At 35.5% G+C, this 144,179-nt stretch overlaps 7 protein-coding genes, 1 long non-coding RNA gene, 1 other non-coding gene and 1 pseudogene across 18 annotated transcripts; 6 read left to right on the top strand and 4 right to left on the bottom strand.

Annotated features, from left to right (window-relative positions):
• Window positions 1-5,965: 5,965 nt before the first annotated feature.
• On the top strand, window positions 5,966-7,040 carry LOC145046586 (uncharacterized). The gene is made up of 4 exons (XM_078994872.1): window positions 5,966-6,405; window positions 6,488-6,513; window positions 6,602-6,720; window positions 6,810-7,040. Exons 1-4 carry the CDS (start codon window positions 5,966-5,968, stop codon window positions 7,038-7,040), a joined length of 816 nt encoding a protein of 271 aa, XP_078850998.1.
• Window positions 7,041-39,667: 32,627 nt separating this feature from the next.
• LOC145047590 (protein kinase family protein / C-type lectin domain-containing protein) lies at window positions 39,668-43,299 on the top strand. Its single transcript, XM_078995894.1, has 6 exons — window positions 39,668-39,947; window positions 40,277-40,360; window positions 40,458-40,512; window positions 40,892-41,317; window positions 41,422-41,992; window positions 42,594-43,299. Exons 2-6 carry the CDS (start codon window positions 40,280-40,282, stop codon window positions 43,117-43,119), a joined length of 1,659 nt encoding a protein of 552 aa, XP_078852020.1. The 5' UTR covers window positions 39,668-39,947; window positions 40,277-40,279; the 3' UTR covers window positions 43,120-43,299.
• A 31,872-nt stretch (window positions 43,300-75,171) lies between these two features.
• LOC145047589 (ras-related protein RABA2a) lies at window positions 75,172-76,773 on the top strand. The gene is made up of 2 exons (XM_078995893.1): window positions 75,172-75,485; window positions 76,052-76,773. Exons 1-2 carry the CDS (start codon window positions 75,321-75,323, stop codon window positions 76,532-76,534), a joined length of 648 nt encoding a protein of 215 aa, XP_078852019.1. The 5' UTR covers window positions 75,172-75,320; the 3' UTR covers window positions 76,535-76,773.
• A 467-nt stretch (window positions 76,774-77,240) lies between these two features.
• Window positions 77,241-80,015, bottom strand: LOC145047588 (ras-related protein RABD1). The gene is made up of 8 exons (XM_078995892.1): window positions 79,864-80,015; window positions 79,706-79,778; window positions 78,936-78,983; window positions 78,774-78,821; window positions 78,552-78,623; window positions 77,763-77,918; window positions 77,547-77,650; window positions 77,241-77,476 (listed from the first exon to the last, which is right to left on the bottom strand). The coding sequence occupies exons 1-8, from the start codon at window positions 79,875-79,877 to the stop codon at window positions 77,383-77,385; spliced, it is 609 nt and encodes a 202-aa protein (XP_078852018.1). The 5' UTR covers window positions 79,878-80,015; the 3' UTR covers window positions 77,241-77,382.
• A 5,473-nt stretch (window positions 80,016-85,488) lies between these two features.
• LOC144999074 (small nucleolar RNA R71) lies at window positions 85,489-85,595 on the bottom strand. Its single transcript, XR_013660599.1, has one exon. It is a non-coding gene; the product is annotated as a small nucleolar RNA R71 (small nucleolar RNA).
• A 1,291-nt stretch (window positions 85,596-86,886) lies between these two features.
• On the top strand, window positions 86,887-89,620 carry LOC145047587 (uncharacterized). Its single transcript, XM_078995891.1, has 2 exons — window positions 86,887-87,085; window positions 88,062-89,620. Exon 2 carries the CDS (start codon window positions 88,235-88,237, stop codon window positions 89,372-89,374), a length of 1,140 nt encoding a protein of 379 aa, XP_078852017.1. The 5' UTR covers window positions 86,887-87,085; window positions 88,062-88,234; the 3' UTR covers window positions 89,375-89,620.
• Window positions 89,621-101,434: 11,814 nt separating this feature from the next.
• Window positions 101,435-104,371, top strand: LOC145047586 (uncharacterized). Its single transcript, XR_013682287.1, has 5 exons — window positions 101,435-101,958; window positions 102,045-102,180; window positions 102,957-103,113; window positions 103,903-104,082; window positions 104,190-104,371. It is a non-coding gene; the product is annotated as an uncharacterized LOC145047586 (long non-coding RNA).
• A 3,929-nt stretch (window positions 104,372-108,300) lies between these two features.
• Window positions 108,301-110,897, top strand: LOC145047585 (uncharacterized). 4 transcript variants are annotated; one of them, XM_078995890.1, is made up of 6 exons: window positions 108,301-108,557; window positions 108,681-108,844; window positions 108,914-108,989; window positions 109,233-109,359; window positions 109,435-109,612; window positions 110,637-110,897. In XM_078995890.1, the coding sequence occupies exons 2-5, from the start codon at window positions 108,725-108,727 to the stop codon at window positions 109,610-109,612; spliced, it is 501 nt and encodes a 166-aa protein (XP_078852016.1). In that variant the 5' UTR covers window positions 108,301-108,557; window positions 108,681-108,724; the 3' UTR covers window positions 110,637-110,897. The 4 variants fall into 4 exon arrangements, with proteins under 4 accessions (XP_078852016.1, XP_078852015.1, XP_078852013.1 ...); XM_078995889.1 differs by lacking the exon at window positions 110,637-110,897 and adding an exon at window positions 109,993-110,226; XM_078995887.1 differs by lacking the exon at window positions 110,637-110,897 and adding an exon at window positions 109,752-110,226.
• Window positions 110,898-112,969: 2,072 nt separating this feature from the next.
• On the bottom strand, window positions 112,970-119,549 carry LOC145047584 (uncharacterized; annotated as a pseudogene). The gene is made up of 8 exons (XR_013682286.1): window positions 118,054-119,549; window positions 117,158-117,312; window positions 116,862-117,066; window positions 116,338-116,663; window positions 115,660-115,882; window positions 114,639-114,799; window positions 113,875-114,551; window positions 112,970-113,435 (listed from the first exon to the last, which is right to left on the bottom strand). The product of XR_013682286.1 is annotated as an uncharacterized LOC145047584 (transcript).
• Window positions 119,550-128,442: 8,893 nt separating this feature from the next.
• On the bottom strand, window positions 128,443-132,974 carry LOC145047583 (putative serine/threonine-protein kinase PBL7). Of its 6 annotated transcripts, XM_078995883.1 has the most exons (7): window positions 131,837-132,972; window positions 131,299-131,453; window positions 131,007-131,211; window positions 130,651-130,864; window positions 129,775-129,922; window positions 129,011-129,344; window positions 128,443-128,884 (listed from the first exon to the last, which is right to left on the bottom strand). In XM_078995883.1, exons 1-6 carry the CDS (start codon window positions 132,864-132,866, stop codon window positions 129,021-129,023), a joined length of 2,076 nt encoding a protein of 691 aa, XP_078852009.1. In that variant the 5' UTR covers window positions 132,867-132,972; the 3' UTR covers window positions 128,443-128,884; window positions 129,011-129,020. The 6 variants fall into 6 exon arrangements, 4 of the variants coding, with proteins under 4 accessions (XP_078852009.1, XP_078852010.1, XP_078852011.1 ...); XM_078995884.1 differs by lacking the exon at window positions 128,443-128,884 and having other exon boundaries at window positions 129,166-129,363; window positions 131,837-132,974; XR_013682284.1 differs by lacking the exon at window positions 128,443-128,884 and having other exon boundaries at window positions 129,205-129,344; window positions 129,775-129,969; window positions 131,837-132,974.
• Window positions 132,975-144,179: the final 11,205 nt, after the last annotated feature.

Below are 144,179 nucleotides of genomic sequence, written 5' to 3'. Positions count from 1 at the left end.
ATGTAAGTTAATAAATTCCTCAAAAGAATAAATGAAAAGAATAACCACATTAAGTAACTACAAATGATAATATAACAATAACATATTCCAGAAAATGCACTATGGACGTTTTCTCAGCAAAAGAACCAAAATTTTGATCTTCATGTTGTTCTTTTGTCGCTTTAAATGTGGATCTCGAGTTCAAAACTTATGGATGAAAACATAATATTCCAAATACAATATCGAAATTAAAAATAGTTTTAGTTAAATTATTAAAAATACAAACAAAGACATAAAACATACAAGTCAAAAATTACATCGGCCAAGTAAAGCTTATAAACACACAAACTACAACAGAGAAATCCAAACCTAAGTAGAAGTGAAAATCCACCTCGCTCATGTAAAAATTAAGTTGTTGCATTTTGATTTGATCTACTAAATCTTACTTTAACCTACCTAAGTGATGACTTTCTTTTTTACAAAAACTAACTCACTAATCCATCATCACCGCATACCGCTTTAATGAAAATAAAAATATACATAAATTGTAAAAATTACCTTGCAAGATTTGTATTTCTAATCTATAGAGATAAGTTTGACCCATGATTTAATTATTTTGGTGGATAGCTTCACTTAGTCATTTCACCAAACACCTAGTATGCAACTGCTCAATTTCTTCATTAGGTGTACATGAAGGATGTCTTCTTCCTGATCAGGACAATAGATATGGAGAATGTAAAGAACGTGCAGTAGGGGATGAATTGAAGTAGAACAACACTTTATCACCCCCACCGACAGGACTTAACCCTTCAATAGTATATCTGTAGCAACAAATCCATTGTGAAGTGTCGTGGAGGATTACCCATCCTCCTTAGATGGTTAGGATCATGTTCCGTCATTTTATCCCTGTAAACATTCGATGATATTGTCAAATTAGAAAGTTAAATAAAGACCAACTATATCTCGATATAGAAAAACATTTTGAAATCAATTGGCTGAAACACATAAACCTTATAGCACTAAAGCCTGAAGGAGACGAAGGAGACAACAAAAAAATCTCCCAACACATATCCCTCTGATCCCCTGTCTTGAATAGGAATACACAAACCTAGGGTTTTAAACAATAAAAAAAATACGCTTTTACAAAACTACAATAAGTTAGAATGTAAGGATGATATAGAAAGCACACATACACATCGTTAAACACAGACACAAAGTTATCGTTTGGAGGAAATATAAGAAGCGTGTACCTCCAAATTTGAGAATCTTTGTGATTTAAATGTGAAGATGATTTTACAAGGCGATTCTATTGATTTTGCAACCGAAGGGAGTGAATGAGGGATTTTGAAATCCAAATAAGAACGAACCAAATGACCAAGATTGGAGGCTGATTGAAGATTTAGAAGATAGATTATTGATTTTTCGTGATTTATTAAACTATGAAATTCAATAACATAAAAAGCCAGAAGGACAATTTCAGAATATCACTTCGATAGACTGGGCGGGAAAATAAGGTGGAAAGAGGTGTAAGGAAAAGCCACGTAGCAATATAGTTACTTATTTATTATGATAGGAGAAATGAAATATAAAAATATATTTTTATTAATGAAGCATGAAATAGTGGCCATTTGTAGCGATGGATTTTATTATTCAAGGAAGATGGCATTATAGTTTTATAAAATTTTGAATATTGATTTATTCGGTCCCTAAACTGTTTTTTGTGTTTTATTAGGGAAGAAACTTGTATGTGACCTGTTCATTTAGTCACATGGACCTCATTTAATCGGTTGTGGGGTCCAAATAACCAGATTAATATCGAACAACATCATTTTAATTAGTAAGTCTCATTGACCAAACTTATGATTGTTTATTACCTTTGTTTACTTATAACACTTGTTTGTTCCCTAAAAGGATCATCCGTAAAAAGATTGTTTCCCAAATTACCCACATAAGTTCCTATCCTAAATACGAAGAAAGAAAATGCATGTCGTCAACTCCCCCCCCCCCCCCCACACACACACACACACACCTTTGGTCCTTTGAAGATCGTTCCTACCTCCCTACAAATGGGTCAAACGGAGCCTAACCTGAAGACATTTTCATAACACTACTTCAAATGCAGATAGATGTCTCTTTGATCAGGGAGAAATGAATGGGGATCTATTTTAGGTTAGGGGTTCCTTATGTCGTGAGATGGGCGAGCTGAAAGTGGACGATATGAGGGCAGGCCAACTTGATATGTCCCAAATGATAAATGACCGCAGGAACCATTTTTTCTCTTTGCAACTGACATATGTGAAGGCCACCACTGAGTTGATGGAAATAAAGAAGAAGTTGTGTGTATCCACAGGTGAGTTCAAGGTCGTAGTTGTTGTAGGTGTGGTGCTAGCAGCCAACAAATATATCTGAAGGAGTAGTTAGATTTCTAGGTTTGGGTTTTGGGTTTTTTGGGGTAAAATGGTTGGGTTTTGTTGGTACATGCTTGGTTTGTATGGTATGATCATTTTGTGTATTTAGGTAGTATTTTGGTTTCCCGGTGTTCCGATATATCATCTTTTTGTGTATGCGGGTGTGAAACTAGGATGCCACTGTGTTGGCTATTTAGTGATATTTAGTAATTAAATGATGTAAGTGGTCATGTAATTTCGAAACCCAAATGAATGAAAACTTATTAAGTTTATCTAAGTTTTGTTCCATTATTTAAATACATGTTAATGGAAAATGTAGGACTCGAATTTGATACTTGTGCAAAAGTTGTTATATTTTAAGGAAATAATTCTTTTGTTGTATATGGAGTGTTGAGACCACAATGTGTAAATCTTGTCTAATGCTAAATATGGTAAAGGAAAAGGACAATAGGGCCCTCAACCTGTACTATTGCACAACACAACAAATTCCTATTTTTCACATGCACAAAACATCCAAAAATGGAATAAAAACAAAATCCATGTTGCAACTGGGACCACAATGTTTGTAACGTGTCTTTTTCCCATACTTGTTAAGTATTTTGTGGGGATCCCTATTATATGACATCTGGATATACTTGTTAAGCATTGTGTAGGGATCCCTATTGTATAACATCTGAATATAAGGTGTCCTTTTTCCCATACTTGTTGTAACTGGGACCACAATGTCTGTAACGTGTCTTTTTCCCATACTTGTTAAGTATTGTGTGAGGAACCCTATTGTATGAAATCCAGATATAAGCAACAATGTTATATTTTAATGTAACATACTATTGGTTAATATTTGACCATATGTAAGGGAGAACTTTGGTATATTGAGGGTCTATTTTGGAAACATGTTTTACCAGTATTTCAACTAAATAGTTTAAGGGACATATATACCCCTATAATCATTGTTTCAATGATAACATAAGTAAAAATTACATAAATACTCCTGACCATGACAACCAGTTAGAAAAATGACATAAATACCCCTACACTCATTGTTTCAGTTATAACATAAGTAAAAATTTTCATTCATTGTTTTAGTGATAATAAAAGTATAAATTATGAAAATACCCTTTCCCATAACAACATATTAGAAAATAACATAAATACCCATGTACTCATTGTTTCAGTTATAACATACGTACAAAGTATATAAATACCCATGCACTCATTTTTTCAAGCATACCATAAATAAAAAGTATATCAATACCCCTGCCCATAACAAACTTTTACCAAATTACATAAATTTCCATACACATAAACAATACACCTACATTAATCCAATTCCATAGCCTTTGATGCACTACTTCCTTCACCTTCAATTCTTTTTGCGAACTTCATTTTAATGATTCTTTTAGATTTATTCATATTCACTGGTTGTTGTACTTTAGTAACATCCACTTCATCTTCATTAACCCGAACATCTTGATCAACTTCGTTACCCATAATAACATCTTATGCAGCCCTATCCATGTTCATTGACTCTTTTGTTTGTCTCACAAATTTTCTGATCCTAACACTTATGCTTTCCCCAAAGCTCTTGTTCGAGTTTCTGCACTTCGCCTCTCAGTGTTTCAAATATCGGCCTAAGCGGCCGATTAATCGGCGCCTAGGCGCTTGGCGGTCCTCTACCGTCGACGTTTATAGCTAATCAGAGTATATAATCGGATGCGGTCAAAGTCGGTCAAATGCGGGTCTAGGCGTCAACGAAGTCAACGTGATTTAAAAAAATTTCAAGGGCAAAATTGTCAAAACGTAACAAATGATTCTAGGGTTTAATTCATTTTCTCATTCTATGCAGTCAAAAAAACGACATTCTCTCTGCCCTTAAGAACGAGAACGAGAACAAGAACTGGAAATCGACGCAGGTTCTTCTTCAATTCACCTTCGACTTTAACTCTCACCGTCTCCGTCTCATACCGTCGACATTAGCTTTGGCCTCCGGTTCGTCATCTCCTTCAAGCCGCGACGTCGCAGTCCCCTTCCAAACTTGAGTTCACGATTTCAGCTCTTCCCGTCACGAAGTTTCTCGGCTCACGATTCCAGTTCACGAAGTTTCTTGGTTCCAAAATCAACTCTTCTTCTGACTTCAGCTCCATCGACACCAATTGAATCATCCAAGGTTAGTTTTTATTTTTTTACTTCTCTGTGACAACTTCTTCTGTTCATAGCAATCAATTTAACAAGTCTCAATTTATCAGTTAACCATGGGTTAAGTCTCAATGGTATACATCATACATAATTTATGTGAGTTTGATTTATGGAGATTATGAAGAAGAAGGTGAAATTGATTAGAGATTAGGAAAATTGATAAGGTATCAAATGATATCACATGTCAATTGTATACATCTGTTAACAGTTTTTCTATGACAAATTTCTATTTAAGATTTCATGTCAACAGCAAGCAATTTATGTGGTTCCAAAATCTGTGAAGTATTTTTTTTTTTTTTTGAAATCTGTTAAATAGAAATCTTTCAAGTAGTTTTTTTTTAAATTTGTTAAATATGAATATGTTGTGCATTTGTTGATAGCGTGGATGGAGTTGAATCTTCTTTAGGGTTGAAAGCACCAAATGTTATAGGCCCATGGATGGCTACGCAAACAAAATAAACCCCGAAGAAGATTTGAACGCGAGAAAGGGAAAAAATGTTGATCTTAACAATATTGTCCGGAAAGAAAGAATACTCATGATCCATAAATACATTAGTAGGTGGGCATATGAAAGCGTAATTCCTTTTCATGCCTTTGAAAGGGATAGCTTTAAAATGATGTTGGAGGTTGTTGGCCAATTTGGAACCGGGCTTCCACCTCCTACTAGATATGCTTTGAGTGACATGCTTCTAAAGCACAAGGTTGAAAGAACAAAAAACTTGTTGAAAAAAAAAACGAACAAGAATGGAAAGAGGATGGATGCTCGATTATAACGGATGTCTGGTCTGATCGAAAGCGAAGAAGCATTATGAATATATGTGTTAACTCGAAGATGGGTACTGTTTTTTTTATCTTCAAAAGAATGTTCCAACGAAGCACATACAAGCCAAAAAATATATGAATATGTGGAGTCTTGCATTCAACAAGTTGGTCATGAGCATGTTGTTCAAGTTGTAACCGATAATGCCACGAATAACATGGGGGCGGCAAAGTTGTTAAAAGAGAAAAGATCATCTATTTTTTGGACATCATGTGCGACACATACCATTAACCTTATGCTCGAAGGTACTTACATTATTTTTTTTATTTACTGTATTTATTACTTTATTACTTTATTTTGTTTTAAAATGTTTAATTTTATACTATAATTTGTTATTTAATCGTGTTTATTTCTTCAAGGTATTGGTGCACTCCCAAGGTTTAAGAAAATTCTAGATCAAGCAAAAAAGCTAACCATCTTCATTTACGCTCACCACAAAACCTTGGCGATGATGAGAAGTTACAGAAACAAAAGATAAATTATCCAACCGGGAGTCACGAGATTTGCTTCCGCCTTTCTAACATTACAAAGTTTGGCGGGAAAAAAGGAGCAACTAAGACATATGTTCTCTAGCACCGAATGGGAGGAATGTAAATTTTCTAGTACACCTAAAGGGATTGCCTCATATAAAACAGTGTCAAGTGTCCAGTTTTGGTCCGGTGTGGGACAATGTTTAAAGGTGTTCTCCCCTTTGGTGAAAGTCCTTCGAATGGTTGACGCGGATTGGAAACCCTCAATGGGTTTTGTTTACGGGGAGATTAAAGTTGCTAAAGAAGAAATTATCACATCATTGGGCGGTAAAGAGAAAGCTTACAAGCCTATTATAGATATCATAAATAAAAAGATGAAAGGTCGTCTAGATTCAAGTTTACATTTAACGTCTTATCTTTTGAATCCATATTATCATTATAAGGATCCACAACTCCAATATGATCCTGATATAATGAATGCGGTTCTTGATTTTTTTGATACATTACTTTGTGCCAATTTTGAGATGCAAAGGCAAGTTGTAACAATTGACTTGCCAAAGTACAAAAAAAAAAGTTGATAGATTTGGTTGTGATCTTGCAATTAAAAATTGTAGGGTGAATGATGCCGAGTTTGATCCGGGTAATTCATTTTACTTTTAGTTTTCTGTTTTAGTATTTTATAAAATTTTGATATTTATCAATTAATAATGTGTTCTTTTTTTTAATAGTAGCTAGTTGGTGGGGACTATTTGGTGGCACAACTCCTCATTTGACAAAGATTGCAATGAGGAATCTTTCTTTGACTAGTTCATCGGGTTGTGAAAGGAATTGGAGCACGTTTGAAGGGGTTATTATATTATTAAATTTATATTTTATAAAATTTAATAATTTATATATTAAGCACATTTCGACTCTTTGTTGTGTTCACATTTGTAGGTACATACAAAAAAACGAAATAGATTGGAGGCAAGCAAATTGAACAATCTTGTCTATGTTCAATTCAATGCTAATTTAATGGAAAAAAACCAAAAGCGAAAAGATAGAAATATGGAGGCGTTGTTACAAAATGATTCAATCTCGGCTCAAGAATGGATTGTTGATGTAGATGAAGTAGACCCCGAAACGGTTAATGAAAATCTAGGAACTGATGATAATCAAGCACCCTGAGAAAGTCCAAGAACGAGGGAACTTTCCGATGAAGATTTGGAGTCCGAGTGTGAGGAGCAAGTGTTAGAAGAAGACGAATATGAGTCGGATGGGGTTCAAATAATGGAAGTGTGTGGAGAGGATTAGAAGATAATATGTTTTATTTTTGTGCTATTTAAACTTATTATGAACTTGTTGGATGATGATTTGGTGTGTTTGTTGAACTTATGTGTTAACTTTTTATGTTTGTTTTGGTCTTTTGGATGATAATTTATTGTGTTTATTAAACTTTTATGCTTATTTACTTATATTATTACGATTAAATTTAGATTTATTATTTTTTAAATTATTTTCTTAATAATTAATGGTCTCCAATTAATCCCCCGGTTAATCCCCGCCTAGCCGATTAATCCCTTGACCCTAGTCCACCGTCGAGCTACTGTAAAGCGATTTTTGCAACCTTGGTATTTTAAGAACTCAATGAAATACTCAACAAAATAATAAATGGGTGTCAATCTCATTGATTTTAATATTCGATACATCGATCGGAACATTTGACCTTAACAAAGGTCTAGAGTACATCAATGAAAATGGGAAATTTTGACCGCATACGGGCCCTCGAATTGTGTACTCACAATTCGTCGGGCATACATACAGAAAGGAAAGAGTAGCACCGACGCTCACTCGATAAGTATATATACGTAGCGCAAGAAGTACGCGCTCTACTCCAAGCGGGTGGTACGCTACGGACCACGGTATGTTGTTGTGGAAGTCCGAGCTCGAGCCACTTGACGTTCAGCCTCGATGACATGCCTCTCCATTGCGGCTTGGTTTTTTCGAAACTCCCTTAATTCGGCTCTAGAAGTGGTAATGTATTTATGGAGGGAAAATGTGTGCTCTATAGTGCGATCATGTTCTTCGTCCAGGTGACGAAAATGTACTGTAGTGATTTGGGCAGTGGCACCAACGTCCAGGATTTGGCTGGCGTTTATCCTTATTTGCTCGCCTTGATTGGCGATGCGATGAACCATGATAGGGAGTGCCATGTCCACTGAACCCCTATTATGTAGGTCATAAAAGCCTTGTGCCATGCCGTATGGTGGACGTTGTCCTTGTTCCCTGCTCCATTGTTTCAGATCTACAGCCCAGAGGGGCGCTGGGCCCTGAAAGTCTCACTGGAGGTCTGGTACTACCTGGGGAGGATTGTAGACCTCGAGTTCGGATCCAGTACCCTCATCATCGGCATCCACTTCCTCTTCTTCGAGATCCTCATCTGGATCCTCCTCGGAAATCTCTTCGGGATCCTCTTATGGATCCTCCTTAATCCAACCCCCATTGCCTTGGTTTGGGTAGTAGGGATTCTCGGGGATATGAAATCCTACCGTTTTGCCTGATCGAGAATAGAGATAAGAGAATTATATAGAATTTGAGTGTAAGGAGAACAATTTATGATAAGACCTACATCGAGTCATCTATAATTGCCTAGTGGATACGAATTACATACAATTGAGATTGAATGGACCATTGGATAAGTAGTTTCACTCCAAGCCCCACATCCAAAAAAGGAAAAGAGCTTAAAGCGAAAACATAAATCCTAAGCCCATGCAACCTCACTCATGTGTAACCTTGAAGTATGCACTTTGCAATTATAGCCTTGTCGGTGAAGGCTTTTAGTTTTTATAAGTTTAATTTTTATTTTATTTAACGATCCTAGTCCTAATGAACGTCGGGGTTTACTCGCTTGTTATAGTTTTTATTGTAGCATAAATACTCCTATAGCATTTATATTTGGAATTTTAATTCTAGGGTTACTTTGTTGAGTTTTTGACTTGTTGTTCACTATGACTATTCCCCGACATACGTTGTCATATCTTGGATAAATATAGTTGATCAGGCTATATTCATCCTAGATCTGATTACATATTCTGAGGCTTAGTCATAGTGTCCAACTTGTCTTAATACTTTTGTATGGTTCTAACTATGACATTAAACTGTTGCATGCATGTATTTGTACATTTATGAAAACTAACATTTTAATTTAATGAAGTATGGTAGGCCTGAAAGTGTTTTGTCAGAGAGTTTTAGTCTCTTTGAATTTATAGTTTGTATATCTTATGTGGTTCGATATACTTAGTTCACTATAAACAATGCTTTGATACCAATATGTCACACCCCCAAACCAGAAGGTCGAAATCGTTCGAGGATGGATGACTTCATGTAATATCATAACAGTTGAATAAATAGTAAAGAAAGCAAACACAACCATCATAAATATAATTTAAAAGTTACATTGTTGATTGTATTACATGTTTCAAAAGAAATTACATTATGATGATATAATAAGTTTAAAATTGACGCCTTAATGTCCCTTCCCAAAAGCAGTTGTTACCTGTATTACTGAATCCCTAAGAAATACAAGTAGTTTTGAAAAAGTGTCAACAATTAAGTTGGTGAGTTTATAAGCATTTTTGTATAAGAATTGAATCCCTTTTTGTATAAAGTAACTGTGTTTGTATCTAGAAAATCCAATATTTTCCATGAATGAATAATAGTTTTAAATGATTCGAAAATGAAATGCATAAGTATTTACCATACCTAAAATAGTGTAAGTAGATTTATATATGTATATATAATCACTAAGGTGTTTGATAGCCTCGTAAATCAAAGGTTTCAATACTTCATGTGAGTTTTATAACTGTACTATTGACCAGACTGCTTGTTACAATGTTCTTCAAACATTAGAGTGATATGACATTTGTCACCCCAGACCTACCGATCCAACTGTAGCTAACTGTTTAGGTGCGGGATTGTCTATCCCGTATAGATCTATACACAAGTATCACGCTTTCCCTACAGGAGATTATGACTTATAAAACAGGACTTAATATGTGAACTGAAAGGTTCGATGAAGTCAGATATCTCACAAAATTTAGTATCAACAGGTTTACGTATGAAAAGTCCATTTTTCTTGTGAATATAAGTATTTCCTCTTTTCTTTATAATATGTAAAACTATCATGAGTATCTCGTAAATTATACCTATTATAGTTTTTCAAAAAGTGTGTTTCATTTGAATGATAAACCTTGGTGTATTACCAAATTTGCATGTAAAGTAGTCTATAATGTTAATAGTAACGTTATTTTACGTATTTAACATTTATACATAAGATTTAGGTAAAACATTTGAACTTTATGTAACAATTTGTATTTTAATATAAGTTTTTCTTGCGTTTCACTTGTATTTCTCCCCCTTAAAACATAGAAAAGACATGAAAATATAGGGGTATGAACTCACCTAGAAAGATTGATGATTTGAAGAAAACGAGACTTTTCGCGGGCAGCACTTCGACCGGAAGGAAGTGAGTTTCTCAGGTATATCGGAGCTTTGGACCTTCGTTGGGACTTGGATACGTAACCGGGGTGTTGGGGTAGTCTCGAGGGGCTCGGAAGTGAAAAAATTATGAGAGAAAGGAGGTAAAGTAGTAAAAATGGTCGGCACCCTCGCGTCCTCTTTATAGGGGTGTGTGAGGCTTCGTACATTGGCCGTACTCCGAAGTTACGTGGGTCTTAACGCGTCCGCAACCCGTAAGTTGGGCGTACCCTCGTATGTGAGGCATACGTCATACATGACACCTTCCTCGTCTGCCAAAATTTGAATGGGACGGGGGTAGAGGGGCGTAGGGGAGACGTGGCTGATCCGAGGCCCCGTATGGCTACGCTGGGCGTACCCTCATACGCAGGGCGTAACCCCCTCGAGTTGTGCCTCACTCTTCTAAAATGCGTAACATTCGCATACAAGCTCCGTTTTTTTGACGTTCTTTATATCCACGCATAGGTGAGAATATAATCTACAACTTTCATTTAGACTTCATTGGCAAATTTTGAATTTATTTTTAATAATATATTTTTAAGAGGCCAGGACATGAAAAGACCGTTAAAAATGATGGGTTTTGGTCATAAGACATCCTATGTGCTCATACAAACCCTAATGCTTGGATCTAGGTTTCTCTATTGTACATGCTTTGTATCCAAGACTATAAACCCTAATTCTAGTATATGAAATCGATATTAACATATGAATGGGTTTAAGAACATACCTTGATTGTTATAGAGTAATAACAATCCTAATTCCTCCTTGAATTGACTTTGGAATGCTTAGAGTCACAAGTGTCACTCCTCTAATGGCTTACAAACACCAAGAGCAAATGGAGAAGGTATAAAGAGAGAGGAGAGAGGTTAGAATTCGTCCTTAGGACTCCTTGGGAACAAGTACACGAATTCTAAGGCCTTAGGGTCTTTATATAGGTGTAGAGATAGGGTTTGAGTCATTATCCTTATCTAGTTGCTTATCCACAAAGCAACCATAAGATAAGCCTTGAAAACCCTTATCCTTTATCCTTTGGAAGATTTCAAGGATCCTTATCTCCTTGAATTCGTTTAACCCATATTTAGGATAACCATTACCATATTCTGTAACTATCACATAATTACAATTCAGTCCCTCTAGTTTAATTAATTACACTTGATCACAAAATTAATTCCTAATTAATTATTGACCAATATTAATTAAGCAAATATGATTTTTCCTTTAATATATTATTCTTATAACATATTAATAAATCATAATAACCTCTCTCTCTTTATTTATTTCTCCAATCAAGTTGCTTTGGTGAAGGCAACCCAAAAGGACCATGCACCATCGGGTCAAGTACATACCAAAATAGTTATGGACTTAGACACTAATCCAACAGTCTCCCACTTGGATAAGTCTAATAACTATTCTGCGTATGACTTCAGATCCTGATCTGCAATCGTAGCTTTCCAAAGTCGCTGTCAACTCTGATCCTATCAGATACGCGTGTCCTTAGATAAGGGATCATATATTCCTCCATTCTAGATATCGTATGAGACATGATTTCTAATCATTCTCTTTGTACTATTTCTCGATTCCCTATTTATGACGACTGACTAATTGAAAAAATCAAATTAGCCCTAGCCCGGCCGAGCATTTACGTTTGTCATCACTAAACCATCGAGGGGCCCAAAAGATATCGCTTTTATCCTTCTTTGGATAAAAGGAACGGATAAACTTTGATACAATGCTTGCTTGCACTCACTAACCAAATCACACACAACAATATGTTTTATAACACCAAGTTACTAGTGCGTTTTCATATTATCAATGTGCAACCGATTATCAAGATACAACTCACACATCTCGGTTTCAAGAATATAAGATGTTATCGTCTCACCAATCACTCGTGATACAATTCATGGAGTGATCCAAGTGAGCGTGGGTTTAATCCAATGCTCAAATTCATATTCATAAGCACTCATGAATGTTGCAGCAAACATTTGCTTATGTCTAATACTCTTTTAGACAATCCACACACCAATTCACGACAGTCTTCATTCATATCTACTTCCAACATATGAACGACTGTGACCCATTTGAATAATTCGATTATTCTTAATAAACTCAATTATTCTGGAAGTCAAAACATGCAAAGTGAAACACAAGAATAATACTAATCCCATATGGCCTCAACCCTTTGAGCATAAATAAAACACGTTTTATTTATCACCATATCGATTACTCATTATTTGTCGTTTCGGGTAATCAACTTCTTACTTGAATTATTACATTTGTCCCATGCTCCTAGCACGCACACAATGTTTACCTATGGTTCTTACTTTTGTGAAATAGACAAATTGAACACATTTCCAATCATTCTCATTTTACAACTCCAAATCCATTTTCTTAAGTGTAAGAATATCAAATTCTTGTTACTTGTAGAATATACTAGATTCTAACACTTTATGCAACGATCCTTTCGTAATGTCACTGTACCAAAGTCTCAAAGACTATTGCCAATGATATTACAAAGTCCTCTAACGTAGATTGTTACAAGACAATTCCTTAGATATGATGTCTCTCACTCAAAGTACATTCCTTTGAACATCCTTTTGCATAAAAGTTTCTAATCTAGATATAGATTTTCAATATTTACTTCCCAATATGGACACGCTTCCATATGTTCCATATAACAACTTATTCTTAATAGAATCTTATCTATTCGTAATGATGTCGATATTGTCCATCTAATATGGAAACATTTCCATAATTTTCAATACTATACTTCCAACTACTCACAAGCGACCAATTCTCGTCGAACTTCGAATCGTTATTTGATAGTTGTTTAATTATTTTAGTCAAAACCAATTCTAGTCCCTTTTCCTTCTAAATGCGTTGGACATTTGGAAAATTTTAGAATGGTCAAACATTAAAGCATTTTCAATCGATCCTATACCCGAAGTGTATGGGACATGATGCATAATGTTTTATTTGCTATGTTCTCAAAATTCGAATTGTGAAGAGGAATGTCGTAATCATAATCGAAATTTTAAGAACACACTATGTACCTTTGACTAAATTTATTAACATTCGACAACCTAATCCTTTAGATTTGAAATGAAGCATAATATTCTCTCCCTTAATTATAGCAAAACAACTTTACAACCCTTACGACTTTGCAAGGTATAACTCTTGTTTTCTATAATTAATATTGCCAAATTGCATTACGTGCCTTAATAATCATACAATCATAACATTTATGCTCCCACTATCATGATGATTATTATAAAACATAACACTTATGCTCCCACTAGCTTCGACATGTATTCATAAACATCTTAACTTTCAGAAAACAATACCTGTTGAATTTCCATGTTTCTAATACTTAATGATTTGATAATCTTTTATCAAGGCTTCTTGAACTTATACACCTTTGCCTTAGATAGTTCATATGTGTGTCTTAAACAACTAAGACTAATTGCCAAACCTCATAATTCAAATCATGGAAAGGGATACCGCAACCATGATCGAATTCGAGAATGCAATTTTACAATCACTATCTTCTTAAAATCTTTCTTAGTGAAAGCATTTCCTCACAATCATTTTCATGAAGGAGGAAATCTTATGACACTTAGATTTAAATGGTGTATTTTTTCCTATCCATGTGAATTTGTTAAAACCAAAGTTTACAACAAATTCAAACTCATATGGACTGAGCCTTTATTAATCTTGATTTCTTGCCTTATGGTAGCACAGCTGCCCACCACGTCTCCCAAGTAGTTAAGCAGCTCACATTTTCCTATCAATGTACCTTTCATTGATTAAGGTGCCTTGCCTTTTATGCGTTCAAAATGAGAACTCATAGGACTCATATGCATAATTAACTCAATTGGAACAACACATAATCAAAATATTGTCAACACGATAGGTTGTAAACCTCAACTCGTGTGCTAGTGATGATCGATAAGGTTTATTTGATTTTTTCTTGAAACTTTTCAAGACTATAAAGACTCCCACTGACTCCTTGACATATACGATTCTTTTGTCAATAAACATTTCTTGACAAACAAATATTCAAGAGTTAGTGTAGTTTTTATCAAAACACTTCATAAATTGGTCCTAGTAGATCTTTGTCTTATTCAAGACATCACAACTTTCCACATTTGATGAATGTTATAAACCTTTAATACTTTTCACTCATTGTCACTTCATAAATTGGTCCTAGCCGTACTACGAAGTTACGTGGGTCTTAACGCGTCCGCAACCCCTAAGTTGGGCGTACCCTCGTATGTGAGGCATACGTCATACATGACACCTTCCTCGTCTGCCAAAATTCGAATGGGACGGGGGTAGAGGGGCGTAGGGGAGACGTGGCTGATCCGAGGCCCCGTATGGCTACGCTGGGCGTACCCTCGTACGCAGGGTGTAACCCCCTCGGGTTGTGCCTCACTCTTCTAAAATGCGTAACATTCGCATACGAGCTCCGTTTTTGACATTCTTTATATCCACGCATAGGTGAGAATATAATCTACAACTTTCATTTAGACTTCATTGGCAAATTTTGAATTTATTTTTAATTATATATTTTTAATAGGCCAGGACATGAAAAGACCGTTAAAAATGATGGGTTTTGGTCAAAAGACATCCTATGTGCTCATACAAACCCTAATGCTTGGATCTAGGTTTCTCTATTGTACATGCTTTGTATCCAAGACTATAAACCCTAATTCTAGTATATGAAATCGATATTAACATATGAATGGGTTTAAGAACATACCTTGATTGTTATAGAGTAATAACAATCCTAATTCCTCCTTGAATTGACTTTGGAATGCTTAGAGTCACAAGTGTCACTCCTCTAATGGCTTACAAACACCAAGAGCAAATGGAGAAGGTATAAAGAGAGAGGAGAGAGGTTAGAATTCATCCTTAGGACTCCTTGGGAACAAGTACACGAATTCTAAGGCCTTAGGGTCTTTATATAGGTGTAGAGATAGGGTTTGAGTCATTATCCTTATTTAGTTGCTTATCCACTAAGCAACCATAAGATAAGCCTTGAAAACCCTTATCCTTTATCCTTTGGACGATTTCAAGGATCCTTATCTCCTTGAATTCGTTCAACCCATATGTAGGATAACCATTACCATATTCTGTAACTATCACATAATTACAATTCAGCCCCTCTAGTTTAATTAATTACACTTGATCACAAAATTAATTCCTAATTAATTATTGACCAATATTAATTAAGCAAATATGATTTCTCCTTTAATATATTATTCTTATAACATATTAATAAATCATAATAACCTCTCTCTCTTCATTTATTTCTCCAATCAAGTTGCTTTGGTGAAGGCAACCCAAAAGGACCATGCACCATCGGGTCAAGTACATACCAAAATAGTTATGGACTTAGACACTAATCCAACAAAAAATTCATAACTTCTTAATCCGATGTCTGTTTTCTTCTGTCTTTTTTTGTTGTACTACTATTGTCGAGATCTTCAACTCTTGTTTAATTTGTGTCGGCTAACTATCGCTCGATCTCTATTTCGAGTTTTTAGTTGTCTACTGCTATTACAAAACTTAAAAGAATCCTAACTTCCTCATACAAAGTCAGATTGGGGCGTTCTTTTTATGTATGTACACAGTTTAATGATATCCACAACATTCGTTTAGGTACTTAAGGCTAAAAAGTATTTTATTAAAATTTTGCATTTTACGCTTAATAGTGTTTTACCGGTTTTGCTGTGGATTTTCGATTGGTCATAACTTCTTTGTTAAAACTCGGATTTTTGTGTTCTTTATATTTTTGAAAACCTAGTTACAATGTCTATTGCTTTATGTATCCCAATTGAGACTTTTGAACGTTTCATTTATGATGCTATTTTTATTTATTTATTAATTCAAGATAGATTACAATAATTGACTTATGTCATCACATTGATTTGAAATATCGGGTTGTCACAGCTGGTTAGGCCTTTTCTTTTGGACAAGGTTGAAAGTTTGCCAGGAGCATTCCAGACATGAGCTGAGGGCCAGGTAGGGTATACCAGAATCATGTTGTGGGCGCAAAGGCAATCCAGACCTATGTTGAGGACCTTGTAAGGGTCTTCCAGTCATAAGTTGTGGGCCTAGTGATCTTATTAGTTCAATTCTTTTGCTGGAGTGCTTTTAGAATGGACACATTGTTGAGATTCGGGTGAGTCGTAATCGGCCATTAGAAACCAGAAGATTATGTGAGAAATGCAAGGGCATGTCCTTGAACCTCAAGTTATGAGTTTAGACCCAAGTTCGTATATAGTGGTATTCTGATCTTGGGTATTCCATCCCGAGGATGACCGGACCCTATTATTGATTGGACTTAGCATGTTTGGTATTCCAACCCGAGGGTTATTGGGCCAAACATGTCCAGAATACGACGGTATTCCATCCTGAGGATGACTGGCCCCGTCATAGGCATGCTTGGTATTCCAGCCCGAGGCAGATTGGGCCAAGTATGAGTGTTGGTGCTTATGAGCCAGTTATTATATGTATGTGGTTTGGGAGCTAAGGAAACATTGTCTTGACAAACCTAAAAGAGTTCATCTCCTAGTCTCCATCTCGTTGTTCATTATATCACTGGGAATTGGTTATCGAAATGAGTTTCTCTTAAATGAGCACCTAATCTCTTGTAAAGAAGAGAATTAGAGATTGCAGTGTGGAATTTGTGATTTTGTTTTCGGGTGAGGACCCTAAGTTTTAGCAGTTGAGTAGCCAGTTGGGAGATAAGTGCAAAGAATTCAACTATAATGATCCAGTGTGGGCGGTCTGCCATGGGACCCGACCATTACGAGACATTAGATTTTGGATTGAGTAAATGTGATTATATTGCAAGGAATTCGTTTATCTTCATATTTTAGGACCTTGCGAAGATTGGTCACGACTACCCTGGGAAGGTTAGGGTGTGTCCGGATGGTGGCCATGCTACTAGAGTGGTTTGGCGTGTAAGGAATGGTAAGGAATGATTTTGAGGATGAAATCCAATTTAAATGGGGGAGAGTTGTAACACCCCATTTATTAAGTAGATAAATAAATAAAGTAATGAACAAATAGTAGCCCTAAAATAAATAATTATATATCAAAGGTGGGTCTCGAAGAGCAAATTGTCACAATTTTAAAGTCGGGGATTAAAAGTATAAGTTTCGGATTGGTTTCGTAAATAATTATGAAGGCAGAGACTTTTGGGTAATTATTGGAACCTAATATGAAGAGATGTTGGAAGCTAAGGGCTAAATGGTAAATTTCGGACTCAATTTGTAAAGAGTTTTAAAGGAAGGGGTTAAGAGGGTAAATTAAGGATTTGTTTTGAAAAGGTTTCGTAGGGGGAGGGGCTGAATGGTAAGTTTTGGGATTTATTTTGACAAAAAAGAAAAGGAGGGACTGGAAGCGTAAGTATGGAAAAAGATTGTATGTGGGCGGGGTTTATAACCCTTCATTTTAGTCACCTTCTAAACCCTAAATCTAATGATGCATTCAGCCGCCACCATTAATCTCTCAACTTACGGCGCCTCTACTTTCCTTTGTCGAGTCGCACACCACCTTAGTTGGAGCCCCAAACCACTGGAGCAACCACCTCTCACTCACCCAAGTGCTAGGGAAATGAAGTTGCGAGCAATGCTGCCGCCGTTCGTTGTTCGACTGCCTTCCATACTTTTCCGCCTCCATTTTTGTTGAAGATGAAGTTGCTGCTGCCTCTCCAATCGTCAACGAGAACCACGAGCGGGTATCTCTCCCTTGCTGCTACTATTTCGCCTCGGAGATGCCACCGATAACGCCGATGGTGGGCGTTGTCGTTGCTCACGACTTGTCGATGCCACTGTCGGATGTCATGAAGAGATAAGGACTTCGTGTGGGACGCTGGAGACCATGAGACGGGAGTAGAGACAGTGCCAAGGTCGTGGGAAGAACTGATCGAACCGATTGTTGTTGGGACCCGTCGATTGCCGTCACCGCTAACCATTTCACGCCACCAGGTGGGTGGCTACGTTTTTTTGGTGTATTTCATCAGGTGCTACTGTTGCTATTCATTTTTTAGGCTCGTTATTGTGGGCCGGAAGTGAAAAGGGACCATCTTGGCTGCCAGCCATGGTGGCTGCCACTATGAACCACCACCAGCGACCACAAGGGTGGCTATGTGTGTGTGTTATCTTACGGTGGTGGCTGCCGCCACCAGCAATCGTGTTGGGTGGCAGTGTGCTCTGTTTGTGTTTTGGACTCGTTTGGGGATGCTTGGACAGAAATGGGCCCAAAGAGACCCTAATGGGTCCAATAAGGCCCAAAGTGACCTAAAAGCCCAACCAATGGACTAATGGGCTAGTATTGGGTTGGAAAACTCTAATTAGGGTTTGGAAAACCCTAATGACATAAAACCCTAATTTATGGGAATTGATCGGGACACAAACGTGGATTATTTATAAACTTAAAATATTAATTAATGATCAATTGCAAATTAACCTAAAGCAATATTAGACTTAATGGATTAAGTCCTTAATGGGTTAAGTATGAACACTTAACCTTAATCGTCATTTCATGTGAAAACTCTAATTTCACATGGGCCTTGAGTTGGGCCTTCCTTCTGGGCGTTGGTGATTGGACTATTGATGGGCTATCCAAGAACAAGTTAATGGACCAAAATAATTAGATGGGCTTTAGGATAAGGCTCATGTGAGGACTTGGGCCCAATTTGGAAAATTGGGCCACAATTGGGCCTTCATGATTATGTGATATTGGGCCATAGGAATTGGATTGGAATAATTAGACGGGCCTTAAGGAAAGACCATGTAGAGGTTTGGGCCTAATTTGGAAGATTAGGCCATATGATGGGCGTTAGCCTATTATTTGACTTTTGGGTTTTTGTAGTGTGAGTTGGACCTTGGGCTTGGAATCCAATTATTAATTGGGTATTGTTTGATGTTAACAGTTCGGGGATCCGTCAACCAGCAACTGGGTTTTATCCGCGAGACTTCAGCAGTGTCAGGTGAGTTACCTCACTATACTAAGGGGTCTAAGGAACCAAGGCCGACACAATGGATATGTTATCCTAGCAGAGTTAGATGTTGAGTATGGGTTAGTATTGCATGCTAGTGGTTATGCCAGTTAGGTAGATCTGTAGGACTACTTGTGTTGTTATATGATTATTTGCATGCTTAGTAGTTATGTTATATGTTGATATGTTATGGGGGATGGGTTGAGGTGATACTGCTCCGTGTGGTAACCAACAAACCCGAGAGCATTCCAGATACAAGTTGAGGGAGACTCGTACTATGGGCTCGATGGAAATCCAGATGTGAGTTGTGGGCCCAAAAGGCAATCCAGACTCACACTATGGGCCCAAGGTATTCCAGTCTGTAAAGTTGTGGACCCATTGCATGTTGTTCAATTTGTTATGTTATGTTATTGATGACATTGTTATGTGGAATGTAGGTGTATCGGTATTTTGGGGGTAACTCACTAAGCTTCATGCTTACGGTTTCAGTTTATTGTTTCAGGTGATTCAGATGACTTGGCAAGACGAAGGCGTGACCGTACACATACTCGTGTTTTGGACTTATGGTTTCTGGGATACTCTGATATGATACTATTTTGAAAACATAATGTAATAACTAATGGGTTTTGAATTGTTTAAAAGTTTTAAATTGGCTTGAATTTTACAGGTGTTACAATTTTATTACCAAATTATCAAGGATTGCGAGGGGTGTCGATGCGATATGGGTGATTGTAGATCGGTTGACAAAGAGTGCTCACTTTTTGACTGTAAGTGAGAACTCTTCTACGGAGAAATTAGTCGAGGTCTACGTTCGAGAGGTGGTGGAACGACATGGAGTGCCAACATCGATAGCGTCAGATCGTGATGTGCGCTTTACTTCTAGATTTTGGAAGAAATTTTCATGAGGATTTGGGTGCCCGACTACATTTCAGCACTGCATACTACACGCAGATAGATGTGTAGAGCGAGCGGAAAATTCAGATGCTCGAGGACATGCTACACGCATGTGTTATGGACTTCGGTGGGAGTTGGGATTCATACTTGCCCTTGTTTGAGTTTTCATACAACAACAACCATCACTCCAGTATTGGGATGCCCCCCTTTGAGCTTTTATACGGGAGGAGGTGTCGGACTCCCATCTGTTGGGGGGAGGTCGGGCAGAGAGTGATGGGGAGCACTGAGATAGTACTCAAGACGATAGAGCAGATCCAACAGGTTTGAAAGAGGTTGTTGATGGCCTAGAGTCGTCAGAAGAGTTAAGCATATCGGAGATGTTCCAAGCTAGAGTTCCAGGTCGGCGGTTTTTTCCTCCTGAAGTATCCCCATGGACGGGGCAAGCTGGGCCCTAGATACATCGGTCCTTTCAGAGTGATTTCTCGAGCAGGTACGATAGCTTATCAGTTAGAGTTGCCTGTAGAGTTGAGCCAGATTCACGGCGCCTTCCATGCATCACAGTTGAGGAAGTGTGTGATGGGTTTTGGTCATAAGACATCCTATATGCTCATACAAACCCTAATGCTTGGATCTAGGTTTCTCTATTGTACATGCTTTGAATCCAAGACTATAAACCCTAATTCTAACATATGGAAATTGACATTAACATATAATTACGTTTAAAAACATACCTTGATTGTTATGTAGCAATAACAATCCCAATTCCTCCTTGTATTGACTTTGGAATGCTTAGAGTCACAAGTGTCACTCCTTTAATGGCTTACAAACACCATAAGCAAATGGAGAAGGTATAAAGAGAGAGGTGAGAGGTTAGAATTCGTATCTAGGACCTCTTGGGAAGGGATACACGAATTCATGGCCCTAGGGGTGTTTATATAGGTGTAGAGATAGGGTTTCAGTCATTATCCTTATCTAGTTGATTATCCATTAAGCAACCAATAAGATAATCCTTGAATCCTTATCATACTCGAATTCTAAGGCTTTCCAACCTTTAATTCGTCCACCATATAAATAAGATAATCCTTACCTTATTTTGTAACTATCACATAATTACAAATCAGACCCTCTAGTTTAATTAATTACATTTGCTCACAAAACTAATTCTTAATTAATTATGGACCAATATTAATTAAACAAATATGATTTCTCCTTTAATATATTATTCTTATAACATATTAAAAAATCATATTATCCTCTCTCTCTTTATTCATTTCTCCAATCAAGTTGCTTTGGTGAAGGCAACCCAAAAGGACCATGCACCACCGGGTCAAGTACATACCAAAATAGTTATGGACTTAGACACTAATCCAACAGTCTCCCACTTGGATAAGTCTAACAACTATTCTGCGTATGACTTCAGATCCTGATCTGCAATCGTAGCTTTCCAAAGTCGCTGTCAACTCTGATCATATCAGATACGTGTGTCCTTAGATAAGGGATCATATATTCCTCCATTCTAGATATCGTATGAGATATGATTTCAAATCATTCTCTTTGTACTATATCTCGATTTCCGATTTATGACGACAGACTAATTGAACAAATCAAATTAGCCCTAGCCCGGCCGAGCATTTACGTATGTCATCACTAAACCATCGAGGGGCCCAAAGATATCGCTTTTATTCTTTGAATAAAAGGAACGGATAAACATTGATACAATGCTTGCTTGCACTCACTAACCAAATCACACACAACAATATGTTTTATAACACTAAGTTACTAGTGCGTTTACATATTATCAATGTGCAACCGATTAGAAAGATACAACTCACACATCTCGGTTTCAAGAATATAAGATGTTATCGTCTCACTAATCACTCGAGATAGTGATCCAAGTGAGCGTGGGTTTAATCCAATGCTCAAATCATATTCATAAGCACTCATGAACGTTGCAGCAAACATTTGCTTATGTCTAATACTCTTTTAGACAATCCACACACCAATTCACGACAGTCTTCATTCATATCTACTTCCAACATATGAACGACTGTGGCCCGTTTGAATAATTCGATTATTCTTAATAAACTCAATTATTCTGGAAGTCAAAACATGCAAGGTGAAACACAAGAATAATACTAATCCCATATGGCCTCAAACCTTTGAGTATAAACAAAACACGTTTTATTTATCACCATATCGATTACTCATTATTTGTCGTTTCGTGTAATCAACTTCTTACTTGAATTCCAACACTTGTCCCATGCTCCTAGCATGCACACAATGTTTACTTATGGTTCTTACTTTTGTGAAATAGACAAATTGAACACATTTCCAATCATTCTCATTTTACAACTCCAAATCCATTTTCTTAAGTGTAAGAATATCAAATTCTTGTTACTTATAGAATATACTAGATTCTAACACTTTATGCAACGATCCTTTTGTAATGTCACTGCACCAAAGTCTCAAAGACTATTGCCAATGATATTACAAAGTCCTCTAACGTAGATTGTTACAAGACAATTCCTTAGATATGATGTCTCTCACTCAAAGTACATTCCTTTGAACATCCTTTTGCATAAAAGTTTCTAATCTAGTCATAGATTTTCAATATTTACTTCCCAATATAGATACATTTCCATACTTTCCATATGACAACTCATTTCTTAATAGAATCTTTTCTATTCATCATAATGTCAATATAGTCCATTAATACCATGCTTCCAACTACTCACAAGCGACCAATCCTCGTCGAGCTTTGGATTGTCCTTTGATAGTTGTTTAATTATTTTAGTCAAAACCGATTCTAGTCCCTTTTCCCTCTAAATGCGCTAGACATTTGGAAAATTTTAGAATGGTCAAACATTAAATCATTTGCAATCGATCCTATACTCGAAGCGTATGGGACACGACGCATAATGTTTTATTTGCTATGTTCTCAAAATTCGAATTGTGAAGAGGAATACCATAATCATAATCGAAATTTTAAGAACACACTATGTACCCTTGACTAAATTCATTAACATTCCACAACCTAATCCTTTAGATTTGAAATGAAGCATAATATTCTCTCCCTTAATTATAGCAAAACAACCTTTCAACTCTTACAACTTTGCAAAGTATGACTCTTGTTTTCTATAATTAATATTGCCAACTATGCAATACGTGCCTTAATAATCATACAATCATAACATTTATGCTCCCACTATCATGATGATTATTATAAAACATAACACTTATGCTCCCACTAGCTTTGACATGTATTCATAAACATCTTAACTTTCAGAAAAACAATACTTATTGAATTTCTTAAGTTCATGTTTCTAATACTTAGTGCTTTGATAATCTTTTATCAAGGCTTCTTGAACTTATACACTTTTGCCTTAGATAGTTCATATGTGTGTCTTAACAATTAAGACTAATTGCCAAACCTCACAATTCAAATTATGGAAAGGGATGCCGTAACCATGATCGAATTCGAGAATGCAATTTTACAATCACTATCTTTTAAAATCTTTCTTAGTGAAAGCATTTCCTCACAATCATTTTCATGAAGGAGGAAATCTTATGACACTTAGATTTAAACGGTGTATGTGTTCCTATCCATGTGAATTTGTTAAAACCAAAGTTTACGACAAATTCAAACTCATATGGATCGAACTTCCTTAATCTTGATTTTCTTGCCTTATGGTAGCACAGCTGCCCACCACGTTTTCCAAGTAGTTAAGCAGCTCACCTTTTCCTATCAATGTACTTTCCATCGATCAAGGTCCTTGCCTTTTATGCATTCAAATGAGAACTCATAGGACTCACATGCATAATTAACTCGATTGGATTGGCACAGAAACAAAATAATGTCTTCACGATAGGTTGTAAACCTCAACTCGTGTGCTAGTGATGATCGATAAGGTTTATTTGATTTGTTCTTGAAACTTTTCGAGACCATTAAGACTCCCACTGACTCCTTGACATATAAGATTCTTTTGTCAATAAACATTTCTTGACAAACAAATTTTCAAGAGTTAGTGTAGCTTGTATCAAAACACTTCATAAATTGGTCATAGTTGGTCTTTGTCTTATCCAAGACATCACAACTTTCCACATTTGATGAATGTTATAAACCTTTAATACTTTTCACTCATTGTCACAATCTTAACTTTAAGACTTGTTATTGGAACGAAGTATGATTGTATTCTTGATTTGACCATTTCATCAATCTTTGATTCCTCTTCTTGGACATACAATTGTACCAAGACTCACTTAGAGGATCAATTGAGATATGGTTCTTAATCATTAAGACCTATCATGAAGCATAAAAGCTACTCTCCCTTCTTCTTAGAATGGAGAAACTCTTATCTTTCTGCCTACTTGATTCTTCTTATTCGTTTTGCTATTGATCTAAACCCTTTAATCAATTCAAAATTACACTTAATCTTATAAGTATAATCATATTTACTAAACCTTTAGTAAATCATGACGAATATCTTTGTTACTCTTATGGTGAACTTGATCAACACACAACTTTTTGTACTCGATCTCCTAGTCCTTCACTTGACACTTTGTCAATGAATTAGTCCAATTTCCAAATACGAAATTTCTCATTCATCGTGCATCCACGTTGCATGATTCCAAGTTTCTGTCCAATTGAAACTTGGGCGATGAGAAACTCTCCCTATTTGGTAAATTCTTGACATTTCCATAAATAACATAACTAAGAATCATATCCATTCGTTGTAGAAATATGCAAACATCAATTTTCATAACGATTTCATTGCAAGGAAGTAAACAAATAAATAAATAAGTCAAACAAAATTTATTTTATTTATAAAAGCAGCGGAAAAACATTTGTCCTTACAATGCAAAATCTATTGAAAACTATGTAAAAGAAAATTTCTAACAACTTTATCATAACTATCTAAGCTCAAAATCCAATCATCAAGTCCATGCGATCAAGATCCATCTCTTGTGATTAGATTCATCTTGCTCTCTTATCAAGCTTCCTTTCTTTTCACCGATCCTTCAAAACATTCAAATGCAATCTTATCACTTCATGTATTAAGAATCAATGAATAGGAACTTAATGGAGTTAGATAGTGGATTCTTACCTAAAGCGTAGTCATACTTTTGACTCTCCCATCTCTTAGATCTCTTAGGTAAATAGGGCAACTTCGTCTCTAATGCCCCTTCTCTTGGCAATAAAAGCAAACTGACTCTTTTGGAACAACACATGGAACTACCTCAGACATCGCCTTTCTCTTATGATCAAACTTTTCGATCATTGCATGTCTTTCATTGCCATTGTCTATATCCATAGAGGTCTTGAAGGCAGATTCACCAATCAACTTTGCTTTTCTATTGCGCCAAACCATTGTTGATTCAGCAGCAATAAGCATGTAGGTGAGATCTATAAGGGTCACGTCGCGGTTCATCATATAGCACTCTCTTACGAACTCACTATATGAGTTAGGAAGTGACTGAAGAACCCAATCAATAGCCATCGCTTCACCGACAATGGATCCCATCATTCTTAATCTATCAATGTGTGACTTCATCCCTAAGACGTGTGCACACACCGACTTGCCCTCTTCATGTTTACTTGCCAAAAGGGCTTGAGTGATATTGAACCTTTCAATTTTACAATCTTGTGGGTTAGGGAGAATAATTGGAGGAGGAGGAGGAAGTGTAGCATGATTTCTTGTTCCTCGATCGAATCGTGGAATATCACGTTCATGTGGAATGCTTGTTCCACGGGATTTGAGAAGACCATAGTTGTCGAACTTTGACATCGGGAGAAAAAAAAACGAATTCAAGTTAGTTGATTGATTGAGTCCTTGGTAAATCACCTAAATGAAATTCCAAGGCTAGGACCCAACACAATATCCTACAACTCGGGAGAGGGATGTCGTAACCCAAATTGCAGAACATTTGAAGGTAAGTGAATGACGATTCACTAGTTTCCACCATGAAAAACGAAAAAGAAATTTAAGTTTTAAATCTATGAAAACTCCTAGATCCTTTGAGATTCATTGAACATTTCAATGGCATGTTTAAATCTCGATATGCCCCTCTAGTTTGTGACTGGGATGCCGAGGATCACAAAGCGGGTGTGAATAACCATGCAAACTACATGGTGCCCTCACATGTTACAATCACCTATTCGATGTGCCGGTAAACCACACACGCTCCACCGAACTATGACAAACATTTAGTCACCCTTTGCTACCTTTGCTTAGAACCATTTAGTGTGCCGGTAAACCACACACGCTCCACTAACGTCTTCGCAAGGGCACAAAGTGTAATTTCATGGAATTGCATCAATTCACTTTTGCCTAAGTAACTAAGATTGGGAATTTGAAAAACATTTAATTACTTTGTATTTCATTATACTTATAATGGAAGGTTTCATCCTATCCTACCCGTTCGGCTAACGACCCTCCACTAGTCAAGAGTGCGGTGGGTAAGAGTGGATACCCATTCAATCGCCATTTTATAGGCAATTTCCTTAAACACCCCTTATAGACCAGCTTCGTGAATGAGGCCTACTAACGGTAAGACTGACTTTTACTCATACACATATATAATGTTAGACTTTTAATGTTATATATAGTATAGGGTGTATTTTATACTTTTAAAATACTATATGGTTAACTTTAACAATTACACTTTTAATTCAATTAAATGGTTAACCTAAACTTTTATGGATTTATTAAACCTCTTTTAATTATACTCCTTAATTAATTAATAAAACCATAAGGGTGTGATTTGAGCTTTTCAAAACATTACTAGAGTTTTAGAATTTAACATTTCTAATTAAACTTTTAATCAACTTTTAAATTCCAAAACTTGAGGGCAAGTTTTGAAACCTTTTTCAAAACATTAGGGTTTTAACTATTTAAATTTCAAAATTTCAAAACTTTTGGGTTCAAATTTAAACTATAAAACCTAAAGGGGAAAATATGAAACCTTTCATAACAACAAGGATCAAATAACAAATAATTTTAAATTAACATTTAATCACATAATTATCCATATTTGATTTATTTAATGATTTCTTGCAAAACAATTTATCATTTTACTCAAAATAATTAATCAATTATCTTATAAGGAAACAATTATCTTATAAATTGATAATTGTCTTTAATTAGATCAAGAATATAGTCATATATATCATAAAATCGGATTTATATTGATCTAACATGATAAGGTAACTATCCTAATACAAAAACAGCAAGAAATCCCGAGATAAGCATTATCTGACGAGTTGACTCGTCGAGTCAGGCATGGACTCGGCGAGTTCAACCATGGACTCGGCGAGTCCAGTCTCCACAATCCAAAAAATCGAAATTTTCAGTTATACAATGCATCAATACAATTGAAACCAAGCTAGTCTCTGATACCACTGATGGGTTTTGGTCATAAGACATCCTATATGCTCATACAAACCCTAATGCTTGGATCTAGGTTTCTCTATTGTACATGCTTTGAATCCAAGACTATAAACCCTAATTCTAACATATGGAAATTGACATTAACATATAATTAGGTTTAAAAACATACCTTGTTTGTTATGTAGCAATAACAATCCCAATTCCTCCTTGTATTGACTTTGGAATGCTTAGAGTCACAAGTGTCACTCCTTTAATGGCTTACAAACACCATAAGCAAATGGAGAAGGTATAAATAGAGAGGTGAGAGGTTAGAATTCGTATCTAGGACCTCTTGGGAAGGGATACACGAATTCATGGCCCTAGGGGTGTTTATATAGGTGTAGAGATAGGGTTTCAGTCATTATCCTTATCTAGTTGATTATCCATTAAGCAACCAATAAGATAATCCTTGAATCCTTATCATACTCGAATTCTAAGGCTTTCCAACCTTTAATTCATCCACCATATAAATAAGATAATCCTTACCTTATTTTGTAACTATCACATAATTACAAATCAAACCCTCTAGTTTAATTAATTACATTTGATCACAAAACTAATTCTTAATTAATTATTGACCAATATTAATTAAACAAATATGATTTCTCCTTTAATATATTATTCTTATAACATATTAAAAAAATCATATTATCCTCTCTCTCTTTATTCATTTCTCCAATCAAGTTGCTTTGGTGAAGGCAACCCAAAAGGACCATGCACCACCGGGTCAAGTACATACCAAAATAGTTATGGACTTAGACACTAATCCAACAGTGTGTAGCCGACGAGACGATAGTGGTCCCTTTAGAGGACATTTAGGTTGATGATTGCCTGAACTACGTTGAGAAGAAGGTGGTGATTTTGGATAAGAAGGTGAAGATCTTGAGAAATAAGGATGTGCCATTGGTTAAGGTTCAGTGGCAGCATTGGAGGGGATTTAAGTGGACTTGGGAGCCAGAGTTAGAGATGCGTGAGCAATACCCAGAGTTGTTTCCAGAGAATGACTTCGAGGGAAAAGTCTGATTCTAGTGGGAGATTGGCCACGTGACTTTAGAACCAACTCGACGAGTTGGTCTCAACTCGACGAGTTGGAGTTGAGTGTGAAAACCCTAAATTTTCGGGTTTGCACCCTCTTTAAAGGACCTTAAGTCCTTTACCCCGCCTCTCTCATCACCTTATTGATGGGTTTTGGTCATAAGACATCCTATGTGCTCATACAAACCCTAATGCTTGGATCTAGGTTTCTCTATTGTACATGCTTTGAATCCAAGACTATAAACCCTAGTTCTAGCATACATATAATCATATTAATATGTAATTAGGTTTAAGATCATACCTTGATTGTTATGTAGCAATAACAATCCCAATTCCTCCTTGAATTGACTTTGGAAGGCTTAGAGTCACAAGTGTCACTCCTCTAATGGTTCACAAACACCATAAGCAAGAGGATGAAGAGGAGAGAGGTTGGAGGCTGCCAAAAACGTGTGTAAACCCTTACAAGAAACTTAGCCACGTTTTTGAGCCTTAAGGGGTCTTTATATAGTTGGGCTATTAGGGTTATCTAACAAGGAAACCCTAATTTGGATGCTTAAGCCCTAAGCAACCCATAGACTCCTTTTATTAAGCCCATGGACGATTTCCTTATGGGTTTCCCATTAGAATTCGTCCATCCCTTAATACAAGGCAATCCATGGCCCAAATTGCAATTATCCTATAATTACAATTCCAGTCCCTTAAGTTTAATTAATCGCTTTTAGTCACAAAACTAATTACCAATTAATTATTGACTAATATTAATTAAACAATATGATTTCTCCTTTAATATATTATTCCCATAATATATTAATAAATCATATTTAATCCTTACTCTCCATAATTCATCCTATCAAGTTGCTTTGGTGAAGGCAACCCAAAAGGACCATGCACCATCGGGTCAAGTACATACCAAAATAGTTATGGACTTAGACACTAATCCAACAGTCTCCCACTTAGATAAGTCTAACAACTATTCTGCGTATGACTTCAGATCCTGATCTGCAATCGTAGCTTTCCAAAGCCGTTGCCAACTCTAATCATATCAGATACGCATGTCCTTAGATAAGGGATCATATATTCCTCCATTCTAGATATCGTATGAGATATGATTTTTAATCATTCTCTTTGTACTACTTCTCGATTTCTGATTTATGACGACAGACTAATTGAACAAATCAAATTAGCCCTAGCCCGGCCGAGCATTTACGTATGTCATCACTAAACCATCGAGGGGCCCAAAGATATCGCTTTTATCCTACCTTGGATAAAAGGAATGGATAAACTTTGATACAATGCTTGCTTGCACTCACTAACCAAATCACACACAACAATATGTTTTATAACACCAAGTTACTAGTGCGTTTACATATTATCAATGTGCAACCGATTAGTAAGATACAACTCACACATCTCGGTTTCAAGAATATAAGATATTATCGTCTCACTAATCACTCGTGATACGATCCATGGAGTGATCCAAGTGAGCGTGGGTTTAATCCAATGCTCAAATCATATTCATAAGCACTCATGAACGTTGCAGCAAACATTTGCTTATGTCTAATACTTTTCTAGACAATCCACACACCAATTCATGACAGTCTTCATTCATATCTACTTCCAACATATGAACGACTGTGGCCCGTTTGAATAATTCGATTATTCTTAATAAACTCAATTATTCTGGAAGTCAAAACATGCAAACTGAAACACAAGAATAATACTAATCCCATATGGCCTCAAACCTTTGAGTATAAACAAAACACGTTTTATTTATCACCATATCGATTACTCATTATTTGTCGTTTCGGGTAATCAACTTCTTACTTGAATTATTACACTTGTCCCATGCTCCTAGCATGCACACAATGTTTACCTATGGTTCTTACTTTTGTGAAATAGACAAATTGAACACATTTCCAATCATTCTCATTTTACAACTCCAAATCCATTTTCTTAAGTGTAAGAATATCAAATTCTCGCTACTTATAGAATATGCTAGATTCTAACACTTTATGCAACGATCCTTTCGTAATGTCACTGCACCAAGGTCACAAAGACTATTGCCAATGATATTACAAAGTCCTCTATCGGAGATTGTTACAAGACAATTCCTTAGATACGATGTCTCTCACTCAAAGTACATTCCTTTGAACATCCTTTTGCATAAAGGTTTCTAATCTAGACATAGATTTTCAATATTTACTTCCCAATATGGACACGCTTCCATATTTTCCATATGACAACTAATTTCTTAATAGAATCTTATCTATTTGTGATGATGTCGATATTGTCCATCCAATATGGAAACGTTTCCATAATTTCCAATACTATACTTCCAACTACTCACAAGCGACCAATCCTCGTCGAACTTTGGATTGTCCTTTGATAGTTGTTTAATTATTTTAGTCTAAACCGATTCTAGTCCCTTTTCCCTCTAAATGCGCTAGACATTTGGAAAATTTTAGAATGGTAAAACATTAAATCATTTGCAATCGATCCTATACTCGAAGCGTATGGGACATGATGCATAATGTTTTATTTGCTATGTTCTCAAAATTCGAATTGTGAAGAGGAATGTCGTAATCATAATCGAAATTTTAAGAACACACTATGTACCTTTGACTAAATTTATTAACATTCCACAACCCAATCCTTTAGATTTGAAATGAAGCATAATATTCTCTCCCTTAATTATAGCAAAACAACCTTTCAACTCTTACAACTTTGCAAAGTATGACTCTTGTTTTCTATAATTAATATTGCCAACTTTGCAATACTTGCCTTAATAATCATACAATCATAACATTTATGCTCCCACTATCATGATGATTATTATGAAACATAACACTTATGCTCCCACTAGCTTCGACATGTATTCATCAACATCTTAACTTTCAGAAAAACAATACTTATTGAATTTCTTAAGTTCATGTTTCTAATACTTAGTGCTTTGATAATCTTTTATCAAGACTTGTTGAACTTATACACTTTTTCCTTAGATAGTTCATATGTGTGTCTTAACAATTAAGACTAATTGACAAACCTCACAATTCAAATTATGGAAAGGGATGCCGTAACCATGATCGAATTCGAGAATGCAATTTTTTTTACAATCACTATCTTTTAAAATCTTTCTTAGTGAAAGCATTTTCTCACAATCATTTTCATGAAGGAGGAAATCTTATGACACTTAGATTTAAATGGTGTATGTGTTCCTATCCATGTGAATTTGTTAAAACCAAAGTTTACGACAAATTCAAACTCATATGGATCGAACTTTCTTAATCTTGATTTCTTGCCTTATGGTAGCACAGCTGCCCACCACGTCTTCCAAGTAGTTAAGTAGCTCACCTTTTCCTATCAATGTACTTTCCATTGATCAAGGTTCTTGCCTTTTATGCATTCAAATGAGAACTCATAGGACTCACATGCATAATTAACTCGATTAGATTGGCACAAAAACAAGATAATATCTTCACGATAGGTTGTAAACCTCAACTCGTGTGCTAGTGATGATCGATAAGGCTTATTTGATTTGTTCTTGAAACTTTTCAAGACTATTAAGACTCCCACTGACTCCTTGACATATACGATTCTCTTATCAAAAACATTTCTTGACAAACAAATATTCAAGAGTTAGTGTAGCTTATATCAAAACAAAACACTTCATAATTTTGGTCTTAGTTGGTCTTTGTCTTATCCAAGACATCACAACTTTCCACAATTGATGAATGTTATAAACCTTCTTAATACTATTCACTCAATGCCACAATCTTGACTTTAAGACTTGTTATTGGAACGAAGTATGATTGTCTTCTTGATTTGACCATTTCATCTATCTTTGATTCCTCTTCTTGGACATACAATTGTACCAAGACTCACTTAGAGGATCAATTGAGATATGGTTCTTAATCATTAAGACCTATCATAAAGCATAAAAGCTACTCTCCCTTCTTCTTAGAATGGAGAAACTCATATCTTTCTGCCTACTTGATTCTTCTTATTCGTTTTGCTATTGATCTAAACCCTTTAATCAATTCAAAATTACACTTAATCTTGTAAGTGTAATCATATTTACTAAGCCTTTAGTAAATCATGACGAATATCTTTGTTACTCTTATGGTGAACTCGATCAACACACAACTTTGTGTACTCGATCTCCTAGTCCTTCACTTGACATTCCATAAATAACATAACTAAGAATCATATCCATTCATTGTAGAAATATGCAAACATCAATTTTCACATAACGATTTCATTGCAAGGAAGTAAACAAATAAATAAATAAGTCAAACAAAATTTATTTTATTTATAAAAGCAGCGGAAAAACATTTGTCCTTACAATGCAAAATCTATTGAAAACTATGTAAAAAGAAAATTTCTAACAATCCAATCATCAAGTCCATGAGATCGAGATCCATCTCTTGTGATTAGATTCATCTTGCTCTCTTATCAAGCTTCCTTTCTTTTCACCGATCCTTCAAAACATTCAAATGTAATCTTATCACATCATGTATTAAGAATCAATGAATAGGAACTTAATGGAGTTAGATAGTGGATTCTTACCTAAAGCGTAGTCATACTTTTGACTCTCCCATCTCTTAGATCTCTTAGGTAAATAGGGCAGCTTCGTCTCCAATGCCCCTTCTCTTGGCAATAAAAGCAAATTGACTCCTTTGGAACAACATATGGAACTACTTCAGACATCGCCTTTCTCTTATGATCAAACTTTTCGATCATTGCATGTCTTTCATTGACATTGCCTATATCCATAGAGGTCTTGAAGGCAGATTCACCAATCAACTTTGCTTTTCTATTGCGCCAAACCATTGTTGATTCAGCAGCAATAAGCATGTAGGTGAGATCTATAAGTGTCACGTCGTGGTTCATCATATAGTACTCTCTTACGAACTCACTATACGAGTTAGGAAGTGACTGAAGAACCCATCCTTCTTAATCTATCAATGTGTGACTTCATCCCTAAGACGTGTGCACACACCGACTTGCCCTCTTTATGTTTACTTGCCAAAAGGGCTGGAGTGATATTAAACCTTTCAATTTTACAATCTTGTGGGTTAGGGAGAATAATTGGAGGAGGAGGAGGAAGTGAAGCATGATTTCTTGTTCCTCGATCGAATCGTGGAATATCATCTTCATGTGGAATGCTTGTTCCACGGGATTTAAGAAGACCATAGTTGTCGAACTTTGACATTGGGAGAAAAACGAATTCAAGTTAGTTGATTGATTGAGTCCTTGGTAAATCACCCAAATGAAATTCCAAGGCTAGGATCCAACACAATATCCTACAACTCGGGAGAGGGATGCCGTAACCCAAATTGCAGAACATTTGAAGGTAAGTGAATGACGATTCACTAGTTTCCACCATGAAAAACGAAAAAGAAATTTAAGTTTTAAATCTATGAAAACTCCTAGATCCTTTGAGATTCATTGAACATTTCAATGGCATGTTTAAATCTCGATATGCCCCTCTAGTTTGTGACTAGGATGCCGAGGATCACAAAGCGGGTGTGAATAACCATGCAAACTACATGGTGCCCTCACATGTTACAATCACCTATCCGATGTGCCGGTAAACCACACACGCTCCACCGAACTATGACAAACATTGAGTCACCCTTTGCTACCTTTGCTTAGAACCATTTAGTGTGCCGGTAAACCACACACGCTCCACTAACGTCTTCGCAAGGGCACAAAGTGTAATTTCATGGAATTGCATCAATTCACTTTTTGCCTAAGTAACTAAGATTGGGAATTTGAAAAACATTTAGTTACTTGGTATTTCATTATACTTATAATGGAAGGTTTCATCCTATCCTACCCGTTCGGCTAACGACCCTCCACTAGTCAAGAGTGCGGTGGGTAAGAGTGGATACCCATTCAATCGCCATTTTATAGGCAATTTCCTTAAACACCCCTTATACACCAGCTTCGTGAATGAGGCCTACTAACGGTAAGACTGACTTTTACTCATACATATATATAATGTTAGACTTTTAATCTTATATATAGTATAGGGTGTATTTTATACTTTTAAAATACTATGTGGTTAACTTTAATAATTAGACTTTTAATTCAATTAAATTGTTAACCTAAACTTTTATGGATTTATTAAACCTCTTTTAATTATACTCCTTAATTAATTAATAAAACCATAAAGGTGTGATTTGAACTTTTCAAAACATTACTAGAGTTTTAGAATTTAACATTTCTAATTAAACCTTTTAATCAACTTTTAAATTCCAAAACTTGAGGGCAGATTTTGAAACCTTTTTCAAAACATTAGGGTTTTAACTATTTAAATTTCAAAACTTTAAAACTTTTGGGTTCAAATTTAAAAAATAAAACCTAAAGGGGAAAATATGAAACTTTTCATAACAACAAGGATCAAATAACAAATAATCTAAACTAACATTTAGTTACATAATTATCCATATTTGATTTGTTTAATGATTTCTTGCAAAACAATTTATCAATTTACTCAAAATAATTAATCAATTATCTTATAAGGAAACAATTATCTTGTTAATTGATAATTATCTTTAATTAGATCAAGAATATAGTCATATATATCATAAAATCGGATTTATATTGATCTAACATGATAAGGTAACTATCCATATGCAAAAACAGCAAGAAATCCCGAGATAAGCATTATCTGACGAGTTGACTCGTCGAGTCAGGCATGGACTCGTCGAGTCTGCATGGACTCGGCGAGTTCAGCCATGGACTCGGCGAGTCCAGCCTCCAAAATCCAAAAAATCGAATTTTTCAGTTATACAATGCATCAATACAATTGAAACCAAGCTAGGCTCTGATACCACTGATGGGTTTTGGTCATAAGACATCATATGTGCTCATACAAACCCTAATGCTTGGATCTAGGTTTCTCTATTGTACATGCTTTGAATCCAAGACCTTAAACCCTAATTCTAACATGCAAGTAATCATATTAACATGTAATTAGGTTTAAGATCATACCTTGATTGTTATGTAGCAATAACAATCCCAATTCCCCTTGTATTGACTTTGGAATGCTTAGAGTCACAAGTGTCACTCCTCTAATGGTTCACAAACACCATAAGCAAGAGGATGAAGAGGAGAGAGGTTGGAGGCTGCCAAAAACGTGTGTAAACCCTTACAAGAACATTAGCCACGTTTTTGAGCCTTAAGGGGTCTTTATATAGTTGGGCTATTAGGGTTATCTAACAAGGAAACCCTAATTTGGATGCTTAAGCCCTAAGCAACCCATAGACTCCTTTTATTAAGCCCATGGACGATTTCCTTATGGGTTTCCCATTAGAATTCGTCCATCCCTTAATACAAGGCAATCCATGGCCCAAATTGCAATTATCCTATAATTACAATTCTAGTCCCTTAAGTTTAATTAATATCTTTTAGTCACAAAACTAATTACCAATTAATTATTGACTAATATTAATTAAACAATATGATTTCTCCTTTAATATATTATTCCCATAATATATTAATAAATCATATTTAATCCTTACTCTCCATAATTCATCCTATCAAGTTGCTTTGGTGAAGGCAACCCAAAAGGACCATGCACCATCGGGTCAAGTACATACCAAAATAGTTATGGACTTAGACACTAATCCAACACTTATCACCCTGAGATAAACCCTAATCGAATTACCTTTTATCTTGAGAGTGTGAAAGGCTAAAAGTGTGTGTTTTGGTGCATTCCTTTGAAGAGTGAAGAGTTTGGAACAAGAAGGAGTCTATAGATCCGACATCCACTCAGTTGTAGCAGCCATTTAAAGGTAAAAAGTCATTACCTTGATCACTTGTTTGTTAGATCTCTCCATTAGATAGTTTATGGCCATTTCTAGCTTCTCCTTGAGTCATTATTGGTTTTGAGCACGCTTTGAAGCTAATACTTCAGATCTGGACACTATTAGGCACTTTAGGCCTAAGGACTCAAGCTTTGACCAACCTTCATGCCTTAAACCCCTTGTTGAGCCTTGTTTTGGCAATGTTAGCCCATAAATGCCATGCATGGGCGTAAAGCTTGCAACTTTATGTGGTATCTTAGCCGTAGAATGCTATATCTAGAGTTTGGGGCCTTAGTCTCGCTTAAAAGCGTCTGAATGAGAGAAAGGGCTGAAGGAACTCGACGAGTTGGTTAGGGTTTTCCCCGATATTCTGGACACTGTACAAACTCGACGAGTTGATGAGACAACTCGGCAAGTTGACTCGAATATTCCCAATTTTTCTTGAGAACAAAAGGAACTCGACGAGTCACATAGATGTACTCGACGAGTTGAGTCAACATGGACTGTTGACTTGGGCATTAACTTTTGTTGACTTTTTAGGGTTTGGTCAAATTGTGGACTTTGGAGACCATGGAGGGGTAAAATGGTCTTTCACCCTTTCGGAGATTTAGTAGAGGAGTTAGCTTAACATCTTTGGAGTTGTTAATGCAAATTGTTAATTAGTGATGATTGTGATATATATAGGCAGAGTTTAGACTGACAGTTTGAGTACGAGAAATACTTGTTTTACTTACAAGGTGAGTCTTCTCACTGTACTTACCTGAGTGGTAATTACTGTGCGACCGGAGGGTCTTATTTGTGTTACTGGCCGGAGGGTCATATTTGTGTTACTGGCTGGAGGGTCATATGTGCTTATACTATTTTGTGCTTTTGTTGAGATAGGACCAGAGGGTCCAACTGAGTCGTGAGACTGGACGGTTTTCATTGAGATACAGGACTGGAGGGTCCAACCCGAGCCGTGAGACCGTAGTGTCTTCAGTGAGACACATGACTGGAGGGTCCTTATCGAGATATATCCATGAGAGGCTAATTATTTGTGTATGGTATTTTGGGGAACTCACTAATCTTTGTGCTTACAGTGTTGTGTGAAATGTGTTTCAAGTACATATTAGGATCACTGGAAGGCGCCGACATGATTGTACACACTAGCTTGTTGATTTATGTTTTGAGGATTCTAGGATATGTGACAAACAGTTTTTATGATTGTGTTTGGAAACATTTATAAATTAAGTATGAGAGTTGTTAAACTGTGTTTTGTGTGGAATTGAAAATGAAAAAATTATTTGAAAATTTAGAGTGTTACAAATATTTATTGTTTTTCAGATTTAAAACAATTTAAATGTGGTAATTATCCATATTTAATAAATCTTCAAATTTGAAAAATGAAAAATTAAGGGAACCCTAATCCGGCAAGCTCACGTCGTGAGCAGCAAGCTCTCACATCGTGAGCAGCGATTAAATGTTTTTTCAATTATGAAATTTTCAATCTTTCTTCTCTCATTCAATTTCAAACAAACATTTACAGAAAATATGGATCTAGGGAGAATGTAATTATGAACAAATGGCTCTAACACCACTGTTGGGTTTTCTATGCATCAAATACACTCAAAATTAGGTAGCGGGAAAATCAAACTATGATATACCTAAGTGTACATGCACCGTAGGATCTATAGTTTCATACTAATTACAACTACCTTATGAAAACATAAAAATATAACGAAGAAAAACATACCTCTTATGTAGCCCTTTGATCTCCATGCTTGATCTTGATCCTCCACGAAGTTACTTGGATGAAAGGACCCAAACTAGAATCCTTCTAATGATATCACACCCAATGACACCAAAGAGTAGAATAAAAAATAACTAAGAGAATGTTAATTTTACAAACCCTAAGAGGGTTAGAAATCATCCCTATGGGGGGAGGAAGAAGGGTTGGCAAAACTTCATGCTAAGGTGCAAAGAAGAATGAAATCTGTAAGGCCGTATTTATAGCATTGGATCCCTTTACAGATTTTTTACTCCTTCCCATGTGGGATGGAATACCTAGAACGAAATTCACTATTTTTCCCATGTGGGATGAAGTGATTTTCATCCAACCCTAATTCCATAAGGGTTCTTGAACATTTCTGATTAACCAACTATTGATTAATAAATATTCAACCCTTTAATTATTAAAATGTTAATTAATTTCCAAAATATATTTTAATTAGTTTCTCATTAAGTATTAACCATAATAATTAATAAACAAATTTCTCCATTATTTATTCTACTAAATTTAGGTTTTGAGGGCAACTCAAAAATACCATGTTATTATCATAATTATTACCAATAGTTAATGATCGTGGTCACTATTTCCAATACCTGCACCATCCGCTTCTTATGTTATCATAACACAAAATATATGTATATTATGTATACAAATATGTATTTTATAAACATTTTATATAAGTGGTTCGTTTCGGTTTTCTTTAGTTTTACCAAACCCAAAAACCGTACCCAAACTGAAAATTTCCGTTTTTGAAAAATTTAAACCCAAACCGTTAGTTTATGTTTCGGTTTCGATTTTGTCCGTTTTTAGGTTTCCCAATCTGGTTTTGCTCACCCTAATTAAAACTGGTGTTCCTTTTGTGATGTGACCACGTCGTGGTGCTCCTCTACCATTAGGTCATGGTCACAAAAAATCCCTATCTTGAAAGTCTAACATGATATAATCTCAAAAGAAGCATACCTGAAACGAGTGTTACACGAGTGTTACGCTCTTAAACGAACATGCTATAAAACTTAAAAAATTCATTTTATGCATAACCTGCTACAGGCGGTCATAATGATCATATGTGAACACTCCCAACAAGTTTGTTAACTAGATGTGTAAAAAAAAAAAAGATAATTATCCAGATATAAAGTTACTGAAAAGTTAATTACAATTCCAAGTCATTTTCCCAATTATAAATTACACAAAAGGTAGGTAATAGGCACTAAGTAAGGAGTACAAATGTAATTATGGAAGTGGAGGGGAGCAATATGTAACTTGTGGGCATTACTAACATTATTACAAACAGACGACGTGTTCCCATTGACTGACTTTGACTTTTTAGCACCTGTTCTCCAACGACACTCTCAATCCCTCATAAATCATAGTTACTGCAGTTACCCGCTTTGTCCTTCACTTCCCTTCTTCCTTCCTCCATCGATCTCTACCACCGAAGCATTTCAACCCGTGTCTCTTGCATTGTTTCACTAAACTTTGTGAAGAAAACCCCCCAAATACTTGCATGCTAACCTCCTGCTTCGTTTTTTCGATCTAGCGTTGCGGCGATGATTCTGCCCTGATTTTAGGGGTTTTCAGACTTGTTTCCTCGACACCGCCGTAAACACTGTATGTGTAGTAGTTTATTCGCAGTAGTATGAAAACTTGTCCAAACAACTGAAAGTTTTCAACAAATTTCGTTTTTCTTTTGTTTTGCGGTATTTTGTGTTGTTAAATTAGCAATGCTGTTGTATCTTTGATGGTTCCGGATTTCGAAGGTCGGTTTCAAGCATATATTTAGGTTAACTCCAACTGATTTTTTTGTTACTAAATAGGTTTGGTGAAAGGTGAAATTTTTTACATTTGAGCGTTTATGAATTGCTTTGGTATTGTCACAAGGGCATGGATTTTGTGAAACAGTTATGATTACGCCATTGATTAAACTGAGGTTTTGTTAGGTAATGGAGGGAAAGCTGATCCATGTAGGAGGAATTTTGCTTCTTTCTGCTTGCTTCGTGGTTCAATTTGGAAGTTTGAACGCGGTATGTTTAGAAGCACCACCTGAGAGATAAACTAATAAGCTTAATTTGAATTATAATACACACATTTAAACTTTACATGACACTCTTCCTGTTGTAGGTTTCAAATGATTCCTTTCTGGTAGCATCTTCTCATAATGAAAGCCGCATAGAAGGTAAGTCGATTTGTTTACACTAACGACAGCAAACATACATGATTTTACCAAATCATTCTATTGAATGTATTGAATGCCAGTGTCATTTCCACCCTTATCTCCAAGTTAAACTTTTCATGCTTTCATTGTTGTCATAACTTAACTTCCCCTCAAAACAATCAGGGATTCATGTGTGATTTTCACTTTCTCTTTTGGTTATGGTTTCCTCTTTCAGTTCGTATAGTCATATACTCATACTAAATCTTCACCATACAAACATTACTAATGATGCAAATTTGAACATGGGATCTTGTGAGTGTAATTTATGAAGTCCAGTTAGGGTTTACTGTGGGAATTTCTAACCTTCAACAATCATAATAACGTCAACTTTCTTTGACAGTATGCCCTTCTGGTTGGGTCAAGGGACCAAGTAATACAGTATGTTACAAATACATTGAAAACTCTCAGCCTTGGAATGAGTCAGAAAACAGCTGCAGAAGCTATCATGGCCACCTTGCAGCATTGACATCATTAGCAGAATTGAGCTTTGCACAACACTTGTGTAATGAGTGTTGGGTTGGTGGCAGAAGCACAGACACTATCATTGGGCACCAGTGGACATGGTCTGACAAATCTTATAACTGGAATCAAACTCTCATTAATGTCCTCACACCAGATCTCAAGTCCAATTGCACCAATTCATCATGCTTCTACAATCAAAATAATGACTCAGCATCCATGTGTACTATATTAACCAATAGAACTACATCTCTTGTTGCCAACATATGCAACATATCTCACTCTTCACTATGCATGATTGTTACAGGTTTGAAATAAAAAAAGTTTCCCCTTGATTTTTTTTTTTCTTTTGTTGTTTCAAGTAACTTTTTTTATATTGTTTAGATATTAATTTTCCTTCTTATTTTTCAGATAACAAATGTCAGCATATGCATTGCCACAAGGAATATCTGATTATACTTGCTATTGTGAGTGGATTGATTCTCTTCACAACATTTGCTGTGGTGATATGGCTACTTGTGTATAGGCGTAGCAAGAGACGCCGAAAATCTCGGAAATTATCTAATCCTGCTGAGCTGGCATTAGTTCCTCCATCATGGAAAATCTTCACTCGTGAAGAACTGAGGTCGATTACCAAAAACTTCAGTGAAGCTAATCGTCTTATTGGGGATGCCAAGACAGGTGGCACGTATAGTGGGGTTTTGCCTGATGGGTCAAGGGTGGCAGTGAAAAGGCTAAAAAGGTCAACTTTTCAAAGAAAGAAAGAATTTTTTTTGGAGGTTGGAAGGGTTGCAAGGCTTTGCCATCCGAATTTAGTGCCTGTGAAAGGATGTTGTTATGATCATGGTGATCGATACATTGTGTATGAGTTTGTAGTGCACGGGCCTCTAGATAGATGGTTACATCATATTCCTATGGGTGGTAGGAGTTTGGATTGGACCATGAGGATGAAAGTTGCCACTACTCTTGCACAGGGAATCGCGTAAGTGAATCCAAATCCCCATTCGTTACACAGAAAAGAACAACAGACGGTTTTGTACTGTGTTTGGCATGCATTGAACTAAGACTAAAACACGTGTCAATGAGACAAAATTTTCAATTTTTTGTCCCAACCAAAAAGGTGGAACGAGATGAGACAGGGACCCTCCCCCGATCTTTCGTTTGTGAAAAAGACATAAATGTCCTCATCTCTCATTGGGAATAGCCCTAGAAAGTTTGTCTGGTCTTGTCCTATCCTATGCAGCAAATGCAGCCTAGGCTGAGTTTGGTACCATGAGACAAAACTGGGCTGGACTGTACAAACTTTCTACGACAATTTTTTTATGATAAGGATGAGAAGGGCGTTAATGTCTTTTTCAGAAACGATAGATCGAGAGAGGGTCCCTGTCCCATCTCGTTCCACTTTTTTGGGTGGGACAAAAAAATTGCAAATTTTGTCCGGTTGACACCTGTTTCAATCCTAGTTTAATGCATGTCAACCACAGTACAAGGCGTCATATTTCTTTATGTTTTCCTACTATTATTATTATTATTATTATTTTAATAATTGCTTGCTTTTCTAATGATTAAAATAATAAAAATAGGTTCCTACACGACAAAGTAAAGCCACAAGTAGTCCACCGTGACATCCGTGCAAGCAACGTACTTCTAGATGATGATTTTAACGCACATCTAATGGGTGTTGGGTTATCAAAATTCGTACCATGGGAAGTAATGCACGGTAGGACCGTGATGGCAGGTGGGACCCACGGTTACCTCGCTCCAGAATTTGTCTACAGAAACGAGCTAACCACAAAGAGCGATGTCTACAGCTTTGGGGTTCTTCTACTTGAAATAATAAGTGGTCGTAGACCGGCTTCTCAGGCAGTTGACTCGGTGGGTTGGCAGAGTATTTTCGAGTGGGCCACCCCACTGGTTCAATCACACCGGTACCTCGAGCTTCTTGATCCTGTGATTTCTGCATCTTCTTCCACTTCTCCTTCTAAAATACCGGAAGCTGGTGTGGTTCAGAAGGTGGTTGATCTTGTGTATTCGTGTACCCAACATGTACCATCGATGCGGCCTAGAATGTCACATGTGGTTCATCAGTTACAGCAGTTGGCAGCTTAGTTTAGTTTTTGAAGTGGGAACTTTAAATTTTCGTATTTATCAAGAAATTTGTGTGCAAAAAAGTATGTATGATGGCGTTGTACTTGTAGCATTAGCGGATAAAATGCGATTATTGTCATCCAATTTTAGTGAAGGGCTATTTATATAACGAAATACGAAGGTGGATGGATTTGGCTGAAATTGGTTGTACTTGTAGCATTAGCGGATAAAATGCGATTATTGTCATCCAATTTTAGTGAAGGGCTATTTATATAACGAAATACGAAGGTGGATGGATTTGGCTGAAATTGATAATGCTTTCTTATTTCAACATTTTGGAAGTTCTTAAGGCGTACTCATTTGTTTGTTTCTTAGCAAGGCCTCCTTCGTTGATGATTAGAAGTTTAGAACAGTTTATCTGATTGTTACAACATGTACACTTGTACAATGTTTGGCATTCATTAGACTATGACTGTGACTGTCAACAACGCAAAAATAAATAACACAAAAAAGATGGAATGAGGTAAGGCGTAGATCCATTCTTGATCTCTAGTCTATACAAAAGATATGAACTCGTTCTCACTTATCATTGAAGATAACCCAACAAAGCTTAATATAGGTCATACAAAGGTTTTTCAACTCATGGATTTGTAAGACCCTCTATGATTTCATTGTTATATACTAAAGTGCTGTTTGTTTTTTCTGAAGCAAAATGTCTGCAGTCTGCGGACCATATCTGTAGACCTCTGCAGTAGAAGAGGTGGACCAAACGTCTGCAGTCTGAAAAAAGAAGACTGTTTGTTTTTTTAGCGGGCTATTAAAATAAACTGAAATCTAAATAAACTGATTTTTTAAAACTTCAAAGCGAATTTTTTATATATCTTTACGACTTTATTATAAATATATAACGAATCTAGATCAACTTTTATGTATTATTACATAAAAAATAAAAATAAAAATGGTATTAATTCATATACATATTTGATAAAAACCAACAACTTTGATTGCAAAGTTATAACTAAACATTATAATTAGTGATCAAAGAATTTGATACATAAATAGATGGAAATAAACTTCGATTTTTTCAAATAAATCTATTAAAAACGTACGATAAATATTTTATCGAGAAATTGATGATACTCTATTAAATAAAGTTTTACAAAATTTTGGCAAAAAAATATAAGAATATATTATGATTTTTTTTTTCATATTTATATAAACAACTTCAACGACTATTATTATAATAAATTTTTATTTATAAATTTGTTAAAAATATCATGTGTGTATCGTCAAATGTTTTTGTTTAAGTTTTTTAATTTTTTTTTCATATTGTTTATCATTAATAAAGTTGGAAAAAATATAAATTAAAAAAAAAACTTAAAAAAAATAAAGATATATATGTTTTTTTAAGCTAGAAGATGTCTGAAGATGTTAGAAGACTCTGGTCCACATCTGCGCCAAGAAGAGGGCGCGCAGACATTTTTAGGTCTGCAGTCTTCAAAAAAACAAACAATCTGCGAAGACTAATGTATGCGCGTGGTCTGCGCGGCGCAGACAGAAGACGTCTCGCAGATCTGCAGACAAAAAACAAACACTACCTAAGTGAACAAACAAAGAAAATACGTTAGATAGAAGCAAACAAAATATATAATAATGTATGGGTAGATGCAAATCATTAAGAATGTTCACTCTTTAGATAAAAAAGAATTGTTCAGTTGGACAATTTGAATCAGACTAGACTATTTAGTTCGGATATTCAGATTTTTTGATTGATTTTTAGCAAAACCAAATTATTATTTTGGATTTCAGATTGATTTTAATTTATAAAATTAGAACTGAATAATAATTATATTATATTATATCTTTAATCTTTTATAAATCTACTAAATTATATTGATAATAGATTAGAAAACTTCATCCAATATAATACTTTAATATATAATATTTCTTATCAAAATGTTTTTTTTGTGAAAAACTAAACTACAATATATATATATATATATATATATATATATATATATATATATATATATATATATATATATATATATATATATATAATTTTAATTTACAACTAAACTTTTTTAGTTTATTTTATAGAGTTAGCTAATATTCAAGTTATATAATATTTAAAATGTTTTGCCTTTTGAAAATTGAATTGTAAAAACCGGTCCAACCAAATTGTAATGGAGTTGGATCAGATTGGATATGAATTTAGTTTGGATTATTCGGATCCATGTTTTAAAAACGAAATCAATTTGGATTCAGTTGATTATATCGAATCAAAGAGGCTCAGCTAGAAACCTTGAAAGCCGAGAATGTGGCAGGTGAAACCTTAAGAGAAATGGATAAAAACCTAGAAGTTAAGGGTGATGGGGTTCGTTATCTCATGAATCGAATATGGACACCAAAATTCGACGTGTACAGAGACGTTGTCATGAATGAGGCACACAAGACCAAATACTTTGTACATCCCGGTTCAGACATGATGTACCTAGACCTTAAGAAACTTTATTGGTGGCCAAACATGAAAACAAAAATCATTACCTATGTGGGCAAGTGGCTGACTTATGCCAAGGTCAATGTAGAATACCAAAAGCTCTCAGGTTTACGACAACAACCAGAAATACCTGAGTTGAAGTGGGAGCGGATAACCATGGATTTCATAGCCAAGTTGCCCAAGACAACGGGTGGTCTCGACACCATTTGGGTAATCTTTGACAAGTTAACCAAATCCGCACACTTCCTACCAATAAAAGACTGACAAAATGGAGAAGTTAACCAGGACGTACATTAAAGAAATTGTACGGTTGCATGGTGTGCCAATATCCATTATCTCCAATAGAGATAGTAGATTTACCTCACGGTTTTGGCAAACACTATAGAAGTCCTTGGGAACCAGACTTGACATGAGTACAACGTACCATCCTCAAACTGACGGGCAAAGCGAAAGAACCATTCAGACGCTGGAATACATGTTGAGAGCTTTTGTGATAGACTTTGGTAAATCTTGGGATACCCATTTACCATTCATTGAATTCTCATACAACAATAGTTACCACACTAGCATCAAAGTTGCTCCGTTTGAAGCCCACTATGGCCACAAGTGCAGATCTCCTTTGTGTTGGGCTGAAGTGGGTGACACACAACTAGCAAAGAGACAAGTTCCTGACAACACTCTCACCGGCCCCGAAATCATACGAGAAACAACCGAGAAGATCGTCCAAATTCGGGCACGACTAAAAGCATCTAGGGACCAACAAAAGAGTTATGCAGACAAACGATGAAAACCCTTGGAGTTCCAAGTTGGTGACCGCGTTTTGTTAAAGGCCTCACCCTGGAAGGGAATGATACGTTTTGGAAAACATGGAAAAATAAATCCAAGGTACATCAGACCATTCGAGATCCTTGCTAGAATCGGCCCGATGGCTTACAAACTTCAATTACCGCAGGAACTCAACAACATACACCCCATTTTCCATGTGTCAAATCTAAAGAAGTGTATGTCCGACGAGACTCTTGTAATCCCACTCGATGAGATCGAGATAAACGGGAGTCTACACTTCATAGAGGAACCTGTGGAAATCATGGATAGGGAGATCAAGAGAACGAAACAAAGTTGTATACCAATAGTGAAGGTCCGCTGGAACGCCAAATGAGGACCTGAATTCACATGGGAACGAGAAGATCAGATGAAACAAAAATGTCCGCATCTCTTCCCTAGTTTATGAGTACACACGTTAGAAATAATTTCGAGACGAAATTACCTCTAACGGGGGGATAATGTAACAACCGGTTATTTTGGGTCAATAAAAGTCAAAAAAGTCAAACAAAAGTCCAATAGTTAAAAATTAAATCATAAAAACTCACTTGCTTTTGAAGTTTTCGGTTTTAGGAACCAAAAATCAAAAATCAAAATTTAAATGCTTTAGCCGAGAACACCTGTTGACCAAGAACACTTCCTAGACCGAAATCCCCTAAGCCTCGACCGAGAACCCACTAAGGCCGAAAGCTCACTTGGACCGAGAACCCTCAGCCAAGAACCCCCTTTTTGACCGAAGACCTTGATTTCGGTTGAAGTTTTGGACTTAAATCATGGTGATTTCGGTGAAGATAGGCCGAAATCACCAAACCTTATCTAGTGGCACTCTTTCCTAGGTGATAAATTACACATTTCAATGCAAACATCACGTCATCCTTATCCTCTTTATAAGTATTAGACCGAGATCACCTTCCCATTTCTCATTTTATGTCTCAAACTCCCCTCACTTTTCTCTCAAAATTTATAAGAACTTCTTCAAATCTTCAATCCTTCATACAGTTTCCCAAGAACATCTTCAATATTTGTCCAGAAAACCAAATCCTTCAAGTTAATTCTTAAGATATATTGTAAGTATTCTTACATAAACTATTGTTATACAACACTTTAATTATTAGTTCATAAAATTTACATAATTTATTATGTGTTAAAAACTATTAGGATTACGACAATTTTCACGTGTTCTAACTTGAAGAACATCGCCACTCACATCATTATCAAGCCAAAAACACACACGAGGTGAGTTCACACCCCTACATTTTTCTAGGATTTTTCTATGTTTTAGGGAGGGGGAGGGGTGGATACAAGTAAAACACAAGAAAAACTTGTGTTAAAATAATACAAATCTTTCGTACAAATACACTATGGTTTTTCTTATCATAAAACAAACACACACACACACACAGAGACACACACACACACACACACACACACACATATATATATATATATATATATATATATATATATATATATATATATATATATATATATATATATATATATATATATATATATATGAAACGAGAATAAATGGATTTTCAATAAATAAACTATATTTAAAATTGTTTATAAGATTTTAACCCTTTGGTAATACGCTAAGTAAAAAGGGTATAATTATATAAAAATACATATATAATTATTTCATTCATTTTATTATCATAGTAAAAATGATAATATTCATACAAATGATTCTCCAGTACAATGGAATATTTTTACAAAATTCCTTAGCCTTCAAAAACTCTGATTTTTTTACTTTTGGAACCTCTCTAAGTCAGCCAACCTTTTAAACCCGTAGAGATCAAGAATATTTATAGTTGCCATAAAATTACATTCCATATCGTGGAATAGAGCTCTACGTCGTGGACATGGACGAATCCTTATCAGGCAAGCATTTCGACTTTGCGTACACTTATCTTCCAGAATATTCATTTCCACGTCGTGTAGGAGATATCCACGACGTGGATACAATTTTTCTCGTGGATTTTATCTTCTTTAATCTTCCAGCCTCCAAAGTTTATTCTTTTTCTACTTTTAGTCATTATTCTTTAAAATGATTTATTTTGGTTGCAAAATACAATTTAAGCTTATAAGCACCATTATTCCATGAAAATAGCCAAAGATATGTATAAATATATTGCCCAAAAGTATGTATAAATATGACAATATCAGTGACCATTACTCGTCCAAAAATTACCTGTTTTGTTAATCGGGTTTGTTAGTTTATGTATAGTCCATCCGAGCGTCATTGGGCAGGAGTTAAATGCATATTGTGTTACCTTAAAGGCACTATTGATGCTGGTTTGATCTTTCATCCATCCAAAGTCTCAAGACTAGTTTTCTTTACTGATGTTGGTTGGATATCTGATCCTGATGATTGTCGGTCTCAACATGGTTTCTTTATTAATTTTGGAGGAAATTTAACCAGTTGGTCTGTGACATCCCCAATTTCTCGGCCAAAAAAGACCGATTTGTTTATGCTTGTTTTTAAAATCAGATTGATCTTTTAAAGAAAACAGTTGTGGAATTTGTTCCCAAAATATGATAAAGATTTATCAAAGCATTTCTTTAAAGAAATGTATTTTCATTATATAACAAAATCTCAGGATGTCATGTTCCGATACAGACACATAAGCATAAACAGAACTTACATTATTTACATTAAAGATTTTACATCTCCTTTAATCTCTCCGTGCAATGCAGCTTCGCATCGTTACCTGTGATACAATTAAACTGAGTGGGTCAGGCTTGGGAGCCTGGTGAGCATATAGGGTTTTCAACCCACAATAATATAATTATTATATTTAATTATCAAACAATCAACCCAATTACCCATCCCCATTATCTTCTTTTAGTCTTCCCTAAAGATATTATCCTAAGGGTCATCTCCTATATCATATTTACCGCTCATCTCCTTACATCTTATATCCTTATATGCTTGATCCTAAGAACTTTTCCTAAGGACCATCGCCTACATTGCATACACAATACTAATTGAGGGATCACTCCCTCAATATATGTCTAGTAAGGGTTAGGGTATCATCGCATGATTACGTAGCCACAACATCGCCTGGACTCGTAAATCATAATAAGGGTTAGACTATCATCGCATGAATACGTAGCGACAACATCGCCTGGACTCGTAATTCATAGTAAGGGTTAGTCTATCATCGCATGAATACGTAGCCACAACATCGCATGGACTCATAATTCATAGTAAGGGTTAGAGTATCATCGCATGAATATGTAGCCACAACATGGCCTGGACTCGTAATTCATCACCTACAGGTTATGAGCTTGCTGGTGTTTCCACGGGGTTATCTAGAATAGTCTGTGGTCGCCATCTATACTCTGGTAGATGACTACATCGCCAAATTGTCACATCATCGGTCGAGGTTATGGTATCTCCTCTCATCTCACATCACATATTTATCATCACCTAATTATCATCACCTATTCCTCATCACCTATTCCTCATCACCTAATTATCATCACCTATTTGTCATCACCTAATTATCATCACACATCATCTAATTCGTCTACCCATGTTCTACCTAACATATCTGTAGATATAAGATACATATACATATTAACTCATTTAACACCTATATAAAACATCCATTCCACACTCATCTCAAATAAACAACAATATACAAACACATAGCACGTATTTCATAGCAAATACTTAATATTTATGTGTTAAAAGAAAGTGACCACACACTCACACGTATAAACAAGAATATATATATATACACATAGCACGTATTTTATAAAATACTTCATATCTATGTGTAAGATGAAAGTGACTACACACTCACCTTATCAAAAGATGATCGAACAGCACTACGACTCTTCAAGTAGATATTCTTCGGTGAAACCGGGATCACTTCACACACCAAGTTTCTCGTGGGCAGAGCTTCAGCTCGGAAACTCTTTTCTTCTCGGGATCTTCGGGCTTCGGGACTTGATTCGGGTCTTGGGGTTGATACCGGGGCTTCGGGGGGTTAAAATTGCATGTAAAACAATGTAATATGGGAGAGAGAAGATAGATTTGGCAACCACAAACGACTGGCCCTTCAAATCTATTTATAGGGCAAAACTGGCCCTTGCCACGTCGTGTAACCTTTTTCCACGTCGTGGGCTTGATCGTCACTGCATGCGTCATCCCAAGTTGCATCTAGGGGACTCTCGGAGGTGTCAGGAGACTTGCCACGTCGTGGTCTCTGACAGTTTTGGGGTTTCGCGCCCTGAACTTCAGAAATTCATAACTTTCACATACGAACTCCGTTTTCGACGTTCTTTATATCGACGCGAAGGTGAGATTATGCTGTACAACTCTCGTTTAGACTCCATTGGATAATTTTGACTTTATTTTTAATATATTATAATTATATTACCTATATATTATTTTTAGTAGGCCGAGACAGGAAAACCCCGTTATAAACTCATAACTCTTTCATCTGAACTTCGTTTTCGTCTGTCTTTTTATCGTTGGACTACTATCGATGAGATCTTCAATTATCATTTAGATTATTTTGGATAAATATCGCTCTTAACGTAAATTCACTATTTACGTTACGTTGTGTCGTGTCGGTTCTGTCGCGAAACTTCGACAGGTCATAACTTCTTCGTTATAACTTGGATTTTGGCTTTCTTTATATGCATGGAAACCTTGTGACATATACCAAAACTTGGTTAAGATTAATCCTTCTAAATAATCTTCCATCAAAAATTAATTTTTGATGCTTATCGTCTCTAAATTGACTAGCCCGGATCTACGGACGTTAAAATTATCTCCCTTTTAGGATGATGACGTCCCGGAATCATCAACGAAATAGGACTTGCATAATGATTCCACACGTTATCTCTTCATCCTAGGTAATAACCGTAACTTCTATGTTTCCTCGATAGAATATTTAACTCTATGGCTTTCTTGACCGCAGACGATGCCCAATCTTGCATCTGTTTATCGTACTATGTTGTACTCTCAATCGTAACCTCCAAGTTACCAAATAAGTCCTTATTGTGGAATCCTTCTTCTTCTCAGGATAAATAATTTCCTTTGTCTATTGTAAGAAACCGATGGGTCGTGCTCTAATGACCTCTCATCGAATGATGCAATGCTTAGACTCAGGTCTCTTAGAGTTAAATTCCAAAATGGAATGTACCTCCCTTCATATTCTAATGTGATATAATCACATTCCATCACGTAGCATGCCTAGATACAAACTCCTTTAATAACGAGCGCGATACCATTGGTCGCGTTAACTTCAACCTTCTGACTTACGTCCGATGTTACATCGAACTTGGTTCTATGAACCACGTAACAAACTTCTCGTAGTCGGACTCAATTTGATATGACCACTAGGGTCGGAATAGCAACCATCTTACTATTCACTACCGAAACAAGGGTAATGACACACTTGAACAAAACGGAATCAATTACTAGCTTCTTGGTAACCTTGTGACTTTCCCTGATCCAAGTGCGAGTCCTGTGCTTCTGGTAGTATATGCATCTAATAACTTTCACACCTACTCATACTTGTCCCAAGTATTATCCCGCAGTCGACCAAGTCACCATACAAGAAAATCACAAAACAATTTAACACATACGAATGTGTCCAAATAATCATAAATAATTTCCCTAAACTCTAATAGGACTTCTTCATTGCTCAATCTTCAATCATCAATTCTACTTCAACTCGATTGGTGATGGAAATACCAGACGATGAGACAACTTCGAGAATTTCACCAATCGTTCCTTCATCCTGCCAATCAAGGTGTACTTCAGACGTACCGTACTCCTCTAAACGTATTGTTATTTCATAAGACATACTCTAAAGGCAAGATACCACTCTTACGATATCTTCTGATAGGTGTCATCCACTATCATAAGCCTTCTTCATTTCCTCTATTTACTAAATTTATCTACGAGTCTTCACCATGAACTCTTGTACATCTAAGCAGACATTTGGTGTACCAAGAAGAATTTTTAAGATAAGAAAGTTTTTAATTACGATAAATGTAAAAATCTCCTTATCACCCCGAAACGTTTACATGCTAGTTCTAATTTCATAGTCGTACGCTTAGAATCCTAAACACATAAGGTTTCCAGATCCGGTCGGCAACAGACCATAGATCCGAACAAATAATAGCATCAATTTAGCTATCACACAAAACAATTAGGACATAAAAGAATTTTAGGAATCATTCCTAAAATAAACTAGTACTTGTGTCAATTTAGGTGTACTACCTAACATATTTTAGACACACTCCTCACGATCATTACTTAGCATTCTAAGTTTAAGTCTAGAAATTTCCTACAAATTCCTAGTTCGCTTAAACTAATGCTCTGATACCAACTGTGACATCCCTAATTTCTCGGCCAGAAAAGACCGATTTGTTTATGCTTGTTTTTAAAATCAGAGTGATCTTTTAAAGAAAACAGTTGCGGAATTTGTTCCCAAAATATGATAAAGATTTATCAAAGCATTTCTTTAAAGAAATGTATTTTCATTATATAACAGAATCTCGGGATGTCATGTTCCGATACAGACACATAAGCATAAATAGAACTTACATTATTTACACTAAATATTTTACATCTCCTTTAATCTCTCTATGCAATGCAGCTTCGTATCAATACCTGTGATACATTTAAACTAAGTGGGTCAGGCTTGGGATCCTGGTGAGCATATAGGGTTTTCAACCCACAATAATATAATTATTATATTTAATTATCAAACAATCAACCCAATTACCCATCCCCATTATCTTCTTTTAGTCTTCCCTAAAGATATTATCCTAAGGGTCATCTCCTATATCATATTTACCATTCATCTCCTTACATCTTATATCCTTATATGCTTGTTCCTAAGAACTTTTCCTAAGGACCATCGCCTACATTGCGTAGACAATACTAATTCAGGGATCACTCCCTCAATATATGTCTAGTAAGGGTTATGGTATCATCGCATGATTACGTAGCCACAACATCGCATGGACTCGTAAATCATAATAAGGGTTAGACTATCATCGCATGAATATGTAGCGACAACATCGCCTGGACTCGTAATTCATAGTAAGGGTTAGTCTATCATCGCATGAATACGTACCCACAACATCGCATGCACTCATAATTCATAGTAAGGGTTAGAGTATCATTGCATGAATACGTAGCCACAACATCGCCTGGACTCGTAATTCATCACCTACAGGTTATGAGCCTGCTGGTGTTTCCACGGGGTTATCTAGAATAGTCTGTGGTCGCCATCTATACTCTGGTAGATGATTACATCGCCAAATTGCCACATCGTCGGTCGAGGTTATGGTATCTCCTCTCATCTCACATCACATATTTATCATCACCTAATTATCATCACCTATTTGTCATCACCTAATTATCATCACACATCATCTAATTCATCTACCCATGTTCTACCTAACATATCTGTAGATATAAGATACATATACATATTAACTCATTTAACACCTATATAAAACATCCATTCCACACTCATCTCAAATAAACAACAATATATAAACACATAGCACGTATTTCATAGCAAATACTTAATATTTATGTGTTAAAAGAAAGTGACCACTCACTCACACGTATAAACAACAATATATATACACATAGCACGTATTTTATAAAATACTTCATATCTATGTGTAAGATGAAAGTGACTACACACTCACCTGATCAGAAGATAATCGGACAGCACTACGGCTCTTCAAGTAGACATTCTTCGGTGAAACCGGGATCACTTTACACACCTAGTTTCTCGCGGGCAGAGCTTCAGCTCGGAAACTCTTTTCTTCTCGGGATCTTCGGGCTTCGGAACTTGCTATGGGTCTCGGGGTTGATACCGGGGATTTGGGCGGTTAAAATTGCATGTAAAATGATGTAATATGGGAGAGAGAAGATAGATTTGGCAACCACAAACGGCTAGCCCTTCAAATCTATTTATAGGGCAAAACTGGCCCTTGCCACGTCGTGGAACCTTTTTCCACGACGTGGGCTTTATCGTTACTGCATGCGTCATCCCAAGTTGCATCTGGGGGACTCCCGGAGGTGTCAGGAGACTTGCCACGTCGTGGTCTCTGACAGTTTTGGGGTTTCGCACCCTGAACTTCAGAAATTCATAACTTTCGCATACGAACTCCGTTTTCGACGTTCTTTATATCGACGCAAAGGTGAGATTTTGATCTAAAACTCTAGTTTAGACTCCATTGGATAATTTTGACTTTATTTTTAATATATTATAATTATATTACTTATATATTATTTTTAGTAGGCCGAGACAGGAAAACTCCGTTATAAACGCATAACTCTTTCATCTGAACTCCGTTTTCGTCTGTCTTTTTATTGTTGGACTACTATCGATGATATCTTCAATTCTCATTTAGATTGTTTTGGATAAATATCGCTCTTAACGTAAATTCACTATTTACGTTATGTTGTGTCGTGCCGGTTCTGTCGCAAAACTTCGACAGGTCATAACTTCTTCGTTATAACTTGGATTTTGGCGTTCTTTATATGCACGGAAACCTTGTGACATATACTAAAACTTGGTTAAGATTAATCCTTCTAAATAATCTTCCATCAAAAATTCATATTTGATGTTTATCGTCTCTAAATTGACTAGGCCGTATCTACGGCCGTTACATGGTCATCCCGAAAGAAAAAGGTTGTAGCTCGTTCTAGCATCGAGACTAAATATCATGCAATAGCCTTTGCTTCAACAGATTTCATTTGGCTTCAACAACTTCTAAACGATGACAACCTCTGTTGATGGTCTACATATCCTTCTTTGCGACAACCTCAGTGCAACCTTTCTCATGACTAATTTGCTCTTTCATCAATGCTCAAAGCATATTAAACTTGATTATCAATTTGTTCATGAACAAGTTCAGTGGAGAGTTAGTGGTTTTCCATGTCAAGTCCTTTGATCAAATTGCCGACATATTTACCAAGGATGTTATATCTTCTCGTTTCAAGAATTTGCGGTACAAGCTACTCGTCTTTATAGGAGGGTATTAAGATATTTTTTACAATTCTATTTTTAGGATGAATATCTCTTGTCTATATTTTATAATGTAATTGACTCATCCTTGATTACAACTGGTTGATTAGCAATCACTACCATTGTTTCTGTAATTAGTTTTCTTCATGTGTGTGTATGTGTGTGTGTGTGTGTATATATATATATATATATATATATATATATATATATATATATCCTGTAATGAAATGTAAAAGATAACAATTTTCTCCAACCTTATTACTTCACGCTTATACTTTCTCTTAACAACTTCATAGGAAACATCTAAAATTGTTGCTACCAATGACTATCTTGCTAAACCCATTGAATCATTATAATACATCCGATCTTGCAATAAAAATCTAATGCTTGAAATATAAAATTTGATAGAGGAGGTGTAGTATTCAAATGTCACACCCCCAAACCGGAATGGTGGAAACGTTCGGGGGTGGATGACGTCATGTACAGTATCATAACAATTGAATCATAGAGACCAAATCATTACAACCATCATATTGATAAATCGTAATTTTTTACATTGCATTCAAATTGATATTTGTTGCTATCCAAATACATGTAACAAAATATGTGATGCGGCGATACCACGTCCCATCTTCAAAACTCTTGTGGGTACCTGTTTACTTATTTCCTGAGAATACAAGTAGTTTTGAAAAGTATCAACAATTAATTGGGTGATTTCATAATCATTTTTGTATGAGAAAAGTCTGTCATTGTTCCTTGAAAATGATAGTGTGTTCTCTTATAAAATCCAATATTTTCTGTTAAATGTATTGTAGTCTTAAAACCCTAAGATTGAAAATGTTTAAGTATTATTGTACTCTGAAGTAGCGTAATGTAGTTTTAAACTTTATAAAACCATTCGTATGTCTGTTTCCAGGAATATAAGTTGTATTGTATTGGAAAATAGTGTACTGTAGTTGTATCTATATAAAACCATTAAATGTATGTATCTAGAACTACCAATTGTACTGTAAAATAGTGTAATGTATTTTTATTATTAAATAAAACCATTTGAAGATATGTTTTCCCCGTAAACCAAATGTCTTGTTAATACCTAATTGTGAGTTATTATAATCATGCTAATAATTGATGGCCTGCTACGACGTTCTTCATGTGTCAGAATGGTACAACATTTGTCACCTAGACCTGTCAGTCCAACTGTAGCTAACAGTTTAGCTACGAGATTGCTAGTCCCATTTAGATCTATACACAAATATTACGCTCTCTTACAGAAGATTTTGGTTATAATACAAGACTTTTGTTGGTACTTAGGTAAGTACATGAAGACGTGTCTCACAAATCCTGTATTGACTGTTTACATGTAGTATAATGAAAAGCCATTTTGTAATGTGGAAGTATTATCCTTCCATAGTAGTCATGTAGTTCAAAATAATTATACCTTTTAACAATTATTTTTGCATTGTATTTTGATATAGTAAAATAGTGTGTATGTCTCATAAACTATATCTATTTTAGTTTGAACACCAAGGAAGAAGACGTTCATAATTTTATTTTTACTTTAGTACTTTAAACATTTTTTTCTATAACTTGTTTGTTATGTTTGTTTGTTAGAATGAGTAGCTAAATCTAGTTGCTTCTGTTAGCTAGATGAAGCTGGAACTCATGGTTTGCTTATAGTAATTTATACTTTTCTTGTTAGTCAATGTCTTGTGTTTGATTGGTTATACCAAGCATGCTTGATTTGATAACTAGATTGCTCAATATTTTTATTCTATGTAGGTAGTGACCATTAATCTCATGAATTTGAATACCTAGTAATTTAGTGAACATTAGATTATTAGAGCTAAGATCGAACCAATCTTAGGTGAGTAATTGAACTATTGAATTTAACTGTGCTAGAGAACTCATATTATGAACATAATTGTGTTTGTCAACTCAATATTTCATAGCTCCAATTCTATTTAATAAATTGATTATGTGTTAAATTATGTGTGACCATACATAGCTCTACATGAATTAATTGAATATTAGTAAATTTGGAATTGAATTGCTAAAATATCTTAATTGGTAACCAATAGGAATTGTCATAATTAATATATAAACCATTGAGGGAAAGTGGATTCAAACTAACAGAAGTGTTTTATTAATTTGATAGTTGTTAATAAATTAAGTTCATCTAAACTTGCAAAATTATATAAAAACCATTACTTTGCTAGAATTCTAGGTTAACTTGATAGTAGGTAGATTAATTAATTAAAATTGTTCCTTGTGTTCAACCCCGACTTACTTCAACTACATTACAATTCGACTAGGTACAGTGCCTAGGTGCATTTTAGTTATTTAAGTTAGTTAGGTTATAAATTTAAAACTAGTAAGTACTTTTGTGCACATCAGTCACATATTGTAAAGCACCAACAATGTTGCGGTATAAATATGGATCAGTGAAAGGATCACCACCCACAAACTGTTGGATTAATTGTCTAAGCCCATAACTATAATTGATATGTACGTGAATTGATAGCAATATAGTCCTTTTGGGTTTCCCTTAAACCTAGCAATTGGACAAGGAAATTATGAAATGAGAGAAATTAATTTATTATCAGATTAATAAATTAATATAAATTATTTATTAATGTAATATGAAAATAATATATTAATTAGAAATCATAATAATTGATTAATAGTTATCCATAAATTAATTGGAATTAGTTTTGGGGTTAATTGTATTAATTATAAAGTACATTGACTAGTTTGCAATTATTAAATAGTTGGAAGGAATGTTTCCGGACCTCCTTGGAGGAGGTGGATGATATTCATAGGGTAAACCCTAATGAATTCATCCAAGGCCTTGGATAAGGCTCCCAGATTTGCTTAGGCCCTAAGCAGGGGAATCCCAGGGTTATCCCTTAAACCCTAGCTTTAGGGCTAAAGTTACCTTGACTATTTAAGGAGCCTCCTAGTTCTTAATTTCGGCCATCCCTACTCTTGGAGAAACCCTGGCCGAAAATTGCATCCTTTCTCTCCTCTCTCTATAGTTTCTTTCTTGCTAGCTCTTGGGTGTGATTTCATTAGAGGCACGACAATTGTGGTGCTAGGATTCCAAGAAGATCAAGATCTAATGATTATCAATTGTTTACTTTAACAACTGAAAGGTATTGTAACGTCTAGCTCCTGGTATGCATTTAACTCATTTATTTATTTATTTTGAAAGAAGGACTCGACAAGTTGATGGCCCTAACTCGTCGAGTAGAGGACAGAGTATGCACGGGGTTTGAGTTATCTACTCAGCGAGTCGAGATCCCCGACTCGGCGAGCAGCTCGGCCAGAGCGAAACCGTAATTTCGGGTTTTTGCACCCTATTTAAGCATCTTAATCCCCACCCCTTGGCCTCATTTACAACCCCCTTGTCCCAAACTGAAACATCCAAAAATACGACCCAAAAATTTTTGTTTAACAATTACTAAAAGTACTAAAATGACATCACAAATAAAACCCATACGTCAATATTTCAAAACAGTAACTAATGGTTATGTAGAACTGTATCAAAAACTGTATCAATCACAATTATGAAAAACTAGAAACATCTCCCAGGACAACTGAAACTGTGGTGTATGCGATGCCATCAACTCGAGCTCTTCCCTTTGCTTGCGGAAGTACCTGAAACCAAAACTAAAACTGTAAGAACGAAGCTTAGTGAGCTCCCCCAAACTACCACATACCATACAATACATATAAACACATACTGGGCCTTGCCCACTGCCTCGGACCGGAGTCCAGAAACCGCATCGGACCGAAGTCCGGAACTAGCCAAGGCCTTGCCCTCTGCATCGGACCGAAATCCAGAACTACTGAGGCCTTGCCCTCTGCATCGGACCGAAATCTAGAACTACTGAGGCCTTGCCTCCTGCATCGGACCGAAGTCCGGAACCAACTGCATCGGACCGAAGTCCGGAACCACTGATCATAGCATAGCATAAACATATCAACTAGCTTGAACAGATAAACAGCGTACTGCATCGGGCTGTAACCCGGAACACATAACACATGAATCTTGTCTGAGCCACGAAGGCAACAGACATAATAAAATCTGCATCGGACCCAAGTCCGGAAACTACTACTAGCTATATGGGCCGACATTGTGGCCTTAAACCCGTTCCTACTGGAAGGAAACTCACCTCGTGATCTGGCTGCTGAGTGTATGGCTCTGGAAGCTATCTGTTGCTGCTCCGGTATCTCCCCGGCTACAATTCTACAATTACACTCAATCAAAATACTAATAACTGCATTGGGGTAAAATGACTCTTTTACCCCTGGCTAAAGTCAACCCTCCTGGTCAAGGTCAACTCTCTGGTCAAAGTCAACTTACAGTTGACCTGGCTCGCCGAGTTGGGCCACCAACTCGCCGAGTCCTTACTCTCATATCTCAACCCTGCTCACTGCTACTCGTCGAGTATGGCATAAACTCGACGAGTTCCCATTTGATTCTAAAACTCAGACTATCTGCATCCGACTCGCCGAGTTGTATGAACAACTCGACGAGTTGTTCTTGAATTTATGAAGATTGCCTTAGACTCGCCGAGTATACAACTCGTCGAGTCCCTCCATTACTGAGTCTAACCTCCGACTCACTGAGTCCATTCCACTACTCACTAGTCCTCACTCGGAATCACTCAAAGGGGAAGGATCGGGGACTCGCGACTCGACTCGCCGAGTCCGAAGAACGACTCGTCGAGTCACATGCATGCAATTACTAAAAACTCGATTCTGCTCAAAACCACTGCATACAATATATAGATCTGGGTTCCTAAAGCTGGTTTACCACGTAAAGTTTCCAACTTTACGTGTACATATGCATACAAAAGGATATAAAGGCTAAAAAGGCACTTGGAAGAGTAGATCTAGGGCTATTATGCAAAATGGCTCCATAAAGTTGATAGATCTACGTTTTTGGAACTGAAACATGGCTAGATCCGAAAGCTAATCCATCCAATATGATTTCTCTACTATGAACAAGCTAAAGAATGGGCTAAATCTGCTTATAAAGGAGAATCAATCATCAAAACAGGAAGAAACCGATTATTACCTCAAAATACTCTGAAATGGGTGCAAAAACTTGGATCTTCTTCTTCTCCTTTGGATCTAGCCTCCTTCTCTTCAAAACTTCAATATTTACACAAGGAATGCTCAAATACTCAATGGAATGGTTAGGGTTTGCTAAATAATGCTTTGAGGGTGAAAGAGACGAGTTTGGGGGCTCATAAGATGGTTTAAATAGGGTGCAAACCCGGGGATTTAGGGTTTCTACCTGGCAGGCCGACTCGCCGAGTCCCGAATATGGACTCGCCGAGTCGCCGATCTATACGCTGCTCAAGATCACGACTCTACTCGACGAGTCGGGCCATGGACTCATCGAGTCCCTCTGCAAACTTCTAAAATAAATAATATAAAAACAACATACCAGATACGGGTCGTTACACAAACCCTAATCCACGAAACCCTAGAGCTTTCCTTGAGTGTGTGAGCCATTTTGAGTGATCTTTGTGCACTTTTGAAGCTTGTGAAAGAAGAAGAAGATAGAGGACTTAAGAGGGAAGGAGTAGATCCAAAAGCTACATTCCATTTTCTACATTTTCTAGTAATCAAGTCTCTAACCTGATCATTCTTTTCTTAGATCTATTTACTACCATTTTATGAGGGTTTTGATTTAAGAACCTTGGTCTTTGGGATTTGGATGTCCCAAGTGACTCATATTTTAGATATGGGATCTAGGAGGGGTTCCATGGCAGAAAGGTGTAAACTTTATGACCATGGAAGCCCCATGCAAGCTTTTAACAATTTTTATGGCCTTTTTAGCCCTAAAAGGGCCATGCATGGAAGCAAGCTCGAGACTTTACATGGTTAATTGGTATCTAGGCCCTAGATCTAGGTTTTCATGCTTTGGTTTGGGATACTAAGGTTTTTAGGACAACATCTATGTCCTAAAGGAATTAGGCTTTTAGCTAAACCCTTCAAGAAAGGCTATCAATGGGTAAAGTTGGAAACTTTACCCTTAGAACGATCATTTCCAATGAACAAGTGAAGTATGGACTTAGAGAACAGGGGCTTAATCGGTTAAGATGGCCAAACAGACATAGGGACTCGTCGAGTCCACGGAGGAACTTGACGAGTTGAGTCGTATTGGCTCATTTCTGAGCACGCTAGAACTCGACGAGTCATAGGGTGACTCAATGAGTTGATTCTCTAAATCACGATTAGTAGTAGCCCGGGAACTCGGTGAGTCAGGAAGTTAACTCGGCGAGTTGAATCGTGGAATCAGGGTTATTAGATCTTAGGACTCGGCGAATCGATAGGCTGACTTGGCGAGTCAAGTCAACCAGAATGTTGACTTTGACCAAGGCTAAAATGGTCATTTTAGCCTAAGCAGACTATCATATTTTCTGACTAAGTATTATTGTATAGAGTTAGTCGGGGAGTCGTGGGAGCAACCAACAGTGATTCCTCACGCATGAGTTCAACATCCAGTTTGACAAGTGAGCCTTCCTTCAGTAGGAATGGGTCTAAGGCACCAAGGCCAGCCCGTGTATGTGATATGTTAGTAGTTGAGTGTAGGCGGGGATCGAATCTCATAGCAGTCGAGTGTGGGCGGGGCCCGAATCTCGTAGTATTATTTGAGTATAGTTATGTGATTGTTTGTTAGATATACTTGTTGTATGTGTGATATTTGTATGTGTGATATTTGTATGCGTGTTAGTAGTGGAGTGTGACAGGGCCTGAATCTCCTAGATAGCAGAGTGTGGGCGGGGACCGAATCTCTTAGACATCAGAGTGTTGGCGGGGTCCAAATCTCCATGAGAGTGGGCGGGGCCCGTATCTCCTAGTTGCATTTATTTGTATGGTCTGTGGTAGTTTGGGAGATCTCACTAAGCTTCGTGCTTACAGTTTTAAATTTTGGTTTCAGGTACTTCTTCTAGTAAAGGGAAGGGCTCGGGATGATCGCATGGCACACACCACAGTTTTCTAGCCTGGATATTTCACTTTGATATTTGATATGATGTTTTGATACTTTGACAATTATTATGATGTTTTTGAGATATATGGTTTATGATGTTTACTTGGTGATGATATTTATGGTTTTAATAATAACTTAGAAACGAGATTTTTGGTCCGTATTTTTGGGATGTTTCAAGTTGGTATCAGAGCCTTGGTTTGAGGGATTCGGGCACATTATTGGGTGTGACTGAACTCAAACTGAGGACTTAGTATGAAAACTTTCAAAGAGAAATTTGTTTTTATAAAGAGACTTTTGAAAAGAGAAAAGGGTGTGGTGCATGTAATCAGCCGAGCTCAAGTAAGTACTCCCAAATTACCCTTACAAATTTATGTTATGATATGTGTATGAGAACTGCATGCTAGATTAGGACTAAGGATCTAGGAAGGATGCCTTATGTGCCTGTTATATGTGTATCAGCTTTATGAACTGCATGCTAGTACAGGTTAGTCAGTTTGATGGAATGATTAGAATATGCTTGATTATGTGTACTCAATGCTCGAATGTTGCTTGCTTTGTGCTTTTAGGAGTTCTAGTTGTCTTTTACTACCTAGTAAACGAATATGTTAAGTTACATATTGTGAGGACTAAATAATTTCAGAAGGTTAGGTCTAGCTCTATTTCACAGCTCTTGTTTGAGTCCAACCGTTGTAGGGTAGGATCTCTCATTCGAAGAATTATCTAGTTTGAGTAGTATGTAATAGTATTCTCGAGCTATTTAAGGGAAGAAAGCAGAGACTTCTTATGCAGCTGATAGCTAAGAGTGGGATGGTGATAAACCTAGGGCAAGCTTAGGATGAGAGTAGTGCATGATGTATTAGTAGTAGAAGGGACTTGGTGAAGTCAAGGCAGTTCTTGAGGAAAGTATATATAGATGTGGAAGGTAGTATGGGCCCGTACTACTAAAAACAAAGGATTCGTACTCAAGTCAAGGAAGGCTGAGATGAATCCAAGGAACTTGTAGTGAATGTGATCCCTCGAGAATTGATTAGTATTCTGACATTTGTTATGATGTGTTTTTCAGAATGGAGATTTTACGCAACATACCAGTCGACAGTTCAGGCGCCGGTGAGGGATCAAAAGGAACTAAACATGAGGCAGTGAATATGGGTCGAACTGTTAAATGATTATGAGTGTGAGATCAAATACCATCCAGGTAAGAATAATGTGGTAGCCGATGCCCTGAGCCGAAAGGAGTATTCAAGTCGTCGTGTGAAGACCCTATCAATCACCATCCAATCTCCCCTAGCCTCACAGGTCAAGGAAGCCCAACTGGACGCCATGAAGCTAGAAAATATTGCTAGTGAATCATTACGAGGAATAGAGAAGGAGCTCGAAGGTAAAGATGACGGAAGTCACTACTTCATGAATAGAATCTGGGTTCCCAAAATTAGGGAATTCAGAGAAGTAATCATGCATGAAGCCCATAAGACGCGATATTCTTTTCATCCGGGATCGGATAAAATGTACTTGGATATCAAGCAACAATATTGGTGGCCTAATATGAAGGCAGAAATAGCCACTTTCATGGGCAAGTGTCTTACATGCGCTAAGGTGAAAGTGGAATATCAAAAGCCCTCAAGACTACTGCAACAACCAGTGATACCCGAGTGGAAATAAGAGAGGATTACCATGGACTTCGTGACAAAATTACCCAAGAAAACTGGCGGATTGGATGCAATATGGGTAATTGTAGATAGACTAACAAAATCCGTTCATTTCCTGCCAATAAAGAATCCTACAAGATGGAAAAGCTGACCCGAATCTACCTCAAGGAGGTTGTGAGACTCCATAGAGTGCCAGTATCTATTATCTCGGATCGAGATAGCATATTTACTTCAAGATTCTGGCAATCTCTTTAGAAGGCAATGGGAACACAGCTAGATATGAGCACCGCCTACCACCCACAGACGGATGGTCAGAGTGTGCATACAATCCAGACACTCGAGGATATGCTCCGAGCCTATGTGATTGACTTCGGTAAATCATGGGATGCCCGCTTTCCTCTGATCGAATTCTCTTACAACAACAGTTAGCATACGACCATCAAGGTTGCTCGCTTCAAGGCTCACTATGGTCATAAATGTAGATCGCCCCTATGTTGGGCCGAGGTAGGTGACACACAACTAGCAAAACGAAAATCTCTAGCCAGTACTCTTACAGGACCCGAAATCATTCGTGAAACAACTGAGAAGATAGTCCAAATCAAAGCTCGACTTCAAGCATCGCGAGACCGACAAAAAAGAGCTATGCTGACAAGCGGTGAAAGCCTCTAGAATTTGAAGTTGGGAATCGCGTGCTATTAAAGGTATCCCTATGGAAGGGAATGATTCGATTTGGGAAAAGATGAAAATTGAACCCGCGGTACATTGTATTGTTCGAGATTCTTGCCCGGATTGGTCCAATGGCGTACAAGCTGCAGCTACCAACCGAGCTCAGCAACGTACTCCCAGTGTTCCACGTCTCGAATATGAAAAAGTGTCTATCAGATGAAACCCTTGTCGTCCCTTTCGAAGAGATTGAGATAAATGAAAACCTCTTATTCATCAAAGAACCAATTGAGATTATGGGCAAGGAGGTGAAGCGTACAAAGCAAAGTCGCATCCCGATTGTGAAGGTTCGATGGAGCGCAAAACGTGGACCAGAATTCACGTGGGAACGTGAAGACCAGATGAAGCAAAAGTACTCTCACTTATTCTTTCCTTCACAATCATAGTTTCAAAACAATTTCGGGACGAAATTCCCTCTAATAGGGGGATGATGTCATAAGTAACAGTTTAGCTAGAAAATTTTGTTCCTGTGTAACCGTTCATCTATTGTAAAACATGTACTTTTAGTAAATCTCACTCAATGCTCATATAGATTCATCAATTATGTTCATCAAGGAGTTTGAAAACCCTAAGAATCTCGGCTTCAATCCATATTGGACTAGGATTTCCTTATTGGGCCTAATGGACCAATAAGCACCCAATTCGACTTTATTGGACTTAGAAGCCCAAATTGGATCCTAATTGGACCCGATTCATAAATCTAAAACATTTCGAACCATTTGGGTCTAGAATGATTCATTCTAACCCTAATGGGCCTTATTGGGCCATAACTAATCAAATTAACCTTAGTGAGCCATAAGCCCATTATTTTATTCTATTTGGGTCGTGAATGCTTCCAAGGGCCCAATGGGCCAAAAAATTTTATGTTTAGTATCCAAGATCCTAACTAAAGTTAGTGGGCCCAACCTACTCCACCCTTTCTTTTTGGCCCAAAATCTCGGCCCATGTATTAAAAAAAAGAGGAAAAGAAGAGATTTAGGGGGGGTGACTTTGGAGGTACCACCTCCATTTTGTTCATCATGTATCCATGCAAAGACCACCATGCAACCAAGCTAGTCACCTCACTTCTCTCTCTCTCTATCTCTCTCTCTCTCTCTCTCTCTCTCTCTCTCTCTTTCTCTCTCTTTCTCTCTCTCTCTCTCCCTTCTCTTTTTCTACTCTCGGCCGAGAGTCCAAACACACACACACATTACACCAAATTCTCCCCATTACTCTCAAGAATCATTTATCTTCTTCCTCCAAAATTCTCAAGACTTTGCTTGGGTTTCAAGAGGATTTTCACAAGATAATCATCATTTCTTGGTAAGTCTTTACACATCCAAGATTTATAACTCCATTTTCATGATAGATCACTCTTTTAAGCAAAGTTTTTGGTGATCATACTCCTAGAAATCTTCTTAAGTTCGAAATCTACTCAAGGGAGTTGCTAGGGCCGAAAATCGCTTCATCTCTTTCCACTTTTTCTTAAAAAACTGAAACATCAAGCAAAAGGTGAGTTCATATCCCCTTGTTTTTTGTTTTCATATGATTTTTGGGGGAAAATACAAGAAAAATGTGTAGAGTTATGTGTTATATGCATATTTTGTGTGAATTCTTAGTTATTTGGCACAAATGTGTTAGATCTTGGCAAGTCTTGAAATTTTAAGTATTATTTAGAAAAGATCTATGAACTATGACATTTTATACATCACATTGTCAAGTCAATAGTAATCACATGTTTAAGATACAAAAGATTTCAACAAAAACCTTATAAAAGGTCAAAAATTGTCAAGAAAACAAAAGATAAGGGCAAAAAGTGTCATGTATGTTTCCATAAGGGCCAAACAGGTCCTACATGTACAAATAGGTATTTTTATGTTAAACATACTTTAAAAAGGGCCAAAAATGGAAAATTTTAGCTTAATGGGCCAAAACTTTTGAGCCTCACAGTTTTGGGCCCAATTTGCGTAAAAAAATGAAGTTTTAGGGTTAAAAAAGTTAATTGGACAAATTTTGAGTCATAAATGTAAATAAACCAAATTTAGAGGTGAAAATAACATTTATTTTCAAATTGAACCAAAAATGTAAAGTTTTCCAAAATTGGGCTGAAAGTGCAAACTTTTACAAACAAGGGGCTGAAAATGTATTTTTCTGCAAAATAGGGTTCTAAATGTGAAAATATAACTTTTTGGGTTAAAACTATAAATTTTTAGACATTTGGGACAAAATTGCAAATTTTTATAAATTATGGACTAAAGTGTCAATTTTACAAAACTTTGGATCTAAATTAAAATTTTGAGGATTATTGACCAAAAATATCATTTTTACAAAAAGGAAGACTTTTTATCATCAATCTAGTAAACATCGAGCTAAAACAAACAACAGAACAAAAACAAATGAATGAAACACGTCGATAACTATTTATTGGGCCTAATATTCACACTATTTGGCCAATGGACCCAAAGGGCCCATTTAAGTGTATATTGAGCCCAATGTTTTCCATAACATGTTTAGTGGGCCTTACAACACACTTACATGTTAATTTGGGCCTAACTTATGGGTTATATGTTTATTGGGCCTTTATGGCCCATTTACATGTCTATTGGGCCTAAATTACCCTTTTATTATGTTAATGGACATTTGTAGCCCATTTACATTGGGCTTGGAATGAAAATTCACATACTTTGTCGATCGTAAATATACCTCTACATAGTTTATGAATTCGTATACATACCTTTGGAATGGAAAATCTATAACCTACGCATAAAACATTAAACATGAGGAAAAACACATCGAACGGAAAAGGTTGAGAATCTAGTGAGACTTGTCGGTTGGCACCTTTGAGTGTACAATCGTAGCATGTAGTTATAACCAGAGTTTCTTGGAGGGAAAACGATAGTTTGTGTATAGATCTATACGAGGTGACCCCCCACGCCTTAGTTATTCGCTATAGCTAGAGTAGGCCAGTCTAGGGCGACAAAATCTTGAACAATACCGACGGTTGGAAAAATTCCAAGATGGGCGACTTAGTCATTATCATGCATGGTTATAACGACTCATGTAGGGATTCAACACCACTTAAACACATAGAAGATTAACTCTTTAATTGTGTCCATACAAAAACACTTGATCAACGAGGCAAGAACCTAGACATTAAGACATAAAATATCGTATTTTCTGGGAAAAATATTCAAATATACATTTATCACTTATTCGCGATACAATCAACTTGAACTACACGCATATATGTTATAACTATGAAATTCACACATGCAATCATACTTGATTTTCACATCATTTTGAGACAATTTACAGAAAATATCGGATTTTCTGGGTTTTTACGAAAGATACAAAGACTTTTATTCAACAATACTTATGAACTCGCAAACATTATATATGTTGACCGTTTTCAAAATAACTTGTATTCTCAGGTAATCGTTAAGCTGGAAGATTTGCAAGTGTGTATGGTTTTGTTTTATGTAACATCACTTATCGTATTTTTAACAGTTAAAACTTATGTATTTTTAACAATGTACTTGATGTAAACAATGTTGGTTGTATTATTTAATGTTGGTGATGAATGTGTTATGTTTCATGTATATTCATTGTGATGATTACTCAATTGTTAGTCACACGAGCTCTCGGACGTTTCCGTCTTCTGGTTCAGGGTGTGACACTAGGAGGCTCTCAACCTATAGGATTTTGTGAATGATGTGTTCGCCGGTGTACTTCATCCCCTTCGTGGTTGCCTTACGGACATATATGGCTGAGGAATCCCCTCAACAATAAAGTCCATCCTGATGATAATCCTTAGACTAGGTCCCTTGTGGTAGGTGTTTAGGGATGTAAAGTGAGGATTACGGGAACGGGTAATCATGGATATTGTTGGTTGATGAAATTAATAAATTTATTGTTAGTTGATGAAATTAATAAATTTATTTAGTGTGGGTTGAAAACTCTATATGCTCACCAGGCACCCAAGGCTGATCCACTCAGATTTTTATATTACAGGTAGTGGACCCAGATCATAGTTGGATGATAAAGAGGGATTTTTAGATTATAGGTCATTAGATGTAAATATATGTTATAAGGTCTATAATATACTGTTTATGATTTTGATTTGTATCAATGTAGACATCCTGAGTTTTGTAATGAAATGAAAAATACATTTCTTTAAGAAATGCTTTGATAAGTTATTATCATATTTTGTTTTGGGACAAATTCCACATATTTTTATCGGAGAGATTACTCTGATTTTATTTTAAAAAGCATAAACTAAATCAGTCTTTTTTGGCCGAGAAAGTGGGGATGTCACAGTTGGGGGTATCAGAAAGTATATGTGGACTGTATGCATCGTATTTTTGTTTGTTCGCAAGTTGTTGTTAGGGGTTGATGAAATGCGGAAATTATTGTACTGATCATCTTTTATGGTCAGGTCGGATGTTGGTAATGGCATGGAAGAGCGTCAAAAGTTATTTAAGGTTTCGGTACATCATATGGATTTGGATTGGGAGAGGTTCGCTATCGACTTGTTTTGAGGATCTTTTCTGCATGTTTTGTGGTGTCTCCAGTCAGGGACTAGGGGTAGATTCATGGATGGACGCTCATCAGCCTTAAGGAAGAACTTATGAGAAATTTTATGGATGGCCATTTTGGGATTGACTTTTGGTGGGAACTCGCATTGAGAATTGCGAGTGTATCAGTGAAAGGACTGTAAGTCAAGGAGATGTGAGTTAAGGAATCGGTATGTCAAAGGTATCGTCTGGAAGGTCAGGACTTAGTTCATGTGTTTGTGCTCTAGGATGGTTCTATTGGTATGAAGGTTGGGTAGGTCGTGGGGTTTTCAAAATAATAGCAGCCACATATCGTTCCAACAATTAAGAGAATCTGTATCATGTATCTCATTGTGTTCGTGGATTTGTTATCATCGGGAGCTGAATAGATAGTTTGATGGATAAGTGACATGGGTTTAGCATTAGTTCAATAAAGGTGGTCTATCAGGGAGTCAGACCCATTTCAAGTCTTGAGGTTTCAAATAAAATAGGGTTGGGTTGTTGCATGGGATTATGGATTCGTCTTCTTCAGATTGAAAAGATTTATTTTGGGTTTAGTCGCCTTTGGAAGGTCGTTTTATGTTCATGGTTGTGGGTGTGCCCCTCAGGATGTCGGACTTATCAGGGATGGTAAGGAATGATTTCGAGGACGAATCGAATTTAAGTGGGGGAGAGGTGTAATACCCCAGCTTTTAAGTAATTTCAAATTCATCCCTTGGGTTTTAATTATGTCATTTTTGGTCCTTGGATTGGAAAGAAGTGGCCATGGGAAGCCCTAGTGGCAAAATGGTAATTTTGGGAGCATGAGTAGTACGTTGGGCGTACGTGTGTCCGGGTGAAAAACCTAATTTTTAGGGTTGTGGAGCATTTAAGCATCTTTATGGACCATTTACTCCCATCTCTCTAGCCTCCAAGTCCTTGATTCGTTTTTGGCAGACCCTAACTCCATGAGTTTGTGTTTTGAGCTAAGAGTGTGTTCCTTATAGGTTTGAAGAAGATGGAGTTGCATCAAGGTGATTATAGATTTAAGCAAGCTAGTAGATCTTGGATCATCACTTCATTAAGAAGCTCCATAAGGTAAAAAGTTGCCACCTTTATGCTTGGTGTGTTTGGATCTCATCTTGGTAGCTTTATGGTGTTCTTTTGTCCTAAAAGTCTCATTGTTATGCATGCTTCATTTTGCATGTTTTGGGTTGTCCTTTCAGACCCTATGATGGGTTCTAAGACATAAAACTGAGGTCCCTTTAAATAGTTTGGATCCATGTTCGTTGTGGGAGGTATTAATGGATTAAGACCATGTATTAAGGACTTTTTGGACATCTAAAGTCTTAAAGTTTGAGACTTTATGATTTGGGAGTACTTTTGAACCATGGATCTGAAGTTTGGGTTTAAGTGCTTAATCTATTAAGCTCCTAACAAGGTTTTGGGCTCTGCGAGAGTACGCCACACATAGGAAGAAGTACGCCCAACGTACTTGGTCAGTTTCCCCGTATGCGATCAATGCGAGGCTCGCGTACACCTTGCGTACCTTCGGGGTACACCCAATGAATGGCATCTGTTGGGTTTTCGCATTTAGGCTCCGTGTTTTGGGCCATATTTTGGGGTTAAATTCTTTGGCCTCTAATGGACTATCTAAGTAGGTGTGTTTTGGGATTATTAGAGAATTAGACCTTAGGATAAGACCTAATAAGGTGTTTGGGCCCAATTTGGAAAATTGGGCCAATTATGGGCCTTGAGGTAATTTGGGCCTTTTGGATCAATAATTGGGCTTAGGTCTTTGCCCAATTAGGGAAAAGGTAAAATGGATATTTACCCTAAGTATGGATCATTAGTCAAGGATGGTAATCCAATTGTTAATTGGATGTTTGTTTTGTTGTGATAGTTCGGGATTTTCGTGAGCCAGCGGTCAAAGGTTTCAATATGATTTGGCATTGCGAGGTGAGTTTTCATCACTATACTTACGGGCCGAAGGAACCAATGTTGGCCCATTGGATTGATATCCTGTTATGCATGCTTTTGTGCTATTATGATACGTTAGATCGATATCCTGGTAGATAGGATGTTCTTATGTTGTATTGATCTATTAGATCGGTATCCTGGTAGATAGGATATTGTTGCTGTTAGGATCTGTTAAATCGGTGTCTTGGTATATAGGATATTGATATGTTTAGTGATATGTAGATTTGTTGACTGGTTGTAGTCTGTTATATGATTATCTGTTAAATGTGCACATTTTTAGTTGGTGGCTGAGGCTTCACTGCTTTGTGCGTAACCCAACAAGCCGAAGCATTCCAACCTGATGGTTGAGGACCTAGTGTATTCCATCCTGAGGATGATTGGACCCATAGTATGTTGGCATTCCAACCCGATGGTTGAGGGGCCTGGGGTATTCCAACCCGATGGTTGATTGGACCCATAGTACGTTGGCATTCCAACCTAGTGGTTGAAGGGTCTGGGGTATTCCAACCTGATGGTTGATTGAACCCGTAGTATGTTACCATTCCAAGCTAATGGTTGAGGGGCCTAGGGTATTACAACCGGATGGTTGATTGGGCCCATAGTATGTTGTTTTGTTTATGTGTTGGTATTTTTGGGGGAACTCACTAAGTTTCGTGATTACAGTTTTGATTTATGGTTTTAAGTACTTCAGTTGATCGTGTCAAGGTGAAGGCATAATCGTACACATCCTTGCGTTTTTGGACTTATGATTTCCGAGAGACTCTGATAATGTGATTGTTTTGAAAACTATGTTGAAAACGATTCTGATTTTTAATAATGTTTTGGAACAATGGTTTTTGTAAACACTTCTTTAGAAAAAGAGTTGTTTTAAAAAGTTTAAATTTTATGAATTTTTATGGATGTTACAGTTTTTCAATTTTAGGCACGGTTTCACATACGGAAAAGTTTTGCGGGTTGACGTTATTTTTTACAAATTGATCCAAGGCCACCTTGAACATATCGAAATCGTTTGACCTGCTTTTGCGTATATTTTGGCGGATGTTGTAAATTCCTCTAAATTCGGTGCATTTTAGTCGAATATCGCGCCACTTGGAGCTAATTTGATCAGGATTTCAACTTTCACTTCTCGTTAAAGCATAAAACACGCTTCAAACTTTCTCCCCAAAATAATTGAAGGTTTGATTATCTCCTTCAATTGGTTCTTATGAAGCCGAAACTCACGCCTCTGCTAGCTTTTCTTCTTCCTCTTTTGTCCATGGTACTCTTTCTTGGGTAGTAGAGTGGGCCAGCTTCTTTCCTTTTTTCTTTTTTAGTTAAGGTAGTGGTGGTAAAGGTTGTGTTTCGAAAACAAAATACGGCGAATGAGGTGGTTGTGATTATGAAGGTGGTGGTCGTGACGATTAAGAATGGAGTTGTTGGAATTGTTTGAAATTGTTGAACTTGTTATTGAATGGCCAGAAAAAATTGAAATTATTGTTGGAAAAGTGGTGTTTGTTGGATAGGGGAACCAATTTGTAACAAATTCATAAAACCAAATTGAAGTGATTCTATGATCGGGAATTGGCAGGGGGTGTATCTAACGCAAAAGTGTTATCGGGTTTGCGGTTTATAAAGTTTGAGGTAGTATTTTGGTTAGAATCCATGATTTTTTGTTGTAAAAAGATTGTGTGTAATTAAGTAATAGTGAAAGAAAAGAATTGTGTGAAAAATGAGGTTGTATGATTAGATATTTATAGGTAAAATTGTTATTTAAAAATTTTCAAAATTCAACCATTCGAACAGCTAGTCAAACGGTCAAGAACAAGGAAAGGCCCTCATTGGACGTTGCTACTTATCGTCCGCACAACGAATCGACACGACAACGACAAACCACGATCGGCCGGGGTGGTGTACACAGTCGTTATCTGTAGCCACATAGACCACAACCGGGTTCATGGTCCGTGTACCGGACAGTCTAAGTCCTAATCATGAGTTATCTCGCAAAATAAACATATTTAGGTCCCTTGTATTCCTATATAACCTACTTTTTAGATAGTACCATAAAATGATTACGGGCATGTTCAACAATGAGTGTTTAAGAGCCTTTAGCTTCTAGTGTTTGACAAAACGCTCCGTTTTGACCAGAAAGTCGTGTTTGGCACTACAAGCTTCTAGCGTTTAGTTTAAACAAAACGCTTCAAATTCAAATGCTACTTCATGTGGCGTTTCGCTACAAGTTATCAACTAATTTTGTCAAACACGCTTACATCTTTCGCTAAAACTTTTCGCAAATTCATAACATTACTTTTTAAATGGCCCCTGCTCTTTAAACAATATTATTTTATTTTTTTAATAAACTATTCGTGCAAATTTCGTTCAAAGTTGATCTTGCTAATATTTTTTTTAAAAATATATGAAAATAGTATTTTCGATCAAAATCATTTCTTACCAATAATATAAACAATTGTATCTTTAGCTAAAATTGTTAAGGTGTTTGGCATTGAAGTGTTTGACTTGCATGTTTAAATATCTTGCAAATGTTTTTACAAAATTTTCATTTCTATATTAAAGTAAAAAAAGAAAGGGCTAAAAAGGATCCATTTCACATCCTCCAACACAAAATTATACGCATTACCCAAATGTGCATTGACTTAAAGGAAAACATTTATAATTTAATACTTATAAATTAATAACATTGATAAAATTAATAATTTGTTCGGTTCCAATTTGAGATCAATACAAAATTAGATTCCAATCGATAAAATAAAAAATAATAATTTTTTGAAATCTCAATGTAAATATATTGATCCCAACGAAATTATAAATTAATAATTACTAAAATATTCTAAAATTCTAGAATTATCTAGTAAAAATTAATCTGTAGTCACTTGTTTTTTTTTTTTTTTTGTGAACTTCAAATCTATATTAAATTCATCTTTAAATCTCTCAATTACACTTAAGAGTGAGACGCTTTATTCTCGTATCGCAACAAAAAGTTATGAAGAATTGTTGCGGCTTGTAATGTTTCTTTCCGAGTGATCGGTTCTAAAGATACTGAATCATCATTAACTTCATCATCAACCAAATTTTGAACGGTATACGCGGTAATTTCTTCAATACTTTAAACCTTGTAGCATTCATTATTTTCACTTGGATAATCCAACAACTCATTCACATCCATTTTGTGACATAATGCATTCCCGTAATCAAGTTCTCAAGTTCACGAATGTCTTCTCCAAAATTTGCATCTTTTAAATCATTTGAGCCGATTAAATTAAGCGAACAAATTTTATAGTGTCAAAAGCAAATTGCTATGGACTCTTGTTTCAAGCTCACCAATATCTTCTCCAACTCTTTAAATTAATAAATTTTTTAATTTATTGATATAATAATATCTTGCTAAATTAAGAAAATGTCAGAGTTCCAACATTTATAGAGAGGTATTACTCTATTTTTGTTATATTCAAACAAATGCCTGTAGCTAATCGGCTTCGCAGTTTTTAAATTCCACAAAAACAACATTATTTATTCTTTTGCGAACCGGCATCACTTCATGAAGAAGAAAAAAATCAGGATTGCAAAAAACAATTAAATTCACAAAACATCATGTTCGGAAAAAGTAACTTTATGAATTGATAGACCTTTTTTTTAGAATTAAATGGTCCTTGTATGATACAACTTAATTTATTATTGTTATATATGGTTATATGTATATCACCATTTTAGTGAATAAACCTTTTTAATCATGGGATGTCTTGTAAAATGGTTAATTGCACATGCTGAAGGGTAATTTGGGCATAACACCATCAAAATCAATCATTTATCATATATCAGAATCAATAGTCAGGGGACCGTCTTTGTAAATTAACAGTTCGATTTGATTTGATTCTGGGTTCAAATTTCTCGTATTGTATATCGTGACAACCGATTCCACATCGTGGGTGTGCGACAGAGTGAGAAAGCGAAAGAGAAAGTGTGTGAGAGAGAGGGAGAAGCGGGGATCGGTGTGTAGAGAAGATTAAGGAGATGGCAAGGAGACCAGACGAGGAGTACGATTACTTGTTCAAAGTAGTGTTGATAGGCGATTCAGGTGTTGGAAAATCCAATCTTCTCTCTCGATTCACCAGAAATGAGTTCTGTTTGGAGTCTAAATCCACAATCGGCGTCGAATTCGCAACTCGTACCCTACAAGTACTCTCTCTATTTCTAAAACTATATCATTCCTTTATTTACGTAATTGAATCTCAATCCCAAACTTTACTTGCTCTTTTTCTTGTTTTGCTTCATTAAGTTATACTTCTATGATTCTAAGACACGTAGCATTCTTATTAACTTGTATCTATGTGCAATTTGATCCCATAGATATTAAGTGTTACAGATCCAGATTATATGAAACTTATGTTGATGGTTTTGTAATGCTTTCAATCGATCTCTGTTCCCGTAAAACAACTGAATCTACGAATCAATTTCTACTCAGCTTCATGATCCGTGTTCAGAATTGGATGAAGTAATTCCATTCCCAAAGTTTCACTATAAACTGCTAACAGTAATTGATTTCCCTATTTGAAAACTGTTGTTGCATAGATCAAAGGCATATAACCTTGATAGTGATCCAAGTGATACGCTCTTGAAAATTACATCTCATCTGTTAGTGATCATAATTCATATCATAGGTTTTACATAATCTGCAAGTTTAATCATGTCTATCAATCAACAATGAACAGAATATATCATGAATTTTATCTTGTTGTGTTCAGGTTGAAGGAAGAACGATAAAGGCTCAGATTTGGGACACAGCAGGGCAAGAACGATACAGAGCAATAACAAGTGCGTACTACAGAGGTGCCCTAGGAGCACTTCTAGTGTATGATGTAACAAAACCAACAACTTTTGAAAACGTAAGCAGGTGGTTGAAGGAGCTGAGGGATCATGCAGATGCGAATATTGTGATCATGCTTATAGGAAACAAGACTGATCTGAAACATCTTAGGGCTGTTGCAGTAGAAGATGCTCAAAGTTTTGCAGAGAGAGAAGGGCTTTCGTTCATTGAGACCTCTGCTTTAGAAGCTGTAAATGTTGAGAAGTCATTTCAAACGATTCTTGGTGAGATTTATAGGATTATTAGCAAGAAATCTATATCTGGTGGAGAGTCTGGACCTTCTAGCATTAAACAGGGTGAGACGCTTGTTGTTGGAGCACAGGATGGTAATACCAAGAAGGCTTGTTGTTCATCCTCATGACTGTTTTATTGGGTTGGAAACTTGTTTGGATTTTATCTTGTTGAATTGTGAGTTTATTTTTTTCTTTTGTTTTTTGTGTGGTTAAGCACGAGGTACATTACGGATTGTAGTTGATTTTGATTTTCTTACAAATGAATTCATGTGCTCTATCTTCATTGCATTTTAGGTGTTTCTTTTTTTACTTGGACTGACAAAATGTAATTCGATAAGCTATATATAAGTGTTCCCTTTTTGCTTAATGCCTTATGTTCTCACAAAGTTGGTTATGTGTGTGTATTTGTGGGAAAGGTAAATGGATTTGATTAAAATTCCAAAATGTATTGTGCTATTTGTGACAACCCTCGTGTTTAGATGTATCTTATTTATGTCTTTCACGATAGCAAACGATGAAATAACAAGAAAAGGGCATTAACAATATCCCTTTTAATTTGTGTAGACTGTAGAATCATATACTTTAATAGACTGTTAACATATTATGGTTTGTTTGGCATGCATCAGATTGTAACATACTGATTTAAATATACAAAAAAAAAAAAAGTTATTTTTTTTTATCAGTTCGAAAAAAGTGGAACAATGGATACTCAGCTTTCAAACACTCATTTATGCAATAGACGTAAATGCCCTCCTCATCATCAACAGAATGGCCCTAGAAAGCTTGTGAGTCATGTCTTGTAACAAATGCAACCAAATAAAGTGACAGTTGATATGGAAAAAGTGTTGTCAAAGATTTAACATGAGTTAAAGCTAAGATAACACAAAGAAGTTGATGGGGTTTGGTTAAAAGTCTGCAACATTTTACAAGGAGAAAAGAGTCATTTCATACTACAACATAAATCCAGAGTATAATATCAGCCACAACAGTTGCTCTTCTGCTCAATTGGCTGCCCTTTGATTTGAACAGTGCTTCCTGACTTCTTGTCACCTGATGTCTGGTTACCCATTCTGTAATTCAAACAGATATTAGAAAACCAAACCTCAAATTATGACTAATATACCCTCCAATAACTCTTACTTTTTCTTAATCTCAGCAGCCATTGTCAAGAAAGCTTGTTCCACATTGACAGAATCTTTTGCACTGGTCTCAAGGAAAGGGATCCCAAGCTCATCTGCAAATGCCTGAAGGGACATGACTTAATCCATTAAGCTCTATATATTGGTGTTCCTTTTTTATTTAATACAGATGAAATGACTTAATGGAACCAAAATTTATAAAAGTATGCAATAATACCTTGGCTGTTTGTGTGTCAACAACCTTGTTCTCAACTAGATCACATTTGTTTCCTACAAGAAGCTTGCAGACTGATTCATTTGCATATCTATCAATTTCACTTAGCCACTGCTTCACGTTGTTGAAGCTTTCCATATCAGTGACATCATACACAATCTGTATCAATTGTTTTAAAAGATGCAAACAAATGGGAATTAGAATTATGATTTTGAATCAGTTACCTTTCCAATTGACTAAATTCATGGTTTAATTGAACTAGTTACTTAAAAGGTTACTTTGAAGTCAAAACTATAATGCTACCTATAACCAAAAGTCATCACTTTCTTTTTTAGCTCAATAATATCCAATTTTATATTTTGGGACACAAAATTTTAATGGTTTATCACATGCGTTCTCCCCACAGCTTTCACTATGAATGCATTGGGCAAAAAAATTAAATGCAATTTAATTATTAAAGCTTACTTCATAACTCCTCAAGATTTGCAACATTTTCCTTCTTTAGAAAATTTTACCAAGTAACAATACGTCAATACCAACATTCCCCATGGAATTATTACAAAAATAGTAATTTTTGTTTGTTTTAGCTCAAACGATTTATCTCGTCTTTAAGGGGGTTTTAAAGGGGGGTGATCTACTTTTATTAAATTTACAAATACAAGATGAGTGTTGCAAAAAGAAATTATGAACTTCAATTGAATTGCAGTGAGTTGATATCCAGTTTATGAAAATGAAAGTAATTATGAAGCTTTTTTCAGAAATTTTTAATAAATCATAAAATGTAATTCTTACGATTATCCCATGGGCTCCTCTGTAGTAACTACTGGTTATAGTACGAAACCGCTCCTGGCCAGCAGTATCCCACTGTATCAAGAGAAAGATTTTATTAAAAAAAAAAAAGTAATATTCATCTATTTAACAGTGATAAATTTAATGAAAGTGACTTTGGCCTAATGATTTTTTGAAATAAACTATATATAAAGTCCAAGAGTATGTGCAAGAAACAATACTCACAATCTGCAGCTTGATCGTCTTCCCATCCAGCTCCACAGTCCTAATTTTCTGAAGCATGAATTTGTAATTTTAGCAGACGCCAAAAATCAAAAGAAGTCTTGATCATAGTGTGATAATGTAAACACATACACACAGATAAAGAGATAGAGGGAGAACACTTACAAAATCAACTCCAATGGTACTTATGTAACTATCAACATAAGAATCATCCTGAAATTAAGAGGACAACGACCATAAGATCTTGAAGGAAAAAATGTATTCAGACATAAAGCATGTCTAGCCTAATTACATGGACAACATTTCCAATTATTTTATTGAACATTCAGTATGATCATACCCTGTAAGATGATACTAACTCTAATACGGTAATGGCAAGGACGTGATTTTGTAAAATTGTTTGAATATTAGTCAAATGTCCTCTAATCGAGAGGATATAAGATCATCTTGTTGTGGAACAAACTCATAAGAATCAACGAATCATATACTGAAATGAAGAGCAAATCGGTAAATACTATAAAGAAATTCAATTAATAACTCAGAAAATAATGCAATTTCCAAATATGCCAAAATCGAAGATGTTAAATTTTGAAAACCTCAGAGATGATGATAGATTTCCCAAATTACTCTCCTAATTGATTATTCCCTAAATGGTTAGACAGAAGGAGTGAGAAATCAACCAGTAGATGCTCTAACGAAGCAACACCAATGTGCAAATACAGAAGGTGGATATATAGACATACATACATAATATTTATGTGCGTATATGTATATATACACAAGAAACATTAAAACCTTTGAATTAAGAAACCCTTCAACTTTACAGAAAACCAAGGAGGTCAACTACACAGAAACCGACATCCAGAAACTGTTTGCAGGACGGGGGAGGGGGAATTATTACGAAACTAAGTAAAGAAAGCAGTTGAAATTCATACAGCGAATCTGAGAAGAAGGCATGATTTTCCAACAGAAGAATCTCCAATGAGCAGGAGTTTGAAGAGATAATCGCTACAAAATCACAGTAAACAAAAATGGAAAATTAGAGTGGGATGAAACACAGGTAGAGAAAGTACAAGGAGAAAGCGAAACCGACTATTCGTTGCTCATTGCTGCTATGGCGGATTTGCTTGTGTTGATGATGATTGGAGTGAGGTTTTGAGGGTTTGTTTCTACGTCAACAAAAAGCAACAATCGTAGGGAATATTATAGAAGGTATGCTCTCCCACGCCTTCAACACTCGTAGTAATCTTGGAGAATGGATTTTCGTTGTGAAACTTTAAAATGTAAGTTATTTTATCTACAAATCAATTTATAAAGAAGAAAAAGGAAATTGAGTCACATAACTATATTTTTAATGGTTTTTCTAATAAAATAATTATTTTTTTAGAGGAAATTACAATTTTAACTAAATATACTAATTACTTTGTAGAAAATAGCAAAAATTGTAAAATTAGCCACTAAAATCGCAGATGGAAAAATTCATCTGCAATTTCGTCATGTCTATCTGTAAACGTACAAGTGCCTAAAGCAAAACACAGTTATGCTTTAGGCACTTATATGTTCGCAGATGGAAAAGTTCATCTGCGATTTTGAGATTCACATCTGCGATTTCATGTTTGTAACTATAAAAACGTATTTTTTCTTCATTTTCACTCTTTTTCTTGGAGAAATTCTCCCTCTCTCTGCGATTTTCTTAGAGCTATCATGAACGATTTCTTCTACAATCCCGAAAATATTGTAAGATCTTAACTCATTTTGTGTTTTAATCAACATTTATTAAGTGTAAGTTTTGTTTATTTATGATTTATTCTATTAGATTTTGAAAGAAAAAAAAAACAGACTATATTGTATCTTATTAGGTAATTGTGTTGTATTTGATAGATAGAGTAGTATTTATTAGTAGCCTTGAAGTTTTGATGTTATTTGGTTAGTGGTTGTATGAATGTACAAGTATACAATGTGTAAAGTGTGCATTAAGTTGTTGTACATATGGTAACTTTTTGTTAATAAGTTTAGTGAAATGAGTTTTTTAATAAGATAATGTTTATTATTGATTGATGTGGTATTACATTTGCTTATTTTTAGTCTATAGGCGGTTTAGTTTGTTAAATTAATGTTTATTTAGTTGTCGTTACTATGAAAAAAACGATTACAATATGGTTACATATTTTTAGTCTACATGTTGGTTTACGTATTGTTATGGTTGTAATTTGAATGTTGATTTATTTATTCCATTTAATATCCATATATTTTTAAAGAAAATAGTTATAATTTGAATGTTGGTTTATTTATTCCATTTAATATACAGATATTTTTTAAAGAAAATAATTGGTTACAATATGGTTATTGTAACATTCCGACTCCCAAGTACAAAAATTAAAGCTTATATTCACATTCTTAGAGCTACTCGACGAGTTGGATTCCCCAACTCGTTGTGTAGAAACGGATTAGACCGCGTAATTTATGAGGTATACTCGACGAGTTAGAGGACCCCAACTCGACAAGTAGGAGCTGAGGAACAAAACCCTAATTTCCAAGGTTTTACACCCTATTCAAATGGTCATTAACCTCCCTCACCGTCCCCCTTGAGCTCAGAAACCCCTAATCGCCTCTACTCTCCATTTTTGTGTGTTAAGAAGCTTGGAATGTGGATTTTGTGAAGAGAGCTTGAAGTCTAAGTAGCTTGGAGCAAGGAGAAGCTTGTGGATCTGATTTCTACTTCATCTTAGCATCATCTTGAAGGTACCAAGTCGTTACCTTGACTTTTCTTTAGCTAAATCTCTTCATGTAGAGGTTTAGGGCTATTTCTAGTTTGTTGTGGAGTTATTTATGGTTTTAGGCATGATCTGAAGTTGTAACTTCATATCTGGACCCCTCTAGTCCTTATAGTCATAAATTTCTAGTCTTTAACAAGTTATGGCCTTCTCCTTACCTAAAACTTCTTCCTTAGCTTGGTTTTGGCGTTTAAGACCTTGCATGCACGTAACGTTTGCAACTTTACATGGAAACCATGCCCTAGGAGGCTAGATTTACAATTTGGAGCTTTGAGGTAGCTTAAAAACGTCTGAATGAGAAATTGACTTAAGGGATTCAACAAGTTGTTGTTGGAATAGGTATCTAAGCTCATAACTATAATTGGTATGTATTTAATCCGATAGTAGCTTGGTTCATTTGGGTTGCATTCGCCGAAGCAATTTGATAGGAAGGATATTTGAGAAAGAGGTTATTTGTGATTTATTAATATATTATAAGAATAATATACTAATTGAGAAATCATATTATTTAATTGGTATTGATCAAGAATTAATTTGGAATTAATTTAGTGATTAAAAGAGATTGATTAAATTAACAGGGTCTGATTATGTAAATCAGTTATACATATAGTTTGGGCTAATGATCCATGATGGACTAAGCTTATGTGAGATTCTATGAAGTGTTAGTCCAAATGAATTATCGGATCAAAAGCCTAAATGAATGGATTAGGGTTTACAAGTGACCCTTGGAATTCTACACTATATATGTAACCCCTAAGCCCTAAAATCGACACACAAGTATTCTAAGAAGAGTATACGATTTTGGTGCCTCCTAAACTTCTCATAATCCTCCATTTGTTCTTGGTGTTTTGTGACTAATTTGAGGCATCACATTTGAGGTGTTAAGCTTTTGTAAGGCCAAGTTCTACAAGCTACAACAAAGAGGTAATCATCTAACTCGTTTTATGTTTCAAATATCAATGTTGTATGCTAGTTAGGCTTCATGCTTTGGAAAATGAAAATTGCATGTATAACTAGAGAAAACTTAGATCCAAATCATTAGGGTTGTATGTGGACCATATGGGTGTTATAGTGCTCAAAATCCATCAGTGGTATCAGAGCCTAGGGTGTTTTCTATTATATTGATGCAACTGTTTGATTTTTAAAGCTGAAAAAATATCATTTTTAGCCACTGACTGCTGGACTCGTCGAGTCCAATATGGGAACTCGACGAGTTGGATCATATAAGATGAACTCGTCGAGTCCATGCCATGAACTCGACGAGTAGGATCCCATGTTTGTAGGTTTTCGAGTTTTTTAGTCATAACTGGATTAGGATCATTGTCACAAATTGTTTTGTATCATAAAATTAATTTTTTTGATATGGTAGTGATTATCCTCATCAAATTAGAAGACGATTTATCAAATTTTAAGATAATTTGATTATATGATAAGTTGATTATTTGTATTATTTGATTTGAATTGTCTTGTTATATGAGTTGAATTAGATCAAATTGGTAAAGGATAAAAATATGTGATTATTTTATTTGTTTAAAATTTGATCGAAATGGCTTTGAAGAGTTACAAAACTTGTCATCAAGTTTTTGAATCCAAAAGGTTTTGAAGAGTTTCAAAACTTGCCATCAAGCTTTGAAATTTAAAAGGTCTCATTTATTAAACATTAAATTATAAAATTAAAAGAGTTTTTAAAGAGTTTCAAAATTTGCCCTCAAGCTTTGGAATTTGAAAACTCTCATTTATGAAATATTAAATTCTAAACCCTATAACTTTAAAAGGTTAAAATTCAACCCTTATACTATTATAATATTAAAGGATTAATACTTATATATATATATATATATATATATATATATATATATATATATATATATATATATATATATATGTATGTATGTATAAGACAAGTCAGTATTACCGTTAGTATGTCTCATTCACGAAGCAGGTCTATAAGGGGGGTATAAGGAAATTGTCTATTAAATAGCGATTGAATGGGTGCCCACTCTCACCCTCCGCTTCCTTTACCGATGGAGGGTCGTTAGTCGAACAAGTAGGATAAGACATTAATACTTGTTAAAAAGTATAATGATAATGATAATCTACATGTTTTTATAAATTCTCAATCTTAGTTATTTTAGGAAAAATGTGAATTGATGCTATTCCATGAAATTGCACTCTGCACCTTGCCAAATCGTTAGTGGAGCATGTGTGGTTAACCGACACACTAACTTGGACTAGAAAGGGTGGCAAATGGTAGCTTGATGTTTGTCATAGATCAATAGAGCATGAGTGGTTAACCGGCACATTGATTAAGTGATAAATGACATCAAGAGTACCAAACACATTTGCATGGTTATTCACACTTTTTTTGTGATCCTCGGTATCCCAGTCACAAACTTGAAGGGCATAATCGAGATTTAAACATGTCATTGAAAAGTTCAATGAATCTCAAAGATCTAGGAATTTCAATTCATTTAAAACTTAATCCTTAGTTTCATTTTTCATGGTGGAATTTGGTAAATCGTCATTTACTTACCTTCAAATATTTTGCAATTGGATTACGACATCCCTCTTCCGAATTGTGAAATATTGTGTTGGGTCCTAGCCTTAATATTTCATTTGAGTGTTGTATTAAGGATTCTTATCTAATCTAACCTTGTCTTTCTTTTTAGATGTCTACCCCAAACGTTGTTGGCTCCAACCCTTCCGACTTTTTCTCCCTCGTGAACTTATGTGGGAGGGTGATTTTCAATGGGCCAAATTTCAATGACTGGATTCGAAACATACGGATGGTCACTCGTTATGAGGATAAGGAATATATCCTCGATAAAGAGCTAAAGGAGGTTGATGAAGCTACTACTACTCCTGAAGAAATTGTTGAATATAGGGCTCGTGAGAAGGATACAACAAAGGTGTTGTGCGTCATGCTTGCCACTATGATAGTTGAACTCCACAATTCCTATGAGGACTACTATCCTTTCGAGATGCACCAACACTTGATGGAAAGGTACCATGAAAGTGCTCGACATGAAAGGTATAAAATCATTTCCTCCATGATAACAACCAAAATGAATGATGAAGAGTCCATTACGGCCCACTTACAGAAGATGCAAAGATATGTGGACAACTTGTTGAAGTTGAATGTCAATTTTGATGAAGAGTTGGTTATCGACATTATCATACACTCTTTACCTTCTTGTTATGATCAATTCAGAATGACTTATCATATGAACAAGGAGGAAGTCACTCAAAGCAAGCTTCAAGGCCTTCTTAAAACTGCTACTGCTGCTGCCCTAGTCCTAGCAAATGGACATGGTAAAGGGAAGAAAAAAGAAAGCAAAGAATCACAAGGGAAAGTCTCGTGATGGAGCCTCTTCTAGTGGGTCCAAAGGTGCTCATGTTTCACCTCTTCCAATCCAAACGAAGCAGAGTGCTTCCATTGTCATGAAAAAGGGCACTGGAAACGAAGTTGCCCTAAGTACTTGCAAGACATTAAGGATGGGAAGATAAAACCCACTTTCGCGGGTATTTACACTATTCATTCTAATAACTCATCACATGCTAATTCTTGGGTCCTTGATACAAGATTTGGTCTTCACATTTGTTATGATTTGCAGGGTCTAAAATAAAGTAGGGATGTGGAGCACGGGAAGATAAACTTGATTATGGGGAATAGGAAAGCATCAATTGTCACCAAGATTGGAGTTTATTCTTTATTGCTTAGTAACGGGTTAGAGTTTGATTTGAATAACTGTTGCTACTCGTCAGAAATGAGGAGAAACATTATTTCTTTTCATGGTTTGTATAAACAAGATTTTAGATTTTCATTTAATAACGAAATTGGTTCTATTAATGCTTTTTTATAATGGTAAGTTTTATTTTGAATCATTCCTTGTAAAATGAAGGAAGAATTCATTGATCAATTCTGTCCTCCCTTAAAGATAGCCAAACTGAAGAAAGCCATTGCTAACTTTGAACAACAAGCTGGAGATTCCTTATACGAGGCGTCAGAGAGATACAAAGGTCTACTCAGAAATTGCCCACATCATGATCTTAATAGTCAACAAAAAGTCTTCATTTTCTATGATGGAGTGAATGTGACCACAAGGCAACTCCTTGATTTACAAGGACCTCTCACAAAGAAGCCACCCCCGGTGATCAAAGAACCAATTGAATAATTCTCTAAACATTTTAGGGAGTACCACAACCTAAGGAATGACTTGACTCGAGAGGCAGTGAACTCCATGACCGATGACATGGCAACGATGATGACAAAGTTGGAAAGCATGGACATGCGAATGACTAAGATGGACCAATCCATCCATGCTATTAGGGTGGGATGCGAAAAATGTAGAGGGCCCCACTTTACAAAAGATTGTGACCTTGATGAGAATGGGAAGCGGAAGGTACAAGTATGCTATTCAAGTGGAGACAGGTATGATGATAACTGGCGAAAACCCAAGAAAGAATGACTACCATATGATGAATATAAAAAAAACAAGGTAGGATAAATACAAGCAAAAAGATAGAGGCTTCTATCAAAAGGAGGAACCGGTACATGAAAAGTAATCATATTTGGCAGACATGCTTACAAGATTCGTGGCTGCATCCGAGAAAAGACATAATGATACCGATGCTGCACTCAAAGATCAACAAAATATGTTGAGAGAAAACCAACTTTGATGAAAGATCAACAAGCTCTGCTAAGAAATCAGCAAGCATCTATTATCAACATAGAGAAACAACTGGGTCAGCTTGCTCAACAAGTAAACGAGAGAAGACCGGGTGGATTACCTATTAAAAGATTTCTAAAAAGTGTAAAAATATGAAGTGTAAGGACCAAAAGTGTCAAAATAGCTAAAGAATAAAAAGTAAAGTTGCCAAAAAACATCCAAATTTACTATTCCTAATTTTAAAGCCCAATAACAATACGGACAAATTCTGCCAAAAAAATAACAATTTTACTATTCCTAAAATATATTAGTGTGGCACATCATAAAAAAGAGAGCAAAACTATTTTTTTTATTATTTTAGAAAGATATTTTCACAATATATATATATATATATATATATATATATATATATATATATATATATATATATATATATATATATATATATATATATATATCAAATTTTTGCCAAAAAAAAAGGAAGATTGGTTTATAATAAATTGATTTTGAACTATGGAGTTATAGATAGTTTGTAAAAGGAGTTAAAAAATAATTATATATACATAATAAAGCCTAATTATCAGAACTTGCCATTATTATCATATAAGTATTTTTAAATCACAAAAATCAAAAAATAAGACTTGTATTATGGTTATTTGATTTTGGTTGGTTGGTCTAATGCTGGAGACAGCCTGTCAGCAACAAAGTTCCACTCTCTTTCTCTCTCTCTCTATGCCTGAGTCCCCTTCTTCCCTTACCTTACGTTCCCTCTATTCCCCTCTCTTTCTCTCTCCTCCTAGGTTTTTCGTTTTTTTCCTCTTCTTTTCAATCTGGTTTTAGCTTAAGGAGATCCGGAATTTCTCGTTTCCTTGTAAGTTATTTCGTCATTGATCTGTTTTTCTCCTTCGAATTCATCTTCCTACTTGTTATATATAGTATTAATCCATGGTTATGAACTTCGGTTTCTTGCTTTAGGTTCGCAAAGTAAAATCTCTCTCTACAGTACTCTTAATTTTTCTCTAAATTCATGAGAAAATAGTTTTGTGTATTGTCCTTTGCTGGTTTGTTTTTTCAATTTCAGTTGATTTTCATTTTGACATCTATCTGATATATTTGGACTTATAATTATAATCACAGAGATTGTATTCATGTTTAATTATGTTATGTATGCTTGATTTTACATGCATGCCTTCTGTTTTATGAATGGCAATTATTTTGGGGAAATTTGGTACAGAAGTTGGATTTCTTGAAGAAATTTATAGGTCTCCTTTTGTGATGAGAGTGATGTTTGTTGGATGAGTGGAAGGAACTTCACAACGAAGATAAAATCTAAAGACTCCTTGTGGTCAATGTATTTTGACCATATTACATTTTGTTAGATGCTTGGGGTTCCTTAAATGCATCCTTAATAGGCTGCAAATTTTCGTTGTTCTTGACATTTCTGGAAATCTCATTCCATAAGATCCATAGAATAGCAATTCAGGTTAGCCAATAGGATTAACATCCCAAATCTGCTGTAAGTTGTATAACTGAAGCATATAAAGGAAGTAAGGTGATACGTTTGTTAACACCAGTAGAACAACACATCTCTTCACATACCTCCCTTCTTGACAAGTGAGCGATGTCCTTTACACTTTATTTTGCATGTCTTTATTGTTGTATTACTATTATCGACATCATAAAAAGCTAATTCTTGACTTGTTGTACCTTATGCATACATTAGTACAAAAACTACACAATAACCCTGAATTTTTACCAGATAAATCTGTTTTTTTCCCTTTCTGAAACTTGTAGTACTTGTGTGTCCTCAGTCACTGATAACATATTTATTTATTTTTCTGGTGTAGGTGGTTTAGTTGACTAGCTACTGGGAAACATAATAAGTTACATAGTCACTTCAACTCTGGGATTTTACCTTATTACCCATACACAGAGTTGTGAATTATAAATTCTTACATGTAACAGGAAATTTTGAAGTCCATGCTGTCAGAGAGCATGCGTGGAATCTATTTTTTGGGTAATGCCCCTGACGAGCGTAGTTGCTGATGCACTCGGCGTAGTCACAATCTCTCTTGTCACACTTTTGGGTCTCATTGGTTTGCTTTGCATCTTATACTCCTTTTACTTTCGCGACCACATTCGTACCCAAACCCATACCCAACTCGGATACTTCAGTGGCCCGTGGGTTATCCGTATTATTTTCATCTTCTTCTCAATCTTTTGGGGCTTCAGTGAAATCCTACGTCTCGAATTCTTGAGACGCGAAGGCCGGGTCCTACACACTCTCAATTCAAAATGGCAGGAAAGGGTTTGCAAATACTACATCGTATCAAACCTAGGATTCTCCGAACCGTGTCTTTTTCTAACTCTTCTTTTTCTTCTTCGTGCCTCGTTACAGAACACGAGTTCCGGGCCGTTGAGCCGGAAGTGGAACATCAAAACGACGGTTTACGTTCTCCTAGGTTTCCTACCGTTGTTTGCGCTTCAAATGACGGTTGTTTTCGTCGGACCTCGATACGAAACGGATTTGCATTTGAACGAGAAAGGTTACTTTTTTAAAACGACGGCTGGGCCTGAGTACGAGAATGACGTGGCGCGCTGCTATTACCCGTTACTGAGTACCATCTTTCTTGGTCTTTTTGCCACCGTGTTGACTGTTTATTTGTTCTGGCTCGGGAGGCGGATACTAATTTTGGTCATCAATAAGGGGTTGCAGAGAAGAGTGTACACATTGATATTTTTGGTTTCTAGTTTTTTTCCATTACGGGTTTTGTTACTCGGTTTATCTGTTTTGTTCAAGCCAGGGGACGCGGTGTTTGAAGTTCTTGCATTTTTGGCTTTTCTTTCTCTTTTATGTTGTTCGGGGGTTGGGATTTGTGTTCTTGTTTACTTCCCGATTGCAGACTCTTTAGCTTTGAAGAATCTGCAAGATATCAGGGAACATGACACTCGCTCATTAATTGCTAACTGTGGCCCGCCTGATGATTTTACTACGGGGTCCACAAAAAGGGGGTCCATCTCGTTTAGGGCAATTGAAAGGGAGGAAAATATGGGAGGCTTTGTGGAGTTGAGTCTGTTTTCGCCTAGTCAGCATTTGACCCCGATGGGTTCGCCTCAGGTTCATGGCTGGCCGATGCTTCCTTTGGGGTCGAGCTTGTGAACTGTGATGGTGGATCGATGTCTGTGAACTCATTTTTGTGGTAATTCAATGAATGTAAAGGTTTTAGGTTTAATAAGGATTTTGATGTTTTTTTGGTTCTGTATTTTTGTTTTGTTTTGGTGCCACCCGCCTTGTTTTTTTGGTGGAACTGATCTGTATCTCGTCGTATTGTACTTTTGGAAACCTGTACAATTTCGTTAATGTTTGTGATTCAAGTTAATGCAAATTTATTCCTTGTTGATCCGATATTCATTTTTTTTATCAGCTCGCAATATCTTATTTTCTCTTAGTTACTAGAAAAGATCAAAGAGTTTCAATTCTAATAGCATATAAGTTCACGTCCCATGTGATGTTCCGGAGCAGAGTAATTGAGTGGAAATTTCACTCTTAAAAAAGGGTTAAAACACTTAAACCAACAGAAACGTGGACCTTCTGTATGGAATTGTAGCCGCCTACGAGATAATCAAACATCTGATTTACATACTCGTCTGAAGATTGTTGGAAGAAAATTATCCTTGAAAATAATGAATTAACATTAATGTCGATATTCTTGGTTTTCTTTATTGTTTGATATGTTTAACTGTGAAGGAGTTACGTTAGTTGTGTATGTCGGTAAGCGGTGTGTGTTTTTGTTTGAATTGAAATCCTTGGTCATGAGGTGTTGTCGTGAAAGATCCGGTATGTCACGTTCCCGGTGATCCCACCACAAAATTGAATAAGACAGAATTTGCGTTTGTTTTGTGCAATAAGTATTGGCTGAGTAGACAAGACATGTAGGGTAATGCCAGGTAATAAATACTGGGGGAAGTTTTGAGACATAAAAGAACATGGTGGAGAACGCAACAGTTGACTTAAGTCCACCTAACATATCCATCTCATATTCTCATTCCAACGCATAATAATCATCACTAAATCATCATGATAATTGATAAATAATTAGTGAATCATATAACTTATTGTATTTGAAGTTTTATATAAGAAAATGCAATCACAGCTAGGGTTATGCGTTTACGTGTTTGTCATACCCATTTGACATTTTAAAAAAGTCAAATTATTATATTTGATATTATTCTTCGAGGCCAGATATTATGTCAAATACACCATATGTTAAGTTATACCTTGATGATTTTTACATGTCCATGGATGTTGATCGTATGTCCAATCTTAAGACGTGTTTTTGTAGATGTAACGATACAATACCTCTAAATAACAATAATATTATGCAGTAGCATTTGATTGTATAATTAAATGTGTATTACCGAGTTTTTTTCCCCATAATTACTGAATAAATGCAGTATGTCCGCAACAAGAATATGAAACTGAGGTTAATATGTAGTTTTTTTTATGAGTTTAACGAGTTAATTATGATATCTTAATACACCAATCATTTACCTACTTGTGACTTGTCCTTTTTATTCCATCCAAACTCCTCACGAAATAAAACTGAACATTGTCAATTTTTTTGTTGACATGTAAGAGTAAATGGTCGTTTTATTTGGTCTTGAAAGAATACAATATTTTATCATCATTATCCGTCCAAACATTTTACCCATACATGATGTAATGGGAAAAAAATAAGAAAAAAAAGAAACAACCCTTAGACTATTAAGATGACAACAAACACGGAGTGTTGAGGGGGCAAGATAGACAGCTGCACAGAGTCTAATTTTTTTTATTATATATTTTTCTTTAAAAATAAAAATTTATAATAATGATAATGATATTTTTTTGGTTCGTCATTGGCCTTTGAGGATATTTAATTTCTCAGGACTAGTCCCGACAACAAATATATCTAAGGGTAGACATTTGATGTGTACTTAATGATAGAGGTGCCCAAATTAATTCAGTCATGTCCATTTTAGAACCCAGTTTGATTTTTTCCCCGCGCAAACAATTTGATTTTGTCCAAAATCATGTAGGGTTTTAAACCGGTACTTGGCACAAAATGTACGAACCTATATAAGAGGACCAAAATCAATTTTGAAAGTTAGGTTGGAAAAAATACATTTTCAAAAGATAAGACTGTTTTCGCTTTATAGTTTAATGAAATTCATATGATTGATCATAAATGAGCCAATAAGCCGATTTAACAAAATTCACAATTTGGTTTTTGCCAAAACCATATCAATTATATATATAACTAGTTGGCACAAAACGTCTGAACATATGTAACATGACCAATCAGTTTTGAAAGCCAGTTCGGAAAAAGACATTTTTTACGGATAAAATTGTTTTCGTTTTACAGTTTAACGAAATTCACATTATTGATATAAACGAGCCAATAAGTAAGTTTAACAAAATTCACAATTTGGTTTTGGTCAAAATCGTATCGGCTTTAAATGGTACTTGGCACAAAATGCCCAAACCTACGTAACATGACTAAAACCAGTTTTGAAAGTTGGTTTGGAAAAAATATACATTTTCGACGGACAAAATTGTTTTCATTTTACAGTGTAACGAAATTCACATGATTGATGAGAAATGGGCCAATAAGCGGGTTTAACAAAATTCATAATTTGGTTATCGCAAAAATCGTATCGGTTATATGGCACAAAATATCCAATCATATGTAACATGACTAAAACCAGTTTTAAAAGTTGGTTTGAAAAAAAAAACATTTTCGAAGGACGAAATTGTTTTCGTTTTACAGTTTAATGAAATTCACATGAGCCAATAAGTCGGTTTAACAAAATTCACAATTTAGTTTTGGCCAAAATCGTATCAGCTTTAAGTGATATTTGACACAAAACGCCCGACCGACGTAACATGACCAAAATCAGTTTTGAAAGTTGGTTATGGAAAAAAAAATCAAAAGATAAAATTGTTTTATTTTACGGTTTAATAAAATTCCCAAGTCCGATAAAAAACCACATCTCATTTAACCGAAAGAAAGATAAATATATTTGTAACTTTTAGTGGTCAATATATACCTCCAAATCCTCGTATCAACATTAACTTGAAGAAGGGATGAATGAAAAAGTATTTTTTTTTCTAATATATTCAAGAATCGGTTGTTAGACGGATTGCAAAGCGATTTCACTAAATATAGTCACAATTCGCTCGGACCAAACTCGTATTGGAAAATCGGTTTTCACAAAATCTATTTCAGTTTGATTTTCAGATTCCCCCTCAACATGTTGGATGCACGCCTCTACCCAGAGTTCTAAGTAACGCGACATGGCATGACATGGCGTTGAGACGTGATGTACAGGTCTCGAAAACGACCAAGACGGCTGTGTAAACTTTTTTTTTAACACGTTTTTTTGGTCTCCTATGGAGTCGAGGTTCCGATATTCTTTGCAAGTAACCCGGAGTCATCGCAGGTGAATCTCATGGCCACAAATGAGTTTTGTTCCTCTTTTGTTTTTATCTAAGCATATAACACACTTTTGTAATGTTCACTGCTTTCTGAAAGATGATTTTTTTGTAAACTTTTAGTATTATTGTAAACCGGTGAATGTATGTTAGATTAAATGTATATTAATATGTGAAAACATTAGGTTTTTGTTATTGTTTATATAATTGGATGATAGTGTGTGTGTGTGTCTATATATATATATATATATATATATATATATATATATATATATATATATATATATATATATATATATATATATATATATATATATATATATATATATATAGAGAGAGAGAGAGAGAGAGAGAGAGAGAGCTAGGTTCAAATGTTTTTATCAAGTATTGTGTGCCTAAATGCACCAATGAGAATTCAAGAAATAATAAACAGTTAAATAAATCATTTAAGGGTATTTTGGACCTTTTATACTTTTAATTAAGGAAATCATTTAATTGAATCTTGCAATTAAGGAAATAGAATAAGTATATTTGACCTAGCCTCTCTCTTAAATCTTGTCTAATAAAACCTCCAGAATCCTCAAACCTTTTCCACTCCTAGTTCACTAACCGGAAGATGCGATTGGAAAATTCTTCAATGGCGGAAGATGCGAAGGAAGGCAGTCAACGGTTCTTCGTTCCTCTCCCGTCGTCGGCAACAAAGAAGATCAAGGGGAAGATCCCCCTGTGCTCATCTTCGTCGAATTAAGGAGGAGAAGCACGATTGGAATCAGAAATCGGGAAGCACCTCCAATGATTCACCGATTCGAAGGAGGAGGAGGAGGAAAATATCGATTCCATGAAATCGTTTATCGCTAATCGAGTCATCTGTCATCAAAATCGATTTTAATCTTATTAATTGATTTTGTGTTTGAACTCAATCAATCTATTGAACAGAAATCGGGGAAAAGCAACAGCAGCAGATGGCGGTGAAGAGGTGCTCGGTGCCTGTTGTGTAGTCCACAAAAGGAGGTGAAAACAAAGGCAATAGTGGATTTTAGGTCGTCAACGACACCACCAAGAAAATGAATTGGTATGCTCTTGTACTAATCATAACATGTTTTTTTAGTTGTATCTCTAGTTCTTGACCACCAAGAAACTGAATTGATAAGACTCTCACTAATTTTTTTTGAAGAAATTGAAGAAGCACACCAAGTGTTCGATAAAATGCATAGTTGAAATCTAGGTTTTTTTTACTGGTTCTGGTCATGTTATTTGGTGTAAAAATAAACCATTTGTTATTTGTTAGTAAGAATTTCAATTGGAATTCAGATACTTGTGTAAATGAATTTCAATGTCTGCCACATTCTATTAGAATGGTTAATTGTTTATATGCATTATGATAGAATTTTGGTTAACTGTTTATATGTATTTTGATAGAATTTCAATGTCTACGACATTCTATTAGAATGGTTGTATTGTGTACTTCAGAATTTATAGTATGTTTTTTTAGTTACAACTTAAATGAATCATTCTTGCAGAATGTCTTTTAGAATGATGTTAGTAACAATCATCAATTTGATGCCTATTATTCACAAAAGATTTTTAAAAGAATGTTATTTAAGTGCAGTTTGTAATGTTTTCTGTCAGAATTTATTTATATAAATGTATTTTGTTAGAATGTCTTTACGAATGTTTGTTAACTAGTATATTTGTTTAACGGGTAATACTAATGAGTAATGTATCTTATTCTTTCATAATTGCATAGAGAAGGAATTCAATATTGATTATACAAGAAAAATATTTGGAATCGAGTTCAACAACAAGTATATATGCGAAGATCAAGTGGATTATACGGACCACTGAAGAAGATCAAGTGTATTTGTTCAATAATTGTATATTCAAGAATGCTATTTTTTAAAAATTTTATTCATCTTTGATGATATTCTTTTAGAATATGTATAACTATTTTAAATGTATAAGGATATTAGTCTGTAAGAATATGAATGAATTTGTTTTTTATGTCTCAAATCAAATATCTGCATTGGAAATATATTCTGCAAGAATAAAATCGAAAATATATTTACTAGTTTATGGTTGACATTCTGTCATTCTAACAAAATAATATTCTATTAGAATAAAATTCTGAAAGAGCATCATTCTAACAAAAAAATATTCTGACATAATAAAATTGGTAAAAAATTGAAATTGAATTAATTAAAAAATTCAGATTTTTTAAAATTAGGATAATTAATCATCCCTAAAAATCCGAAAATTTCATTTTATAAATGTAGTTAATTGTCCAAAATACCCTTTTACTTAAAATTGTGTGATTATATGTTACATGTTACCCCATTGTAATATCATACACTCTCAAATCATGTCCATTGATTAATTTCATCCATTGGTCCAAATTTGTGCATTCTAGCACACAATACTTAGTAAAAACAAAATAACCTTTGTGACGTCTTGAAAAACGCCAAGGCCTCGCTATATCTTACAAGGCATGAGGCTTGGCTACGCCGCCAAATCACATTTTACGTTATTTACAACCACTCAAATATATACAAGAGACCCAAAATACTCAATCTCAACTCTTAATCCAATGCATTTTGGCTTGTTTGGATGATCTTATTGCATGTGGGTCTATTCCTTAATCCATATGTGAGGCTTTCCTAATTCCACCTCTAATCATGTAAAATCATAAAATAAATAATAAAAGTTATTACTTTACTTAAATAATAAGGTGAAAAATATAACATAAGTTCTAACATTCAATAACGTAAACATTTTTGTAATGTTCACTGACTTCCTGAAAGATGACATTTTTGTAAACTTTTAATGTTATTGTAAATCGGTGACTGTATGTTAGATTAAATGTATATTGACAGGTGAAAACATTAGGCTTTTGTTAATATATGACTTGTTTATATAATTGGATGATAGTGTTTGTGTGTGTGTGTATATATATATATATATATATATATATATATATATATATATATATATATATATATATATATATATATATTAAAAGGGAAAACTGCAATAAAGTTCCTATGTATTGCCCGTATAATCGATTTAGCCCTAATAATTTTTTTTTGTTGCAATTTAGTCCTAAATACATGTAAACGTAATCAAAACGGGATATTTAATAGGTTATCCGGTATCTAACTGATGTGGCAGCTTACGTGGAAGTCATCATGTTAAATAACATCCTACGTACCATTTAAGAGGGCTAAATCATTGAATCGAGCTTGTCTTCTTCATTCTACAGTCAAAGGAGCGAGCAATTAGGGAAAATTGGCAATAGGAAATCGATGTCAAGTTCGTCAAGCACCAACATCAGAATGTGCTATTGTGGAGATAGGGCTGGAATGTGGATATCATGGACTCGAAAGAATCCAGGTCGGAGGTTTTTTGGTTGCCCAAATTACATGGTATAGAATCTTCAAATCTCACTCAAATTCTTCTAATCCTCTAAAATTCCCATTTTTCTATGTTAAAAATATGCATCTTGCTATGTTATGTAGGATGAAGAGAAGGACTGTGGGTATTTTCGTTGGATTGACCCATCACTATTGAATAAGTGGTATAAAGAAAGAGCAGATGAGTTAGGAGGTGTTGCTAATGAGGGTGTAGTTATTCCTTTCAATAACCCTGTTAATGAAGGTGAAATACCTGTTGATGGCCCTATTGCCCCTGTGAATGTTGATGTCCCTATTGCCCCTATGAATGCTTTTGAACCTGATAATCAAATTATAATGCATGAGAATGTTATACCCTGACTTAATAGCATAATTAGTGAGACGTTGTTGCAACTGATGTGGTGATTCATACCTTTCACCAAGAAGGGGCTTCATCTTATTCCACTTAACTGATGGGTCGTGAATGGGGAAGCCTGCACCAACCGCATCTCCCAAATCAAGATCATTAGCCCCTGTTGTGTCATCAATTTCCTCTTCTGAACCAAACCCTTCTTCATCTTCATCAACTAAGTCATTGTCTTCATCGACTTCATTATCTTCATAATCAGAACTGAAGTTAAGGAAAGCATCCTTGCATCTCTCTTTACCCTGTGTCTTGAAATCATCTTATTCCATTTCCACATCTATGTGCTTAGTATCGAGCACCTCCTCATCATCTTCGTATTCTTCAGATGACTCATGGTGAACTTCCTCTGATTCGACAACCATTGGGTTTTACCTTCGTTTCTCTCAGTAAAACCCTACTTCCTTCGTGTATCACTCTGTAAACACCCTAAATTTTTCTCTCAATCGATTTACCAGACGTCGAATGCAGTGGAAATGGAAGGGTAAAACTCACTTGTACACGTAAGGTGCCACATGCACATAGTACCGGTGGGATACCGACTAACCTATTAAATATCCTATTTTGGTTACGTTTACATGTATTTAGGACTAAATTGCATATATATATATATATATATATATATATATATATATATATATATATATATATATATATATGCTAAATCGATTATATGGGCAATACATATGGACTTTATTGCAATTTTCCCTATATGGATGACTTGTTTATATAATTGGATGACTTGTTTCCTTGTCAGGTCTTGAAAAACGCCAAGGCACTGCTATATCTCACATGGCTTTAGACTTGGTTACACCGCCAAATCACACATTACGTTGTTTACAACTATTCAAGTATATACAAGAGACCCAAAATACTCAATCTCAACTCTTAATCCAAAGCATTTTGGCTTGTTTGGGTGATATTCTAAGTCCACCTCTAATGGGTATGTTCCTTAATCCCTATGTGAGGCTTTCCTAATTCCACCTCTAATCATGTAAAATCATCAAAGAGCTTCTAGCCCAGCGATATCCGGTGTTGCATTTTCTCCTTGAGGTTGAGGGTTCAAGCCTCACTGTGGACATATATGAAATAATTTAAGAGTAATTTAGTATATACTTGTATTTAGTAATTTAGTATATATATATATAAAAATTAGTTGCCTTGTCAGGTCTTAACGCCAAGGCTTTGCTATATCTCACATGGTTTGAGACTTGCTACACCATCAAATCACACATTACGTTATTTACAACCATTTAAGTACATATAAGAGACCCAAAATACTCGATTTTAACTTTTAATCCAAAGCATTTGGGCTTGTTTGGGTAATCTTATTGCATGTGGGTTTATTCCTTAATCCCTATGTGAGGCTTTCCTAATTCCACCACTAATCGTGTAAATTCATAAGATAAATAATAATAATTATTACTTCACTTAAATAATAAGGTAAAAATATAACATAAGTTCTAACATTCAATAACGTAATATCACAATTAACAATTACACAAACATTTTTAAATAACACTTCAGATAAATTTCGTAGTAATACGCCGAACATTACACAAAAGAAAAAATACATTGAACAAAAGAACTTGACTAAATACAAACTATTAGGTATGTAAAAAAAAAAACTTAAACAATATTTTTATTAGCATAAAAACTAGCCGTCAAGGCGACGAAGGAGCTTTTTTTTTTTTTATAAATATATATATATATATATATATATATATATATATATATATATATATATATATATATATATATATATATATATATATATTCCCTAATAAAAGACTCTTAAATATGCCACATGGCTCTTTTTTACAACTCTACTTTGCCACATGGCACATTCTCCTTCACTCTTCCCTTTAAGTCCCGCCTAAAAGCTTCATCGTTGATGCATTCCTACAAAATAGGCATTTAAGTTAGAAACTATTCAATTATCCCATCAAATTAGCAAAAAATCATTTAATTATCTGAAATTGAATTTTATTAGCCAATAAATCAGCTAACGTAATCTCATCAAAAAAATTAAAACTAATACCCTATTTATTTATGTTCGTTGACCCACCAAAACTACATTCTCTTTCTGTATCAATGAGGTAGCAGCTTCTATTCTGTTTCTGCATAGGCTAGAAGATTCATTCTCCATCAGGTAATTATTTGTGTTTTTTTGCTTTGTGTATGGTTCATTTTGTTTATATCATATTTCTTTGTTGATGTTCGGTTTCAGATTCAGTTACATTTCTTTATGTCGATTAACCTATATGCAGCAAGTTGTTAACAATACATACTACATAATAGATAAACGTAATATCTTCAATTTTAATTTGATTTAAAACGATTTTGTTTCTCAGTTTGTTCCTTAATCCTAGCGTCTTTGAATTTATAAATAATTCTTATCTTTCTCAGTGTTGACATCAAATATCCTTTCATTTATCAATGCTCTGCAGAAACTGAAGAAAAAAACATTAATATTCACATCAGTTTAATATGAATCGTCATTGTATGTCCTTCTCTGTGTGTTCATTTTTAATTTGTATGTATCTATGTATGTATTATGTTGACGTTTGTTTGTATAGAACTGTATTTATGCGCTTTGTTAGAACAATATTTATGAAAATATTACTTATGTTTATTGATGCCAAAAAGATGTTAGATGGGATGCTTATGGAGGATTTTCGGTTAGCTGACTAGAAAGCTATTGATACAAATTCCGTTTTAATATGTTTGTTTAAATGAAATTTGTTTCGCTGTCATTGTCATTATTCCTGTAGGGACGGAATGGTATTTAATTAAATAAATCGAATAACAATCCAAACAAATGTTTTCAGTTACAAAATCAACGATTATGACTGAAAAGTACATTGCTATTGCCTTAACTTTTAGAACATACTAATAAATAAATTTTAGTAATATGTTTCTGTTTTTTGTTTCAATCATTATTATCTTTATTCTTTTAATATGAGTATAATGCTATCAGGTCATCCATTCCTCAGGTGAAATTCTTACAATACAATGCCTTAATAAGAAATCTTTTCAAAGTACATTGTTCTAATAAGAAGAAATGAAAGTAGAATGACATAATAAGAAAGAGTTAGGAAGTAGATTGTTTTTAAGGTGTTAATTAGTAATTTCGTACCTACATTATCAATCAAGAGTCATTTAATTTGAATATGAACCTGGTGCAAAGTTGGCTGCTTCTATCCCATTGTAGTTTATAGAAGCCTTGTCATAAATCCTAATAATATATAAATAAGTCTCAAATAAAGAATCCAATCAAGGTTTGAAAGAAAAAAAATCTTAAAAGTCAAACCTTGCTCGATTCCACTGTCAAATAACATAAGGTAGATGTATTTTTTATTTTATGTCAGCCAAATAAAGAAAAAATGGTAAGAATGATCAAATTGACCAAAAAAATCAAATGGTCATTTTAACTAAAAAAAACTCTACGTTATTTATTTATTTATTTTAAGTATTTTATGTCAGTATAAGGTTCTTCTTTGTTCATTTTAATTTTACCCCCCCCCCCCCCCCCCCCCCTAAAAAAAAAGTATACTTTCTATTATAAAAGATTCATATCATTATAACAATATTTTTTGTTCGGTTTAAGTTTTATGTAGGCCAAATGACAAAAAGGGTCAAAATGGTCAAATTGACCAAAAAGGCAGAAATTGTCATTTTCAGTAAATTCTACAAAGAGCATTATACTTTTGTGTAGGGAATTTTCAAAACTTAACAACACCACTTTAGAATTGTACAATGATATAACTAGGAATTTTTTTTTTTTATCAAAGTTATGTTATAACCAATGTTATCACATAGATATACATAGAGAAATAGTATGCAATGCATACCTTTTCTATGAAGCCTGCTTGAAAATATGAGTGAACAACACAATTGCCATGTATAGCTAGAAGAAACCCAACAAAAGGTTAATTAAAGTTTGATAAACTATAATTTTGTATGTTTATGACAAGTAAATGTTATAATTATATAGCATTGTACTTTGAAAGTACAATGTTATAATTATGTATTGTATGACAGTTAATTAGTTCTACATGTAGAACATCAATCATGCTACTGGATTTCTAAACTATGATTGGATTAATATAATATGAAGACATAAATAGAAAACTATAATTATCAACTTATTAGAGTTTCTTCAGAAGGGGCTGACTTTGAGAAAAAGCTTGAAGGCACATTACATGCAACATGTTTTGCATGGGTTTAAGTACTAGAACCTACAAGATGATAGTAGTAGACATAATTTATAAACACTAAACGATTCATATTGAAAACTATTTATTTCCCTGTTTGTATACAAGTGTTTCGAAATTTACGCAAAAAGTGGAATTTTTATTTATAACATCTTTTATTCTTAATTTTCATTTGTACATTGTTATATATTTTTAATATACGTTTATTGCAATAAATCAATTTGTATTTTTCCATATACCAATTTTCTTTTGCTTCATTCATTATGGTTGTTTTATATTTCATTATATAATATCATCATTTTCTTTTATTAATTTGCATATAAATAATGTCCCAAGAATCTTAAAAACATCACATATTTATTTGAAACAATCATTATAAAGTTACATAACAATCACATATCTTTATCACTTAATAATTTTTTAAAAATAATTGAATAATAATCATCACTTAATTATCATAATTTGTTAAATTTTATAACCATGGTTTCCCACGGTTATAACCATATATATATATATTAAAGTTGAAATTTTATCCAATTATGGTTCGTGTTACAGTTGAAGTTACATTCCAGCTCCCTGAACTTTTTATGTTTGTGAATTTTTTCACTTTTGTTTGATTTCTATCTTCTCTTTACAATGAGTCCTTTTATGTAATTATATTGGACCTCTTGGTAAATGGCCGGTCAATGATGGATACATGTCAACTTTCTCCTCTAATTTCATCTTCATCCTCAACACACGTTTCAATTTTTTGTTTCACCGTTTTTTGGCCCAATGAAATCCTTCCAGAGCATCGACTCCACCACTTCTCTACCGACTTATACTCTAGGATGTTTAACAATCGACCCCCACCTCTTCTTCCTCAAATATCATCATTGATTTCATCCACTTCTTCAACCCTAGAACATTACCTCTCAACGGTTTACGAGTTCCGTCCACCTCAGAGAAGAAGACGGTCGTCTCGACTACCACCACGTGATCAACTTCACACCTGCTTTACCCATATCGTACCCCATCATCGACGGCTTTCTACAAGGCGCACCGCTACCGACCAACTTCGTCGACGACGTCGCTAAGTCCGGTAACATTGACATTCTCAGCCGTCGGTTGCATCGATCCTCTAAGCATAAGGTGAAAGGTGCCGTTCGATTTTCGGATCAGAGATACCATAAACCTGCCCACTGATGCTAATGGTAGAAGAGGCCAGTGAAGCAGTGGTATCACACCCAATCGACAATACAGGTAAACTTCGGCTCTATGTCGGGTATAATTTTAGCCCTAATATCATTGCTATATTGTAATTTAAGTATGGTATTTACAATTTCTAGATCACATATACAAACGAACCGAAGCGGTAATTGATTCTCACACTGTAAAGAAAAAAGGTCATTTTATACTGAGAAATTGTGAAGCGAGATAGTTGTGTATATGCCAATTGCTTGGAGTTTCGGAAGACTTTATAAGGTATAAACCAGACACAAATAATCAATTCTTCGATTCACCTTTTCTCCCATTATTTCTGCTGAGTATCTATGTAATTGACTATTTTTTGAAACAACTTTTTTAGTAATTTTTCAATGATTATGTTTTTGGGTTTGTGAAGAAAATCACTTAAAGCAACACAAGAAGTGTTCTTTAACGAAGAAAAAAATATAATATAGTGTTTATGTTTACTACAATTAATTTGTTGCTATGGAGCAACAATAACATAGAATCATTGAATTATATGAGCTCTATCAAGCTTCATAGGTTATAGTTTTTTTTTTCAGGCTTTTAGTCCAAATTCTCAATTATGAAATTTCCTTTTCTTTTATATTTAATGCTTGCTTCAAGTTTCTACTTCTCCTCCAAAAACAAAGCAACCGATAGGTAAATACAGTGAAGCTGATAAATTTTGGATATAATTTCTTTCTGGCATCAATTACGTTGATACATCATTCGTGAATGTTGGTAATCATATTTGGCTTTTTACAGTAAATAAAAGAGTTTAAAGCTTTCCATGACTGACTTGTCTTGATGGCTTACCTGCAGATACAAATGGCAATAAAGAAATTGGTTAAAAAAAGTATTACTATCTAACACTCTTTACTCTTAAACTTAGGTGAATAGATACCTTTATGTGTTGTTGGGTCATAATATTCTGCATTCCTGCAACAGATACCCCATTGTTGAGTAAATTACCAATTTCTCCTTATGCTTTTCTATATTTCTATTTTAAGCCCATCTCTTTGCAATTGCAGTCCCTGTTTTACTGGAAATGAATTGGAAGTGAGAGACAAAGAATTTGTTATTTGGGATGGGAATCTCGAAAATATCCCAATGCAGCAGGGTGTTGTCGCTTAACCTGACCACCACCACCACCAACAACAACAACAGCAACATGTTTACCTTTTTTAGGTAATTCTTTTACGTGTATTTTTTAATCATTATATTGTATTTTTTGAGCAAAAAAAGAGCTTGGTCATGCCATATGTGATCTTAAATTCCATACGAAGTTAAGTCTAACGAAATGCAAAAAAATTAGCAAATTTTTTAATCAACGTATTGTATTTTGAGAATCAAATTCAATTATAACAACGAAAACTGCTTTGTTTTTTATAGCATTATTTTAGTTGGATGGATTTTTCGAAATACAATCTTGCATTAGCAAGAAATGAAAGTAGAACGTAATAGAAAAAATATTAACAAATATACAATGCTATTTATTAGATTTAACAATTTAGTTATTTTTAGTATGTAGGGAAAAAGGAGAGCAGTGTAGTCACCAAGAGATTTTACTTTTGAGCACTTTGTTTTTTTTTTTTTTTTTTCGTGCTTATTGGTAAGTAAGAGGCATTACCGATTGGAAGTCAATTCCGATCAAATCCTAATTTTTATTACAAAAGGGTATTGAACCGAATTGCATGGGAATTCAAGAAATACTTGTATTTTGTAGATTTATTTTCTTATAAAGCAACTTATTACAGATTTATTGTAGGCTTTTCTAAATCACAGGATACTTTTTTTTTTTCGTAAATTGAAATGTGCTCTGATCTCCCTTATTTGAAGATCTTATTTACAGATTTACTGAAGGTTGTTTTTTTTTTTAATTATTTTTTTATTTAACTATTTTGAGTTCTTAATCGACTCTTCTCTTAGTTGTAGATTTAACCGAATTTTTTTTTTTAATTTCTGTTACAAAATCAGCACTTAAAGGGATCTCAAAGCTGCAAAAGCTTATCAAGATTTATATAAAACTGCCAAGTACTTTGCAGTCCTCACACTCTTGGGCCATGAACAATTATGCTTCTGGCTCTCAACCGTTGCAGCCAGTTTAGTCATCATAGCACGTCTAGCAATCAACAGGTCTGGCCGACTACATAGAAGGTAATAACAAAGAATGAGGTCGACGAAATACATTTTTATGCAGTCCAATTTTTTGAAGGGTATATTGGTCATTTTCTTATATTTTTCTCATTCTCCTTCATTTATAGATTCCATTGGTTTTGAAGCTACAAGGGAGACCTAATAAAGGTCAAGCAGGAGGAATTGGAGCAGTACCAACCAGAGGAAGCAGTTGGACTGGTGCTGCCTTAGACTTTATTTGGTTAAATTAATTTTGTACCCAACATATGTGTTTTAAAAAGAGAATATATCTCAGTTTGCTTCTACTTCATTTTTTAAGCATCATACTTTCATAGTCAACCAGTTATAGCATCCTACTTCCATGACAAACGACTTATAAACGATAACACCATCTTTAACGTAATGTCTTCTATCGGTTTTCTTTGACATAAGTGTCGAATCTTTCTTATCTAGTTATTATTATTATTATTATTATTATTATTATTTTCTTTCTAAAAAGGACCGATTACTTTTAACCATTAAGACCAAGATTTTAGGCTTAAAAGTTAAAACTTAAAAGAACCGGCCAAACGAGATGCTTACACTTTAAAACACCAGGCCTTTTCAGTTTTCAGGCTTTTCTCAGGCCAGGCTTAGGACCCCTCTTAAGCCCAAGCCCGATTAACCAAAATTGATTTTTCTATAACCAATTTAAAAATGTCTTTTTATTTTTATCCTTTTAAACCAAGATCGGTTTAAAACCGGTGTTTGGGCATATCGAGTCACTTATCTGTTCCTTTTTTTTTTTTTTCCAAAAAATAAAAAGAAAAAAAGAAGTGTAGAGAGAAAAATGGGTTTTATTTAATTGTTTTTTTTTCTCTTCTCTTCTAACTCACGAGGAAAAGAGGTAAAAAGGTTAGGAGCAAAATATTTAAGGATTTTTTGCAAAAAGCTGGTGACTTGAAAGATTGAAGCTTCATGGTATAATTATGTCTTCTTAAGCTTCATAGTATAAATTGTTAGGGATTTGATGTAACAACCCAAAATATGGTCTAAAAAATTTCATTTTTTAAAAATCTATAAAATAATATTTCTAAATATCATTCATACATTAAAAAATATCCAATAGATCAAATGTCATAAAAATCAGAGTAAATTATCATATGCGAAATCTCAACGGTGTGTGCGATGCAGTCAACCCGAGCTTTTTCTTTGCTACCGGAAGTACCTGAAACATAAACTGAAAACAGTAAACACAAAGTTTAGTGAGTTTCCCAAACTACCACATACCATACATAATAAATCACATACTCCCCCGTGCCTGACATCGAGCGTCGCCTGGTATACATAACAACACATGACACATGCAAGGGTCACATATACTCCTAGCATCCTAGCATGACCAATAAGGATCGACATTAACCCACTAAAGCCCAATGAGGAAACTCAACTCAAATGCTGAATCTCACAGAAAGAAATCCCTAACTACTGCCCTGACGACTCCTCGAGCTATTAGGGAAAAAATAACACCCAATCAATACTTGGGTTCCAAACTATAACCAATAATCCATACTTGGGATATAATAACCATTTTATCCTTGGCCTAGCTTGATCCACAACTAAGGCCCAAAACCACAAACCACTAAGGCCAACACTAAATAATCTTCCAAAGCCCACTAATGGCCCGATTTTCCAAATTAGGCCCAAACACCTCTAGCGGGCCTACCCTAAAGCCCAATCATATCCATAGTCCAAAAACCTGATTTCAGATGGCCCACTACAACCCAAAGCAACAAGGTCCAAGAAAACGACCCAAACCGAGGCCCAAACAACGCCAAGCCCATCTGTCAAAGTACGCGAGGCGTACTCGGCTGTACGCTAAGCGTACACGCTGCATGGCTTGTACGTTACGTATACGAGCTTGTACGCCCAACGTACTCACCCAATAAGCCTTTTCTTCATTAAGTCCTTAACACTTAATTCTAGAAGTCCTAAACACAGATCTGAATCATACACGACCTATTAACCCATACAGTCGACATCTTGGTGGCTTTGCATGCTCCAAGTGGGCCCAAACGCGAAATATGACAATCTACTTCCATGAAAATGGCCATTACTCATGCATGGTTTGATTAAAGCTTCCAACGTTGCAACTTTATGACACTAGGACCCAAAGAACACCAAGAGTAGCAACTCTAAGCTTCAGAAACATAAGTAATCCATAAGAACTCATCTATGGAACCAAAAAGGGTCCAAAAGCTAAAACATGGACATCTAAGCTTCTAAAGATCAATATCAAGACTTTATACCTTGCAGAAGCTAGAAATGAAGCAGAGAACCCGAATCTACAAGCTTATCCTTGAACCACCACCTTGCTCCAACCTTCTCTTACTTGAAAATGAGACAAAACACACCAAAATGCACTCAAAGGAACTTTCAAGGTCAAGAACACTCAACAATGAGGTTAGAGTTTCGTGGAGGCTATTTAGGGACAAGAGGGAGGCCGGTAAAGAAGTTCTTAGGTCATAATGTTCTTTAAATAATTCTCAAACCCTAAATATTAGGGTTTTGGGAACTGGCCACGTACGTTGCGCGTACTCCCTTGTACGCAACGCGTACATGCATGGCACCTACGTTCAATCCTCATCAATACGCCCAATGTACATAGGGTGGTACGCCCCGCGTACTGCACCCTAAGCCCAATAAGGAAAGACCCAATGGATCAAGGTCCAAAACATAACAAATAATTAACCCGAATTAATATAAATACCTTGGAAATGATCGAGCGTTACATTTTATATGCCAAAGCATTCACGGATCTGGGTGAACAAACCAACAACGAATTGGAAAGTTAATTGTATTGAAAACACTGGAGAATGGAATATCATCTAACACTTAAAAGAATTACATAAACAATCAACCAAAATATAATTCTAATTACACCAACACATATTTAACGCATTTCTACTATTAATGTTGTATTATATGTCTACACGAAAAGATGATGATACACTTTATTCAATTAGGATCAAAACCATAAAATAGAAACTAACATTCAAAAGAATAACATATATAATTAATTGATATATAATCCTAACTACACCAACATATATTTAACATGTTTGAAATATTAATGTGGTAGTGTAGATCTACGAGAAGAAAACCATAGAATGATAAAAACAGTGATTCAAAATAAAATTGTTTGCTAAAGTGTAACCTTACTAAATGCTTGATTACAAATTATCTTCCGAACCAACTAAATAAAAAAAAATATTGATTTGATGAGATAATAACTTGATAAAAAGTTAATATTAATCTCAATGTTTGGAACTCTCTTAAATTGTTACAAAATGTTGGGTCAATGTCACTTCTATCGTGCTCGTGCCATTTGTGTGTTGGTGATTTTAGTATCGTAAATAGAATTATATGTCTTGTGAGGGACTTAGACTTAAGAATGAAAGAAAAATCTGAACATGACTGGGAAACCCGAAACCCAAAATTTATGGTTGGGGACACGTTTTTTCGCCAATGGGTTAGGGATCGAGGGATTATCGATTATTCTTATCGGGGTTGGGGCAGTAAATATGAGACGTACCTGACCCGCCCTACTCCTGATATATGCTCTGCAACTTTCTCTTCAATTCTCCCTGCTTTTGGCTTTTACTCTTTGTTGACAACTGTTGAAGCCTCGCCGTCACAACAACACGATGAGACAGATCCCTACCCCCATTATCGTCTATTGCAGTAGAAACATCACCGTTGTGCCTAAGAATAAAAGCAACAAAACGAGAACAATAAAGCTCCAAACTCCAACTGCATGGCTCCATGCCACCGCTCTTCCATTGATCACTTCCTAGCCTCCACTACTTAGTGGCAATGACCATGACTTTAATCTTCCCATAAGGTAAGTTTTGATTTTTGCGATTCGAATACTCCGATACATGTGATGGTTTTAAATTTTCATTGTTTAGCGGTTGTAGCTTTCTCCAAGCTTTCATATATATTTTCATTGTTAAGTTTCATGTGTAAAGTGTTTTAGAGGGTAGAGTTTGGTTTGAAGAGAAGTTTAATCTGATTGGATGCCTCGATAATATATGTATCAGGGACACAGTGGGTATGTGAACAATTTTCAAAATATGGCCATTTTACGAGTAACTCTTAAAATTAAGATCCATTTACCATTTATTTAAAAAAATTACAATACATTTAAATAAAGTTTAAACAATAAAAATAAAACGAATAGGTGAAATTGCATAAACCCTAAAGCTAATTCATTTGCAACTGAAGAAGAAAATAAAGGGATATCAGACTTCTTCTCGCGACGCCTCCGTCCACAAGACCACAACCACCACCGCACGTCGGCACAAGTGAGGCAGTGACCAGACCGTCATCATAATCGCCGTTTTGCCCCACCAGGCACCACTGCCCAGCAGCCCCTCCCTTCGGCTCTTCCTTCCATCGCACAGCCCCTGTGGCCTGAATTCGTTCGACTCAAAACTGCTTCCTCTTCCAGCTCGGTGAGTACTTTCTCCTAGTTTCCCTGTATTCTCCCCTAAATCTATTTGGATGGATCTGATCTGTAGTTGTAGATGTAATGTGTTCATTTAATCAATTTAAAGTGTTAATTTTGTTGATTTTAGATACAGAGCTCCATAATCATCTACAAGTGTGATTAAAGTGAAAAATGGCTACAAAAGGTGGAAGGAAAAATCTGAAGAGGGCTGTTAATGATGAGACATTAACTCTTCAACCAGGCCAAAGCATCATGCAAGTTGTTTCTCTTCGAGGCTCCAATCTAATTGAGGTTATTCACCACATCCTTATCACTTGTTATCGGTATGATTAGATACATGACTGATTGATTTAAGTACAGATAATTGATGCCAAAGGAGACAAAGCTTTGGCGATTTTCCCAGCTAAATTTCAGAAAAGCATGTGGATAAAACGAGGTGTGAGTTCATGTACTTTCAGTTGCATTATACTTTGAAAAATCTACCAAATTATAGCACTGAAAATTGCTTTGTGTATGGATGACATTGCCATAATTGGGTAGATATTTCAAAGTACACAATGCTGTAATAATTGAAAAGTGAAAGGAAGATGCAGTAGTGGACAAATCAATGAAAGCAGATTGCTATTTCTATCATTTAACCCATATAAATGGTGAATTAGATGATGAATAAATGTTGCAGGTAGTTTTGTGGTGGTTGATGATAGTGGGAGAGAAGAGGCTGTTGAGTCTGGAAGAAAAGTGGCTTGTGTTGTTCTTCAAGTTCTTTTCCATGAACAAGTTAGATCATTACAAAAGTCTCCAGAATGGTTAGTTTGTTTATTAATGATCTCAAATTCTTCAATATAAAAAATACTTATTTGCAATTTGTTTTATTAATGCAGGCCAGAAATCTTTAAATCAGCCATAGTGGAGAAAAACCCTTCAATAACACAGGAAAATTGTGAGGAGCTAGAGTCTAGTGAAGATGATGGGCTGCCCCCACTGGAAGCCAATACAAACAGAAGACCTGTAGAACTTTGGTCAGATACAGAGTCAGATTCTGAAACAGAAGATTCTTAAGTATGTAATTATGCTACTATCATGATTGTTGTTTTCTTCTTTCTTAATTATTACAATTATTTATTTATTTATTTCACTACCAAAATAGAATGATTTTGAGGAAAACTTCTCTTTGCATATTGTTTTCTTCATTTTGCAGCACAGGGTAAGGTTATGGGAGAGTCACCAAAGTCGAACATTGCATTTTTAGAGTTTTAACATTACAAATTCTTCTATACAAATGTGGTCCATTGGTATAAAAAGAAATTAAAAAAATAATGCTTGATAAGCTCCAATTCATTTGACCGATTCTTGTCTTCGCTTAAGGTGTCATTAGATTGATACACACCATTGCTGAATCATGCACATACCCATAACCTTCACTTGTTTATGTCATCCAGACCTTCTCCTCAATATGAGCAGCTGCTACAAGTTTATCCAACAACAGCATACAACCATCATTCCTAGCTGATTCTTGGGCCGACTTAAACTTTAATCGCTTTTCGTCATTTGGACAAGAGAATGATTTCACAAATGTAGTTAAATTCGGATATGTCCCATCAGTAAGATGATACAATGCTTGTATGATGTCCCATTTGCTTGAAACAACACCTCATACGAATTCCCAAGGATAATGTCGTTGAATATCGATGATTGTGTATAAAATATTGATGTCGTTGTTGGCACACGATGGACCAAAAAATGCATGCCATATCCTAAGATCATTAAACACCATTGCTTCTAAAATTATTGCCGGCTGCTTTTGATCACCTCTCATAAATTGACCATGCCATGCTTTATGACACATTGACCACCCCTGATGCACATAATCAATACTACCAAACATTCTAGAGAAACCATGTTTGTTTTTATGTGATGTATACAATTGTTGGATGTAGCTAACTGTAGCCTTGCATAAATAACGACTATGATAGAAGATAATCACAAGTTTAACAAACTTGTATAGATATTCCCGCGTCGTTCACTCTGACATCCTCAAATACTTATCCCATGCCTAATAATAGTTGACGAATTACAACTCTAGGGCATGAGGCATTCGGCGCATTGAAGGGTAGTAGAAGGCGGCAAAACGCAGCTCAACAATCATGCCAAAAAAATCAGAAAATGAAGAGTCGATCATGTGGAATAATCAAGCCTAAATAAGAAATCGATTGCCTTGAGTCTTGCAAAGCAACAGTGAGTTTTTTTTTAAAAATCTACTTTTTTTTCTTTCATTATTTAAAGTTTAAATCAAAATCTGTAATTCCTAAACTCTGAAATCTGAAATTCTGCATCCGAAATAGTAACCAAAATCTTATTCTTTGCGTTTTGATTCTTTTCTTTCGAGAATTTTGAATGCATATTTGTCAAATGGATTTGTGTGGTTTGCCTTAGTTTGTGGAATGTGGAAATAGGAATCCCTGTAAATTTTATGATTTTTGCATTTTATAAATAGAGCCTAAACTGGATGGTTTTGCCCTTAATTTGAGTTTGGTTGTGCATTTTCTCTTGAGCTGTTGATGTGTAACATACTTTTGATCCAAGTTTGGACAATTTTGTCCCCGAAGATGGTAATTGAAATTTCAAGTGGATTTGGATGTTGTTTGTAATCTTGATGATCTCTTATGTTAGGAGGTGATTTGATCTAAGTTTGAACAATTTTGTCCCCGAAGATGGTAATCGATGATAAGTTATAATTATCTTTATCATCGACTTGATAGATAAACTTTTTCTTTGTGTATTAATTTATAGACATCAAACATGCCTCTAAATAAAAATTGTATTAGGTGTTGTTTGATTTTCTGAAGCAAAAATTCATGAAGTCTGCGGACCACCTCTGCAACCCTCTGCAGTAGAAGAGGTGGACCAAACGGCTGCAGACTATAATAAGAAACGTGTTTGTTTTTTTAACATCTGCATACTGCTGCAGATATTAAAAAATTAAAATAAACTAATTTTATAAACCGAAAATAGCTTTTTAATACGTAAAATTTAATAATGTATAACATTTCGGTAAAAATTAATGATATTTCAGTAAAAAAGAATGATATTTCAACAAAAAATAAAGATATTTTAGTAAAAAATAATGATATTTCATCAAGAAATTATCATTATTGAATATAAAAAAATGAAAAATAAATTCAATAAGAATAAACGGAAAAAAAATGTGAAATAAAATTTTAATAACATATAATCAAATTTTCAGCAATAAAAAAAGAAGAGGAGGTTAGAAGATGCAGTACAAGTGCTGCGCCAAACAGAGCCTGCGCAGAGGTTTTTGACTCAAAAGACTTCTAAAAAACAAACAACTGCGAGATGAAAAATGCTGCGCGTGTGCTGCGCCGCGCAGCAGTAAGAGGTTTGAAGAGGTTTTTTCCAAAAAACAAACAACACCTTAGTATTTTTGTTCTAGAAATTTATGTTGTATACGAGCATGGTGTATATATAGGGGCACTATCAACTATTTTTCGTCCGGGGCATGGAAAACAAATAGACCGGCCCTGAATAGTATCATGAACAATATTAGTATGAATAGTAACCGTGAACAGTAATTTGCCGATTGGTACTTAACACAAAAAACCCTCCCACCCTAAACCTCGCTCCGATACCATGTTAACAATAATAGATTGAGGGTAAAAATACCTTATTGATTGTATATCTTTTACAAGGAGGCGGTACAAGACTATATATAGAGGCAGGATCCCTAGACAAAGGAAACATTATGAGCCCATGGGCTAACTATGCCTAAAACTAATATATGCAATATTTACATTCTAATAATATTCAAACAAATCCCATGCTTTCGAGAGTCAGGCTGATTAGGTGCTTGGTGCTTGGATTAGGGTCTGGTAGCACTGTGCATGTCTTCCTTTGGTAAACCAAATAGGGTCAGGACTTATCAAGTGTCTCACTCTATGTTTCAGTTGGTTTTTACACTTGTTTTGTGTTTTAAGAAATGCAACTTGTTTGCAAAAACGCATATCATATAACAAAAAAACAAACAAAAAATAAAGAACAACTCAAGGCTATGTTTGGCGTACTAGCTGAAAAGTTAGCTGTTAGCTGAAAAGCTGACTGATAGCTGAAAAGCTAGTTGATAGCTGAAAAGCTAGCTGATAAAAAATGACGTTTGGTAAAACTAGCTGAAAAGCTAGTTGAAATATATAAAATTACATAAAAAGACATGTGAAAGTATGTGTTTCTATAATTAATTAAAGGGTGTATTTGTAATTTTTAAAAAAGCTCCTAAAAAGCTAGTCTAAGTAGCTTTTGAAAAAGCTAGCTTATAAGCTACTTTTTGGCTTACCAAATACGACAGCATAAAAAAACTCGAAAAATAAGCTAGCTTATCAGCTAGCTGTGGCGCGCCAAACACAATTATAAGAAATTTCAACATTATATAAGCCATGATATTAATTATCACAGATAAAATAGGTATTCTTAAAACCTACAAAGAATATATCAGACCTATAATACATTTGGTCCTGAGAACCTATTGATGGGCTTGAAGGAAACTTCCAGCACTGTTTTAATAAAGGGAATTGAGTGTTATATACGAATACCTGCGAGACACTAGGGCATCTGTTGTATCATCTGCAACATCTGTATCATCTGAATCATTATCTATAATCCATGTTGGCATGGGTAGTTTTGGTATAGGGAGAGTCTTGTTTGTCAGCATGGCAACAACTTCCTCCATTGTTGGTCTGTCAGCTGCATCATTTGAGATACACAGCAGCCCAATGAGGATGAATCTTGCTGTGATTCTTAAACCGGCATGAATTCTACGATCAATCATATTTTGATCTTTTCCTAACCACCAATCTTTCCAAACCTGCAACAACTGCACATGTCTAAAGTTATACTCCAACCATTGCACCAAAAAGAAGTATGTCTTGACATTTTTCATATAAGTTATTTTGATCCATGTACTTTGTATGTCATGCATTACATGTAGCCCGTTCATATTTCTCCTTGTCTAGATAATAAAATCATATAGCATTTCTCTCTTACGCCAAATAATTGAGATCCACAAAACGTAAAAGAAAAAAGAATAACCAAAATGCTTTTCCATGATTTAAACCTTTTGTCAGAAATCAGTAATCACATTAAAAAAAAAAAGTTACTAGAGGAAAAAGGTTGGTAATAAACTTGGTAGGAAAATCTATGTCAAATTATATGCTTGGGTCGATCTTAAACAACCAGTATCTGTTTTTTTTAGAATATATAGGATATTGTAGAAGCACCATTCTAATATCATAGACGAATCTGATCATACTTACAGTTCGGTGTGCAGTGAAATAGTGTCTATTATACCCAGTCATGGTTTCCAAAATCAACACACCAAATCCATGCACATCATCCTTAGTTGACAGCCGATTATCATGCCAAAAATCCGACAGTTTGGGGTTAAAATTTCCATCTAAAAGAATATTTGCAGGTTTGACATTACCATGTATGACATCATGCTGGTGAAGGTAAACAAGTACCCTAGCAACAGCCAATATTACTTTTTTTCGCTTATTCCAGTCCAAAAGAGTACATCCACGATCTACAAAGACATCATGGAGCACATGTTTGTCAGGTTTAATCTAAATCTTAAAATCTATCATTTAAATATGAAGTTTAGATATAACGTAAGGTCAACGGTACTGATTGCTTGCTCTTAAACTCGATCACAAGTTCTCAAGAGGGTGCAATTTACCCTCCGATATATAAGCATGCGTTGTAGGTTTCAAAAAATAAAATTCATATCAAATAGCATGTGATCTAGACTTCCACACACTGCAAACTCATAGACAAGGAATACTTCTAGTTCTCCAGTGGAATATCCAAGCAACTTGAGCAAATTCTCATGCTCAAGTTTTAGCAGCAATGCCACTTCATTTGTATAGTATTGGGAACCAAATTTAGGATTATGTCTGGCAATTGATACATCTTGTCCATTTTGTAGTGTTCCCTAAAAAGATAAACTAAGTTGTAGCTTTTAGCAGCCTTTGGAAACCTAAAAATAATGTGATTAGATAAGATACATGACTACGTATACCTTGTAGACGGTGAAACCATGATAACCCCAACGTGAAATTTTATTATTCTCAGAGAAGTTCTCAGTTGCAACATTGATGATTCTGAACTCAAACCTGTGTAATATTCTGTTTTCACCTCCAATACTATCAAAGTATACCTCCAAATATCTTGTAATCCCAACTAAAAATAAAAATCTGTTAGAAGCAAATAAGATAGATTTATTGTATAATATGGTATAATATATTCAATAGAACAAGTCTATGTTCTGAGTTTTGTATCATATGAATGTGAAAGTAACACAAAAAAGCATATCTAATGCTTGAAAATGAAACATCCCTAAAGTTCATACCAAACGAAAGTTGTATCTAGATAGAGTCCCAAATTATAAGTTTCTTATGGCGCCTCATGCTATTTTTATATAAATCAAGTTTTTATAAAAACTAATTAAGAGGTTAAATTTGTTTGTGTTAAAATTAAAAGATTTCTTAGAGGTGTCTCGTTTATCTAAAGTTATGATTTTTTGTTGAAAGAATTTTTTGATTGAAAATCTTGTTTAGCTAGGCACTTCACTTTTACTTTCAAAAATATAAAAACTAAAGGAAAAACTTTATGTTCTCTAAATAAAAAATCATTTTAAAGGTTTCTTCCATATCAAATATTAAGAAATTTCGAAAAAGAAATTTCAAAAAAGAGTTGCTCAAGTGTTCCCACTTTATTTAACAACAAATGCTTATTTTTTATAAAATATAAACTGTTGGGCTGATTTCATTCAAATCTGGATGAGACAAAAAAGTTATAAAATTTGAAATCACACTCGGTGTGTTACCCGGCTAGAGGGTACTGTAAATTCGTCCAAGTGGATTAAACTCTCAAAGAGGAGAGCCCAACCATATATTATATTTGTTTTGCTTGATTCCTTCTCCACACACTATTTTATAAACTGTGTGGTTGTTTCTATCTACTAGCTTTGTTTAACTTGGTGGGTTATCTTGTGAGTGAACTTAAATTGTCAAAAAGTCATTAAAGTTTTTTATCAGCACCTCTCCCATTTTGTGTAATCCATGTTGGCATAAATGGTTTTGGTATAGGGAGATTCCTGTTGGTCAGCATGGCAACAACTTCCTCCATTGTTGGTCTGTCAGCTGCATCACTTGAAATACACATCAGCCCAATGAGGATGCATCTTGTTGTAATGATTGAATTTGCTTGAATTCTAGGATCAATTATATTTCCATCTTTTCCTGACCACCAATCCCTCCAAGCCTACAACAATTTCACATGTCAATAGTTATATATACTCCCACCATCGCACCAAAAAGAATTTTGTCTTGACATTTTCTATATAAGTTTGGAATTGATCATTTTGATTGATGTACTTTATGCTTCATTCATTACATGTAGCCTGTTTAAATTTCTTCCTAAAAAAGTAACACGATCATATGACAGTTCTATCTCGCACCATAATTGAGACCAACAAAACGTAAAAGAAAAAAAAAAAAAAAAAAAACAAAATGCTTTTCCATGATTTAGAACTTTTTGTCAAAGATCAGTAATCACATCGAATCACTAGTTACAAGTGGAAAAGGTTAGAGAAAACTTGAATTTTGCTTTTGGTTATGGTGTGTCAAATATATATAGAAATGAAATGATATAGTCATATAGTAGAAGAACAATTTTAACATCATAGAATCTGATCACTGATCGATAGTCATACTTACAGTTTGTAGTCCTTCAAAAAAGTCTTTATTATACCCGATCATCATTTCCAAAATTAACATACCAAATCCATACACATCATCCTTAGTTGACAGCTGATTAGCCTGATGTATTGCATCCACTTGGACGCAATCAACCTCCTTTATAGGCAAAAATCTTGCAACCCCAAAATCTGATAGTTTAGGGTGGAAACTTTCATCTAAAAGAATGTTTCGAGGTTTGACATTGCTGTGTACGACATCATGCTGGTGAAGGTATACAAGTACCCTAGCAACAGCCAATATTACTTTTTCTCGCTTATTCCAGTCCAAAAGAGTACATCCACGATCTACAGACATATCATGGAGCATAGGTTTGTCAAGTTTTATCCTAATATTGAAAAATATCATTTTCAATATATATGAAGTTTTAGTAAAATAATGTTAACAGTGATGATTATTTGGCATAGACACTATATCACAGACCCTTAATTGAACCAGGATGTGAGAAAAGCATGAGATGTACTTTTCAAAAATAGAATTCATACCAAATAGGAAGTGATCTAGACTTTTACATAGTGCAAACTCATAGACAAGGAATACTTGTGTTTCTTCAATGCAATATCCAAGCAGCTTGAGCAAATTCTCATGCTCAAGTTTTACCAGTAACGCAGCTTCATTTTTATACTCTTGGGATCCAGATTCAGAATTATGTCTGGCAATTGATACCTCCAGTCCATTTTGTAGACTTCCCTGAAAAGAGAAACCAAGTTAGAGCTTTTAGCAGTCCTTGTTGGGAAACTTGAAAATGATGTAAATAGATAAGATACATGACTATGCATACCCTGTACATGGAACCATCCTCCCATTGTGAACTTTTATTATTCTCAGAGAAGTTCTCAGTTGCAGAATTGATAGTTCCAAACTCAAACCTACGTAATATTCTGTTTTCACCTCCAATAGAATCAAAGTATAACTCCAAAGATGTTTTACTCCCAACTACAAATAGATATCTGTTAGAAACAAATAAGATACGTACGAGTATTGTATGATATCATATATAGAATATAATATTCAATAGAACAAGTATATATACGTTCTAAGTTTTGTACACAAATAGGGCATAACACATATCTAATGCAATAAAATGCAGCATCCCCAAAGTTAATACAAAAATAAAGTTGTATCTAAATAAAGAATTATCTAACTTCACTTATGACACTAATGATGAGGGACGTGACATGTGGAAATGGATGAAAGAAATAAGGGTTTTATCAACCTGGGAAAACCTAAGGTATATTTACCATTTTACCCTTTTTTTTCTGGATCATTAAAGCACTTAAGTTTGGCAAAAATGTTTACGAGGCAAAAACACCAAAATAAATTATCAAAACATTTCAAGGATAAATCTAGGGAATGCTATTTTGGTTGGTGACAATATAAGTTAGCTCAATTCTAGTAGGTTTTCCACAACAATTTGGGGTCAGATATGTAAATGATAATGTATTAATGATCTCTACAGAAGGAAAGATCTTTTTGTTCAAATACAAAGTTATGATGTGCCAATTCAAATTATCATCATTATACTTCTCAATGGTTGCCTACTTATCAACACAAATTGCATTACATACATATATGTTCTTCCAGTGCATGTCTACATGGAAACATCCGCATGTAAATCAGTTTGTGTGCTTATTATGCATGAGAAAAAAACAAATAAACCGGAAGAGAACATAATACCAGATTTTTCCCCATTGGACCAAGACAGAAGCTTTGGCACCTTATTACCAAATATTCTCAAAGCCGAAGGCTGCAATGTGTGATTGGCTTTTTCCTGTAAGGTTAATACAGACTCAAGACAGACCACAACCTCGGCCATTGTAGGTCGTTGCTTTGGATTGCTATGTAAACATCGATCTGCAAGCTTTGCAAATTCCTTCAAACATTTAGGCAAGATTCTCTCCCTTATATACCAATCAACGATTTGCTTTAGCCTACCTTCTTTGATAGATTCTTGAGCCCAATTTACTAAACCCCAATGCTCCTCATCAAGACTTTTGTCCACTGCTTGTTTTCCACTCAGGGCTTCAAATAATACTACCCCAAACGCATACACATCAGACTTTCTCGTCAGCCTACCAGTTGCAAAGTAGTCTGGATCGAGGTATCCAAAAGTGCCTTTCACAAAAGTGTTGACATAAGTGGAGGGTTGATTTATGGGACCTAGTTTGGACAACCCAAAATCTGAAATCTTAGCAGCCCAGCTGTCATCTAACAATATATTTGAGCTTTTCACATCGCGATGTATAACTCCATGCTTAACGCCCGTACCATTGTGAAGGTAATCTAGTCACCGAGCTGCCCCTATACATATTTTGAGTCGTCTGACCCAAGGTAAAGGACTCTGAAATTTGTGAAGATGATCTTCAAGGGTTCCATGGGGGCATATAATCGTAAACAAGGATCATTTCTTGCATTTCATTGCAGTAACCAATCAAAGAGACCAGGTGACAGTGCCTTAACTTAGAAAGCATTTGAACTTCATTCCAGAACTCTGCTGCTCCTTGATTAGACTTTGAATCCAGACGCTTAATGGCGGCAACCAAACGAGTTACCCCATTAGTGATGGTTCCTTTGTAAACTATGCCGAACCCCCCTCGCCCGATTTCTAGTGACTTATCAAAGTTTTGGGTTGCTGAGTGAATCTCAGAAATCGTAAATTGACGGCACAGATGTGGCAACTCTAAGGACGAGGAAGATTCAGCATCCATGTCGGTAGAAAAGAAGATGGTAGATATGAACTAGTATTTTAATCGGAAGGTATTCTAAAATTTGTGCTTGGTCACAGATATGCGTTAGGGTCATCATCCTTTTACATTCCTAGTCATACATATTGCTTCTCACCAGATTTCTACTCAAATTAAGAATTAATTTCGGTGTTGTACCTTCCAGAAATGTACGTCATTCCTCCATTGACTAACTTTTTTTTAATTCAATAATTGAAAGTTCAGCATCGTCGCTTGGTACTTGGGAAGACCTTGGATTGTAATAGCCGCCGATAGAGAAAAGGGTTTACAGACTGCTTTGCACGTCTTCCATAGCAATATATTCTTTTTAGGTACACCATGTTCGCACAAATGATTGAAACAAATATATTTGTACAGTCTTCTACCGTGCTCCATTCGTACATATCTCTTTAATAATCGTACAAATCAGCAGACGAGGGGTACAGATTGAGATTGAGTTTGAGTTGCTACAGAAAACTTTGTTTGGTTTTAAACAAAAATTTTCAAATTTAATACCAGTTAGTTTTATCAAATACGAACCCAATAAATTACTAAGATCCTCAGTTTAATAAAATAAATATTAAACAACTAAAATACAAATGTACACTTAGTAATAGGAATGTATATATAAAAGAGAAGAGTACGTTTATATTTAAACAATTTTTTTTTATATCACTGAAAAACGAACTTATTAAAAGCGTTCTTACTCATATAATAACGATCTTAGATTACAACTTACTTGACGTAGATGTGACATCTACATGGAAAATTAAAATGGAAAAATGACTTAGAAGAGTAATTATATTTATTTGTTTTGTTTACATTTAGATAAGTTTTTTTTTTATGCAACTAATCATCAAACTTATAAGAAGCATTCAAATATAATCATTTGTAACTAATATCCAGTTTTGATTATTAATTCACTTTGTAATATATCTTCTAAAGTTTGATGTTACTTTTAAATTTATTTTAATACATCTTTTATATATTATTACGAATAAATTTGATTTTGTTGAATCTTTCTATACAAGAATTAGCTAACAATTTTCTATGGAACAAATAGCTACAAAATTTCTTACAGAAAATAGTTATGAGATTTGCTACGAAAAACCCCTAATTTACTAACTATATGTGATTATCTTACCATTTTTTAGGTATAAATGTTGTGTAATGAAATAGAAAGCGGTGCGCAAAGGAGTTGGAAATGTGGAAATGCGACGAAAGCAAGCCTTACTTGAAGTACAAATGACAGGTTTTCTTTTTCAACCAAAACAATCTACCGGATAATCCTCCGGTCGGAAATCATGAAAATTTGTTTTATGTTTCTAATATGAACAATTGGTAATTGTACTTGACATTTGCTTCTAATATAACTGAAAATATATATTGTATTGTGCTTAACACTTTTTATTATAATGTTTAATTAGTTATGTTGAACTATAGGTTTAGTGTATTATTATACACTAGGTGTGAAACCCGTGTATCACACGGGTTGATTTAAAAAAAAATAACATTAAATTAAAGTATAAACATAAAATATTTTTTAATGTATAACTTTAAAATAAGAAAGGAAGAAACGTATTTATTGAAGTTTAATATCATATATATATATATATATATATATATATATATATATATATATATATATATATATATATATATATATATACACACATGATATTTAATACTTTACATATATAAATATATAACTTTAATTTTAAAAAATGAAATTTGCTGAACAGGTTCAGCATGCAGAATTCCAAGAAAGAAGAGTTACCGATCCAGAGTAATGTAAGATTGAGTAAGACTCAGAGCCCGAGTACAGAGGCTGAGATAGTTGAGATGAGTCGATTACTGTATGCTTCCGTTGTAGGCTCAATTATGTATGCTATGACTTGTACTCGTCCTGATGTGGCCTTTGTATTGAGCATGGTCAACAGATATTAGGGGAACCCTGGCAAGGCTCACTGGACTACGGTAAAGAACATTCTCAAGTACCTATGGAGGACTAAGGACTGGGTCCTTACCCTCGGTGGGAGTGATGACTTGAGAGTAGTAGGGTATAGTGATGCTAGCTTCTAGACTGATAGGGATAATTTCCGCTATCGCTGGGGCTTTACCTTAAACGGAAGAGCAATTACTTGGAAAAGTTCCAAGTAGGAGACAATGGCTAGTTCAACTTGCGGATCAGAGTATATAGCAGAAAGGAAGGCAGCAAAGGAGGCTATATGGATAAAGAACTTCATTGGAGACCTTGGAGTTGTACCAGCTATAAAGGAGCCTATGGAGATTTTCTGTGATAGTGAAAGTGCAGCTGCCTTAGCCAAGGAACCAAGGGATCACGGAATATCCTTACACATCGACAGAAAATACCATTTCACCAGACATTGAATATAAGAAGGACTCCTTGTGGCAAAGAGGGTATCGTCGGATGAGAACCCAGCAGATCCCCTCATGAAGGGACTGGGTAGGGTTAAGCATCTTCAACATGTGAGGCGCATAGGGCTAAAGGATGATATTAGTTTTAGAAATTAGATAGCTTTAAAATTTGTAAAATGTAATTGACATTTGATGATAAATAAAGGTTGTTGTTTATTTATAAGTAAAATGTTGATATCTTCTGTCAATCGTTTACTATCATTTCATTTTGCATGTTTTGACTTCTAGAATAATTATGTTATGATATATCATATTATTCAAATTCTCCACAGTCGGTCATATGTTGGAAGTAGATATGAATCAAGATTGTCATAAAGTTGGCTTGTAGATGTCTAAGGCGTTCGACATAGCAAGAGTTGCTACAACATTCATGAGTACTCATAAGTTTTGAGTATTGGATTCAACCTACACTCACTTGTATCACTTCATAGAATTTATCCTGAGTAATCGTGAGACGGTAATATCATATAAGTCTTCAAACCTAGAGATATGAGTTGTTGATTATGAGTTGGTTATACATTGATTGTACAAAAACGCATTGGTAACTCGATGTTATAAAACATGCCTTTGTGTATAATTCAACAAGTAGTGGAACAAGCATATGAGTCGAAGTTTATCTGTTCCTTCTTGGATTAGAAGCGATATCTAGGCCCCTCGATGATTTTGTGTTGACCTATGTAACGAGCTCGATCAGAACTAAATTGATGCGTTCGATTAAGTTCTATGTCAAACAAATCGGAAATCGGGAAACAAACTGATGGACAATAAATACAACATTGTTTCATGTATTTGTCCGGCTGATATCTAGAACAGAGGATTATATGATTACTTATCTTAAATGGCGCATCATTATCATCTCAGTTTTGCGAGAGTTTGAAAGAGCTACGATTGTTGATCGGTTCCTGAAGTCATTCATGCAGTTATAGTTATTAGACGTATCCAAGTGGGAGACTATTGGATTAGGTGTCTAAGTTCATAACTATTTCTAAAATGTACTTGACCCGGTTGGCATGGCATTGCAACACTTGGATAGACAAAATGAGAGAAATGACACTTAAGGTTTATTAATATATTATAAGTTCTAATATATTAATAATATTATTTAATTAGTATTGATCAAGAATTAATTTAGAATTAATTTGGTGATCAAAAGGAGACTAATTAAATATATGGGGTTGATTATGTAAATCATCAATTCTTTTATATTGGGCTAATGATCCATGGTTATTGAATTGGGCTAAAACCCATAATGTGCTCCATGGATAGTTCATGGAGGTTATAAACCCATGGATCATGGAATATGAAAAGCCATATCAATTAGGGTTTACATGCTGTAACCCTACTTGTGACACAACTATAAAAGGACCCCATGGGCTACCAAAATCGGCACTATGTGTAGAACAAGAAGGTTAGCCGATTTTGAGTGATAGTGCAGTTCTCTCAAAGTTATTCCAGGAGTTGTGGTGTTGTGTGAAACACTTGAGGCATCACATTTGAGGTGCTAGGATTATAAGGTTCTCAAGGAATCCAAGCAACAAGAAAGGTATGTTCTTCTACTAGCTTTTATGGTTCAAAGTTCCCCATGTCATGCTAGTTAGGTTAAGAACCTTGGAAAATAAAATTTGTATGTATCTTAGTAAAACATAGATCCAAGGTTTCTAGGGTTGCATATACACCTTAGAAGTGTTAGAATGCTCAAAACCCTTCAAGATCTTTGTGATTCTTGAATGTGTCAGTAGTTGTATGTTTTGGATTACGGTTCGATGGCAGGCGGTGCCAGAGGAATGTTTGTATGTTAGATTATATTGGTTGTTTGTGTGATACCTGTATGTGCCTGGTAGGGATGTGAGTGTGGGTAAGGGCCCGTATCTCATCACTAGCTGAGTATGGATGGGGTTCCATATCTCAACATTAGCAGAGTAGGGGCGAGGCCCATGATAGGCGAGGCCTTAGGACTGGAGCATATAGTTTTGTGTATGAGCTAGTATGATTATATGATATTGTTTGTAGAGTACAGCGGGCGAGGCCCAGAGAAAGGCGGGGCCTAGGAGAAACAGATCTGTATACCGAGTGGGGCTCGATGCCAGGCGCGAGCCTATGTCGGTCGGGGACCTAGGAAGGGATAAGGGCCCAATATATGTGATTATATGTATGGTATTTGGTAGTTTGGGGAGCTCACTAAGCTTCGTACTTACGGTTTTTCAATTTTGGTTTCAGGTACTTCCAGTGGTGGAAGGAAGAGCTCGGGACGACAACATTGCACACACCAATTGTTTTAGCCTGGGATGTTTATACTCTAATACATTTGGAAGATGTTTATGGTATTTTGAGATACATGATTTATGGTTTTTATGTGATGAATTATTAACTATGGTTTTATTTATGACTTAAAATGAAATTTTTGGACCGTATTTGTGGGATGTTTCATTATGCTTATAATAAGATGATTGTCTTTGTGATAATTGTAACGACCAAAAATTTCAATAAAATTTAAACTTTTCAAAAACAACCCATTTTAATAATGTTATTACAAAAAGGTTTTCAATACATTTAATATCAGAGTATTCCCAGTAACCATGTCATAAACATAAACACGAGGAGCGGTACGATCACGTCTTCGCCTTGCCACGGTCTCCTAAAGAACCTGAAAAACATTTAAACCACAACTGTAAGCCCGAAAGATTAGTGAGATACCCCCAAAATACCAACCCCATATACGACCTTCCGGTCCAAAACATATTGCCTTCCGTCCTATAACATAGTGTCTTCCAGCCCATAACATAAATAACATACATAACATAACAGAACATAGAACAGCCATGCATATCGGGTCTATTATGTGACTGGTCCGCCGTATCGAGCCTTCAGTCCACCGGGTCCATCCTCCGAGTCTAGCCATGTCCTTCGAGTCTGCAGTGTGGTTGGTCCGCCCGCACCGGGCCTTCAACCCACCTGGTCCACTCTCTGAGTCTACAGTATGACTGGTCCGCCCGCATCGGGCCTTCAGTCGGCCTGGTCCACTCTCTGAGCCTCGGCACATCTGGTCCGCCCTCGTGGGGCCTACAGCCTATCCGGACCGCTCTCTGGGCCTTCGGAACAACCGGTCCGCCCTGGGTATCTTGGCCTACAACACAAAGCAGGACCCGCCTCAACCCAACTCCAGTCCAAACAACCATGTGCACATAACATACAATCATATAACAGTTCATAGTCAACAAGCCGATCAAGCAGATCACATAACATATCATTACCTTAACCAGGATACCGACCTAACCGGTCACTAGCATAGCATCACCCTACATATCAGGAAACCGACCTTAACCAGGTCTCTAACATATACCATCCTAGCTACCAGGATGTAGACATATCAAAGCAATAATATAACAACAAATATCCGAATCTCAATCCGATAAAGGGCCGACCTTGGTGCCTTAGACCCTGTCGATATAGTGAGGATAACTCACCTCGCGAATGTCGATACTCTGAACTGAAGAAGCAGACTCTCGAATCACCAACTCACCGCCAATCCCGAACTAACCATCATAACAAAATAAACATTAGGCCAATCATACATCCACTTATCGGGCCAAGACCAAAGTCCAAATCTCATACAAAGTCCAATATTGGCCCAATTTACCAAATTGAGCCCACCTCACCAAATGGGCCTAGATCCAATGTCCATAACAATAATTGGGCCCAAAATACTCTATCCATAAATTCCCAGTCATGGCCCATAAACCAACAACCCAAAAAACAGCCCAAACTCTAAGGCCCAATATGAAAGTCCAACAGGGGGAGTATGCTGGGCGTACCCTCCTTGGTACGCGGGGCGTACAACATTGATTCGCAAAGGGAATCGGGGCTCTGGCTCGCTACCCGGGGCGTACTCGAAGGTTACACGGGGCGTAACCCTGATGCTCAACAATTCCACATAATGACTTAATGGTTTAAGCTCTTAAGCCCAAACTTCAGATCCTTAGGCCAAATATGATTAGAACTCATAAAGTCTCAAACTTTATCACTTGGGACGTCCATAAAGCTCTTAATCCAAGGTCTTAATCCATTAAGACTATGTTTCTCACACATGGAACAACTACAGCCCTTGGGACCTCATTTTTCTCACTCAAGACCTCTCCAAAGGTCTGAAAGGATAGATAATCTCGGCCAACACAAAGCATGAATCAAGATGAGAACTTTGGGACAAGAAAGATGCTAAAAACCCCACAACACTTAGATCTATGCAAAATAGATGGCAAGCAAGAAGCTTTATACCTCAAACAAGCTCCAAAGGATGGTATCTCTTCAGATCTACAAGCTCCAATTGTTCCTCTTCTTCCTTGACAACTTCTCCTTTCTCCTTCTAGCATTTCTTTTGTTAAAATGAGCTTTCCAAGGTCAAACACACCCAGCAATGGAGGGAATACGAGTTTCTAGGGTTTCTGAGGTTAAAGATGAGCTTAAGGAGGCTAGGGTATGAACCAACATGTTCCTTATATAGTGGCTGACCCTAAAATAGGGTTTGGAGTTTCTGAGAGTACGCTGGGCGTACTCACCCGGCCACCCCGCCATCTTTCCTCCCTTTACGCTGGGCGTAAGTCCAGCTTACGTTGGGTGTACCCAGCCAAACTTCAAAATGCATGCATGCCATGCATGCATGGGACCTTTTCCACTTATTCCACAAAGAGCTATAAACACTAATCCTCTTCCAAACGCCACAACTCCTCTACTCTAAACCCGCTCCCAAATAACTTTACATTCATACGAGGGTGACGAGAAGCCCAATGCTTCTAACAACATACACCAGCCCGAAACCTTCTCGGATGAAACCCATTTCCCGAACGCGGTGTTACAATAATTGTTCGGAATGCATGTATGTGTTTGATGTTCTGTGATTATCTAGTTATTATATTTATGTGGTAAAGATAGGGGTGAAATAGACCCTGTAACCGGTTGAAATAGGTCGAAAGGGATCGCAAGCACCCAAATATGCTTGACAATATCGGGTTGAAATAGACCGAAGGAGATTGTAATCACCTAGATATGCTGGACAGTATCCGGTTGAAATAGAGTGAAGCGGTTGTAGCACCCATATATGCTTGGTTGTATGTTGTATGGTATGTGGTATTTTGGGGGAAATCACTAAGCTTTATGCTTACGGATTTCAGTTTATGTTTAAGGTACTTCTAATTCGAAGGGGAAGGGCCCGACTTGATCACACCGCATCACCCTATGATTTTTGTATTTTGAGATTTTTGGAATTTTTACTCTAATGATATGTTGCTATGAAACACTTTTGACTAATTTGATATGCGTATCATATGTTTTGGATGATTTTAAAAACAACAATTTTATCTATATTTTTAGGATGTTACAACTTGGGGGTCGAAGGCACCAATACCGGCCTAGTGGATTACGTATCCATGTTTAGGATGTTGCTATGCGATATTAAACTGTAGAACTGCCTGTAAGTCTATTGATTGGCTGTATGATTACATATTTGTCGGTTATATGTTTATCTATCAAGTACATGTCAATATAGTATGGTTGGGTTGAGGTATTACTGCTTTGTGTGGAAGCCAACAAACCTAGGAGCAAGCCATACAAATTTGTAGGCCTTGAGGGCAAACCAAACATATGATGTGGCTCGGGAGCAAGCTAGACTTGAGTTGTATACCTGAAAGGCAAGCCAGACTCAAGTTGTAGGATCAGGGGCAATCCAGTCTGTTATATGTGGACCCAGTATGCATGCTATTATATGTTTGTGTGTTGGTACTTTAGGAGAACTCACTAAGCTTTGACTTACAGTTTTAGTTTATTGTTTCAGGTAGTTCAGATGATCGTGGGAAAGCGAATGCGTGATCGTGCACATCTTCCTGATTTCATGATATTGGATCTTGGGCAAAACTCTAATTTTGATTAACTTTTAAAACAATGGTTTTGTAAACATTTTTGTTATTGAAATGGGCTGTCTTTGAAATTTTTATTTTTTTTTATGATTTTTGGAATGTATCAGATGGCGACTAACAACAATTGCTCATCAGATAAGGAGAGAGAAGAAGCGGCGACCAACAACGGTTCCTTTCTATAAGAGAGGAGTGGTGACGGAGACAATCATGGAGCTGGTGAGAGAGGAGTCCAGAGAAAAGCAACAAGAAAAAAAGAGGGCCCAAGTTGTGGAGAACGAAGACTCGGAAAATAGATTTGAAGAAGAGGCGAGATAAGAAGAAGATGGAAGGCTTAGAGGCAAGGACCATCTGAGGACGAGGCATAATCAAACAAGGCAGTGGAAGAAGTCGAGGAAAGAGTTCTGGTTTGGTGTTGGAGGTTGTTTTATTACTTAGGAGGAAAAAATAAAGGGAAAATATAGAGAAGAGTAAATTACTGAAATCATCCCTATGGTTTGGTCAAAATTTAACGTTTGGTCCCTAACTTTTTTTGCACTCGGATCGTCCCGGTGGTTTGATTTTATTGTTGTTTTCATCCCTTACATACATAAAGTTAGGGACCAAACGTGCAATTTTAATCAAACCATAGGAACGAAAAATGCAATAAAATCAAACCATAGATACGATCCGAGTGCAAAAAAAAGTCAGGGACCAAATGTGTAATTTTGACCAAACTAAAGGGACAATTTTAGTAATTTACTCTATAGAGAATAATGGAAGCACCTCCGACAACTATGAGAGAATGTTGTCAAAGGTGGAGGGGAACGGTTGTGGGTTGTGGGTTGTGGTCAACAATAGAGTTTTGACCTATACCATGTTATGTAATAGATTGATTGATTAATAATGATTGTTAAACCTAATATAAATAATGATATATAATGGGCCCTTTGCCTAACCTAAACCCTACGGATATTGAACATAAACCTTAAATGCTAACATACTAAAATTATAACTTAAAATGAACATAATATTTAATCACAATATCATATAACAACTTAAATTGAACATAGTATGTATTCATTTATATAACAAGTTAAATAAAAACATAGAATTTGAAACCTTGCATCACGATGCAGCCTCACATGCCCTTGTAGATCCACGTTATCTTAGGTGTTTGTTTTTTTCTAAAAAAAAACTTCTAACCACTTATTGTTGTACTGCCCAGCATGTGCGCAACACTTAACCTTTTGCAGCTGTTTGTTTTTCAGAAGACCACTTATTGTTGTACTGCCCAGCATGTGCGCAACACTTAACCTTTTGCAGCTGTTTGTTTTTCAGAAGACTTCTGATTTGAAAACTATTGTGTGTATGCTTTGTGTGGATTGAGTTTTTAAGTTTGATCTTTATTATTTTATCCATGGTATCTTTACTATTAAAGATCAAATAGGGCTTTCACTTAACCTACAAAAAAATAAAATAATAAGAGACTTATAATACAAAATCCGGTTTCTTTAGCATCTAATGAGGAGCTTAAAGAAAACCTGTAGCATTGGTTTTAGTAAGGAGATTTGAGAGTTATATATATACCTGCTAGACACTATCGAGGGCATAACTCAGATATGAAGTCCTCATCTGCCCCAGAATCATAGTCATTGGTTGGTAATAATTCCTTAAAGGCATCTGTATAATTTGAATACTTTTTTATCAGCCATGGTATCATATATATTTTTGGTTTAGGAAGAGCGAGAGATAAAGTGTTAGTGAGCATGCCAACAACTTCCTCCATTGTTGGTCTATTAGTTGGATCTTCTTGAACACACAACCACCCAATGTGGATGACTCTTGTAATGGTGCTTGAGTCAACATGAATTCTAGGATCAATTATATCTGAAGATGGTCCTTCCAACCAATTTGTCCAAGCCTACAACAATTCCACATATCTATGATTATATCAAAACCATTGCACCAAAAGATGTGTGTCTTGACATTTTCTATATACATAAGTTTGCCAATCATTTTGATCATGGTCCTCTATTAGTCATTCATTAAATGTGGATTGTTTAAAGTTCACGTTGAATACATAAGAGACACAACATATAACATTTCTCACTCACATCACATAATTAAGACCCACAAAATGTGAAGAAAATGAAAAACCAAGCATCTTTTCTATGATTCAAACATTGTGAAAAATTGGGCATAGAAAAGCAAGTACAAGTTGAAAAAGATTGACAATAAATTGATATGAAAATTCATGTCAAATTGCATGCTTAGGTCAATCTTAAAACATCAATATATGTACTTTGGATTATATAGGATCTGATCATCCATAATCATACATTCATACTTACATATACATATCTTTCAAAGGTCATGTTGCCTCTGGGATTGTGTATTGTATACCCAGTCACGGTTACCAAAATCAACACACCAAAACTATACACATCAGCCTTAGTTGACAGACGACCAGTCTGATGTACTTCTGGTGCAATATATCCCCTGTCACACATAGCAGTGACATAGCAGTGACATAGCTTGGACCATAACTACAAATTACGGGAGCTTTGAGTAGAAAATATACATTGCAAAGATAAATTAATGTATCTGGGAAACTTTTCTCCTAAAACTACAAGGAGTTGCTTGCCCCAAAACATAGGGACTCTCTCTGGTTGTCCTATAACAAATGCAATATTTTACCATCTTGGGGAAGTTAACAGTCTACAAAATTTTTCAAAGTTTATAATTACCAAGTGATATCATACATATATTTTTCTAATATTCACTTTCTTACAGCTATGCCTCGAGCTTAAAATACTTGCGGACTTAATATGAACCGTAACAGAGTTGAAAACAATTTTCAATTGTGGAAGAATATATGATGATTTAAAGCATTTCCGATGCTTTAGCTTTACTAATACTGAGTGACCCAAGTGACCATGTGGTCTTAACCACAACTGTGACATTAGGTCTAAACACTACCTTGCAACCAAAAAGCAAATTGATTTCACAACCTTTGTTGTTGAAAAACAAGAAGAAAGTAAGTTTTGAATAATATATTCTTAGATAATTCGAGGACCCTAGTAGTCACCATCGTGATCCCAAATAGCAGTTGCCTTTTTGTTGGATCCAATGGGATCACTAAGAAACAGAACATCTGAAGGAGTTCAAGACAGCAGCATGAGATCGATAATGGAAGTTTTTTAATAAAAGGGTATGTGCGTACTTACATACGTCCCGTATTAGTGATCCACTTCGATGCAATCAATCCCGTTTGTCGACCTAGATCTGACAGTTTGGGGTGTAAAATTTCATCTAAAAGAATGTTTTCAGGATTGAGATTACCGTGTATGACATTATTCTGGTGAAGGTACAGAAGTACACTTGCAACACCTAGTATTATTTTGTTGCGCTTATTCCAGTCCAACACAGTACATTTAACGTCTACAAAGACATATATATAGAGAGAGAATATTTTGAAGTTTAGAAAAAATTAAGGTTAATAGGTGCACTTTGCCCTCTTTTGAACCAAGGTGTGGCATAACGCATAAGCATGTGATGTATGTTTCAAAAATAAGAAGCGTACCATTTATCAAGCACTCTAGACTTGCATAAAGTGCAGACTCATAGACAAGGAATACTTGTGTTCCTTTGATGGAATATCCAAGCAACTTAAGCAAATTCTCATGCTCAAGTTTTACCAGCAACGCCACTTCATTTTTATAATCTTGGTACTTGGAATCAGAATTATATCTGTCAATTGATACTCCTTGTCCATTTTGCAGCCTTCCCTGAAAAAGAGAAATCAAGTTGGAGTTTTAGCAATCTTTGGAAACCTTGAAATAATGGAATTAAAGAAGATGTACGACTATGTATACCTTGTACACGGAACCACAGCCCCATCCTGAAATTCTATTACTATCAGAGAAGTTCTCAGTTGCGTCAACAATAGTTTGAAAGTCAAACCTGCGTAATATTCTGTTTTCACCTCCAATAGTGTCAAAGTATAACTCCAAAGATCTTTTACTCCCAACTACAAAGAAAAATCTGTTAGAAACGAATAAGAAAATAGAGGATTGTACGATATCATAGAATATATAGAACAGGTATATGTTCTGCGTTTTGAAAACAACTGAGCCATATAAATTTGAAAGTAAGAAATACAAGGATGTCATTTGGGAATGGTGACAATTGTTTATTCGATTATGTAAGCTACCTCAATTTCACTAGGTTTTGCAATTTTTTATTTATTTATTCAATTATGTATTGTTGATCCTCAATGAAGGAATATCTTCTGTTCAACTGCAAAGTTATCAGACTTGTATATGCTCACCTACTCGCCAAAACAAATTGATAATAAATATGTTCTTGCAATAGGTGTATACAAGCCAAAGAAACCAGGACAAAACAAATTACCTGACTTATCCCCACTGAATGAAGACAGAAACATTGGCACCTTATTACCAAATATTTTCATGCCTGGAGGGTGCAATGTGTAATTGGGTTTATCCTGTTGAGATAAAACAGATTCAAGAGAGACTACAACATCAGACATTGTAGGTCGTTGCTTTGGATTGTTATGCAAACACCTATTTGCAAGCCATCCAAACTCCTTCAAACATTTAGGCAAGATTCTGTCTGTTATGGTATGATCAACAATTTGCTTTAGCCTACCTCCTTTCAGAGCTTCTTGGGCCCAATTTACTAAACCCCAATGCTCCTCATCAAGATTACTATCGACCGCTTGTTTTCCACTCAAGACTTCAAATAATACAACCCCAAACGCATACACATCAGACTTTCTCGTCAGTCTGCCTGTTGCAAAGTAGACTGGATCCAGGTATCCAAAAGTGCCTTTCACAAAAGTGTTAACATAAGTGGACGGTTGATTAATTGGACCAAGTTTTGACAACCCAAAATCTGAAATCTTAGCAGCCCAGCTGTCATCTAACAATATATTTGAGCTTTTTACATCGCGATGTATAACTCCATGCTTAATCCCCGCACCTGTGTGAAGATGATCTAACCCGCGGGCTGCCCCTAAACATATTTTGAGTCGTCTCACCCAAGTTAAAGGACTCTGAAATTTATGAAGATGGTCTGCAAGGGTTCCATGGGACATATATTCGTAAACAAGAATCATCTCTTGCCCATCGTTGCAATAACCAATCAAAGACACCAAGTGACAGTGCCTTAACTTAGAAAGCATCTCAACTTCAGCCCTGAACTCAACTGCTCCTTGATTAGAGGTTGAATCCAGGCGCTTTATAGCCGCAACCAAATCAGTTGCCCCATCAGTGATGGTTCCTTTGTAAACCATGCCAAAACCCCCACGCCCGATTACCAATGACTCATCAAAGTTTTGGGTTGCTGAGTGAATCTCAGAAAGTGTAAACTGACGGAACTGCTGTGGCAACTCTAAGGACGAGGAAGATCCAGTATCCATACCGATAGGAAATAAGATGGTTAGAGATCTTGAAAATTTAGAGAGAATTTGAGAAGCTGGAATGTTTCCTGTGTATAGTCACAGATATGCAGTCAAATCGGAGGTGGATATGCAGTTGATTTTAAAATTTCAATAAATATTTAGGGTCCACGTGATGTCAAATCGGAGTTGGAAATGCACGATTTCTCGATAATGAAGACACAATTTCGCAGAAAATGTTAGAAACGACACGTATGATAGCTACTGGCTCCAGCAGCCATTGACTCGGCGCTCTAGAAGACTACAATCACACCTCTGTATATTTTTCAAACAAATGAACCGTAAATAATAAAGTTTAATGGATTGTTTGATATTTGTTGATGATTTTATTCTCATATCGTCATTTAGTGTAATTTAATTCACAAATTAACAATAAAGTTCAACTCCTGATTTTTTAGACTGGTTAGGAGGTGTGGATTGCATCTTTGTATAAAATGAGATTGATTTTGGTTCGATTAAATGGTAGGAGTAAAGGGGGTTGTCGTCTCCTTGGGGTCCAAGGCCAGCACCTAGGTGGGGTTAGGATCAAATCAACTTTTGATTTTATATTTGGTAATCATAAGAATTTGAATTCCATAAAACCCTAGTTTGTGGTCTCATATTAATGCAATGATACGGAACTCCCTTGAAGGATTATTCTCATACTTTGGATTTCGTGTAACTCATGTATAAAGTCGAAATATCCTATTCAGAAAATAATCACACGATCTTTCAATTAGATTCAAACTAATTATTGATTTCAAAACCTTTTTCTCTTCCAACCCCTAACAATTCAATCAGTTTTAAACTCTTGATACCACACTTAGAAGCTCCTGATTCGTTGTTCTCGACTCCTCTTATATGTCTCTTACTCAGCAATTATCAAACAACCTGTGACTACTACTTTTGCTAAATTTAACCATGTCGGTCTTTTTCTTTAGTTTTTTTTATTGTTCTTTTTAATTCCATTAAAGAGTAAAGTGTTAAATTGGTCTTTGAGTTTGCAAAAAACTATAGATCTCACTCAATCAACAATCACCAAATACCCGTTTGATTTTCATCACTAAACATCTCAAAGAATTTGATGGATGTTGAGAATACAAATCATAGTATGACTGTACATGTTGTGGCAAAACCATATGGGAACCGAAATGTGAGTAGGCATTCAACTACGGTGGTGGTTGTGTATAATACAACATTGTATAGTTCTCGGAGGGTGCTTTGTGTTGTGTTAACTAAACACACCGTAGCATGTGGTTGTGTGTGGTAATGAGGGGGTAGGTATCCATACCCATTATGTTGTGGATGGATTGGATTTGTCAGGGGTCCACTTGGTTGTGAGCTACCACCACTGTCATCCTCAACACCTTCATCACCCTTTTCATCACCACTAAGATTACCACCGCTAACTGTCGGTTCTCCGCCGCCAGACAACGATTTTGCTAACTTTCTTGGATCTTCAATAGGTTTTCCATGTTAGTCGTTACTGGCTTGATTTCTTTAATGGAGATGGGAGTTCTTCACTTATGTGTCATTTCAAAATCGTTGTCTTCACACGAACCTTATGTGTCATTTCAAGCCATAACTTTGCATGCTTTCCTGTTAAGTTTCTAGAGAAAAGTCTACAGTTTCTAGAGAAAAGTCTTCCACAACACATAAAGAAAAGAGTAAATTACTAAAATCGTCCCTGTGGTTTGGTCAAAATTGCACGTTTGGTCCCTAACTTTTTTTTTGCACTCGGATCGTCCCTGTGGTTTGATTTTGTTGCGTTTTTCATCCCCATGGTTTCGTAAAAGTTACATGTTTGGTCCCTAACTTTATGTATGTAAGGGACGAAAAATGAAACAAAATCAAACCACAGGGACGAAAAACGCAACAAAATCAAACCACAGGGACAATCCGAGTGCAAAAAAAAAAAAGTTAAGGACCAAACGTGCAATTTTGACAAAACCACAGGGATGATTTTAGTAATTTACTCTAAAGAAAAAAATAAAAATAAAGGATCCATTCGGCCGGTTCTTTTTTAAAAGACAAAAATGCAAAAATGGTCCCTGTGGTTTGACATTTTTTGTGGATATGGTCCAAACCTTTTAAAAATTGGATTTTTGGTCCTTATTGAAAGGTTTGTTTGTGGAACAAGTCCCTAGGGTTAACAGCCGTTTGTTTGTGGCTGTTAAACCCCTCACGTGCATTGCACACGAGGGCATAAATGTCTTTTTACTTGAGGGACCATTTTTACAATTCATGAAATAAACCCGCTTGTTACAGTCTTAGCGCCATATTACACACAAAATCACAAAATATTTAGTTATCTCTTCCACTTCCATTTTCTTCGTCATTCGTTTTGAACGCAAAAACCCTAATCAAGATTTGGTCCAAGGTGTTTACTTGTTTTTGCTCTTCAACTGTAAATGGTGTTCGTAATGTGGGCAATTAGGCCAAAAGGCGAGACGTATGACATTACAAATGAATATGGTTAGTTTCACTTATCCTCTGTTTACGAAATTGTGTTAGGTTTCTTGATGATTTGAAGAACAGAGCCAAAAATACAAACATCTGATAATTTCTTACTTAATGTTTTTTGTATCTTGTAGAGCGTGTACCAACAATGTTCAGCATAAAGCTACACCATGGTAGAAATTTTACAAAGCTTCCAAACACGAAATATGTTAAAGGTGAAGTGCGATATATTGATTTAGTAGACATTGATGAGTTCTCAGTTCATGAACTAGACGCAATGATGCTAGAGTTAGGTTACTTTGTACCCCCAGTAATATATTACCATTTTAGGATTCCTCATGAAGACTTGGATTTTGGCCTCAGAGCTTTAGGGAATGATAATGATGTCTTGAATTTGGCTCAGTATATTGGAGATAACAAGGTCATTGAAGTGTATACAGAACATGGAAAAACTAATTTGCTGACCTATTTTATGTCTCCAAAAGGAAAGCAAAAAGTTATTATTAAGGAGCTCTGTGATGGTGATCTTCCAAAAGAAGCAAATGTACCTCAAGTACCAGCAAAGGATAAAACCCCAATGATAGATGAAGCTAATGATCAAACACAGTTGGCAGGGTATATGTCCTTGATACTCTTTGACAAATTCCCTACACAAGTTTCACCACAGTATAGAAGAAATGGAAGGGTGAACTCAATAGTTGGTCAAAGTTCTTGTTCCAAAAAGCTTTGTTTAGTTGAATTGGATGATGTAGTAGAAGATCAAGGTGGTGATCATGCTAAATTGGATGATGTTGTACAAGATCAAAGTGGTGAGAATCCTAAATTAGATGATGTGGTACAAGATCAAGTTGGTGAGCATGCTAACATGAATGATATGGTTCAAGATCAAGAGGTTGAGCATGCTAACATGGATGATGTGGTACAAGATCAAGGTGGTGACCATGATAACTTTGATTATGATGAATTTCATTATGAGAACTTTTCTCATGATCACTTTGATCCTTTTGATGGAGAACATTATCAACCACCAGAAGATGAGAATGTTGAAGACCATCAGTCTGAACATGAAAAGTCTGCTGATAGTGATGATCTTAGGCAACAATCAGAAGAACAATATGATGAACTTGTTGATGATGAAAACAATGTATCAGAAGTGGAGTTGGATATGACTGACTTTAACCTCAATCTTGATAAGGATTATGGTTGTGTTCAAATGGATGGGTTTCATAACGGGGTTGGGACAAATGATGAACATGAGGACATAGAAGTCATTGACAATGATAGATGGGATTCTTTAGATGAAGGGTCAGAAGATGAAAGGAAAAGAAGATGTGTTCTTAAAAATCTAGCTAAGGAGAAAAGATGCAGTCTTGGCAATGTCCATAAGGCCAGTTTTTATGTTGGGAAAAAGTTTAAATCAAAGAAAGAATTGAAAGAAAAAATTGACATGCACGCACTAGAAACTAGGAGGAATTTATATTATAAAAAGAATGACAAGATTAGACTTCGGGCATTGTGTAGAGGTGTAGTCCCTGTCATCAATGCAAGTGGGGTGGTTGGCCCTTAATCCCACAAATAAAACCAAGGGCAAAGAGGTAAATTCAGAAAAAGTAAACTGTAGTTGGTTCCTTCATGCTTCTAGGTCAAACACAGAATCTCCCTGGTTTGTAAGGATATTAAATGACAACCATACTTGCCTTCAAAGTAGGAAGATTAGAGCTTGCACTGCTACTTTTATAACCAAGCGAATCATGGACCAAATCGACACGAATCCAGGGATTCCTCTTCGAGCATTGCAGGAACAACTTCAAAAGGACTTCGAGGTAGGTATTTCTATTGACAAAGTATTCAGGGCCAAGGCTATTGCTACTAAGACCGTGGAGGGTGACTATACGAAACAATATGAGATCTTGAGGGACTATGTCCTTGAATTGCAAGCAACCAATGTTGACACAACTGTCAAGATTGATGTTTACAGTGAACAAAACCCATCAAACCCAACGAGGAGGTTTAAAAGAATCTACATTTGCTTAGGTCCCCTGAAAAAAGGTTTTAAGGCTGGCCTCAGGGATCTTTTGGCTTTCGATGGTGCGCATATGAAAGGACCATTTCCTGGGCAGGTTCTAACAGCAGTTGGGTTGGACTCTAACAATGGTATTTACCCCCTTGCTTATGCCATTGTTGAGACAGAGAACAAAAGTAGTTGGGTATGGTTCTTGCAGTGTTTAGGAGAAGACTTGGATCTTGGTTCAAACTCTAACTTTACTTTTATCACAGATCGACAAAAGGTATCTCTTTCTAACTTGTATTATTAATTACTTATTATTATATAAACTAAATACTTAATTTTTGTTATTGTTCTAGGGTTTAATACCAGCAATAGCCCAACTATTCCCATGTGTTGAGCACAGGTATTGTCTCAGGCACATACATCAGAACATGAGAGTGAAATGGAAATTGAAATAGTACAAGGATCATTTATGGAGATGTGCAACTGCAACCACTGTACCTGAATTTGAGCATTGCATGAAAGAATTTAGCAACTATGACAAGGAGGCATGTGAATGGCTTAGAAAGATTCCTCCAAAACACTGGGCAAGAAGCCATTTTACAGGTACATAAATTACTACATGTTAAATGTGTACTTGTACTTAAAAGAATATGTTAATTTTTTTAACAGGCAGAGCAATCTCTGATATACTGTTAAACAACCTTTGTGAGGTATTTAACAGCAAGATAATAAAGGGAAGAGATAAGCCTATCATAGGTTGTTTGGACTATATTAGACAATACCTGATGAGGAGAATCTGTAATGTTATGAAGGTGATGGACAAGGCAAAAGGGCCTTTAACACCCACTGCAACAACCATATTGGATGTAAACAAGTCTCATGCATCACATTACATTGCTAGGTGGAATGGGGGTGAGAAATACCAAGGCACTCGGGCATGGCAAGACCAACATGTTGTAGATGTTAGGAACAACACATGTACTTGCAGGAAGTGGGAGCTAATAGGCATCCCATGTAAACATGCCATTGCAACCCTTTATGAAATGACCAAGAACTCAGAGGATGTTGGTGACATTTACAGGTGGGTCAAAAAGGTATATTGGTTGGATACATGGAAGAATGCATATTCCTATAAGGTAGAGCCCATAAAAGGAAGAATAATGTGGCCTAAAAGTTTGTGTCCCACAACACTTATCCCTCCAATTCATCATAAGCAAATAGGTAGGCCTACAAAGAAGAGGAAGAAAAGTGAGGATGAAAAATTGAGTCAGAGTCAAAGAGGGAGTCAAAGTCAGACTGGTACACATGGTGTAAGTCAGGAAGAAGGCTGTAAAGTGGGTCCTGATGGAGTTCAAAAATTAACAAGGAAATATGTCAGTGTAACATGTGCAAAATGCAAAAACAAAGGTCACAACTCAAGGACATGCAAAGGTCAAGGAGGTGGAAGTTAGGTGGAAGTTGAAGATCAAGGTTGTGTTTGTTTTGGCAGATGTTATTTGCTACTTTTGGAAGTGTTTTGATGTTAAAAAACTTATGACTTATGGTTATTTTGGTTTTCATTAGTATGATAAGTATTAGTCTATATGGTTGCATATTTTAGGATAATGTAATTGCACTATATGTTTGTAGTCTATTATGTAATTGCAGCCTTGGTTATTATGGTTTTTGGTTATTATTGTTTATTATAACCATTACAGTCAATTATTCACATTAACCTTTCTTTCACCTTACAAAAACTACAAAGAACCTTACAAACAACATCAACAATTCCATAAAATTCATTTTTGTCAAAGCAAGACAAAAATCAACAGTTGTCCGAATTTCTTGCCATTGACTTTGATGATGAAGAAAATGAAGATTTGGAAAATGAGAAGCTGGGACAAAAAGCAGTTGTTAAGTACAACCAACTGATTGGAATTCATACAAAGAACCTTACAAACAACATAAGCAATTCCATAAGCAAAAACTACAAATAACCTTACAAACAACATAAGCAATTCCATAAAATTCATATTTATATCAGGAAGTCATTTACTACATAAACAACTTACTTTGACCTTACAAACAACTACAAAGAACCTAGGTCAAAGTACCAAAAACCATTAATCCACCAAAAAACCACACTTTTATCGATCTTCAACAAATAAAAACCCACCCCATTGACCTATTAACTAAACCTAAACAGACCTTATGAACAAAATCACAAAAAACACTCAACTAGCCAGCAACATGATCTTTAGAGCTGTACACCAAGCTTGCATTCGGTTAATATTTCTCAATAGTCCAGGAATAATGACTTTAGACCTTTCACACAGGGGGGGATCAACCCATCCGATGAAGCGACAAGCAGAATCCTTCAAAAAGGGGAAAATAACAAATGTTATTTGATTACAAATCAAATGGGTGCAAACGAATTTCTTTACCTTTTGAGGGCAAGCATAGAAACGTCTGCCTGGGTTCTTCGGTGTCCATGAGCATTTAACAACAGCAAACTTACCACAAAAACAGAGAACCATCGTGTGATTAACTGACACCCCGACTGTTAACAAAGAGAGATGAGAGATGGAAGAGAGAATGAAGAACAACTTGAAAGTTGCAGAACAACGTTTGGGGAAGAACTTGAACGTTGGGGAAGTCTTTATATATTATTTCAAGAATTGTAAGAATGGTCCCTCAAGTAAAAAGACATTTATGCCCTCGTGTGCAATGCACGTGAGGGGTTTAACAGCCACAAACAAACGGTTGTTAACCCCAGGGACTTGTTCCACAAACAAACCTTCCAATAAGGACCAGAAATCCAATTTTTAAAAGCTTTGGACCATATCCACAAAAAATGACAAACCACAGGGACCATTTTTGCATTTTTGTCCTTTTAAAAACATGTCACTTGGAAAAAATAAACAAAATATAAAAACAATTCCTTATGAATCAGTAATTGCTTGGTGCACCACTTTTTTGTCTTTTTACTTACTTTTTTTTTGAGTTTTATCTTTTTGTTGTCATTTATATTTGTATATTATTATTATTATTATTATTATTATTATTATTATTATTAAAACAAGAATAAAAATATTAATAATAAATTAAGTAATAGTAATAAAATATAATTTTTATATTAATTATTCAGTACATCAACTATTTTGAAAACAATAAAAAATTTATTAATTACACATGGTTTTTGTGATGCTAGGTACATTACAAACTTATGTGTGATGTTTATTGTTAGAATCCTTATTCTAATAAAACAATACATTTTCGCCATGTGATATTTTCTCAGCTCTCTTCCAGCTTTTTTTTCCGCCCATATTATCAAACTGAAAATTCCAATTCAACCATTGTGCTACTATATAATCGCATATCATATATCGTATTAATTCTAAGAGTAAATTACACGAATGGTTCCTATGGTTTGGGGTAATTTGCATGTTTAGTCCCTAACTTATTTTTTTAACACGGAAGGTCTCTATTTTTTGTTTTTGTTACGCGTTTGGTCCCTACTGTTTATTTTTCTTACGCGTTTAGTCCCTATCTTACCTAAAAAGACAATTATTTAAATAGGGAAAAATGGTAGGGTAGGTATGGTAAGGTGAGAGGGTTGGGTTGGGGGTGTGTTTATTTAAATAAATTAAAAAATCAAGGGAAAAATAGGTTTTTTAGATAAGACAGGGACCAAACGCGTAACAAAAACAAACAGTAGGGACCTTCCGAGTTAAAAAAATAATTTAGGGACCAAACACGCAAATTACCCGAAACCATAGGGATCATTCGTGGAATTTACTCTAATTCTAAAAAACTAACATTCCAAAGAATCAACGATTACAATATCATCTCCAAATCAACAATTAAATTGCGAGGCTTCTTCCTTTATCTCCGTTCGATTTTATTTAACGATCAGAATCTTCATGGGGTATTGGAGAGCTATAATAAGGGAACCCATTCTTCAATCATCATCGTTCCAAGTTTAGGTAAACTCTTTTGGTCTAGGGTTTTTTTTACCTTGATGATTTCTTGCTATCCATTTATGGGTTTTGGTTATTATGTATATTTATGTTCGATTTACGTGTCCTTTTTAATACATGAAGTCAAAGGTGAATAGCAAATTTATTTTGGGTTTGGTCAAGTGCCAAGGTGTTGGAGATGTGGGTTACTGGAACCTCCAAATCCAAGAGTCGCATCTCATAGAATCAACAATATTCATCAAGAAATTAGGTCTGCTATCTCCCCCAATTTCGCTTATTTATTTTGGAAACTAGATATGATTCAAATTTTAAAATTTTCGAATCCCTCATCAAATCAAATGAAAACCTTCAATTCCCTTATATTCCCCTATAATTAGGAAGCAAATTTTTTTCTCTTTCATTGGGAGCTACAGATCACAACTTCAATCCACGCCTTTTTTGGTTTCGCAATTGACCTTTTATTTTTCTGCTTCTCGAAGCTTTTAATCAATTTCTTTTTTAAGGTTTAATGCATTTCTTGTGGCGATTCTTTAGTTATGTCTTCCCTCATTCGTTTTTAGGGTTTATTGTACATACCATTGTTGGTTAGCATTAATACCTCTTAATTTTTCTTGATTGTTCTGGTTATCGAATTAGTTGCTTTAATTTTTATGTCTTTTGGTATGTTGTTTTTACATTGAAGCATGTTATAACTGAATTTATTGTAAAGTATACCAAAATTTGAAGCCCTAACTACATGAAGTTAATGAGTACCATTAGTCATGTTATATGTATCCTTTTTTATATATTTTTCTTATGAAATTGAAGGGGTATCATTAAAGAACACCATATTAGTATTTTTAATCTTTTCTTTTCCCAAATGTGTTGTAGGTAATTAGATGTATTTTTCTTTTGATTTTGCAATGGACGATATTAACACTCATCAAAGTTTAAATATGTTTTCTGTTTTTTACAAAAAATAGGAAGTATGGATGTACAATTTTTCAACAAGATTTTTACAATTTATATAACTTGATATAAATTACTTCTAACAGACTCATGTGTATGATAATGTGATGAGATATTGCAGGAACATGCGTTACCTGTTGATGTGCTCATCACAAATATGATATAACATTAATTGATGATGGCTTTCTTTCCCCGATTCAATGGTGTTATGTTGTTTTTGATGAGGAACAAAGACGTAGAAATATTAAATTTTTTCTTATTTGAATTTGTTGCTTTTTTTTTTCCTTTCTTATCTTTTAAACTCATATTAACATTTTTTATGGCTTTTCTTGGTTTCTGGTTTGTTTGGGATCATTTTTCAGGCGCTAACTATTGAAAAATGAAGAACTTGTAATGAAGTTCCGCCCAAGAGAAAAACATGTGATGATTCTTCTAGAGTACTTCAAGTTTACCTTTGTTTCTATGGACTTGGAGTCAAAACTTTTTGATTTTATTCGATGAGGTAAACCTTTTATTTGTAATATATGAGATATAAAATTGCATCCTTTTAGTTCAATTAATATTTAAGGGATGTGAAAGAATCGTTATTAGGTGAATTTATTAAGACAGACAAATTAAAGGACGCATGGAGCCATTATGACATGATTTTGGATTTAGGTGTATATTTTAGCTAATTTTCTTTATGATTATTTATGTTAATGGAAAACAAAATTACCACTTTTGCAATTATGTAAGTGTTTTATTCTCCATTTTGTTTATATTCAAATGGGTGTATCATTATATTCATTTATATGAAATCTAAATTTGGGTGTTTCTATTTTTTTTGTTGAATTTACCTAGAAAACTTTAGTAAGTTTCGTGATTGATTTCGATGTGCATGTAGGAAAATGAGGTTTTATATAAATACTTTATAGGGGATTTATGGAAAACGGGGTGTTTTTTGTAAGCTTCTTTATAACATGTAATTCATATATTTTTCATGCCTGGGGATTAAAAATAAGAGAGATATATGAATGTATATTTGATTGATGAATATTGATTACATACGAGAGGCATTTATAGCCTAAGTCTACTAACTGATCTAAGCTTATATCTAGGAATAGATACAAGAAACTATTCTATGACTTGACTCAGTAACTGGACTAAGTATTTACATTGGAATGCTTTAAATATACACGTGAGATACATGCTTAATATAATTAGTTAATACGCCCCCGCAAGATGGAGGATCCATCGGATACGCGAATCTTGGATCGAAGTCGTTGAAATGGGGAGCGAGTGAGAGGTTTAGTCAATGCATCGGCTAGTTTATCAAAGGAGTTGACATGTCGTACACGTAGAGAGCAATCGGTAACTTGTTCTCGAACAAAGTGGTAGTCCAGGGCTACATGTTTCATCCTTGAGTGATATATAGGATTAGCACAAGAGTATGTTGCACCGGTGTTGTCACAATACATGAGCGGAGGTTTTGCAATTTTGATGCCAATATCAAGTAAGAGATTCTTAACCCAAGTAACTTCAGCTGTGGCGTTTGCAAGGGCCTTGTACTCCACCTCCGTAGATGATCGTGATACGAATTTTTGGCGGGAGGATCTCCATGAGATGATATTCGGACCGAGATACACAAGATATGTGGTTGTAGAGCGTCTACCATTTGTTACACCTCCCCAATCGAAGTCCGAAAACGCCGTGAGATCCATGGAAGAATTTTTTGTGAGGTAAAATCCATGATAAATAGTGCCCTTTAGGTAGCATAGTACTCTCTTCAAGGATTGCCAATGAGTATCAGTTGGAGTATGCATAAACTGTGACAACTTGTTAACAACAATTGTCATATCCGGTCTTGAAAATGCTAAATATTGAAGACAGCCTACTAGCTTGCGATAAGGTGTGGGATCTGTGCTTGCGGACCCGTCA

This window comes from Lactuca saligna, chromosome 5, assembly GCF_052625555.1.
Source record: "Lactuca saligna cultivar CGN05327 chromosome 5, ASM5262555v1, whole genome shotgun sequence".
NCBI lineage: Eukaryota > Viridiplantae > Streptophyta > Magnoliopsida > Asterales > Asteraceae > Lactuca > Lactuca saligna.
Note: the sequence above shows the minus strand (reverse complement) of the source record. Positions and strands in the feature narration are given on the sequence as shown.

Coding starts and splice junctions, on each gene's coding strand:
- LOC145046586 (XM_078994872.1), top strand. CDS start 5,966: ATGTTCTCTAGCACCGAATGGGAGGAATGTAAATTTTCTAGTACACCT. Junction 6,406..6,487: donor GCCAATTTTGAGATGCAAAG/GCAAGTTGTAAC, acceptor TAAAAATTGTAG/GGTGAATGATGCCGAGTTTG. Junction 6,721..6,809: donor ATTGGAGCACGTTTGAAGGG/GTTATTATATTA, acceptor TCACATTTGTAG/GTACATACAAAAAAACGAAA.
- LOC145047590 (XM_078995894.1), top strand. CDS start 40,280: ATGGAGGGAAAGCTGATCCATGTAGGAGGAATTTTGCTTCTTTCTGCT. Junction 40,361..40,457: donor AATTTGGAAGTTTGAACGCG/GTATGTTTAGAA, acceptor TTCCTGTTGTAG/GTTTCAAATGATTCCTTTCT. Junction 41,318..41,421: donor ACTATGCATGATTGTTACAG/GTTTGAAATAAA, acceptor CTTATTTTTCAG/ATAACAAATGTCAGCATATG.
- LOC145047589 (XM_078995893.1), top strand. CDS start 75,321: ATGGCAAGGAGACCAGACGAGGAGTACGATTACTTGTTCAAAGTAGTG. Junction 75,486..76,051: donor TCGCAACTCGTACCCTACAA/GTACTCTCTCTA, acceptor TGTTGTGTTCAG/GTTGAAGGAAGAACGATAAA.
- LOC145047588 (XM_078995892.1), bottom strand. Junction 77,919..78,551: donor GAGGAGCCCATGGGATAATC/GTAAGAATTACA, acceptor CAATTGATACAG/ATTGTGTATGATGTCACTGA. Junction 77,477..77,546: donor GCTGCTGAGATTAAGAAAAA/GTAAGAGTTATT, acceptor TTTGAATTACAG/AATGGGTAACCAGACATCAG.
- LOC145047587 (XM_078995891.1), top strand. CDS start 88,235: ATGCCCCTGACGAGCGTAGTTGCTGATGCACTCGGCGTAGTCACAATC.
- LOC145047585 (XM_078995890.1), top strand. CDS start 108,725: ATGGCTACAAAAGGTGGAAGGAAAAATCTGAAGAGGGCTGTTAATGAT. Junction 108,845..108,913: donor GAGGCTCCAATCTAATTGAG/GTTATTCACCAC, acceptor ATTTAAGTACAG/ATAATTGATGCCAAAGGAGA. Junction 108,990..109,232: donor AAGCATGTGGATAAAACGAG/GTGTGAGTTCAT, acceptor TAAATGTTGCAG/GTAGTTTTGTGGTGGTTGAT.
- LOC145047583 (XM_078995883.1), bottom strand. CDS start 132,866: ATGGATACTGGATCTTCCTCGTCCTTAGAGTTGCCACAGCAGTTCCGT. Junction 131,454..131,836: donor ATTCAGTGGGGATAAGTCAG/GTAATTTGTTTT, acceptor TTTTCTTTGTAG/TTGGGAGTAAAAGATCTTTG. Junction 130,865..131,006: donor TCTAGAGTGCTTGATAAATG/GTACGCTTCTTA, acceptor ATGTCTTTGTAG/ACGTTAAATGTACTGTGTTG.